This window comes from Pelodiscus sinensis, chromosome 30, assembly GCF_049634645.1.
Source record: "Pelodiscus sinensis isolate JC-2024 chromosome 30, ASM4963464v1, whole genome shotgun sequence".
NCBI lineage: Eukaryota > Metazoa > Chordata > Testudines > Trionychidae > Pelodiscus > Pelodiscus sinensis.
Genome location: NC_134740.1, coordinates 12,959,376 through 13,083,677, shown reverse-complemented (window position 1 = coordinate 13,083,677; position 124,302 = coordinate 12,959,376). Strand labels below are relative to the sequence as shown.

General features: G+C 48.0%; 4 protein-coding genes across 7 annotated transcripts; 1 reads left to right on the top strand and 3 right to left on the bottom strand.

Moving 5' to 3' along the window:
* Nucleotides 1–5,836: 5,836 nt before the first annotated feature.
* On the bottom strand, nucleotides 5,837–7,333 carry LOC112544273 (olfactory receptor 5V1-like). The gene has a single exon (XM_075912060.1). It carries the CDS (start codon nucleotides 7,301–7,303, stop codon nucleotides 6,365–6,367), a length of 939 nt encoding a protein of 312 aa, XP_075768175.1. The 5' UTR covers nucleotides 7,304–7,333; the 3' UTR covers nucleotides 5,837–6,364.
* Nucleotides 7,334–16,351: 9,018 nt separating this feature from the next.
* LOC102451624 (cytosolic phospholipase A2 gamma-like) lies at nucleotides 16,352–46,327 on the bottom strand. 2 transcript variants are annotated; one of them, XM_075911816.1, is made up of 14 exons: nucleotides 46,188–46,327; nucleotides 40,704–40,837; nucleotides 39,869–39,985; nucleotides 38,339–38,481; nucleotides 37,472–37,670; nucleotides 36,007–36,121; nucleotides 34,314–34,454; nucleotides 32,722–32,775; nucleotides 31,024–31,077; nucleotides 29,126–29,251; nucleotides 26,084–26,179; nucleotides 22,706–22,860; nucleotides 21,118–21,286; nucleotides 16,352–18,266 (listed from the first exon to the last, which is right to left on the bottom strand). In XM_075911816.1, exons 2-14 carry the CDS (start codon nucleotides 40,719–40,721, stop codon nucleotides 18,094–18,096), a joined length of 1,560 nt encoding a protein of 519 aa, XP_075767931.1. In that variant the 5' UTR covers nucleotides 40,722–40,837; nucleotides 46,188–46,327; the 3' UTR covers nucleotides 16,352–18,093. The 2 variants fall into 2 exon arrangements, with proteins under 2 accessions (XP_075767931.1, XP_075767932.1); XM_075911817.1 differs by having other exon boundaries at nucleotides 38,339–38,478.
* Nucleotides 46,328–59,557: 13,230 nt separating this feature from the next.
* Nucleotides 59,558–78,855, top strand: LOC102462875 (cytosolic phospholipase A2 gamma-like). Of its 3 annotated transcripts, none has more exons than XM_075911999.1 (13): nucleotides 59,558–59,711; nucleotides 60,201–60,317; nucleotides 61,676–61,815; nucleotides 62,097–62,295; nucleotides 63,726–63,840; nucleotides 65,539–65,679; nucleotides 66,735–66,788; nucleotides 67,688–67,738; nucleotides 69,825–69,950; nucleotides 71,775–71,870; nucleotides 74,938–75,161; nucleotides 76,104–76,272; nucleotides 78,353–78,855. In XM_075911999.1, the coding sequence occupies exons 1-13, from the start codon at nucleotides 59,694–59,696 to the stop codon at nucleotides 78,523–78,525; spliced, it is 1,623 nt and encodes a 540-aa protein (XP_075768114.1). In that variant the 5' UTR covers nucleotides 59,558–59,693; the 3' UTR covers nucleotides 78,526–78,855. The 3 variants fall into 3 exon arrangements, with proteins under 3 accessions (XP_075768114.1, XP_075768113.1, XP_006135760.2); XM_075911998.1 differs by having other exon boundaries at nucleotides 61,673–61,815; nucleotides 78,353–78,854; XM_006135698.4 differs by having other exon boundaries at nucleotides 61,673–61,815; nucleotides 75,007–75,161; nucleotides 78,353–78,852.
* A 17,307-nt stretch (nucleotides 78,856–96,162) lies between these two features.
* On the bottom strand, nucleotides 96,163–124,021 carry LOC102450053 (cytosolic phospholipase A2 gamma-like). Its single transcript, XM_075912177.1, has 13 exons — nucleotides 123,941–124,021; nucleotides 117,276–117,392; nucleotides 115,739–115,881; nucleotides 114,869–115,067; nucleotides 113,357–113,471; nucleotides 111,762–111,902; nucleotides 107,106–107,231; nucleotides 102,678–102,773; nucleotides 98,882–99,036; nucleotides 98,479–98,647; nucleotides 98,080–98,082; nucleotides 96,689–96,825; nucleotides 96,163–96,237 (listed from the first exon to the last, which is right to left on the bottom strand). The coding sequence occupies exons 1-13, from the start codon at nucleotides 124,019–124,021 to the stop codon at nucleotides 96,163–96,165; spliced, it is 1,557 nt and encodes a 518-aa protein (XP_075768292.1).
* Nucleotides 124,022–124,302: the final 281 nt, after the last annotated feature.

Here is a 124,302-nt window from a genome sequence, read left to right as displayed (position 1 = left end):
ATGTCTACACTAGGAAATTATTTCAAAATTAGTAAATTTGACTTAACTCCAGATTTGAACTAGCATGTCCACAGTATGGGGAAGCTTCGAAATTAGTCTGAGGCAGTCTCCGTTAATGTGAATGCATTACCTCAGACTTAAAGCCCCAGTAGGCACTGGAGAGTAATTCATTCGAATTACTCTGGGGAGTCGTTATTTCGAAATAGCAGCATCAGAATGTCCGTACTATAATTATTTCAAAATAACTATTTTGAAATTAGCGTTATTCCTCAAGGGTACATCAACACTACAGAGAAGATTGCAACTACTGCTGTCGATCTTCCTGGGTTCAAACTAGCAGTCTAGTGAAGAGACGCTAATTTGAGCTGAGAAGGGCACACCGGTCCACGCGGGTAGGGTGTGCACTTCAACTTCCTGCTGTGTTGGCAGCGCCAAAAGTCAAGTTAAGGTACTTCGACTTCAGCAACACAATTTATTTATTTAAAATATTTTACCCCACCTCTCTATTTTAAAATTTTTGTAAGCCGCCTTGAATATTTTAAACACAATACAAATATATATTATAATTTAAAATACGAGACCCCCCCCCAGGGAAATAAAACTGGCTAAAAATGTCTCAAGAGGAGGAACACACACACACAGACTCAAACACCATAAAAGCACAAGGGCTGTGTCCAGACTCAGGGGTTTTTTCGAAAAAAGTAGCCTTTTTTCGAAAAAACTTCACCTGCGTCTAAACTGCAGCCACGTTCTTTCGAAATTAAATTGAAAGAATGCGGCTTTTCTTTCGACGGTGGTAAACCTAATTCCACGAGGAAGAACGCCTTCTTTCGAAAGTGCTCTTTCGAAAGAAGGCGTTCTTGAAAGCAAACAGGCTTTTTAGAAAGAGAGCATCCAGACTCACTGGATGCTTTCTTTCGAAAAAGCGGCTTGCTTTTTCGAAATTCCGCGTGCAGTCTAGACGCTCTCTTTCGAAAGAGGCTTGCAGTCTAGACATAGCCAAGGAAAAAGGGTGGATTTTATTCAAGGGCAAATCACGTCACTGAAGTTGCGTATCATAATTCAACCTTGTCCTGTAGTGTAGGCATACCCTGAGAAAAACAGGAGTACAGATTTCAAAATTAAAGGTCCATTATTTAGAAATAACAGGGTTGGTAGTCATAGAATCATAGAGCTGGAAGAGTTCTCAGGAGGTCATCAAGTCCAGCCCCCTGCCCAAGGCAGGACCAATCTCAACTAGTGTGGACATTCCACTTATAATTCAACCTGCAGGGGGTTATTTTGAAATAAAGCCCCACTGTGGATCAGGGTTAAGGTGCCACTGGACTGTTCATTGTTTTTAAAGTTACAGACAAACATGGTTCCGCCTCAGAGAGTTTTTCTCTTTCTGTGATATTTAAATTGTCCCAAGTATCATCCAATGGGTCTACTGACTGTGTGCTGAGATTTGCTTTTTTTCTTTGCTTTGTCCATTGATTGGTTTTTCCCATGCCTTTAAGCATGCCGTACAGGCGTCTCACCTGAACAAAAAAGCAACAATTCCTTCAAACCGGTGCCCTAGAATTTAAACATGTATTACCTCCACGATCTCCAGACTTCCTATGCCAATCTCGGTTTTTGCACTGGAAAATGAGACATGAGAGTCTAACATGTTCCATACCCTTCAAAATAAGTTTCAACATTTAATTTGCAATGTAATGATTTTTAGCCAGGATGGGCAGAGATGGTGTCCTTAGCATCTGTTTGTCAGAGGCTGGGAATAGAGGACAGGGGAGGGATCACTTGATGGGTCCCTGTTCTGTTCACTCCCTCTGGGGCACCTGGTATTGGATGCTCTTGGAAGACAGGATGCGGAGCTGGATGGACCTTTCGTCTGACCTACAGCCATTCTTCTGTTCTTCCTGGACCATTTTGTAGTGTGTGTTCAGCGGGTTCACGTGTGTTATGACAATTCTTACCTTTTGCCTCCAGAAGAAAAACAAATAATGGAAAAAGACAAGGGATGCAATAAATGGAGCAAATATTAGTCTTTTTTATTGAGGATGGGGATTAGGATGCACGCAACGCAATGAGTTGAGAACACCTGAGATCAAAGAGCTAAGAAAGCTTGAAAATTACAATGAGAATGCAATGAAATACAAGTGAACACTTGATGCTTTGGGAAGGCAACTAACACAGCAGTGTGATTTCTACTACTACTGGTGCCTAGATCTTATTTTTCCTCTGTATAATAGGCACTAGCATGAGAAACTATGGGACAAGAGAGGGCAACTATACTGTATAATGGGCACTAGGGGCAGCAGAGAGTAGGGGTGTAGAACGGGAAGCTATACTGTATAATGGGCACTAGGGGCAGCAGAGGGCGGGATGGGTAGGGGCAGCTATACTGTATAATGGGCACTAGGGGGCAGCAGAGGGTGGGGTGGGGAAGGGGCGGCTATACTGTATAATGGGCACTAGGGGGCAGCAGAGGGTGGGGGGAAGGGGCGGCTATACTGTATAATGGGCACTAGGGGGCAGCAGAGGGTGGGGATGGGGAAGGGGCGGCTATACTGTATAATGGGCACTAGGGGGCAGCAGAGGGTGGGTGGGGAGGGGCGGCTATACTGTATAATGGGCACTAGGGGGCAGCAGAGGGTGGGTGGGGAAGGGGCGGCTATACTGTATAATGGGCACTAGGGGGCAGCAGAGGGTGGGTGGGGAAGGGGCGGCTATACTGTATAATGGGCACTAGGGGGCAGCAGAGGGTGGGCGGGGAAGGGGCGGCTATACTGTATAATGGGCACTAGGGGGCAGCAGAGGGTGGGTGGGGAAGGGGCGGCTATACTGTATAATGGGCACTAGGGGGCAGCAGAGGGTGGGGGGAAGGGGCGGCTCTACTGTATAATGGGCACTAGGGGGCAGCAGAGGGTGGGCGGGGAAGGGAAGGCTATACTGTATAATGGGCACTAGGGGCAGCAGAGGGCGGGGTGGGTAGGGGCGGCTATACTGTATAATGGACACTAGGGTAAAAAAATTCAGAAAAGCAGACACGTTTTTTCGACATCCCTGTAAATCTCGTTCTATGAGGAAGAGGGGATATTCTGAAAGAGGCTTTTTCCCCAACATTTGGCTCCATGTTGAAGGGCAAATGTCGGAAAATCCTCTTTCTGACTTTGCTGTGTAGTCTAGACATGGCCAATGATGCAAGTAATCCCTTCTTCCCTTCCAAACCCTACATAATCTATGTCTTTCCTATTATAACTATACCCATTGCCAAGTCTCATGGGTGCTAGCTTCCAACAAGCCCAGTTTCTAGTGGCTAAAAACTCCACGGCATAGTCCTCCAATGGGGAACACAGCGCCAAGGACTTAGATTCAGTTATGCTTCTCCAGAGGCAAGAGACTACTTTTGAAAAAGTTCCTGACCATAAATAATCACATCAAAGTCCTTGGGGATACAGACTTTCCCCGAGTTACGAACGAGTTATGGACCAAACACGTGGCCGTAGCTCAATCCGTTCGTAACTTGGACTCCATTGAGTTACATGCGACCGCGCTCGTTGTAAGCACGGGTTGCATTCATAACTTTGGACCGCCTTTATGACCACTCCATGGGAGCTTTGGTCGTAAGTGTGAACAGTCGTAACTTGACCTTTCGCAACTCAGGAAGCGGCTGTATATATTTCTACTGGGGTTTGTGTATCTGTGTGCGAGTTTGAGAGCTCCTTTACATTCCAAGCTTCCATTTGCCAACCATTGATTACATTTATATTCAGTCCCCTTTGCGTTTGCTAACTTTGGGTATGTCTACACTACCCCGCTAGTTCAAACTAGTGGGGGTAATGTAGTCATCCGCAGTTGCAAATGAAGCCCGGGATTTGAATTTCCCAGGCTTCATTTGCATGAAGCCGGCCGGCACCATTTTTAAATGCCGGCTAGTTCGAACCCTGTGCCGCACGGCTACACGCGGCACGGAGTAGCTAGTTCGGATTAGGCTTCTAATCCGAACTAGCTGTACGCCTCGTGGACATACCCAAAGTTAGCAAACGCCTCGTGGAATGAGGAGTACAGCTAGTTCGGATTAGGAAGCCTAATCCAAACTAGCTACTCAATGCCGCGTGTAGCCGCACGGCACGGAATTCGAACTAGCCGGCATTTAAAAATGGCGCCGGCCGGCTTCATTTGCAACTGCAGATGACTACATTACCCCCGCTAGTTCGAACTAGTGGGGTAGAGTAGACATACCCTTTGTGTCTTGAAAGCCCAACTAGATCTCCTTTTGGAAGGACCTTCCTTCCCCATATACAGAATACACCAGTTCTGTGAAAGGCGAATCATGCCTCACCAATTGATTAGAACTCTTTGAAGGGCTCAGCCAATTTGTGGGCAAGGAGACGCACTGGAGATAATGTTCTTGGATTTTTCAGACGAGCCTCTGGTGGGCTTTGCAATGGCTTTCTGAAAGTAAGCAGCCATGAAATAAGGCGGAAGGTCCTTGAATGGATTAGTGACCCATTACAAGACAGGAAGCATAGAAGGTCGGTAGTCATAGTGGGGTGAGGTAAACAGGCAAGTGCCCCTCCTCTCCATCCTGGACACAGTGGTCTTCAACACATTCATAAGTGCCCTTATGAATTGGAAAAACATTCGAAAACAGAGAGGTGGCAAAGTTAGCAGACTATACAAATTCACTAAGGACACGAGCTAAGACCAGCCATATTAGTTCTGACTAACACTCCCTCTAGCCCAGTATTGTATTTTCCAACAGTAGCCAGAGCCTGATGTTTCAGAAGGAAGGAAGAGAACAGAATGATTTTTTGAGGGGTCGTCCTCCTGTTGCACATCTGGCAGTCAGAAATGTGGGGAAATCCAGAGCATGGGGTTGTATCCTAGACCATCTTGGCTAATAGCCGCTGATGGACCAATCCTCCAACAACTTCTCTAATTCTTGTTGGAAATCAGTTACAATTCTGTCCTTCATCACATCCTCTCATAACGACTTCTGATGGTTGACCACCCATCGTGTAAAGAAGTACTTCCTTTTTTATTTTACACCTACTGCCTTTTCATGCTATGCTATGGGGAGGGGTAAATAGTACATCCCGATTCACTTTCTCCACACCATTCATGACTCCTTAGACCTCTCTTCCTCTTACTCATCCCTTTTGCCTGATGTAAAGCACTAATCTTTTTAGTCTTTCTTAACACAAGCTCTTTCATACCCTGACGTTTTTTCCTTATTTGCCTTCCTCTGCACCTTTTCCACACCTAATATAGCATTTTTTTAATCCAGTGGGGTACCCAGAATGGATGTTTGTTCTCTTGAGTACACCCCCATCTTGAGTACTAAGTCCAAAAAGATCCCACCAAAGTGGGTTCACAGGGCAACAAAAGGAGAAATGAAAATTGCGGTTGCAAAACTCAATGCAAAGCACTTTGGAAGACATCCTCCCAACTGGCTGTACAACAGGATGGCTCTAAATTGGGTTTTACAACTTTAGGAAGAGGTCTCGGAGTTATTGTGGCAAAACATTCACCCAATATGCAGCAGCGGTCAAAAAACTACCAGAACGGTAGGTGATATTGTGAAAGGGAGAAATCATAAGACAGTATGACACAGTTAATGCTGCATGGAGTTTTGCTTGCCCCGTTTTCTTGGAATGCTCTCTGGACACGTCTACACTACACAAAAGATCGACACTGCTGCAGTCCATCTTCCAGGGTTCAGTTTAGTGGGTGTTGTATAGACCTGGTAGATCGAACTCAAAGGGCACCTATGTTAGCACCAATCTCCTTCTTTCAAGGGGTTAGGGAAATTGACGGGAGCATTTACTCCTGTCAACCTCCAGCTGTGTGGACGGGGATTTCACATACATCGAATCCAGCTATGTAATTTACGAAGCTGGAGTTACGTATCTTACTTTGACCATCCCTTGGAGTGTAGATCAGATCTCTGAGAACTATGAAACCACAGTTGGGGAAGGGAGCTACAAGAAACAGAGCAGGAGAAAGAACTAGGAGAAAGGTGTTTCTCCTACGTAATACAACAGAAGTTGGGGTTCTCCTCAGGAATGTGGGAGAACCTGGTTTAAGTGCCAAGTGAGAAGAAAGCACTTAAACAAGGATCTGCCTTCGCCTTGATCAGTGTCCTGCCCACTGGGAGATCAGATATCCCATTGTGGGTGTCTCTGCATCTCTCCCGTTCAATCCTAAGAGCTTTTAGGAATCCAGCTCCATCTGAGAGTTACACCTATCACCTGTAGTGGAGTGATGCTGATTCGCTCCAGCTGGAGTTCAGGACTGCTGGATTTGGAAGAACTACACTTTCTTATCTGCTGGGAGGATTTGGTCCAAGTTCCCTGACACCAGCATTGGGAATGTCCTAAACACCAGACCTGAACCTAAGTTTCCCCAATATTTTTCTCAGAGCTGTTTTTATCTCCTTGTTTTGCAGGCTGTAGATGACAGGGTTTAACAGGGGGGTCAGGATGCTGTAGTGGATGGAGACCATTTCCTCCAGAACCACAGAGGACACGGAGCTGGGTTTGGTGTATTGGATAAAACCAGTCACGTAGAACAAGCCAACCACAGTCAGGTGGGAGCTGCAGGTGGAGAAGGCCTTCCGCCGGCCCTCCACAGAGCGCATCTGCAGGATGGTGGAGATGATATGCACGTAGGAGATGAGGATGAGGAGGAAGGAGCTGAGTCCGAACGCAAGCGCAGGAATGAGAAGCACCAGCTGCTTCCTGAGGGGCGAGGTGCAGGACAGTTGTAACAGTGGAGGGAACTCGCAAGTGAAATGGTGGATTTGATTGTTGCCACAGAAATGCAACTGGAGGGCAAAAACGGTGTTGATCAGGCCATTGAAGAAGCCCATGGACCAAGCACCAGCCCCCAGCAGAACACAGATGCCTTTCTTCATGGTCTCCGCGTAACGCAACGGGTCACAGATGGCCGCGTAACGGTCGTACGCCATGGCCGAGAGAGTGAACACTTCTGCACCGGCCGAGAGGTGGATACAGAACATCTGAGCAATGCAGCCGCAGACAGAAATGGTTTTGTGCTCCGACAGGAGGTTTAACAACAGTGTGGGCACCGTGACTGAGGAATAACAGGTATCCACCAAGGACAGCTGGAGGAGGAAGAAATACATGGGGGTATGGAGGTGAAAATCAGCTCGGATCGTCAGCACGATGAAGCCGTTTGCAAGCAGGGTGAAAAGGTAAATCACGAAAAACACCAGGAAGAGGAAAATCTGCACCAGCGGGTCACTGGACAGTCCCAGGAGAACAAATTCGGTCAGTGTGGTTTGGTTTTCCATCGATATTTCCACCCAAGGCTCGGACCTGTAAGAGCTGAAAAACCAATTCACAGAAATGAGCAGGAACGTTCACATTCAATTGAAAAGACCAGTGGGGATTTTATCTGCTCAGTAAGGTGAACGCAAATCGAGGCTGGTTGTGTGAAAGGAACATTTTAAGCAGATTTAACGTAGAGAGAGCTGGCTGGAATTTGTGGGTATACATTGACGCAATATGGTGGATACACAAAAGAACTCAAGTGTCTACCTACCATAGACACCTAAATCCCAGATTCTATGCCCCGTTGGGGTCACATATGACCCAGTCGGCTGGGACCACGGGCAGTCTAGAGTGATGTTCCCTTAGTCTGTCCTGCCGAAGCTGTGTCATTATGAATAATTAATTCAACACATATTGAAGCAGAGGATGGGGCCGTTACATCTGGGATGAGTCCTCCTGCCACCATGTATCAAATCTTATCTTCTCACTCTATTTTAGCAGGGCGAAATTTAAATAAGCTACACAACTTCAGCTACGGTCATTGCCTAGCGTAGGTCAAAAGAGCTTATTTTGAATTTGGACACGTCTACGCAGCACTTATTTCATAACTGAGCACTCTTCCTCCGACTTCTCTTACTACTGGTACAATGAGCGTTACGGGAGTCGGAATAAGACGTCCTCCGGCTGGACATTATTTCAACGATATGTCGAAATAACTGCTTGAGTGTAGATGCATACTTTGTTATTCTGAAATAACAGTTCTGTGTAGACGTAGCCTTTCTCTTCTCCTATTGGATAAAATCTCTTTAACTCAGACCAGTGATTCTAGACTCATAGACTCGTGGGACTGGAAGAGACCTCAGGAGTCATCAAGTCCAGCCCCTGGCCAAAGCAGGACCAATCCCAACTCAATCATCCCAGCCAGGGTTTGGTCAAGCCGGAACTGCTCCATCCCTAGGGATGGAGTTTCTACCCCCTTCATAGGGAACCCATCCTAGTGCTTCACTGCCCTCCTTGGGAAATAGCTTTTCCTAATATCCAACCTAGACCTCCCCCACTGCAACTTGAGCCCATTGCTCCTTGTTCTACCACCTCTGAGAACAGCCTCACTCCAGCCTCTCGAACTTCCCTTCAGGAAGTTGAAGGCTGCTCTCAAATCCACCCTCACTCTTCTCTTCTGTACACTAAACAAGCCCCAATCCCTCAGCCTTTCCTTGTAGGTCATGTGCTCCAGCCCCCTAATCATTTTTGACATCAGTGGGGGATTAGTCCATTTTGAATAAAAGTCTCTATTGTTGTTGGCTGGGAGTATCCGATTGTTGCTGATTATTTTGTCGGAAAACCCTCTTTCGTCTCTGTCGTCACGTCTTGCATTCATCCCAATTGAAAGCAGCAAACACCCTCCAAACAAACACCCTCCAAAAAGCGTGAGATTGTTGTAAAAAGAAGGATCTCACCGAAACTTGTTTTTTCCTAAATCAACTGAAGCTTTTTAGCACATCTGACTGTGGGAGACTTAGCATCTTGTATGTCTGAGAATCAGGCTGTCTGTACAATGTTCACCTCACCTGCGTTTGTTGGAAGGGAAGGGCTATTTTGACACCAATTTTTACTGGAAGTGGGAATGAAAACAACATTGTGTGTAACATGAAATCTATGTCTATCCCTGTCTAGCTCCCAGAATGAAATGAAACTTCCCCTATGCCCCCGTCCCAATGATCAAGTCTTGCAAAAAAGGCCTACACAAAGTGATGGATTTTGCACTACAGTGGGAGTATTAAAAGAAGCTGATTTTGCAAAAGGTTTTTTCCTAATCCGAACACCATCTCCGGAAAGTGCCCACCCCCACTCCACATACACAGCCAAACACATGCACAAACACACAGCAAAAATAGAAACTACTGCAAACATCACACACGCTCAGAGGTGTGTGGACATGGTTGGGTTTTTCTGGGATGCCTCCAGTGTTCCGGAAAAACCCCACAGTGTAGACACAGCTTCAGAGACAAAATAGAACCTACTGCAAATGTGCATCACACACACACACACACACACACACACACACACACACACACACATGCAATCAAAATAGAAACTATTACTAAAATGCACCACACACACACACACACACACAGCCAAAATAGAAACTTTTGCAAACATGCACCACACACACAAACACACAGAAACACACCCAAAATAGAAATTACTGCAAACATGCACCACACACACAGAAACACACCCAAAATAGAAATTACTGCAAACATGCACCACACACAGCCAAAATAGAAACTACTGCAAACGTGCACCGCTCCCACACACACACAGCCAAAATAGAAACGATTGCAAACATGCACCATAGACACAGACACACACACACGCAGAAACACAGCCAAAATAGAAACTACTGCAAACGTGCACCCCTTCCACACACACACAGCCAAAATAGAAACGATTGCAAACATGCACCATAGACACAGACACACACACACGCAGAAACACAGCCAAAATAGAAACTACTGCAAACGTGCACCCCTCCCACACACACACACAGCCAAAATAGAAACGATTGCAAACATGCACCATAGACACACATGATGTGTAAACGGGAAATCAAATCCCCCGGAGCTATTGATTCCCCTATGAGGGGCACATACAATATACATACATTGCTAATGCTTAGATATATTTGCTATTTGTATAGGAGTAAGACATGACAAAGGTCAAGGCCTGTCACAGGTAATAACTTATAATAAGGAGACGAGGGGAAGTGAAACCAGTCTTCTGTTAAGTAGAGATATGGATAGATTCCACATCCTTTAAACTTGTGACCGGCTCAAGCAGGAAAGGAAAAAGGGAAGTATGGCTTGCCCATTGTTCAGCAAGTAGGCACTGTATTTAACCTCATTTGGAAAATTAACCTGACCTATAGGAATGCTAAATGTCAAAGATGAAGTAACCTATCATGTTAAGGCACCTAAACCAGGAAAGATGTGAACCCTATAAAAACCCCTGCCTATGAGATGTTGGGGGTCGGCTCTGTTTTGAACATTGAGTTCCTTAGCCGTACCTTGGTTGCAACCAATAAACTTGAGTTGGACCCAGCCTGAAAGTGTGACTCTCTTCTTGGGGTAAATCAGACTAGCCTCCAAGGGGACGAAACCTTGCAATTTATGCAACACACACACGCAGAAACGCAGCCAAAATAGAAACTATTGCAACCATGCACCACACACAGACACAGACACACACACAAACAGAAACTTTGCAGACATGCACCCGCTGATCTCAGTTGTCTCAGTGCCGGCTTGAGAAATGGGGTGGGGGAAGGGAAGGGAAGAGGTCCCTCATGCTGCTATTGAGCCTGTCTCCGCAGACCACAGCTTCCTGGCAGAAGTCTATGGGATGCTGGAGAAAGCCTCCCCCACGTCCCCACCCCCGACCCGGGCATGGAGAGCTAATTCTGGCCCCTTGAAACAGGAAGGACGAAGTGGGTGAAAGGGGAGATTAACTATGAATCAACTCACTTGCCTTTTACGCTCCGCTGTGGTGAGCTCACTCCGGCCTGTGGTTTCCTCTTTCTGCTTCCTGTCTGATTAGCCCGCCTGTCTCTGGACCACGAGGCCTTGGGCAATCCGACTTGCCGCACCCAGAGTCGGGAAGCTCCGCAGGATGGGCAGGGCTATCAGCAGGCCTCTCCCCATGCGACTCCTCGCTTCAGAGCTGCTTTTGAGAGCCGTTTAAATTCCTCCTTGTTCCCCTGGGCCTCTATCCCCAATCTTCCTCCTTGGTTTGAAACTATCAGCCACCCGAGGCTGCCCCGACGCTTAAGCGATGCTCTGTAGGGTTTGAGAGCGAGCATGAGGACACGGAACACCAACCAAGCCCGAGTAATTTGGGCACCAATCTTAGGGACTGTCAATAGAAAATGATGGGTATCTAGGCTCTGGATCTCAAAGCCTGCGAAGATGGGAGATACACACATTGTGTGGTTACGCAGGGGTCTGTTTTGGGACCGGTTCTGTACAATATGTTTAGATGATATCATAGAGAGGACGCTTATTAAGTTTGCAGATGATCCCAAGCTGGGAGGAGTTGCAAGACCTTTGGAGGATGGGTCATAAGTCAAAATGATCTGCACAAACTGGAGAAATGGTCTGAGGTCAACAGGATGAAGCTGAATAAGGACAAATGCAAAGTGCTCCACTTAGGAAGGAACAATCTGTGTCTCACACACAGAATGGGAAGCAACTGTCTAGGAAGGAGTCCGAGTTAAATATGAGTCAACAGTGTGATGCTGTTGCAAAAAAAGCCAACATGATTCTGGGCGGCATGAACAGGAGTGTTGTGAGCAAGACACGAGAAGTCATTCTTCTGCTCTACTCTGCAGTGACTAGGCCTCAGTTGGAGGATTGTGTCCAGTTCTGGGCACCACCTCTCAAGAAAGATGTGGAGAAATCGGAGAAGGTGCAGAGAAGAGCAACAGGAATGATGAAAGGTCTAGAGAACATGAGATAGGAGGGAAGACTGAAAAAACTGGGCTTGTTTCGTTTGGAAAGGAGATGACTGAGAGAGGACAGGAGAGCAGTTTTTAGGTATCTAAAAGGGCGCCACTAAGAGAAGGGAGAAAAATTGTTCTCCTTGGCGTCTGAGGACAGGACAAGAAGCAATGGGCTTAAACTGCAGCCAGGGAGGTTTAGGTTGGACATTCAGAAAAACTTCCTACCTGTCAGGGTGGTTAAACACTAGAATAAATTGCGTGGGGAGGAGTTGTGGAATCTCCATCACTGGCCAGATTTAAGAGTAGTTTGGATAGACACCTCTCAGGGATGGTCTAGACGGTGCTTGGTCCTGCCAGAAGGGCAGGGGACTGGCCTGGATGAGGTCCCTTCCTGTTCTAGTGTTCTGTGATTCTATGATTCTACAGAAAATTGTTTCAGCCCCATTCACTTAAATCACCTAACCTCAAACGACTACAAAGCGACAATTTTTGAGAGAGCTTATGTAAAAGTCTAGAATGCTAGATACTTAGATTGTGAACTGGAACACCTCGTATTTAATAAAGATTTCAATTTAATCAGCATCATCTATTATTAGGGGGAGTGAGCATAATCAATGGGACACAATAATATAAAGGTAAAAATTATATTGGAAAGACGGAATAAGTCAAGCTAGTGGATATTGGGCTGCATTAGGAGGAGCGTTGCCAGCAGATCTAGAGAAGTGATGATTCCCCTTTATTCAGCTCTGGGGAGGCAACATCTGGAGTATTGCGTATAATTCTGCCCCTTGGCCCCATTACAGAAAGGATGTGGGCACATTCGAGAGAGCCCAGCTGAGGGCAACCAACTGAAGAGGGGGCTGGAGCGCATGGCCTATGATGAGAGGCTGAGGGATTTGGGCTTGTTCAGTCTGCAGAAGCGAAGAGTGAGGGGGGATTTGAGAGCAGCCTTCAACTTCCTGAAGGGGGGTTCCAAAGAGGACGGAGAGAGGCTGTTCTCAGGTGGCAGAACGTTGAGCAATAGGTTCAAGTTGCAGTGGGGGAGGTCTAGGTTGGATATTCAGAAAAATGATTTCCCTAGGAGGGTGGGGAAGCACTGGGATGGGTTCCCTAGGGAAGTGACAGAATCTGCATCCCTAGAGGTGCTTAAGTCCTGGTTTAACCAAGCCCTGGCTGGGATGATTGAGTTGGGGTTGGTCCTGCTTTGGGCAGGGGGCTGGACTTGAGGTCTCTGCCAGCCCTGGGAGTCTCTGAGTCTATGATACTCAGCCCAGTTCTGAAGGAACCTAAATGTGAAAGTGTAGAACTACAAGCTGTGATCATCAAGATATGTACCCGCTGACTGAAGGATAGCAAATGCGATGACTGTTATTTAAGGCTCCGCAGGTGATCCTGGCAACTACAGGCCGCTTAGTTTAACATCAGAACCAGGCAATTTGATTGAAATTATAGTAAAGTTCAGGCTCATTAGACTCAGGCATGCTCTACACTAGGACCTGAGTCCAAACAGACTCCCTCCCAAGTTTGAGTTTGTAAGCAGTGCGTCTACACTACCTAGCCTGTTATTTCGAAATACAGTAAAACTCCAATAGTCCTGCATCCAATAGTCCGGCACTCCTGATAGTCCGGCATCAAAATGGCAAGAGCTTAGTGAATGAGCTTCGGCAAAAAATGAGTCACAAGGTAACAGCGGCAGCAGCTGAACTGAGCAAAAAGGATAAAAAAGACTTAAAAAACTAAAACATTACAGTATATTGTATACAGTATGTACAATAAAAAGGGTTAAGAACATTTTATATACAGTATATAATGTATACAGTATATATATAACCATCTTATAGTACCTCCTGATAGTCCGGCATATCTGATAATCCGGCACCACCTAGGTCCCATAGGTTCCGGATTATCGGAAGTCTACTGTAACGGGCTGCGGAATTTGAACTCCGCACTCCTGCTTTTCATCAGGAATGAAGCTAATTCCGAACTTGTACATCTGAAATACCGTCAGCGTGAAAGCTCCGGTGCTACTAATTTGAACTAATCGGCCTCTGGAGGTCTCCCGCAGTTGTCAGCTCTGACCGCTCTGGCCACGCCTGGCATCTCCACTGCTCTCTGCGAGTGATCAGCATTCCGTGACATGAGCAGCCCCAACATCACCTGAGATACTTCGATGGCTTCCAGCCCTTCTGCTTCGGCAGGAGCTCCAAGCTGGACTGCTACAGAGATCCTGGACTTCATCAAGTTCTGGTGGAGAGAGTCCAGCCTCCAGGATCTCTGCCCCATAACTAGCAGGATCTCCGCCCCAGGCTTGCTCCCAGCCTTGCGAAGAAAGGCCACAGCAGGAAACTGGAGCAGTGCAAGCTCAAAATCAAAGAGCTGAGCCAGACCTACCAGAAAGCCAGGGAGCAGATGCTCTGGTCTGCCACCTCACACCTGCCTCTGTTACAACCATCATGGGAGGGGCACTGGGTCACCTCCCCCACCGTGGTCATCCAGTGTGGTCAAGACATGCCTGGCGTCAGCCTGCACGAGGGCGAGGTTGCAGAGGAGGAAGAGGCCAGCCAGTGAACGATGCCCAAGAGCCAGGAGCTGGTCCTCACTTTGGAGTTGCTCCCCTCCATCCCAGGTTGTCTCCCAGGCTTCCGACCACCCCAGGGGACTGGAGACGGGCATTGCGGGAGGGGGGGAGTGGCGCAGGAGCCGAGGCTCACCGGTCACTGCGGCTCACGTGGAGTGCTGGCGGAAGTGCTGCTGACTGCTTCCGCTCTCCTCCTCCCCACGGGAACCGGCTTGTGGGGGGAGCCGGGGTTGGACTGGCTGGCTGTGCAGCACCCCGGGCGGGCGAAAGGTTACTGGGGGGGGATCTGCAGAAAGCGACCCCCCCCGTGCTGAGTCCCCTTTTCCTGCGGGGTTAGACCATGGGCTGCGAGGTGCTGCATGCTCCTTTCTCAGCCTAATCAGCATGGAGGCTGCCCAGCAGCGTGTTCACATGACTACAGACGGAGCACCGGTCTGGAGCTCTCCGCTCCATGACGCTCTCACACAGGAACCCCTCACTCCTTCTCCCAAGGTCCCTGGAGAGACCTGCCTGACTCCAGCCTCTGTGGGAGGACACCCTCCGGCCACAAGCCACCAGGAAGGCGGCTGGGATCATGAGGCACACACAAACAGCACCGCATTTGGTCACCTTTCTCTCCCCATTAGGCATGGTGATGCGGAGAAGACTGATATTGTGCCTGGGAACCTGCTGAGAGGAGGAAGAGGGGGAACCCGTTAGCACTCTCACTGTCAAAAGGCCTCTGCCACTCACAAACACCTCCCCAGCCTCCAGCAGGCAGGGAGAGAAGTTCTCTCTCTGCAGGACCCCTCCGCTGCCAGACCCGGAGTGTGCAAAACAGTAGGAAGCTGAGCTGCCTGTCCCCCACTCCTGCTTGTGAGCTCCTGGCCTGGCCAGCACCTTCCCATACCTGCTTGTCCCTGGGCCAACGTGTTATGATGCTCCTTGGCCTGTCTCTTCCCTATCTAGGCAACGTAAGGCCTTTCTAGAAGCACATCGCCATCGTCTGAACCAAGATCTTCGGTGTTGGCTTGGAGATCAGGACCAGGTGTCTCCTGGGGTGACGGCCCTTGTCACTTGTTCCCTACCTCCCACCGCATCTACTTGCCTGCATGGGATCTGCAGCCAGCAGTCCCCATCCAGGGGCTCAAGTCTGGATCAGGTTGCTAAGAGAGGAGAGCGGCGGGTGAGCAGACTTGGAGGAGAAGAAGGGCCACATAGGAAGAGCTGGGGCACCAGCAGAATATGTTTTTGTTCCTCACCGCGGTGATGTAGCATGTGGCATATTCCATGGAGCAGGCCACCAGCCGCCCTCTTCTACGCCTGCCCGATGGCATCCCCTGCCAGGGTCCCCACGGGCTGCTGGGCCTCCAGAACACTGTGGGGGGGGGAGCCCTCTAAGCCAGCCAGAGCCTCCAGGCCACATGGAGGCAGATGTCAGCCCCAGCCCTGTCCCTGAGTCCCCCTCCCCAAGGCAGTGTGAGCAAGGGGATGTGAAGCTGAATTGAGTCCTACTGGCTCTCTCTTAGCCCTGGTCCACACTAGGGTGTTATTTCGAAATAACTCCCATTAGATCAAATTAATACGTGGACCGCCACCTCTATTGAGCCTGTACTTTTGACATAACGGGCCGCTTATTTTGAAATCTGGACTCCTGCATTCCCTGGAGAAGAACACTAGTTGTGAAATAGTTATTATGGACGCTCGGGTACGGCTATTTTGAAAGAGCTCCTCCCCAGAGTCATTCGAACGAATTCCTCCGCAGGGCTTCCCGGGGGCTCTAAGTCTGAGGTAGAATGTCCCCATTAATGGAGCCTGCTTTGGACTCATTTCAAGGCTTCTCTGTGGTGGGGACACGCTCGTTCCATATTGTTAAACTGGGAGTGATTACGTTGTATTTAGTTATTTTGAAACCGTTTCCTAGTGTGGACGTGGCCTTCCTGTGCCACCAGGGGGGTGGATTGGTAAGCAAAGCGGGGCTGCTTCTAGCAATGAGGCACGCAGGCTGAAAAATGAGGGGACATTCTCATTTATTTCTGTAATATTCATCACACAGAAGGAAAGAGGGTTGGAAAGTCGTATTGTCACACACAGCACAAACACCCCCACCCACGACTTAGGAATGAACACGCAATAAAAAGCTCCTGATTCTAAGGAACCATGCGGATTCCAACCTCTGGGAACATGGAGTAACACCATCAGCATCAGTGCGGTTACCCCACATCTCCTCAGGGTGGGAACGAGACTGAGGCCTCGCCACTCACCAGGAGTCTCTTATCTCATCTCCTTTCCTTCCGAAAACCAGGAGACACCCCGGTGAGATCCCGCAGAGGCGGGTACTCGTCAGGCAATGGCCAGGCCACAATCTGCGCAGCACCCCTGTGGGCCCGATGGCAAGTGTGAAAGAGCGGGACACTGTTTTGGGTTGCAGGGACATTTGTGTGCACAAGACAAAGTCCCTCCTAGCACAATGGGCCCCGTGATATCACGTGATGGAGTCAACCTAGAGTGATGCCGTGTGAACACCGATGCACTAATGTGTCTGTATGAGCATCTTAGCAACTCTGTCTCTGGTCTGTAACCAATTGGCTATGAACGTATCCCACTATGTCACCAGGAAATACCCTATAGCTAGTTATCTGTCTAGTGAGCATCACATAGTAGCCACCCCCACACCTCCCTCCAGCTGTTTATCTGTTCATCTGTCATAACCTATTAATCTAGCATAAGATATTATATATGAATCTATTATCATAACCTATAATATATGAATTTATCTATCTAGCTTTATCGCTATTAACTATTGTATATTTATCCATCTAATAATGAAGTACTATCTAGCTCCTGACGTCCTCTCCCTCCCTCCATTCTTCCCTCCCTCTTGCTCTCCCATCTATCTATCTATCTATCTATCTATCTATCTATCTATCTATCTATCTATCTATCTATCTATCTATCTATCTATCTATCTATCTATCTATCTATCTATCTATCTATCTATCTCCACACACCCATCTCTCCCTCCCTCTCTCCCTCGGGTCACGTTACTAATTGCAGGGCGACATTCACAAAAGGCCTTGGCTCCCAGCTGCCCTATTCCACAGGGGAAGCCCAGCCGCCGGGCCCCACTGGGATTCACCTGCCCCTCACGCAGCTGTGGCTGAAACCTGCCTTGTGTCAGGCGACACCTCAGCTCTGGTTTTAAGAGTCCCTGGGCCTTGGGACCTGGGCCGGGGAGATGGGGCTGTGGGACACAGGCTCTGAGGCAGAAATCTAGGTGCCTAGGAGATGCCCCGGCAACATCTTAGGTGCTGAGGGAGTTCTGTGTTTCACAACAGCTGAGCAAGAGTCTTGAGGTGCCGAAATCTGGGGCTCGGTGCCTAAATCCCTTTGTGAATCTAACCCACTTTTCCCTACTACAGTATGGTTCTGAATGCGCACAGTGTACAGCAGGGGTGGGCAAACACCAGCCTATGGCCGGATCGGATCTGCCAGGCCCCTCACTGGCGTATTTACCAGCGCCTCTGCAGGTACAGGGCTCACAGCTCCCATTGGTGGCAGATCACTGCTCCCGGCCAATGGGAGCTGCGGCCGCCTGTACCTGTGGAGGTGCAGTTAAATACAGTGACCACGGCCCACCAGGGGCTAACCCCGGTGAACCGCCGCCAATGCATTGCCCACCCCTGGTGTATAGTGTCGTGTGAGAGTCAGGCAAAGATTTTTCTGTGTTTCGTGAACCTAAAAGAGAGGGGGTTTTAAAATCCCCTGGTGGGAGAAGACACAATCTTCTGGATCTGCTCCAGAATCTTGTCCTTGTTTTCAGCCACATTCATCTTCGCCTTGTTGAGGAGTTCTTCCATCTCTTGCCTTGTGTAGGACATACGAAGGGTGGGAAACGTGATTCTGGTCTTTGTAATTTCTTGTGGTCCTAGAAGAGGTGGGGAAGGGCAGAAGGGAGGAAAACAATGGTTTTGCTCACACACTTTTCCGGCACCCTAAAGCAAAGAATCAGACGCCTAAAGAGGAGGGAGAACAACATGGCCAACTCCTCGTGTTCCCATAGAATCACAGAAAAGTTGGGCTGAAAAGGAGCTTGGGGATAACACAAATGGGCTGGTAGCACTTTATAAAGTAACAAAACATGTCGATGGTGTGATGAACTTTCGTGGGCACAGCCCACTTCTTCAGATGACCGGAATTGGAGAACATTTCTGCTTGCCTAACCATAATCTGAAAGATCTGCAGGTGGCGGTCTTGTCACAGGACAGGTCCTCAAGCCAAATTCACAGAGAAAGCTTGGAATTACATAACATACACAAATTCAATTCACATGCTAATGGATTTAATCGTGATTTAAACTGGAGGAGACTCTACCACTGAACGTCCTACCAGCTCTCTGAGTGGTATCTGTAGGGTAAACTGAGGCAGCCCTAAATGTGCTAGTAGGCCTCTAAACAGCATGACTCCATCCTAGGATTAGGCCTGTGAACACTGCAGTCAGGACAAGAGCTGCAGGCAGTGAAACAACCCTGGGCACCATAGCAACCACATTCTAAGACACTCGGACAGGATCTTAGTTAGCAACGTATCACATTTTGCTTAAGATAACATTCATAAAATTTGTTTAAACTGTCTTGCTTCACTCCTAGAAAATAAGCCTGGGAACCAAGCGCTGAACCAACTCAAGGCCATACCCACCTGCTATAGAAACATCATCATCTATGCAGACTAAAATGTTATTACTGGTTTGCTGACATGTTTTGGCATTTGAACAATAACCACCTGCATATTAATTAATGAGTTGTTACTTTGCAATGAGCAGAGATATTATGTAATCTGTAGTAGTTCTATTGGCTTATATGCTCATTTCGTCTTGCTGCTAGACCTATCAAATCATTTTTCCTCCATCCATCCACCTGCTGACTATATAATCTATTGTATGTGTTAATTAACCATTGTTCACCAGCGTAACCCCTGCGTTGACCAGAGTTATGAGTAGGAGATATGAAAACTCGAAATAAATAGGAGAAGGGAAGGGGGGGGAGAGGATGACGCTTTGTCATTCCCTGCGTAGGTCATTAGGGGGGATGCGCACAGGGAATGTCGGTGGAGTTGCCATTTGGATGCAGAGGAAAGTTGAATGTTACGGAATTTCCTCTTCTGTGACATTCAAAGGGAAAAAGAGGTCACGGTGGGTCAGTCTCCCTTAACTCACAGCCCGCAACCTAGCAAGGAGCAAGGTAAATATCCCTGCGTCCACACATCTCAAATCCACCCAGCCCCTTCCGGGACTCCAAGGGTATGTCAAGACTACATGGCTCAGTCCACGGAGCCATGTAGATGAGTTTACTAGACATAGGGAAATGAAACGGCGATTTAAATAATCGCTGCTTCATTTACATCAAAATGGCCGCCGCGCTGTGCTGATCAGCCGGTTGGTGGCACACAACGGTAGTCTGGACGCACCGTGGTCGACAAGGGAAGCCTTTGTCGACTGCCCTGTTAAACCTCATTTCACGAGGCATAATGGAGCAGTTGACAAAGGCTTCTGTTGTCGATTGCAGAGCATCCATCAGCCGGTGTATAATAAATCCTCCGCTTGTTTTCACCTGCATCCAGAGTGTCCTGGATTATTTCCAACAGTATCCTTCCTGTTTTAGCAATCTATCTATTGACTTTGATCTTTATCTGCTTAGGATTAGCACCCATTCTCCAGATACTTAGGGTATGTCTAGACTACAGGGTTTTGTCGACAGAAGTTTTGTCGACAGATACTGTTGACAAAGCTTCTGTCGACAAAGAGCGTCTAGATTACAGCCAGTTCTGTCGACAAAGCAAACCGCTTTGTCGACATAACAGTGTGGATGTAAAGGACAGTGTAGATGCAATAATGCCTTCTATCGACAGAACTCTGTCAATAAAAGGCGTTATTCCTCGTAGAATGAGGTTTACATACGTCAACAAAACTGCTGAGTTTTGTCAACATTATGTTGACATAACTCAAAGGCAGTGTGGACACAGGTATAGTTTTGTAGACAAAAGTCCACTTTTGTCGACAAAACCCTGTAGTCTAGACACACCCCTAGAGAAAAAACAGGAAGGGGGTGGGAGACAAAGCGTCATCCTCTCCCCCCCTTCCCTTCTCCTATTTATTTTGAGTTTTCATATCTCCCACTCATAACTCTGGTCATCTGAAGAAGTGGGCTGTGCCCACGAAAGCTCATGATCCCATCCACATGTTTTGTTAGTCTAGAAAGTGCTACCAGACCTTTGGTTGTTTTTTTCTGTTACACACAAACTCTCTAAAATATGTTGGAGCTTCGGGGACTAGCCGAGTTGTCTGTCTGTGAGTCTGTCCAGCTGTCTGTGAGTCCGTATGTTCAAGAACTCTTCCTAAACGGTAAAAGCAAGGACCACCGCTTTTGGGATTCAGCTTCCTCTCATCCTAACTTAACGCAAGTTCAGGGTTGGGCTGAGCCAGGAAAATGGAAGTGCCTAGAATGGGAGTGTTTTCCCGAGCACAGAAAGGGAGGGCTCCGGGAGCAGGGACACTTTGCTCTGCAGTGACCCCTGGGGGCAGCAATTACAGGGGAGAGCCCCACCCCCTGCCCTCAGCCTCTCCTCGCCTCCCAGCCCCCTGCCCTGACTCCTGAACCCCCCCTGCCGCTTAGCCTGCTACACCTCCCAGCCCCCTACCCTGACTCCTGCACTGACCCGTACCCTGACCCTCTGCCCTCAGTCCCTCCCAGCAATGAGCCACCTAAGTACAACCCATTTACCTGGACAGTTTTTTGTGTTGAAAAGCGGGAAGTGCATGACGGTGGGAGTACCCTTTCCTTCGAAGATGTAGCAACTGGAGGGGTTGGCTGGGTCCTTCATCACTTCTGGATCTATCGGGGGGAATGGGATCTGATTTTCCTCACAATACTTGGATGCCCTCTTGAGGGTCTGGGGAGGAAGGAAAAGGTATTTTATAACTAAGGGTATGTCTACACTACCACCCTAATAAGAACTAGGGTGGTAGTGTAGACATACCCTAACTAACTAACTAATGACTCTTTCCACTAATACAATATGACTCCGCTAATATGGCCAGGCTGAAGAATGAAGACTACATTTAATCTAAGACACACAAGCATCCCCAGGAGTGTTGAAGGAACTGACCGAGAGAGGATGTCCCATGGAAACTAGTCACAACCGATAGCCAGAACCATTATATAACCACACATCTACAATGGCTGTGGGATTCAAAACCTGTTAATGGCCCAGTCCCTGTTAAAACGTATCCCGTCGGTGCCTTTGAGAATATCCACCCAAGGTGATGAGCGGAAATCAAGACCCAGGCGTCCAGATCCAAAAGCACCGCTTGGATTTTTTTCTCTGGTTTGATTTTTCTCAAACTCGCCCGTGGGGATGTTTGTGTGGGAGACGCCCAAGGCCGCAACGTGCTCTAGTACTGGAGCCGCCCGAAGGAACCTGGAGTGTTGGTGAGTTTGGCTTGTTGGAACCGAACGATCCTTTCTGCTCCTTGGCTCTGTAGCTACCACTGGAAATTAAAACATGGCCAAGCCGAAGGGCTACCGGGTAGGTCATTGGGGGGATGCGCACAGGGAATGTCGGTGGAGTTGCCATTTGGATGCAGAGGAAAGTTGAATGTTACGGAATTTCCTCTTCTGTGACATTCAAAGGGAAAAAGAGGTCATGGTGGGTCAGTCTCCCTTAACTCACAGCCCGCAACCTAGCAAGGAGCCAGGTAAATATCCCTGCGTCCACACATCTCAAATCCACCCAGCCCCTTCCGGGACTCCAAGGGTATGTCAAGACTACATGGCTCAGTCCACAGAGCCATGTAGATGAGTTTACTAGACATAGGGAAATGAAACAGCAATTTAAATAATCGCTGCTTCATTTACATCAAAATGGCCGCCGCACTGTGCTGATCAGCCGGTTGGTGGCACACAACGGTAGTCTGGACGCACCGTGGTCGACAAGGGAAGCCTTTGTCGACTGCCCTGTTAAACCTCATTTCACGAGGCATAATGGAGCAGTTGACAAAGGCTTCCGTTGTCGATTGCAGAGCATCCAGACTGCCCCGCTGTGCCGCCAAACAGCTGACCGGCACAGCGCGGTGGCCATTTTGATGTAAATGAAGCGGTGATTATTTAAATCGATGCTTCAGTTCCCTATGTCTAGTAAACTCATCTACATGACTCTGTCAATGGAGCCATGTAGTCTAGACATACCCTAAGTTGCTGTTGGTAAGAAGAGTGCAGCCTCCTCGAGTCACGGCTGACGGGCTGTGTCCCCAGGCCCTGCTCGATCCTGGGTCAGGTGTTGGGGCGGTATCACGTCAATCGAAGAAGTTACCTCAAAGGATCCGTCGATGCAGAAGTCGAAGGAGAGGATCAGTCCCACGCGCCTGGCAGGGCGCAGGACCAGGGGGTAGGCGCAGTTGTTAGCCACGCCAGCGTCGATCAAGTTGAAGACTTCGCGCTTGTCCAAGCCATCGGCATGGACGTTGCCTGCGAAAAAAGGCCCCATGTCTTGATTTAGGCCTTCAGTGACTTGCTTGAGGCCAGCATCTGCCATGCCTGGTTTCAAAGGTACCAAAGGGGCCAATCAGCTCCGAGTGGGATGTTCTCAGGAACGGTCAGGAGTAAGGACCAGCAGCTACCTGCTTCTATGCTGGCCAACCGCCGGCCACTTGGCTTTTGTCTCCAGCTTGAACCCTCCGCTAAGGATACCTGCTGTAGACACTAGACATGACTCCTGCCCCTACCTTTCCCATCCTGGTCACTGACAGGCGTCTAATTCCAAGTGGAAAGACTGGGAGTTAGGAGCTGAACCGGCTCGGATGCTCATGTAAGTACCAAGGTGTGAGAACCGCGAGGAAGTGGCGGGGCCCAAGGACACAGAGCGAGGTGAAGTAGGAATTGCAAAAGTGCCCAGGGTCCAGACTGGTAGAGGGCTTTAGGCACTGCTGTGCTTAGTGCCTAGGGGTATGTCTGCACTACAAAGTTAATTCAAAATAACAGCCGTTATTTCAATTTAACTTTAATAGCGTCTACACCGGCAAACCGCTCTTTCAAAATAAATTCAAAATAGCGGAGCGCTTAATTCAAATTTGGTAAACCTCATTCTACGAGGAGTAACGCCAAATTCAAAATAGCTATTAAGTGCCACTCTGGGCACAACCAGGAAAACTTCTTCTCCTCTCCCCCAGCCCCGGAGCCATTAAAGGGGTAGACCCTGGCCACAGGGCCTGTGCCAGCTCCAAGCCTGCCAGCCCAGAGCCAGCAGTGGCCACCGGGGCCCCTGAGCCAGTGGCCCCAAAACAGGAGCCAGCAAGCCACTGGCAGCCAGCCCTCCACTGCTCCCCAGGAGCAGTCTGCCAGCTCCCAGGAGCCTGCCAGGGGCTGGAGAAGGCGGGCGCCTTCCTGGTCCAGGGTGGAGATCATGGACCTTATTCAGGTTTGGGGGGATGCTCCCAATGTCCATGATCTCCGCACTAGATGGAGTAATGTGTTTGTCTAGGGCAGGATAGCTGCCAGCCTGGCCTCCAAAGGCCACATGCAAACCCAGGAGCAGGTTTGCATGAAAGTCAAGTTGGTCTGGCAAGACCCCCAACCCTGAGCTTCCCCTCCCCCTTCTTCCCCTTGCTTCCCCCTTCCAGCTCCCTCCTCCCAGGTTTCCCCCTCCTCCTTCCACCCTCTCTCTTCTCCTCTCCCACCTCCTTTTCCCAATCTCCCCAGATGTCCATCTCCCCCCCCAGTTTTGTTCAATAAACCCAGTTTCTATTTTTGAACATACGTGTCTTTTGTTTGACATCAGGAAGGGGGCTAGGGAGGGGTCAGTGGAAGGATGTGAGGGAGGAATGGGGCACGAGCCCCCAGTGGGGAGGACTGGGGAGGCGCTGAGGGCTCCTCGGGTTGCACGCTGTCCTGCAGGGCCTCCTGGATCCTCACAGCCCCCTCGATGGACCCCATGGACGGCAGCCTGCAGCAAGTGCAGCCGGGCTGATGGCAACGACCCCACGAGACACACCGTCATGCCCAGGGGCAGCTCTGGCTCCATGTGGCCGAGTGCTGTGGTGTCCCGAGTGCGGGCGCTCAGGGCTCTCCAAGACAGGACTGCTTTGCTGTCCCTCATAGAGGTAGACAAGCAAGCGGGGAACCCTGAGAACTGTCTGTCCGGGGTCGGGTCCCTTTAAGCACGGAGCTCAGTTAGGCTCAGGCAGCAGCCCCACACACTAAGTCCCAACCTGGTTCCGGCCAGCCTTAACTTTGGTTCATGGTCCACTCAGTGTGGACGTGCTATTTCAAAATAGCTTTTGTGTATAGAGGTGTTATTTCGAATTAGCTTAATTCGAATTAAGTTAATTTGAAATAGTGATGTAGTGTAGACATACCCGAAGAGATTTAGGAGCCTAATCACAATATTTTTCTGAAGGTGTTTAGGCACTTGGAAGTCAAAATCTCATTGCCAATCTGTATTTCTAAATCAGTCAGGCAACGCCGAACACAGCCGTCCCTAAGTACCTTCGACAATCTGGGCCTAGGCGTCTAAATCCCGTTAATGCCAAGTGTCTATTGGAATCTTGTTCTTGAAACTCTTCAGCCCCAAGATTCAGAAACTGGCTCGTTCGCTTTTGGCAAAACAAAGCAAACGACAACTCCTGTTCCGCTCAGTTCCATGGGGAGTCACTTTGACATACTTCTCATGAACACGCAGAACGGAAACGGGAGCGGGTCAAACACTATCTGCTGTGACCACACACACAAAAGGAGCTGAGGTTTCCAAGTTGTTTCAATTCCACCTTTCAGTTCCTGTTTTTATGAAAACAGCGCAAGATTTCAATCCAAACCTCTCCCACAACAACCACGAGATTGAGGGGGGTTTGTTGGTGAAAACGTGAATCTTAGAAAATGATTTTTTAGAATAACTAAAATATTATTTTTGGCAAACTTGGCCCAGGTGTCTCCTCCGCACAGACAGTGGTGGGCGCCTTGCGACCCTTCTAATTCAACCAGACTGATTCCAATTCCACCCCAGTGCCCAGCAAGCGGAGAGGGGTTACTGGAAACCAGCAAAACCAAACACTCAGCAAAGGGGGGTGGAACCGAAAACAGAGATGATCGTTTCCTGCCCCGTTTAGACACGTTCTTGCGCTGTGGAGACAGCCCACGCCTGGGGCAACTGTTGTAGCTCTAACAACCCTACTCTGGGACAGAGGGAAGCTCACTTCCTTTTCCACCTCCGCTCACCAGCTGATACATGGGAATGCGAACAGGGATCGGTCTGCAGGAAATCCACAGCTGTCACCGGGCACTTGGTCACAAGGGCAGAGGATGGGGAGTACAAATGGGACAATTTGGGAAAATTTTCATTCCCATTATACAGTATAGCCACCCCTCCCCCACCCCCACCCTCTGCTGCCCCCTAGTGCCCATTATACAGTATAGCCGCCCCTTCCCCGCCCACCCTCTGCTGCCCCCTAGTGCCCATTATACAGTATAGCCGCCCCTTCCCCACCCACCCTCTGCTGCCCCCTAGTGCCCATTATACAGTATAGCCGCCCCTCCCCCACCCACTCTCTCCTGCCCCCTAGTGCCCATTATACAGTATAGCCGTCCCTTCTCCACCTCACCCTCTGCTGCACTAGTGCCCGTTATACACTATAACCGCCTCTTCCCTACTCCCAGTCTCTGGGGTGTGGAACGACCTTGACCGATAACGGTTACTTACCAGTTTGATACAGAAAGTTGTTGGTGATTCCCCATGTCCAGTTATCGTAACAGGTCTTCAATTTTTCTAAAAAGTTTGTGCGTCTAGTGACAAATCCTGGTGAGGGAAGAACAATCGTTGTGGCAACTGACGCAGAACACATGTGGGTGAAAATGTGGGGAGGAATCTGTGGACACATCCCGCCTTTCCTGCCCCTGTGTTGTGTGTTCGTGTGGGTGGGGATGGGGATGGGCTTTCATTGATCCTACGGGTTCAGCAACCTTTCCAAAGAGCCAAGCCGAGCCTGAACTTATTTTCTTCTACTTCCTGATTTGCGCACCATTGATACTCGTTAAGGTTCATGATTGAGGAGCAACATGTACCTGGGAACAGGGCTGCTATGAGGGACCTTTCAGTCTGGAAAAGCGATGGGGATAGGATAGAGGTCTGTAAAATCATGAGTGGTGTGGAGAAAGTGAATAAGGAAAATTATTTAGAATCAGAGGATCAGAGAACACTAGGACTGGAAGGGACCTCGAGAGGCCATCAAGTCCAGTCCCCTGCCCTCATGGCAGGATCAAATCCTGTCTAGACCATCCCTGATAGACATTTATCTAACCTGCTCTTCAATATCTCCAGAGATGGGGATTCCACAACCTCCCTGGGCAATTTATTCCAGTGTTTCACCACCCTGATAGCCAGGAAGTTTTTCCATAGTCCAACCTAAACCTCCCTTGCTGCAGTTTAAGCCCATTGCTTCTTGTTCTATCCCCAGAGGCCAAGATGAAGAAGTTTTCTCCCTCCTCCTTTAGACACCGTATTTACTTTTTCCCATAACGTAAGAAAGAGGCATCACCCAATGACATGAATAGGTAGCAGGTTTAAAACAAACCAAAGGAAGATTTTCTTCATGGGCACCATGAGATCCTTTTTCTTTCCTGTTTGCTACAGCACACTGAGTGGAAGTTTTGCAGGACTAGCCAGAAGTTCTCCAAGGTCTCTTTCAGGCTGTGACTAGACTTCAGAGAGAAGTCAGAATAAGATACACCCATTGTGAACCACAATTTGCATATCTTTTCCCGCTTTTTTTCCAAAAGAGGCTTTTTAAAATTTCGCCCGTCCTCACTGAGAGTAATACAGGTTGCCAAAAGGATACGTCCACTTTTTTCTAAACTGTTCCAAAAATGTTGACTTGTTCCTTGGAAGTGGTAGAGCGTTTCTGGAAATAGCTCTGCAGTGAAGACATAGCCTTATTGTGGAGTTGGGATTGTGTATATATTCCCATCATATAAGGACTAGAGTACACCAAATTAAATTAATGGGCAGCAGGTTTAAAACTAATAAAAGAAAGTTCTTCTTCACACAGCGTGTAGTCAACCTATGGAACTCCTCGCCAGAGGAGGCTGTGAAGGTGAGGACTATAAGGGTATATCTAGACTACAGGGTTTTGTCGACAGAAGTTTTGTCAACAGATACTGTCGACAAAGCTTCTGTCGACAAAGAGCGTCTAGACTACATTCAGTTCTGTCGACAAAGCAAGCCGCTTTGCCGACATAACAGTGTGGACGCAAAGGACAGTTTTGATGCAATAATGCCTTCTATCGACAGAACTCTGTCAACAAAAGGCATTATTCCTCGTAAAATGAGGTTTACCAGCGTCAACAAAACTGCTGAGTTCTGTTGATGTTATGTCGACAGAACTCAGCGGTAGTGTAGATGCAGGTTTAGTTTTGTCAACTAAAGTCCACTTTTGTCGACAAAACCCTGTAGTCTAGACACACCCTAAGAGTTTAAAGAGAAGCTAGATAATTTCATGGAGGTTAGGTCCATAAAAGGCTATTAGCCAGGGGATAAAATGGTGTCCTTGGCCTCTGTTTGTCAGAGGCTGGAGAGGGATGGCAGGAGACAAATTGCTTGATCATTGTCTTCGGTCCAACCTCTTTGGGGCACCTGGTGCTGGCCGCTGTCGGCAGACAGGCTACTGGGCTAGATGGACCTTTAGTCTGACCCAGTACGGCCGTTCTTATGTTCTTATGTTCTTATGTTCTTCAGTTTCACAACGTGCATTTATTTGCAATTATCATCGTCAAATTTCTTTGATTATTTTGCTGCCCTATTACACAGGTTAGTGAAATCCCCCACAAACCTTTCCAGTCTGATTTTGACTTAACTATCATTTTTTTTCGTCTTCAAGTTTTGTCATTTCACTTTTTCCTTTTCTCCAGATGCTTTATGATGATGTTGAAGTGCCCTGATCCAGATCTCTGGAGGATAAACCTTAGTTATCTTGCTCCATTGAGAAAGCTGCCTAGTTATTCCTAGTCTCGTCATATAGATCAAGAAAGATGTGGAGAAATTGGAGAAGGTCCAGAGAAAAGCAACAAAAATGGCTGGCCCTGGCTAGGAGGGAAGACTAAAAGAGTTGGGCTTCTTTAGTTTAGAAAGGAGAATACCGAGAGGGGACATGCTAGCAGTTTTCGAGTATCTAAAAGGTTGTCACAAGGAGGAGGAAGAAAAATTGTTCTCTTTGGCCTCTGATGACAGGACAAGAAGCAATAGGCTTGAACTGCAGCAAGGGAGGTTTAGGTTGGACATTAGGAAAAAGTTCCTACCTGTCAGGGTGGTGAAACACTGGAATAAATTGCAAGGGAGGTTGTGGAATCCCCATCTCTGGAGATATTTAAGAGCAAGTTGGACAGACACCTGTCAGGGGTGGTCTAGATGGTGCTTGGTCATGCTGGGAGGGCAGGTGACTGGACTCGATGACCTTTCGAGGTCTCTTCCTGTTCTAGTATTTTATGATTCCATGATGCTATGAATCCCTGTTTCCTAAACTTTAACATGACAGTGACGATGACGTCCTTTCAGTTTTCCTCTTAAGATGAGAGGAGAAATAGCAAAAGAAAGAGCTGACACAGTTGAAATGATGAATGACACAGGGGTATAGTGCAAGGATCATTCTTCTCCTTTTTAGGCACATCTGGTTCTTGGCTCCCACATCTGAAGCAGGAATCAGGACATTTGGAAGCCTGTCTTACAGACCAAAGTTTCTATAAGACTTACTTAGAGCTTTCAGTGGCGCTTCAAAGTAGGAGTGAAGCCTGGTCCAAACTGTGTTATCAGGGTTGCTCCTATAGTCATCTACACTATTTCCAAGGCGATCCCATTCATTCTTGAAGATTCCGTACACTGCATAAAGAAAGGGGGAAAGGAGCTTAGATTTCAGTTACTCAATGGACAGTTCATTGGATCCATTTTGGGGCACAGGGATGTTGAAAGGGGGCGACAGCAATTTTGGTGGCCACTAATAAGCAATAGGTTTTAGGGTTCTAATTCCCTCAGTCCCTTTTGAAAACCTGAGCCTGTGTGGTACAGCTGCAGGAATTTGTGGGAATACTGGGAAACACATGGATATTGTCAGCATGCAGCAATTCATTCATTCATTCAATCCTCATTCAATCCCCTCTTGAGCTCTCTGCTTAAGATTTTGCCAACCTTTCAAAACATATTGGTTTTGCTCGCAATTTGGAACATACTGATTTTGGTGACAATTATATTTTTGGCAGGCATGGGGGGAAGAAAGAACTGAAATGAAATGCTTTGATACAACATACCATACCTTCCCAGAATGGAATGGATATGTATGGCAGTGTTTCTTTTAAGGCCAAGGAACATAAAACCACACCAAGGATTTTTTGTTGAACAAAACCAACCAAACAAAAAAAGGTCGGGGGGAAAAAGAATCGGGGAGAAAGTTATTGGAAAACAACAAGAAAAAAAAAGTCACATGCCCCTTTAAGAGCGGCCATTTTTAATTCTGTTGTTCTCTGCCACACTCCTCCAACTGCCTCCGCAGAACACACTTTAAGAAACTCTGATGTATGGTCTCCAATATTTCTTTGATGTAGAATACCACATTAAATAAATCTAAAAAGGGAAAGTTTTGATTCACCGGAAAGGACTTTTTCCCCCAAACATTTTGAAATTGTTCGTCTGATTCATCCATCTGGACCTCATAACACCTCTGAATCTGGGCTTTTGGAAATCCTTTTTGATGCCTAAATATCTTTAAAATCTGGACTCTAAGCAGAGATTTACAACAAACATGAGGAGAGTTAGGTACCCGGAGTGGTTGGTGGCTTTAGGGTACCTAACTCCCTTAGTGTTCTTTGAATATCATAGCGAAATGACTTGAGGTGAAGACAGGATGGGTGAGGTAGGATCTGAAGAAGAGATTTCAAAAAAACTCATAACTTTGCCAGCCAGGAGGGGCCCTAGGGACCATCTCTTCTGACTTAGTAGAGCACAGGGCCATGAAAGACGTTCTGGACTGATCTGGGATTTGCTCCCCATGCAGATCCTAGAACAATATAACAAACTCTGGTGGCTGAGAGCTAGAAGCTGGACAAATTCACCGGAGAGTCAGGATTAACTGTTTTTTAAACAGTGAGGGTAATTAGCTGGTAGAATAACTTACCAAGGGACAGGGTGGATTCTTCAACTATATCAATTTTCAAATCAAGAGGATTTTTTTTCTAAAAAGATGTATTATTTTGGAGAAGTTCTCTTCCCTGTGCTAGGGAGGCGGTGAGACTAAATGCTTACAATAGTTCTTTCAGGACTAGGAAGCCATGTTTCTCTTGTGGATACTGATATCTGCTTTGTGGGTTTAGGGTATCTCTCTCTGGAATTGGTTTAGTGTAATGTAAAGAAACCCTCTTTGGTACCAGAGACCCAGTGTAGCAGCAGCTGTAAGCTGGAAGAGAGAATCTTTCTATCGATGGAGCTAATGTGGTTGGAGAACTAGAAATGAAGGACCCCCAAAAATCTTCTGCCAGCGTATGCTGCTCTACTCTTGGGGGGCTCACCCTCTCACAGTGGTGCAGATCGGAAATAGCTCCTTTCACTTCAGCGGAGACATGTCAGGACAAAGAAAATCAACCAGAAATACAAGGACCCACCTGCCGTAAAATCCAAGTTTTTCGGGCCGCTTTCGAATAGTCCCTTAATATGTGCTCAGAAATGGAAAACAAAGCATGTGTTAGGAATCATTTCTTACAGTTATTGATAATAAACCATAATCTACAAAATCACATTTGGGTTCTGAAATGCAAAGTGGAGTCATTGTTTCCCATTAAGATTTGAGGTTGATTGAGATCTTGGTATGAAGAACTTGGTTTTGATCTGGCTTTCCCTGGTATAATCACAAGAATCACTATCTCATGGGAAATTTTGGACATTCTGAAATTTGTTTTCTTCTCAACTATATTCAAAAAGTCAACTTTCCTAAATATCTGAACTTTGGAAATATTTAAATTTAAAAAGTTCCAATGGATCTTACAAAATGTTTTCATTCAACAACAGCGAAGCAGGAGCAGGTAACAGCTAATCTTCTTATACTTTTTAGAAATATGCATCTGCCTTTGTGGCCGTTCATCTGTGAGCCCGTTTGTTCAAGGACATCTCTTTAACAAGAAGAGCTAAAACCACCACATTTGCGATGCAATTTCCTCGGACCATAACTTAAAGCTAGGTCAGGGTTTGGTTGTGCCCATTTGTTCAAGGACATCTCTTTAACAACTAGACAATTAGCCCATCATAAGACGGGATTTTCAGGTCTCTCCTCCACATCGGTCTTCTCTCCTGAGCCTCCGGTCTCTAGCTCCGTCTCTCTCTCCTCCTCCTCCTACTGCCTCTCCCTTTCTCTCAGCTCTCCTCTGTCTCCTGCCTCTCTCTCCATCTCTCTTTCTCTTCTCCTCCCTCTCCTGCCTCTCACTCGCGGGAACGTGGAGCCCAAACGGTGGCAAGCGCCACTTGCCCCCTTGCGGCAGCCCGACTGAGCGGTGCAGAAGTCAGCCGAGTGCCACGGCGGGAGACGAAGGGGGGCAGGGCAGTGACATTCACAGCCAGGGGGTGGGGCATGGAGCCATAGTCATACCACACATCAGCACCCCGCCCCCCCTTTGCCTTCCGCCGGGGCGCTGACTTCTGTGCCACTCAGCCGGGCCGCCATGGGGGATCAAGCGGCACAAGTGGCCGTTTGGGACCCACACTCCCCAGCTTGTGCCATTTGCTCCCCCACAGCGTCCTCGCTGAGCTGCGCAGAAGTCAGCTGAGTGCCACGGCGGGAGGCAACAGCGCTGCCCAGAGGCAACACCAAGCATTACACTGTTACAGAGTCACAGACATTAGGCTACTAAATATATGATAAGAGCTAAAACCACCACGTTTGCGACGCAACTTCCTCGTACCATAACTTAAAGCTAGGTCAGGGTTTGGTTGTGTCAGGACAATGGGATGTGCCTGGAATGGGATTGTTTTCCATAACAGGGAAGGGGAGGGGTCTGAGAGCAATGACAGTTATACGGCAGAATGACCACAGGGAGGAGTAAGGTGTCATAAATTTGGCTGGGGCAGCTGTAACCCCATTGCGCCAACAGGGGGCAGGGGTGGAGAAATGAAGAGCTATCTACTATGTATGACAGACAGTTCATCTATCTATCTGCCTGTGTGTCTGTCTGACCCAGTTGGGGATCATACACCTTTCCCTTGGCTGTGCCTGCTGCAGCTGCAGTTGCCATAGTGACACTTCTATGGGGGACCTGTTCCAATTCAACACATGGCCCACCCCTACCTTCAATACACAGAAATTTCAGTACCCATTAAATAGTGTTTGTTTTCCTGCATGCTTCCCAAGGCACTTCCCCAGAGACCTGCGGGGAGAAAAAGGAAAATAAATATTGGTCACGGTGGAGCTAAGAGAACAAGAAGTCTGTCTCAATAATGTGTCAAGAGCTGTCAGGATGGTGGCCCAACTGGCAGACCAGTCTCTGATGGGGGTGTTGGTGTTTTGCACCTTGGTTCACACATGGATCCATTCCTGAAATCGTTCATTTTCAGTAGAGGAGGTTAAAATTTTCCAACATTTTACCCTTTGCATCTCCCCCCTGTTCTCCCACCATGGATTAAGTCACTCCGGCACATAGCCAGGACACTGCAGGGCCACCTTACTCACCTTCCCCTCAGAAGGGTCTGGAGACCCAGTGGACTCTAGGGTGGGAGTTTGGCTCGTGGAATTTTCCCAAATTAATCTTAGAATCAGGGTATGTCTACACTACCCCACTAGTTCGAACTAGCGGGGTAATGTAGGCATACCGCACTTGCAAATGAAGCCCGGGATTTGAATTTCCCGGGCTTCATTTGCATAAGCACGGAGCCGCCATTTTTAAAACCCTGCTGGTTCAAACCGCGTGCCGCGCGGCTACACGGGGCACGAACTAGGTAGTTCGAACTAGGCTTCCTAGTTCGAATTACCATTACTCCTCATTTCACGAGGAGTAACGGTAGTTCGAACTAGGAAGCCTAGTTCGAACTATCTAGTTCGTGCCCCGTGTAGCCGCGCTGCACGGGGTTCGAACCAGTGGGGTTCTAAAAATGGCGGCTCCCCGCTTATGCAAATGAAGCCCGGGAAATTCAAACCCTGGGCTTCATTTGCAAGTGCGGTATGCCTACATTACCCTCCTAGTTCGAACTAGGAGTGTAGTGTAGACATACCCTCACAGAATTGTAGAAGCCAAGAACCAGAGGCGACCTTGAGGGGTCATCGTGTCCTGTCCCTGCCCTCACATCGATTTCTCTGTTCTATACAGGCTTGGTGCATGTGAGAGGAGATATTTTGGTCCTTCACTGCACCCCGGGTTGGTGTGTAATGGTCAGATTCCTGGTCAGAGACTCTAGCTCATTCCCTGCCGTATTGTGAAAAAGGAGCTCTAGATCATGGGTTCCCAAACTGGGGGGGCGTGAAGAAATTCTGGGGGTGTGCGAGATGACCCAGCCCTCCATCAATAGCCCCCTCAAGAAAGAGCCCAGTGTGCCATATTGTGAAACAGGAGCTCTAGTTCATAGGTTCCCAAACTCAAGAAAGAGCCCAGTCGGCCTGTCTGCTCAGCCACCGAAACACGTACAGCTCGGGCTGGCTGCGGCAGATTTCAAAATGGCCCCTTAAAAAGGCAATGCCTGTTCTGTTCTTAAAAGGGCAGGGCAATCTTTTTTTTTTTTTTTTGGCTCAACAAGCTTTGCTGCTATTTGGGGGGCAGGAGGGTTTCTCAAAAATCTGAAAGGGGGACATGATGCCGAAAAGGCTGGGAACCGCTGCTCTAGTTATGCTACTGAGCCCTTGCAGCTACTAGCCCCACCCTGGCAAAACGGAATCATCTCACTCTGCTGAGAATCAAGGGGCTTCACTGCTCACTCTGCAAGTAGCTCATGTGTTTCTCTTCCTTCGGTTCCGTCAATTTCCCACCCTGGAACTTGCTTCCGAAATATTTGGTGCTCACAAATACATCCAGGCCGGGAAAACCACACTCGTGGGGGGTGAATTCAAACCAGGTCCCTGTGAAACACAGATAAGTTAAGAACATAAGAATGGCCACACAAAGTCAGGCCAAAGATCCATCTTGCCCAGTCTTGTAACGGTGGCCAATGCCAGGTGCCCACAGGGAATGAACAGAACGAAATCATCAGGTGATCCTGCCCCATCAGCCTTTGACAAACAGAGCCTAGGCACACCATTCCTACCCATCCCCCATCCTGACTAATAGCCATTGATGGACCTAACCTTCATGAACGTATCTAGCTCGTTTTTGAACCCTGTTAAACGTCCTGATCTTCACAACGTCCTCTGGCAAGGAGTTCCGCAGATTGGCTGTGTGTTAAACCTGTTACCTCTGAATTTCATTGGGTGACCCTTAGTTCTTATGTGATGGGCACAAGTAAATAACTTTCCCTTCTTCACCTTCTCTACATCTGCTATGACTCTATAGACCTCTAGAATGTCTCTCTTTAGTCTCCTCTTTTCTCTGCAAATCACAATTTGGTTGCCCTTTTCTGAACCTTTTCCCAGTGGTTTGGAAAATGTGCCCTTTGAAAGGCCAATTTTTTGTTCCTTTTTTGGCTCAGGGCAATGATTTCTCAGTCCCCTTCCCTCCCAGTTTATTTGCTCCACTCAGATTTCCAGTCTTTTTCATCCATGCCCATTTTCATGCTATTTTCCACTCTGACCTCCTCCACCTAGTGTTTCCTTTCTAAGCCGGTATGGCCTGTCCTTGCATATCCCAGCCCTTCTGCACCCACCCTCCAACAACCCATCTCTAACTCCGACCAAAGGTAGAATGAGTCATAATCGTAGAATCCTCGAACACTAGAATGGGAAGGGACCTCGAGAGGTCATCGAGTCTGGCCCCCTGCCCTCATTGCAGGATCAAGCACCGTCTAGGTCATTCCTGACTGGTGTCTGTCCAACCTGCTCTTCAATATCTCCAGCGATGGAGATTCCACAACCTCCCTGGGCAATTTATCCAGTGTTTCACCACCCTGACAATTCGGAAGTTTTTCCTAACGTCCAACCTCAACCTCCCTTGATGCAATTTAAGCCCATTGCTTCTTGTCCTGTCCTCAGAGGCCAAGGAGAACAATTATTTCTCCTTCCCCCTCATAAATACCTGAAAACCACTATAATGTCCCATCTCAGTCTCCCCCTTTCCAAACCAAATAAGCCCAGTTCTTTCAGCCTTCCCACATAGCTCTTGTTTTCTAGTCAAAGGAGCCAAATCTAAAAGCGATACATTTAACAGCAGAGCTGATTGAAAAAGGAAACAACAGTTTAATATTTTCTTAAGTTTCCCAACTTCTTTTCCTTTTCCAAATAGACCCCCCTCTTTGAAATACATTGGAAACATTTGCAAGGCAGCGGTCTGTCAGATACATGTTTGATGTATTGCTCAAAGTCACTATTGAAATAATCATGGGAAATTGTCATTTTTTTGACAAACTTTCTTTTTATTTTAAGGAAGAGCATCAATAACCATTTTGGTAGAATGGGTTCTAAAACTGATTGAAAATTAGGGAGAGAGAGATGAGAGGTTTATGAAAGAACACGTTTTTACCTGGACATGTATTTTCTTTTTCAAATGTGTTCTGTTCTACTGCTGCATAGATAGGGTACGGATTCATGCCATTACTGGCGGCAGCCTTGTGTTCAGATAACTTTTTCCCACGATTCTGGAAAGGGGAGAATTGATTAGTGCAGAAAGAGAAAAGTTCTGGTGGTGTCCCCAGAAATTCGGTTCTTCACTAATTAGTTCAGGTTTGGAATGAAACTCTTTTTACCCAGACTACTAGCATCTTCCTGGCTGTTCCCTCCTTCTAGCCTGCACTGTGCAGGCAAACAAGCAAATCTTTATAGTTCGTGGTGGAGACACTCAAAGGCACCTGAGGAAATGTAGGCCAGAGTTTCAAAATTATTTGGCTCCTAAAGATGCAGAGAAGCACCTAAAGGGCTTTTCAAAAGCAGCTAAGCAAGTTAAGTGCCTTAGGATATGTCTGTGCTGGAGATAGAAAGTCTGCTCATCTGTTTGAGGAAACACAGTGTGTCAGGACGATAAAAATATCGGTGTTGCAGAGGGAGGAGCTTAACACTCACGTGCGTGAGAGTCCTCCAGCTTGGAATAACACTTCCCGCTCCATTAGTTGAGTTTTATTTAAATCAATAGGAATTTGGGAGCAGTGAATCCAGACGAAGCATTTTTTGGGGAATACTCAATTCAATCAAAACATTATTTTTTGGAACTCTGAAATTATTGTGAATTCTGGTCCGATGTGGTGAATTCGTTCATCTGAGGGGAAAAATGCCTAGAAAAGCCCGAGAGGTGCGACAGAGGTCACTCTTTTTATGCAAATAAAAATGTAAATGCTTTGTTTTGCCCTGTTGGAAATGACACGTTTCAACTGACTTGAACTTTATCAAAATGGTTTTGGGTTCAATAATATTTTAGAAAAAAAATCCAATAATGATTTCAAAATGGTCAGTGCTGGAGAATCCACCCTGAAACTTGGCAAGAGGTTCCAATAGTTAATTCCTCTCACTGTCAAAACCAGACCATTTAAAGTCTGAACTTCTCTAACTTCTCTAACTTGTGCTGAGGCTTTTCCCTGCTCGATTGAAGAGACTGTGACAGAAATTTCTATTTCTCTTGCTCTTTTTCACATCGATTTACATTGTCGAAAGCTGAGGATTTGGGGATCAGACACGAGGCTGAGATCGTCAAACAACCAAAGGGATTGAGTGGCCAAATTCCCACACAATGGGTCTCCAAATCCCTTAAACTGGTCACACTTTGGAAATGTTGAAACACCACAGTGATGTTTGAGAGCTCCTGGGAAGAGCCTGAGACCTACAAAGTTACCATGAGGGGCCAGAAAGCTTTCAAATACGACCAGGAGTTATTATTTACTTTTTTATTCCTGAATCCCAAGTACTGCCGAGAGACAGAGAGAGAGAACACAATGGACTATATTAAGTGAATACCTGACTTTTCAGTGGTACCCCTCTAGATTTACATAGAAACCCACCAGTTTCAATATATTTTTGACAACGAACGCTTCCCAGACATCGGTCAGAGAGAACACTTCACCATCTGCTGCCTTTGTCACCCAATCCAGCTGCTTTTGAATATCAACTGGAGTCCAGCAAAGATCATTACATAGTTTTTCCTCCAGCGTCTCTATGTTCTTTGCCCAGTCCTTCCCGTTGTAGAGGGTGGATATGCACCTAGGAATGAACCAGAGAGAGATGCAGCTTAGACTTGGGGTGTAGAATAGGGACCCGCCCTTCCTCTTCTAATCTTTGAACCCTCTCTTTCCCATGCAGAATGATCAACCTGGTATGTTATAGCCCCTCTGTGATGTGACAAGGAATTCCCCCAGGGCTGTCTGGCAGGAGGTCCATGCCAAGAACAAGGAGAGTGACGAAGTCCTCTGCTGAATGCCAGGGGCTGCACCGCTCTGAGCGATGGAGAAACTCCATCATCTGCTTCCCTCGGAAGCTATTCTGACTCGACCCAACAGAGGGCAGTGGTGAGCACACTAGCCCAACCAATCAGAGCATGGCCAGAGCCCTCCTTGAGCCAATAGGAAAACTGCAAGGACTTTCCTGGGTAGCTTATGCCTTCAGCAAACTTTTAGTCACTAAGGGTCACATGGTTCCTCGTGCTCTTTGCAGATACAGGTGGACACAGGAGCCCTGTTTCATTGGCTAGAAGTGTCTGAAGATTTTTCTTTCCCATCTCTTCCTCTGGCCACACCTACACTCAGGGATGGTCAAAGCAAGTTTCGTTACTCTAGTGACTTTAGCCAAGTATCTGGCTTCCACGTCCCTTGTGACCCCCTAACTCTGAGCAGGAAAAGCGGCTCATTCTCTCTTCAATGACGTGCACCTACCAAGTGGAACCCGACACCCCGCACAGGTACATGACGGCGTCCAGCAGGCCTTGTTTCTTCATCTCTGTCAAGGTTCCCAGAAGGGCGATCATGGCCCGCAGGCCCCCGCCCGATCCTAGCACGGCGATAGTGGGCATGGTCTTCTGGGAACGGGGAAGAGAAAACGAGAAATGAAGGAAGAACGCTGAGGCCTCTCTGGTACTCAGCTCGGGGGCAGACCCTTTTGAGAAAGGGATGAGTGTGAGGGCCTTGAGTGCAATGCAGGGTCCTAACTCCCTTTGGTTTCCATTAGTCTTCAAATTTGACTCCAACTTACTAGAGCGCTGTACTGTCTCCATGGTTACAATCCTCCAATTCCTTGATGCCTGGGAGTCTGTTTGTACGTTAGAACGAATGTGTCACCTACGAGGATCCGTCTTTGTGCCCCAAAATGTCTGAAGTGCAGGTGGTCACAAAATGATTTTTATTCCTAGAAAATGTGGCTTTCTTGGAGAAACCAAACTGTTCATCAAAAATTAAGGGGAGGGAGGATTGGAGACTTCCCCCAAAATCCCCAAACGATCCCCCTCAGCCTGCCTAGCCTCACAATTGCAAAATGTTGCTGTTGAAATTTAAAGTTTCAAAAGCTTTAATATTTTGATGTCCGTAATGGACTTTTTTTTTTACACAATCACCGTTTGTGCATTAGCATTCAGTGCCTTTTGGATGAAAAACAGGGTCAGTGAAAACGAGAGATACTGACTCCTGAGCACCAGAAAAATCAAGGTCACTCTCCCTTAAGAAAACTAGTGTGAGGAGGAAGCAGTGAAAGTTTCTTAAGCTGCATCTGCAAGGCCCAAAGACAGGAGATGTCAGGTGTGTAGAGCTCCCTTCCCTCCAGGACCACCACTTCTTAATGCTAGGTAACTCTCCTGAGGGGTTCTCTGCATCTCCACCTTGCCAGAAAGAGAATCACCACAGCAGGTAGGCAGCAGTAGTTGGCTTTTACCCTCTGTGCAGTTCAACCAGCAGAGGGTGCTGTGATGCATGTAGGAAGCATGTTACACAGTCCCCGTTCATTACTGATCTGAGCAATCCGTCGGTCAAGGGTCAATAGCGCACTCCACCCAACTCTCTCTCCCTGGGAGTAGCTGAGGGCTGACTACCCCTGGCTCTGCCCTTTCATCCTGAACCATCCCCCCCCCCAAGCAAGGACGCAGGGCCAGTCCCTCCCACCAGCTCATTTAGGGGCCTATAGTGGGAGGCATCTCCCCTGGCCCCACAAAGCCCCGTACTGCTTGGCGGATGTCAGGGCTTTTGCCTCAAGCACCTAAGGCCCCAAGTTTGAACCCAGGATGCAAGTTGTGTGTGTCTGTGACCATGGGCTGCCTCCCTGCGGTTTGGGAACATCCCATTGCACAGGGAACATCTCCCTCCATGGGCCCGATGTTTGCGGGATTTCGTCCCACCATTCCGGGCACCTCCATCCCCAGAGGTGGGGCTAATATTCCAGCTGTTCCCCTTAGCGCTGTGGGGCATGACAAGGCCTACCTCATCGCAGGCAACGCCCAGTTTGTTGAGACACTCCAGGACTTTCACCTTCCTGTGCCTGGTGGCTTCTTTCTCCCCTTCTGAGAGCTCCGGGGAAAATCGGACGCTGCCATCATCCTGCCAAAAATAAAAGGCCAAAGATTAAAAGTGCGATCCCTTCAAAGGCAGCCAGGAAGTGGAGATTTCGGGGATGGGTGCAACTAGTTTAATCACCACTGGGCAGATTTGAAGCTGGGACCCCAGGAGCTGAGTACAGAAACCTCTACCCTTGAGCTAAAAGCCTGCTGACTCGCAGCCTGTGCTGGAGAGGTGTCTTGAGCTTAACAGTTGCTCTGGTCTAGGTGCCACTGCATGGGTCTCATACCTCCCCTAGGTGAGCAAGCCCATCCGGAGCTTCAGAGACCCATTGGAGATCACAGACGAGCCCCACTTGCAACCACCACTGGGCAGGTTTGAACCTGGGGCCTCTGGACCCGAGTCTAGGAGCCTCTATCCACTGAGCTAAAAAGCAGCTGCTGTTTAGCTCACTGAGTAGAGGCTCTTCCATGTAGCTTCAGAGGTCCCAGGTGCAAATCAACTTTGTGGTGGTTACACTAGAACACGCCCCTCAGAAATACCCTCTTTCTATCTGTACCATGCCTGTACCTAGAGACCTCAGCCAAGGTCCCAGGCTAAACTGGACCAGTGACAGGTTTTCCAGGTCACTGAGAAATTGGGAGAAAGGGGATATCAGTTTGAGTTGCAATTGATCTAAAAATTGCAAAAGGTTTGTTCAAATGAAAAGAAATCGAGTCTGGGTTGAACACAGCAAGTTTCTGTAAGATCAGTAATTTACCGCTCTTGGCTGAGACATTTTCACAGCTTCTTCTAGATTTCCTTGCAAAGATACTTCTCCCTTCGGTGGTGAACAGACTCTTCAAAGAGCGTTGAGGTGGGAGGGCCCAGTCAAAATCTGACACCTGTTTGCTTCTGTAACAATTTCAGGGAAAAGGAACATTGAATATAGCAACAGAGGAATATTGAGAGGGAATTGCAAAGGCAACTAATGGAGTTAAGAGCCCACATCTTAATGGAAGTGTAAAAGAAAACAATCTAACTTCGAACTTCATTGTTTAGCGGTTCCAGTTTCCAAATATAAAAGTAGTATATGCCTTGACAGGATTCATCGCAATACAATTTTGATTTATATTTTGGCTGGGGAAAGGGGTAGTGTTTGGGCTTTGATAGACGTATCGAGCAATAGTAGGAAACAACAAAGGTAGATTATGAAATTTTTTATTAGGTTTACCTGTCAGCCATTTTGAGAGAAAAAAGTGTATTATTATTATTATTATTATATAATGTTGGAAAAGAGGAAACTTTTGAGAGAGGAAAAGTAGGAGAGATGAGAGATGGGTTATGAAAGATTTTTGGTAAAGCTTAGCCATCAGTCGTTTTGCGAGAAAAAAGTTGATCGTTATTATGCTGTTAGAAGAGGGGTAATTTTTAAGATAAGCTGAGAGAAAAGAGAGACTTTCATGAATTTTGGTTTGAAAAAGAAAGATTGTTGGTTAAGTTTAGAGGATACATGAAAGAAAGGTTAATTTACATAGAAGACAGAGTTGTTTGTTTTATACTTTAGTAAATACAGGCTAATACTAGGACTAGAAAAGAAGAAAAATTAGGAATAGTTTTTAAAATGGAGAAGTCTGTGTTTAAGCACACAAATTTGTGTGAGAATCTAGTTTGTTGTAAAGATTAGCAAACGTCTGGTAACGTGGGGATTAAAAGGAATAACAGTACGGAAAATATTAACAATACTGGAAAATTCTGTGTTTAGTTACACACACTTTTGTGAAAAAAAACCAACAAATGGTCTGGTAGCATTTTATAGACTAACGAAACATGTCGATGGGGTCATGAGCTTTCCTGGGCACAGCCACTTCTGCAGATGACCAGAGTTATGAGTTGGGGATATGAAAAATCGAAATAAATAGGAGAGGGGAAGGAGAGGGTGGAGAGAAAGAAAAAGGGAGGGGTGGGGAACAGCGTCATTAAGTATCTGAGAATTGGTACTTAAACCTAAGCAGAGAAAAATCCAAGTCAATAGATAGATTGCTAAGACAGGGAGGATACCACTCAGAGAGCTGGTAGCACCTTTCCTGGGGTATGTCTACACTACAGCGCTAATTCGATCTAGCATGTCCACACTGAGTGGACCCTGAACCGAGGTTAAGGCTGGCCGGAAGCAGTGCCGGCAGGGAATCAGAGTAGGACTTAGAGCTGCTGTCTCAGGCTAGCCGAGGGCTGTGCTTAAAGGAACCAGATCCCCACCCCAGACAGACAGTTCTAGGGGGTTCCCCGCTTGCAAAGCAGTCCTGGCTTGGAGTGCCCGGAGTGCCCACACTCGGCACATCACAGCACTCGGCCATCAGCCCGGCTGCACTTGCCGCAGGCCATCCCTCTCCAGCCTCTGACAAACAGAGGCCAAGGACACCATTTTATCCCCTGTCTAATAGCCTTTTATGGACCTAACCTCCATGAAATTATCTAGCTTCGCTAGGCTTCTGTACATTCCCTTCACATATACCCTACTTTACGTACACTACATCGATGACAACTTCATCAGATGGACCGACAGAAAGAGACTCTTAAAGAATTCCACGAGGATTTCAACAACTTGTACCCTGCTATCAACCTCAGCCTGGACCAGTCCACAAGGAAAATCCATTTCTGGGACACTGCAGTTCAGTTAAATAATGGACACATTTCCATCACCCTATATCGGAAACCTACCGATCGCTACACTTACCTTCATGCCTCTACCTTCCTCCTCAGACACATTTTTCAATTGATTGTCACAGCCAAGCCCTACAATACAACTGGATTTACTCCCACCACACAGACAGAGACAATCACCTACAGGATCTTTACAGAGAACTCCTAAACCTGAAATACCCACTTGGGAAAGTGAAAAAACAAATTGAAAGAGGCAAAAAAAACCAAACACCCAGACATGAACTACTTCAAGACAGACCCAAAAGAGAAAATAACAGAACTCTACTTGTAGCTCCCTACAGTCCACAACTCAGACCCCTCCAATGCATTACACACAATCTGCAACCCATCTTAGAAAATGTTCCCTCGCTGTCAGAGGCCTTAGGAGAAAAACCTATTCTTCCTTACAGACAACCCCCCTAATCTGAAACGCATTTTTTCTGATAACCGTGCCACGCAACCACATAGAATCATAGAATTATAGAACCATAGAGCTGGAAGAAACCTTAAAAGACCACCAAGTCCAGCCCCCTGACCAAGGCAGGACCAATCACAATTAAATCAACCCAGCCAGGGCTTTGTCAAGCCGAGACACATCATAACCCTCCAGGAACCCAGCCCTGTAACCGAAAAAGATGCCAACTGTACCCACATATCCACACTGGCGAATTCATCACTGGAGCAAACAACATAAGCCACAAAATCAAAGGGTCATTTGACTGCACATCTGGTCGTTTGATCTGCGCCATCAAATGCCAGCAGTGCTCCACTGCTATAGATATTGGACACACTGGCTGGTCTCGGCGGGAAAGAATCAATGGACACTAATTAGATATACGTAAAGGGCATGTACAGAAGCCTGTTGGTGAGCATTTGAGCTTGCCTAGCCGCAGTCTGACAGACCTGCAAGCAGCTCCCTTGCCACAAACCAGCTCTACAAGCCAAATACACAGAGAAGCCCAGTTCATCCACAAATTCAATTCACATGCTAACGGACTCAATGGTGCTATGGGCTGGTGGGGACTCAACCTACTTAATAACCAGGAAAGGTGCTACCAGCTCTCTGAGTGGTACCCTCCCTGTCTAGCAATCTATCTATTGACTTGGATTTTTCTCTGCTTAGGTTTAAGTACCCATTCTCAGATACTTAATGATGCTCTGTATCCCACCCCTCCCTTTTCCTTTCTCTCCCCCCTCCCCTTCCCCTCTCCTATTTATTTCGATTTTTCATATCCCCAACTCATAACTCTGGTCATCTGCAGAAGTGGCTGTGCCCAGGAAAGCTCATGACCCCATCAACATGTTTCATTAGTCTATAAAGTGCTACCAGAGCATTTGTTGTTTTTTTCGGTAACAGACTAACTCGGCTACCCCCTGATACACTTATGTGAGAGTGCAGTTTGTAGTAAAGATCAGTAAGCCAGCGGTAAAGTGGGAATTTAAAAACAGTATAAATAAGATAAAGCTTTAAAAAGGTGTATAGACACAGTGTAGTTTCTTGCAAAGATGGAGGAAAAGATGACTGTTTAGATTGAAAATGAGAGAAAAGGCTTATTCGATGAAGGCAGGCTAAGAGAGAACCACTTAGGAAAGCTATAAATATTAACGCTAAGGTGAAGAAAGAGCATTTAAAAATAAGAAGACTATTTTAAAATAAATTCAATACTAAGAGAAAAAACTATCATGGTAGGTAAAGAGAGAAGCGTTTAGCAGGAAAAAGGATTATTCTAGAAAGGTGAGTTAAGACAAACATTTGAAACCCCTTTCAAACATTAAATCCAAAGGGAGGAGAAGAGGATCTCTACGTATTTCGGAGTGCCTGCGTCCGTCTGTCTGTGCAGCTGAGTGTTTGTTGGAAACTTAAGGCTAGGATCAGTGAATGTGGGATGTGGCTTCTTCTCACCCTAAGGTAATCTAAGGCCGGGGTTTGGTTGTGGCAGGACAACGGGAGGTGCCTGGAATGGGATGGGTTTCCAGAACACGGCAAGGGAGGGGCGCGGAGAGGAGGCGCCATAGCACAGACTCACCACTGGGGGCAGCGATGCTGCAGAGCGACCCCTGGGGGCAGCTGTGGCAGGAGCACAGTGCCCACCTGCCATGGGGTCTCCTCCCTGCTGGTAGCCATGGCTCAGCCCAGCCCAGCCCCCACCAAGATCACAGCTGGGGGAGGTCGGGGCTATGGCCTAACCCGCCCCACCCCCAGAACATAGACAAGGGCAAGAACTGGGGCCCCTCTTAGCCCCCTGCCCCAGAGCACAGGGCAAAGCTAGGAGCTGCCGCCCTCCCCCCCCATTCCCACAGCAGATGGCGGGGAAAACCAAGAATCCAGGGAGCAGGGAGCCATGGCCTGCCCCAGCACTGCCCCCCCTTCCCCCAGAGAAGCCATAAACCGCCCCCCCGGCAACCCCTGAGCAGACACAGAGGAGATGCCAGGGCCACCTGGAGACCTGCCTCTGGACCACCTTTACAATGTGGGACACCCCAGTTAACCTCCCCCCACATCTCCCAGCCCTGAGCCCCCCGCCCAGCTCCCCCCAGCCCTGCCTGAAGCCCCATCACTTGCCCAGCCCTGTGCCCTCCACCCTTGCTGTCTGCCCCATCCCCCGCCCTCACTCCTGCACCTGCCTCCATGACTGCCCCCCACACACCAAACCCTCCTCCCTCTGTCCCAGATCCTGCCTCCTTCCCTGACACCTGCATGGCCTGTTCCCTGCCCTAACCTCCCCCCCACACCCCAGACCTGAGCCCCACCCACTCCTCCAGGCTGCTGCCCTGGCTTCTGCACCCCTCCCCCGCTGCCCTGAATCCCTCCACACACAACCCCCCCCCACCCTGAGCCTTCCATCCCCCACACCTCCCAGCCCCCTGCCTCGAGTCCCGCACCCCCACGCTCTCCCCTGAGCCTCCAAACCGTGGCCTTAACTCCTCCACTCCCACCCCTCCCTGACTTCTTCCCCCTCCCCCACCGCTGAGGCCTCCCCCACTTCCTAGCCTCCTCCCTGGCTCCTGCACCCCCCCCCCACTCACGTCCCTGAGTCCCCAACCGCCGCCATGAGTCCTGCACCCCGACTCCCTGCCCTTGTCTCTGATGCTCAGAACCCCCCCTCACCTGCGTCCTCAGACCCCTACACCACCCAGCCCCCTGCCCATCCGATCATCATTTAAAAAAAAATCCGTATCACAGTCCAGGCCCTGAGAAATGCCGGGTACGTGCGCTGGTTAAGTAAAAAGGCAGGTGAAGAAAAGAACTTTTGGAAGGGTTCTGCTGACATTAGAAGTGAAGATGTTGCTGAAAAAAAGGGAGTTTTAAAATATTGTCTAAAGCAGAGCTCGGTTCGGTGTCTGTGCAGGCCGGTTACCAGAGAAACACGTCAAAATCGGTCAGGATTGAACGTAGGGGAAGGCGAAGCGAAGAGTTCTTCTGCGAGATGAAACGAGCTCATGGAAGGAAAAAGGGGCCTCGAAAGAGGAGAAAGGGAAATGGTGCAGATGGGATGAGGGTGAAAAAGAGCCAAGTCCTGAAAAGCATCATGGGAAGGAGGGGGAGAGAGATCTAACTTACCCTCGAGGATGTCCTGGAGGAAGGCAGATGCTCTCTGAACCCCAGCAAATTTATACCCCCTTCTGGGCCGGGCCAATCTACGTCTGTATCACCATACATCGGAAGAACCAATCATACAGTCCCATGTTCTTTTAAAACAGCAGCTAACTCCCCCTACGCCCTTTCGCCCTTGCTTGAACCGTCTTATTATTAGGAAAAAAACCCAACCCGTGAACTCAAGGGTTTCCCTGAATTTAGCACTCGTACACGTGCATTTCTTTTACAAATTGCTGCACCAAGATTACTACCTTAGTAACCATAGTTCGGAGAAGTGTTTCCCCTTATCTCTCAGTCAGGCCAACTGAGAGCTGGGCATTTTTACACCAACCTGAGCGTTCGCAGAAAGTGCATCTGCGAGGCCACAAGTCAGAGACAAGAAGAGGAAATACCAGTGAAAGCTGCTGAAGTTTTGCATAGGAAGGAGCACTTTCAAAGACAGGCCTTCCTGAAGGCGCACACCTCCCTTAAACACATCGACAGGTGTGTGTCACGTTACTTAATTTTAAGGGGAGCAGCCAGAACGCTGCTACACCAAAGGGGGGGTGTTTGCCCCAAAAGTGCATACAAAGGGGGCCATGTGAGGTGTCAAACAAAAGCCCACTATCTACTGATTCTGTATATGCTCTTCATAGATGTGTATAATGTCTGGGGAAGTTATAAACATGTACTCTGTATGGAGACTGGAAGTTTTTCTATATGTGGTTGAGCAATGGGCGAGAAAAGCTCAGCCTATGGACTTGCTAATTAGCAAGCCACCAGGAACAATCGGTACCAGAGACCCACCTGGGAAGGAATCTAGGTGCCTGGCCACTGACCATGTGACTGTCTCCAGCTTGGGAGAGACCAGGAGGGGATATAAATAGACAATGTGGCCGACTCCATCTCGGTGCTCAGCTCAGCTCTTCATCCCAGCGGCAGCCTTGCAGGGAACAACGAGCCGGGAAGAACTGTGCACCCATCTGGAAATAGGAGGTACACCAAGGACTGTTAAGCCAGCAGCGATAAATCTGCTGCGAGCCTGCTTCGAGGACTGGGAGATTTGATGCATGTAATGTACGATACTGTAACAACCTCCCTCTCAGGCTTTTCTTTCTTTTAGTAATAAACCTTTCCATGTTAGATTCTAAAGGATCAGCTCAGCGTGGTTTGTGGGTAAGATCCAGAGTGTAAATTGACCTGGGATCTGTGGCTGGTTTCTTGGAACCGGACAGAACGCGTTCGGGGGAGGAGAGATTGGGGTCCAAAACCCTTCAACGGAGGGCAGGCCTGGGGCTGTTTGGCGCACGGAGAGAGCCGGGATGTCCGAGGGGTTTTGCTCGTGAGGCTTTTGGCTGGCCAGGTGGCAGCTGAAGCGCTTGGTGGTGCTGGTTCGTGGCCTATTTGGGAAGGGCCGCCAGTCAGGGGCTATAAACAGCTCCGAGTTGGAGCAATTTGCCCGGAGCGGACGCCCTCAGTGGTGCCCAGACCCGGCCCGGTCCATCACCGTGTGTTTCAGCATCACACCCAGAATCTTGCCTGGCCGGCCTTCTCACAGTCACTTCTATGCAGCTTCGCTTCCTGGCCAGATGTGACACAATTAACAATCTGTGGAAGTCGTATAACACTTCGAACACTCTCACAACTCTCTCACAACCCCCACAACTGCACAGGGAAAAGCAACAGCTGCCTCGTCAGATAATGCAGGGCTGTAGCTCCACAGATAAACCTTTTCCTGTGTACCTCAGTGTGGAGAGAGGGGACAGCTTTCTGCCAGAGATAAAAGCCCAGACGACAACGTCAATGGTGAGGAGCAAGCCCCCTGTCTCATTCCACGGCAGTGCAAAGACGAGAGGTAATTCCTGAAGATGATTTCTCAACTCTCCTTCCTCGCTTCAAACATATGCCAAATGCACGGCTTTTACAGCGGGCAAATCGCTCTGCTCGATATCCCGGTGGTGACATTTCCAAGGAAGAAATTTTGTGCTTCATCCCAATAGGATCCTGCTCCACAAGAGGTCATTTTGGAAAAGAGAAAATGGCTTTGTTGGAAAAATAAAAGAATTTAGCTCTGTAGAAAGGGATTTCGGCAGGGAAAGATAAGGCCTTTCCTTTATATTTGGCATCGATACACCCGTCCTTAAAAACACTTCACTGAATAATTCACTAGACAGTCTTATGTGGTAAATTGTTAGAGGGCAGAAAGGCAGGACCTGTGAGCAAAGACGGAAAGAATTGGGTTGGTTTAGTTTCGATGAGAGAAGACTGAGGGGGACATAAGAGAGGTTTTCAAGGACCGAAAAGTGTGTCACAAGGAGGAGGAGAGGAAATTTTCCTCCTTGACCTCTGAGGATAGAACAAGAAGCAATGGGCTTAAACTGCAGCAAGGGAGGTTGAGGTTGGACATTAGAAAAACTTCCTGCCTGTCAGGGTTGTTAACCACTGGAATAAATTGCCTAGGGGGGTTGTGGAATCCCCATCTCTGGAGTTATTGAAGAGCAGGTTGGACAGACGCCTGTCATTTTTTGAGGTTTACAGGATCTTTCGAAAAAGTGCCGTTTTCGAAAGAACTGCGTCTAGACCGAGGTTTTACTTTCCAAATGGCGCTTTTTCAAAAGAGCGCATGACGTGATTATGCAAATGAAGAGCTGGATATTTAAATCCCGGTTTCATTTACACTTTCGAAGTGCTTCATTTACATCCGTCTGCCGACAGAGGGATGTAATCTAGACATAGTCTTGGACTTTCCAATATTTGCTCTACATGGCTAACAATATTTTCAACAAAAGACAGGACTATGCAGCACTTCAAAGACTAACAAGATGGTTTATTAGGTGATAAGCTTTCATGGGCCAGACCCATTTCCTCAGATCAGATTCTGGAAGAGAATTGGCACACCCATATATACCAAAGGGATACAATGAAAAAAAGTGAACACATTATAAAACTGACAGATCAGATTTAGAACAGAAGGGAGGTGAAGGGGAGGGCTAGTATCTATAAGATAATACTAGGGGTGATAATTGGGAAAGCTATCTTTGTAATGGGTAAGGTAATTAGCATCTTTGTTAAGGCCCATTTGTAAAGTGTGAAATTTAAGCATGAATGACAGTTCTGAGTTTTCCTTTGTAGTCTGGTGTTAAAGTCTCTTTGAAGTAATATACATGTAGTAAGGTCATTAGGACTATGCCCAGGTTGGTTGAAATGAAAAGAAACTGATTTATCTTGGTGAAGGTGTCTGATGTCTGATTTGTGGGCATTAATTCTTTGGCGACGTGTCTGAGAAGTTTGTCCAATATACATAACAGAAGGACACTGTTGGCACATGATCTGGAGAAAGGGGTAAGCAGTGAGGTAGTAAAGTTTGCAGATGATACCAAACTGTTTAGGATAGTCAAGACAGAAGCAGACTGTGAGGGACTCCAAGAAGATCTCACCAAACTGAGTGATTGGGCAACAAAATGGCAAATGAAATTTAATGTGGATAAGTGTAAAGTAATGCACATCGGGAAAAATAACCCCAACTATACGTACAGTATGATGGGGGCTAATTTGGCTACAACAAATCAGGAAAGAGATCTTGGAGTTATCGTGGACAGTTCTCTGAAAACTTCCACGCAGTGTGCAGCAGCGGTCAAAAAGGCAAATAGGATGCTAGATAAACCATCTTGTTAGTCTTTAAAGTGCTACATAGTCCTGTATTTTGTTTCAGCTACACCAGACTAACACGGCTACATCTCTATCAGGAATTATTAGGAAAGGGATAGAAAATAAGACCCAGAATATCTTACTGTCCCTGTATAAAACTATGGTACGCCCACATCTTGAATACTGTGTACAGATGTGGTCTCCTCACCTCAAAAAAGATATTTTGGCCTTGGAAAGGGTTCAGAAAAGGGCAACTAAAATGATTAGGGGTTTGGAACGGGTCCCATATGAGGAGAGGTTAAAGCGACTGGGACTTTTCAATTTAGAAAAGAGGAGACTGAGGGGGGATATGATAGAGGTCTATAAAATCATGAGTGGTGTGGAGAGGGCTGAAAAAGAAAAGTTATTTATTAGTTCCCATAATAGAAGAACTAGAGGACACCAAATGAAGCTAATGGGTAGCAGGTTTAAAACTAATAAAAGAAAGTTCTTCTTCACACAGCGTGTAGTCAACCTGTGGAACTCCTTGCCAGAGGAGGCTGTGAAGGCTAGGACTATAACAGAGTTTAAAGAGAAGCTAGATAATTTCATGGAGGTTAGGTCCATAAAAGGCTATTAGCCAGGGGATAAAACGGTGTCCTTGGCCTCTGTTTGTCAGAGGCTGGAGAGAGATGGCAGGAGACAAATCGCTTGATCATTGTCTTCGGTCACCCCCTCTGGGGCACCTGGTGCTGGCCACTGTCGGCAGACAGGCTACTGGGCTAGATGGACCTTTGGTCTCACCCAGTATGGCTGTTCTTATATTCTTATGTTCATAACTTACATTTCTGGATGAACAGGAATACTGATCTTGTAATTGACATGGTTAAGTCCAGTGATGGAGTCACCAGAGTAAATATGTGGATAAAGTTGGCACTGGGGTTGGGAGGAACTCCAACCCCCCCCCCCCCCAATGCCTTATGAAATGGACATGAATATACGTAACTCAAAGGTGGGTTCAGTGAATTATTTCCTGTAACCGATCGATCCGCATGTCATGATCTGCTGGTTCAGTTTATCTGACTCTGTTGTATGTATCATTTGTGTGTGTGAAATTAGACACAGGGAGGGGGGAATACTCGGTGAGTTGCAAACGTGAGAATAAGAGCCATGGAGGGTGTTACCCTCAGCTGTTCAACTATCTCTTTTGTCCTTCAGTCGGAGCAGGGAGGGGCCTCGATTCTTTAACAAAAAGAATAGGAGAGGGGAGGCCGGGGTCTTTAGGCTTGGCTGCACTTGACGGAAGGAGAGGGACCCCCGGGCGTGGACGACAGCCCTGGTTGAGAGTGGCAGCTGGAAAAGAGGTTTTCGGGTGCGTTTAAGTTTGCACTGAGGTTTCAGTGGAGAATTTGCCAAGCGGTTTTCGTTCTTTTGATTTGTAACCTACTTTGCCCTGCCGACTTTCCCTTCTTACTACTTCAATCCTACAGCTTCAAACCATTTGTATTTTCTATCAAACCCAGTGTAAGCGATTGTTACCTGGGGGGGCTGCCAGTGTGCGCATTCCCCCGTTCATCGACAAAGGGGGCTCACCCAATTCTTTGGGGTTTGATCCCCTCTGGGGAGTGCTATCCCAGGAGGCTGGACCCTAAACTGAACGCTCCTCGGAGCTGAAGAGGTTCAGTGTTTGTACTGCTTCTCGGTGGGGGTAGGGACCTCAGCTCGGGGCCTTGACTGGGGGAGACCAGCAGCGCTGGCCCAGTAGGACCGGGTGGGGAGGAACCCCAGAGAGCAGGAAGATGAGTGGCAGTGGCCGTGTCAGTATCCCGGGAGGTACCCCCGAGGGGTCGTCTGTGACCACACCCCGGCACTACGGTTTGTTGCAAGGGAAAGTTCCAGGGTTGGTATTAGTGTGGTATGTCCTGTGGTTGATGGTAAGAATCATAGAATCATAGAATCATAGGACTGGAAGGGACCTCGAGAGGTCATCGAGTCCAGCCCCCCGCCCTCAAGGCAGGACCAAGCTCCGTCTACACCATCCCTGACAGATGTCTATCTAACCTGTTCTCAAATATCTCCAGAGAGGGGGATTCCACCACCTCCCTTGGCAATTTATTCCAATAGTTGACCACCCTGACAGTTAGGAATTTTTTCCTAATGTCCAATCTAAACCTCCCCTGCTGCACTTTAAGCCCATTACTCCTTGTCCTGTCCTCAGAAACCAAGAGGAACAAATTTTCTCCTTCCTCCTTGTGACACCCTTTTAGATATTTGAAAACCGCTATCATGTCCCCCCTTAATCTTCTTTTTTCCAAACTAAACAAGCCCAGTTCATGAAGCCTGGCTTCATAGGTCATGTTCTCTAGACCTTTAATCATTCTTGTCGCTCTTCTCTGTACCCTTTCCAATTTCTCCACATCTTTCTTGAAATGTGGCGCCCAGAACTGGACACAGTACTCCAGCTGAGGCCTAACTAGTGCAGAGTAGAGCGGCAGAATGACTTCACGAGTTTTGCTTACAACACACCTGTTGATACAACCTAGAATCATATTTGCTTTTTTTGCAACAGCATCACACTGTTGACTCGTATTCAACTTGTGGTCCACTATGACCCCTAGATCCCTTTCTGCCATAGCCAGACAATCAGGATCTTTTGAAAAAGTGCCCTGTTTTCAAAAGAACCGCATCTGTACCGTGGTTTTACTTTCCAAATGGTGCTTTTTTGAAAAAGCACCATGACGTGATTATGGAAATGAAATGGAGGATATTTAAATCCCGGCTTCATTTGCACTTTCGAAGTGCAAACATGATTCTGGGATGCATTAACAGGTATGTTGTGAGCAGGACACGAGAAGTCATTCTTACGTTCTACTCTGCGCTGGTTAGGCCTCAGTTGGAGTATTGTGTCCAGTTCTGGGCACCGCATTTCAAGAAAGATGTGGAGAAATTGGAGAGGTTCCAGAGAAGAGCAACAAGAATGATTAAAGGTCTAGAGAACATGAGCTATGAGGGAAGGCTGAAAGAATTGGGTTTATTTAGTTTGTAAAAGAGAAGATTGAGGGGGGACATGATAGCCGTTTTCAGGTATCTAAAAGGGTGTCATAATGGGGAAGGAGAAATCTTGTTCATCTTGGCCTCTGAGAACAGGACAAGAAGCAATGGGCTTAAACTGCAGCAAGGGAGGTTGAGGTTGGACATTAGGAAAAAGTTCCTCACTGTCAGGGTGGTCAAACACTGGAATAAATTGCCCAGGGAGGTTGTGGAATCCCCATCTGTGGAGATATTGAAGAGCAGGTTAGATAAATGTCTATCAGGGATGGTCTAGACAGTATCTGTCCCTGCCATGGGGGCAGGGGACTGGACTCGATGACCCCTCAAGGTCCCTTCCAGTCCTAATAGTCTATGATTCTATGAAACTAAACCAACCCGTTTGTTTCCATCTTTGCTCACAGGTCCTGCCTTTCTGCCCTCTGACCATTTACCACATAAGACTGTCTGGTGAATTATTCAGTGAAGTGTTTTTAAGGACGGGTGTATCGGGCCAAATATAAAGGAAAGGCCTTATCTTTCCCTGCCGAAATCCCTTTCTACAGAGCTAAACTGTTTTATTTTTCCAACAAAGCCTTTTATCTTTTCCAAAATGACCTCTTGTGGAGCAGGATCCTATGGGATGAAGCACAAAAATTCTTCCTTGGAAATGTCACCACCGGGATATCTAGCAGAGCGATTTGCCCTCTGTAAGGGCTGTGCATTTGGCATATTTTTGCAATGAGGAAGGCGTGCTGAGAAACCATCCTCAGGAATTCCCTCTCGTCTTTGCACTGCCGTGGAATGAGACAGGGGGCTTGCTTCTCACCGTTGACATTGTCGTCTGGGCTTTTATCTCTGGCAGAAAGCTGTCCCCTCTCTCCCCGCTGAGGTACACAGGAAAAGGTTTATCTGTGGAGCTACAGCCCTGCATTATCTGACGAGGCAGCTGTTGCTTTTCCCTGTGCAGTTGTGGGGGTTGTGAGAGTGTTGTGAGAGTGTTCGAAGTGTTATACGACTTCCACAGATTGTTAATTGTGTCACATCTTGCCGGGAAGCGAAGCTGCATCGAAGTGACTGTGAGCACGACAGGCCGTGCAGGATTCAGAAAATGGCAACTAAAATGATTAGGGGTTTGGAACAGGTTCCATACGAGGAGAGGTTAGAACGACTGGGACTTTTCAGTTTAGAAAAGAGGAGACTGAGGGGGGATATGATAGAGGTCTATAAAATCATGAGTGGTGTGGAGAGGGCCGATAAAGAAAAGTTATTTATTAGTTCCCTAAATAGAAGAACTAGAGGACACCAAATGAAATTAATGGGTAGCAGGTTTAAAACTAATAAAAGAAAGTTCTTCTTCACACAGCGTGTAGTCAACCTGTGGAACTCCTTGCCAGAGGAGGCTGTGAAGGCTAGGACTATAACAGAGTTTAAAGAGAAACTAGATAATGTCATGGAGGTTAAGTCCATAAAAGGTGATTAGCCGGGGGATAAAATGGTGTCCTTGGCCTCTGTTTGTCAGAGGCTGGAGAGGGATGGCAGGAGACAAATTGCTTGATCATTGTCTTCGGTCCACTCCCTCTGGGGCACCTGGAGCTGGCCACTGTCAGCAGACAGGCTACTGGGCTAGAAGGACCTTTGGTCTGACCCAGTACGGCCATTGTTATTTTCTTATTATGTTTTTATATTCTGGGTGTGATGCTGAAACACAGTATTGGGCCGGGTCTGGGCACCACTGAGGGCGTCCGCTCCAGGCAAATTGCTCCAACTCGGAGCTCTTTATATCCCCTGACTCGCGGCCCTTCCCAAATAGGCCACAAACCAGCCCCACCAAGCGCTTCAGCTGCCACCTGGCCAGCCAAAAGCCTCACGAGCAAAACCCCTCGGACATCCCGGCTCTCTCCGTGCCCGAAGCAGCCCCAGGCCTGCCCTCCGTTGAAGGGTTTTGGACCCCAATCTCTCCTCCCCCGAACGCGTTCTGTCCGGTTCCAAGAAACCAGCCACAGATCCCAGGTCAATTTACACTCTGGATCTTACCCACAAACCACGCTGAGCCAATCCTTTAGCATCTAACATGGAAAGGTTTATTACTAAAAGAAAGAAAAGCCTGAGAGGGAGGTTGTTACAGTATCGTACATTACATGCATCGAATCTCCCAGTCCTCGAAGCAGGCTCGCAGCAGAGGTGTTATCGCTGCTGGCTTAACAGTCCTTGGTGTACCTCCTATTTCCGGATGGGTGCACAGTCCTTCCCGGCTCGTTGTTCCCTGCAAGGCTGCCGCTGGGATGAAGAGCTGAGCTGAGCACCGAGATGGAGTCGGCCACATGATCTATTTATATCCCCTCCTGGTTTCTTCCAAACTGGACACAGTCACATGGTCAGTGGCCAGACACCTAGATTCCTTCCCAGGTGGGTCTCTGGTCCGTAAGAGACCGATTGTTCCTGGTGGCTTGCTAATTAGCAAGTCCATAGGCTGAGCTTTTCTCGCCCATTGCTCAACCACATATAGAAAAACTTCCAGTCTCCATACAGAGTACATGTTTATAACTTCCCCAGACATTATACACGTCTATGAAGAGCATATACAGAATCAGTAGACAGTGGGCTTTTGTTTGACACCTCACATGGCCCCCTTTGTATGCACCTTGGGGCAAACACCCCCCCTTTGGTGTAGCAGCGTTCTGGCTGCTCCCCTTAAAATCCAGGACCGTGACACACACCCGTCGATGTGTTCAAGGGAGGTGTGCGCCTTCAGGAAGGCCCGTCTTTGAAAGTGCTCCTTCCTTTGCAAAACTTCAGCGGCTTTCACTGGCATTTCCTCTTCTCATCTCTGACCTGTGGCCTCGCAGATGCACTTTCTGCGAACGCTCTGATTGCTGTAAAAACACCCGGCTCTCAGTTGGCCTCACTGAGAGATAAGGGGAAACACTTCTCCGAACTATGGTTACTAAGGTGGTAATCTTGGTGCAGCAATTTGTAAAAGAAATGCACGTGTACGCGTGCTAAATTCAGGGAAACCCTTGAGTTCTCGGGTTGGGTTTTTTTCCTAAAAATAAGACGGTTCAAGCAAGGGCGAAGGGCTGTAGGGGGAGTTAGCTGCTGTTTTAAAAAAACATGGGACTGTATGATTGGTTCTTCAGATGTATGGTGATACAGACGTAGATTGGCCCAGCCCAGAAGGGGGTATAAATATGCTGGGGTTCAGAGATCCTCTGTCTTCCTCCAGAATAGCCTCGAGGGTAAGCTAGCTCTCTCTCCCCCTCCCTCCCATGATGCTTTTCAGGACTTGGTTCTTTTTCACCCTCAGCCCGTCTCCACCATTTCTCTTTCTCCTCCTTTGAGGCCCCTTTTCCTTCCATGAGCTCTTTTCATCTCGCAGAAGAACTCTTCGCTTCGTCTTCCCTTACGTTCAATTCTGACCGATTTTAACATGTCTCTCTGGTAACCGGCCTGCACAGATGCCGAACCGCGCTCTGCTTTAGACAATATTTTAAAACTCCCCTTTTTTTTTTAGCAACATCTTCACGTTTATTGTCAGCAGAACCCTTCCAAAAGTTCTTTTCTTCACCTGCCTTTATATTTAACCTGCACGCGTACCCGGCATTTCTCAGGGCCTGGACTGTGATACGGGGGCTGGGTGGGGTAGGAGTCTGAGAATGCAATTGGCGGGGGGATCTGAGCATTGGAGACAGGGGCAGGGAATGGGGGTGCAGGACTCATGGCAGCGGTTGGGGACTCAGGGCTGTGAGTGGGGGGTGCAGGAGTCTGGGAGGAGGTTAGAAGGTGGGGGAGGCCTCAGCAGTGGGGGAGAGGGAAGAAGTCAGGGAGGGGTGGGAGAGCAGGAGTTAAGGCCACGGTTTGTAGGCTCTGGGGAGAGCGTGGGGGTGCGGGACTCGAGTCAGGGGGCTGGGAGGTGTGGGGGATGGAAGGCTCAGGGTGGGGGGGGTTGTGTGTGGAGGGATTCAGGGCAGCGGAGGAGGGGTGCAGAAGCCAGGGCAGAAGCTTGGAGGGGCAGGGCTGGGGGGAGCTGGGTGGGGGACTCAGGGCTGGGAGATGTGGGGGGAGGTTAACTGGAGTGTCCCACATTGTAAAGGTGGTCCAGAAGCAGGTCTCCGGTTGGCCCTGGCGTCTCCTCCGTGTTTGCTCAGGGGTTGCCGGGGGGGGGGGGGGGGGACGGTTTATGGCTTCTCTGGGGAAGGGGGGGCAGCGCTGGGGCAGGCCATGGCTCCCAGCCCCCGGAATCCTTGGTTTCCGCCGCCATCTGCTGTGGGAATGGGGGGGGGGGGGGGGCGGCAGCTCCTAGCTTTGCCCTGTGCTCTGGGGCAGGGGGCTAAGAGGGGCCCCAGTTCTTGCCCTTGTCTATGTCCTGGGGGTGGGGCGGGTTAGGCCGTAGCCCCGACCTCCCCCACCTGTGATCTTGGTGGGGGCTGGGCTGAGCCATGGCTACCAGCAGGGAGGAGACCCCATGGCAGGTGGGCACTGTGCTCCTGCCACAGCTGCCCCCAGGGGTCGCTCTGCAGCATCTCTGCCCCCAGTGGTGAGTCTGTGCTATGGCGCCTCCTCTCTGCGCCCCTCCCTTGCCGTGCTCTGGAAACCCATCCCATTCCAGGCACCTCCCGTTGTCCTGCCGCAACCAAACCCCGGCCTTAGATTACCTTAGGGTAAAAGGAAGCTGAATCCCACATTCGGTGATCCTAGCCTTAAGTTTCCAACAAACACTCAGCTGCACAGACAGATGGACGCAGGCACTCCGAAATACGTAGAGCTCCTCTTCTCCTTCCTTTGGATTTAATGTTTGAAAGGGGTTTCAAATGTTTGTCTTAACTCACCTTTCTAGAATAATCCTTTTTCCTGCTAAACGCTTCTCTCTTTACCTACCTTGATAGTTTTTTCTCTTAATATTGAATTTATTTTAAAATAGTCTTATTATTTTTAAATGCTCTTTCTTCACCTTAGCGTTAATATTTATAGCTTTCCTAAGTGGTTCTCTCTTAGCCTGCCTTCATCGAATAAGCCTTTTCTCTCTTTTTCAATGTAAACAGTCATCTTTTCCTCCATCTTTGCAAGAAACTCCACTGTGTCTATACACATTGTTAAAGCTTTATCTTATTTATATTGTTTTTAAATTCCCACTTTACCGCTGGCTTACTGATCTTTACTACAAACCGCACTCTCACGTAAGTGTTCCAGGGGGTAGCCGAGTTAGTCTGTTACAGAAAAAAAAATGGTCTGGTAGCACTTTATAGACTAACGAAACATGTCGATGGGGTCATGAGCTTTCCTGGGCACAGCCCACTTCTGCAGATGACCGGAGTTATGAGTTGGGGATATGAAAAATCGAAATAAATAGGAGAGGGGAAGGGGAGGGGGGAGAGAAAGGAAAAGGGAGGGGTGGGGGTCAGCATCATTAAGTATCTGAGAATGGGTACTTAAACGTAGGCAGAGAAAAATCCAAGTCAATAGATAGATTGCTAGACAGGGAGGGTACCACTCAGAGAGGTGGTAGCACCTTTCCTGGTTATTAAGTAGGTTGAGTCCCCACCAGCCCATATCACCATTGAGTCCATTAGCATGTGAATTGAATTTGTGGATGAACTGGGCTTCTCTGTGTATTTGGCTTGTAGAGCTGGTTTGTGGCAAGGGAGCTGCTTGCAGGTCTGTCAGACTGCGGCTAGGCAAGCTCAAATGCTCACCAACAGGCTTCTGTACATGCCCTTCACGTATACCCCACTTTACGTACACTGCATCGGTGACATCGTCATCATATGGACCCACGGAAAAGAGACTCTTGAAGAATTCCACAAGGATTTCAAAAATTCTACCCTACTCTCATCCTCAGCATGGACCAGTCCACAAGGGAAATCCAAGTTCAGTTAAATAACGGACACATTTCCACATCAGTGTGTGTAACTAAACACGGATTTTTCCGCTAGTGTTTATATTTTCCGTACTGCTATTCCTTTTAATCCCCACATTACCAGACATTTGCTAATCTTTACAACAAACTAGATTCTCACACCAGTATCTGTGATTAAACACAGACTTCGCCTCCATTTTTAAAGCTATTCCGAATTTTTCTTCTTTTCTAATCCTGGCATTAGCCTGTATTTACTAAAGTATAAAACAAACAACTCTGTCTTCTATGTAAATTAACCTTTCTTTCGTGTAGCCTCTAAACGTAACCAACAAGCTTTCTTTTTCAAACAAAAATTCATGGAAGTCTCTTTTCTCTCAGCTTATCTTAAAAATTACCCCTCTTCAAACAGTATAATAACGATCAACTTTTTTCTTGCAAAACGACTGATGGCTAAGCTTTACCAAAACTCTTTCATAACCCATCTCTCATCTCTCCTACTTTTCCTCTCTCAAAAGTTTCCTCTTTTCCAACATTATATAATAATAATAATACACTTTTTTCTCTCAAAATGGCTGACAGCTAAACCTAATAAAAAATTTCAGAAATTACCTTTGTTGTTTCCTACTATTGCTCGATACGTCTATCAAAGCCCAAACACTACACCATCCCCAGCCAAATATAAACCGAAATTGTATTGTGACGAATGCTGTCACTACTGCTTTTATATCTGGAAACTAGAACCTCTAAACAATAAAGCTAAATGTTAGATTGTTTTCTTTTACACTTCCATTAAGATTTGGGGTCGTACCTCCATTAGTTGCCTGTTGCTATATTCAATGTTCCTTTTCCCTGAAATTGTTACAGAAGAAAACAAGTGTCAGATTTTGACTGGGCCCTCCCACCTCAACGCTCTTTGAAGAGTCTGTTCACCACTGGAAGAAGAAGTATCTCCACAAGGAAATCTAGAAGAAGCTGTGAAAATGTCTCAGCCAAGAGCGGTAAATTTTTGATCTTACAGAAACTTGCTGTGTTCAACCCAGACTCGAGTTCTCTCCTTTTGAACAAACGTTTTGCAGTTTTTGGATCCGGTTCAACTCAAATTGATACCCCCTTTTGCCCCAATTTCTCAGAACTTTCAATGACCTGGAAAGCCTGTCACTGGCCAAGCGCTGCCTGGGACCTTGGCTGAGGTCTCTAAGTACAGGCATGGTACAGATATAAGCAGGGAATTTCTGAGGGGCGTGTAATAGTGTAATGGCCACAGGGTTGATTTAGGCCTGCGACCTCTGAAGCTGAGTGTAAGAGCCTCTACCCGCTGAGCTAAAGGGCAGCTGCTTTTTAGCTCAGCGGGTAGAGGCTCCTAGAGTCCCAGGTTCAAATCTGCCTGGTGGCGGTTAAACGAGCTGCGCCTATCCCCCCAAATCTCCACTTCTTGGTGGCCTTTGAAGGAATCGTGCTTTTAATTTAGGGCCTTTTATTTTTGGCAGGATGACACCAGTGTCCGATTTTCCCCGGAGCTCTCAGAAGGGGAGAAAGAAGCCACCAGGAGCAGGAAGGTGAAAGTCCTGAACTGTCTCAACAACCTGGGTGTTTCCTGCGATGAGGTAGGCCTCCGTCATGCTCCACAGCGCTAAGGGGAACAGCCTGGAACACTAGCCACACCCCTGGGGATGGAGGTGCCCGGTATAGCGTGCAACAGAATGTTCCCAAACCACAGGGAGGCGGCCCGTGGTCACAGACACACACAACTTGCATCCTGGGTTCAAACTTGGGGCCTTAGGTGCTTGAGGCAAAAGCCCTGACATCCGTCAAGCAGTATGGGGCTTTGTGGGGCCAGGGGAGATGCCACCCTCTATAGGCTCCTAAATAAGCTGGCGGGAGGGACTGACCCTGCGTCCTTGTGGGAGTGGAGGGGTTCGGGATGAAAGGGCAGAGCCAGGGGTAGTCAGCCCTCAGCTATTCCCAGGGAGGGAGAGTTGGGTTGAATGCGCTATTGACCCTTGACGGACAGATTGCTAAGATCAGTAATGAATGGGGATTGCGTAACATGCTTCCTACATGCATCACAGCACCCTCTGCTGGTTGAACTGCACAGAGGGTAAAAGCCAACTACTGCTGCCTACCTGCTGTGGTGATTCTCTTACTGGCATGGTGGAGCTGTGGAGAACCCCCCAGGAGAGTTACCTAGCATTAAAAAGTGGTGGTCCTGGAGGGAAGAGAGCTCTACACACCTGACATACCTGAGGGACGTCTCCTCTCTTTGGGCCTTGCAGATGCAGCTTAGGAAACTTTCACTGCTTCCTCCTCACACTAGTCTTCCTAAGAGAGAGTGACCTTGATTTTTTTGGTGCTCAGGAGTCAGTATCTCTCGTTTTCATCGATCCTGTTGGTGCATTAGCATTCAGTGCCTCCTTTCACAAAATCACCATTTTTCATCCAAAAGTCCATTACAGATAAAAAAAAATTAAAGCTTTTGAAACTTTAAATTTCGACATTAACATTTTGCAATTGTGAAGGAAAGCAGGCAATTTGGGGAGCATTTCGGGGGTTTTGGAGAATTCTCCAATCCCTCCCCCCCTTAATTTTTGATGAACAGTTTGGTTCCTCCAAGAAAGCCACATTTTCTAGGAATAAAAATCGTTTTGTGACCACCTGCACTTCAGACATTTTGGGGGCTCAAAGACGGATCCTCGTATGTGAAACATTTGTTCTAACATACAAGCAGACTGGCTCCCAGGAATCATGGAGATTGAGGGTCGTAAACATGGAGACAGTATAGAGATCCAGTAAGTTTGAGTCAAATTTCAAGACTAATGGAAACCAAAGGGAGTTAGGAACCTGCATTGCACTCTAATCCCTCACACTCATACCTTCCCTGAAAGGGTCTGCCCCCGGGCTGAGTACCAGAGAGGCCTCAGCGTTCTTCCTTCATTTGTCGTTTTCTCTTCCCCTTTCCCAGAAGACCATGCCCAATATCGCCGTGCTAGGATCAGGCGGGGGCCTGCGGGCCACAATCGCCCTTCTGGGAACCTTGGCGGAGATGAAGAAACAAGGCCTGCTGGACGCTGTCATGTACCTGTGCGGGGTGTCGGGTTCCACCTGGTAGGTGCACATCGTCAGAATAGCTTCCGAGGGATGCAGATGATGGAGTTTCTCTCTTGCTCAGCTCTCTGGAGAGGACCTTGGCTCTTTCCCTCTTCTTGGTATGGAGCTCCTTCCTGACAGCCCTGGGAGAATTTCGTGTCACATCACAGAGGGGTTATTAACATTCCAGGTTGATCATTCGTCGTTGTAAAGAGAAGGTCCGAAGATTAAAAGAGGAAGGGTGGTTCCCTATTCTACACCCCGAGTCTAAGCCTCATCTCTCGCTGGTTCATTCGTAGGTGCATGTCCTCCCTCTACAGCGAGAAGGACTGGGCAGAGAACGTAGAGATGCTGGAGGAAAAACTATGTAATGATCTTTGCTGGACTCCAATTGATCTAAAAAAAGAGTTGGATTCGGTGGCAAAGGCAGCTGAAGATAAACTCTTCTCTCTGACCGATGTCTGGGAAGCGTTCGTTGTCAAAAGTATATTGAAACTGGTGGGTTCTATGTAAATTTAGAGTGGTACCACTGAAAAGTCAGGTATTCACTTAATATAGTCCATTGTGTTCTCTCTCTGTCTCTCGGCAGTACTTGGGATTCAGGAATAAAAGAGTAAATAATAACTCCTGCTCGTATTTGAAAGCTTTCTGACCCCTCATGGTAACTTTGTAGGTCTCAGGCTCTTCCCAGGAGCTCTCAAACATCACTGTGGTGTTTCAACATTTCCAAAGTGTGAGCAGTTTAAGGGATTTGGAGACCCATTAAAACAAGTGGGAATTTGGCCACTCAATCCCTTTGGTTGTTTGGAGATCTCAGCCTCGCATCTGATCCCCAAATCCTCAGCTTTCGACAATGTAAATCGATGTGCAAAAGAGCAAAAGAAATAGAAATTTCTGTCCCAGTCTCTTCAATCGAGCAGAGAAAAGCCTCAGCACAAGTTAGAGAACTTAGAGAAGTTCAGACTTTAAATGGTCTGGTTTTGACAGTGAGAGGAATTAACTGTCGGAACCTCTTGCTAAGTTTCAGGGTAGATTCTAAAGCAATGACCATTTTGAAATCATTATTGGATGTGGTTTTTTCTAAAATATTATTTAGCCCAAAACCATTTTGATAAAGTTCAAGTCAATTTTGGAGGTGGGACTTTACCCCTTCAGCTAAATTTTCAAACCAAAACCCATCTCAAAGGAAAAAGTCGAAACGTGTCATTTCCAACAGGCCAAAACAAAGCATTTACATTTTTATTTGAATAAATAAATATGGTGCTTTTTCTTGGCATTTTTCTTGGAATTTTTTTCCTCAGCTGAAAGAATTCACCACATCTGACCTGAATTCATAAGTCATTTCAGAACAACAAAAAATAATTTTTTGATTGAATGTAATAGTCCCCGGAAAATGCTTTGCCTGGATTCACTGCTCCCAAATTCCTATGGATTTAAATAGAACTCAAGTATTGGAGCGGGAAGTGTTATTCCGAGCTGGAGGTCTCTCACCCACATGAGCGCTAAGCTCTTTCCTCTGCTCCTGCCAGTGCAACACCGATATTTTTATCGTCCTAACACACTGTGTTTCCTCAAACAGATGAGCAGACTTTCTATCTCCAGCATAGACATGTCCAAAGGCACTTACTCTGCTTAGCTGGTTTTGAAAAGCCCTTTAGGTGCTTCTCTGTGTCTTTAGGAGCCAAATAATTTTGAAACTCTGGCCCTAAGTCACTCACGTCCCTTTGAGAGACTCCACCACGGACTGTAAAGACTTGCTTGTTTGCCTGCACAGTGAAGGCTAGAAGGAGGGAACAACCAGGAACATGATAGTAGTCTGGGTAAAAAGGATTTTATTCTTAGCCTGAACTAATTAGTAAGGAACCGAATTTCTGGGGATATCACCAGAGCTGTTCTCTTTCTGCAATAATCAATTCTCCCCTTTCCAGCATGATGAGACAAAGTTATCTGAACACAAGGCTGCCTCCAGTAATGGGATTAACCCGTACCCCATCTATGCAGCAATAGAACAGAACACATTTGACAAAGATCATACAAGTCCAGGTAAAAACATGTTTTTTCACAAACCTCTCATCTCTCTCTTCCTAATTTTCAATCACAGTTTTATGACCCATTCTACCAAAATGGTTACTGGTGCTCTCCATTAAAAAAAATTGTCCAAAAAATGACAATTTCCCATGATTATTTCAATAGTGACTTTGAGCAATTCATCAAACCTGTATCTGACAGTTTTATAACCCATTCTACCAAAATGGTTATTGATGCTCTTCCTTAAAATAAAAAGAAAGTTTGTCCAAAAAATGACAATTTCCCATGATTATTTCAATAGTGACTTTGAGCAATTCATCAAACGTGTATCTGACAGACTGCTGCCTTGCAAATGTTTCCAATGTATTTCAAAGAGGGGGGGTCTATTTGGAAAAGGAAAAGAAGTTGGGAAACTTACGAAAATATCAAACTGTTGTTTCCTTTTTCAATCAGCTCTGCTGTTAAATGTATCGCTTTTAGATTTGGCTCCTTTGACTAGAAAACAAGAGCTAGATGGGAAGGCTGAAAAAATTGGGCTTGTTTAGTTTGGAAAGGAGAAGAGTAAGAGGGGACATGAGAGTGGTTTACAGATATCTAAAGGGGCGTTACAAAGGGGAGGGAGAAACAATTGTTCTCCTTGGCCTCTGAGGATGGGACAAGAAGCAATGGGCTTAAATTGTAGCAAGGGAGGTTGAGGTTGGACATTAGGAGAAACTTCCTACCTGTCAGGGGGGTGAAACACTGGAATAAGTTGCCTGGGGAGGCTGTGGAATCTCCATCTCTGGAGATATCGAAGAGCAGGTTGGACAGGGATGACCTAGACGGTGCTTGGTCCTGCAGTGAGGGCAGGGGGCCAGACTTGATGACCTCTCAACGTCCCTTCCCATGCTAGTGTTCAAGGATTCTACAATTATGGCTCATTTTCCCCTTCTACCTTTGGTTGGAGTTAGAGATGGGTTGTTGGAGGGTGGGTGCAGAAGGGCTGGGATACACAAGGACAGGCCATACCGGCTTAGAAAGGAAACACTAGGTGGAGGAGGTCAGAGTGGAAAATAGCATGAAAATGGGCATGGATGAAAAAACAGACTGAGAAATTGGGTGGAGCAAATAAACTGGGGGGAAGGGGAGGGAGAAGGGGCTGAGAAATTATTACCCTGAGCCAAAAAAGGAACAAAAAATTGGCAACCGAAAGGGCACATTTTCCAAACCACTGGGAAAAGGTTCCGAAATGGCAACCAAAATGATTAGTGATTTGCAGAGAAAAAGGGAGACTAAAAGGGGACAGGCTAGAGGTCTATAGAGTGATGACAGGTGAAGAAGGGAACGTTATTTACTTGTGCCCATGACATAAGAACTAGGGGTCACCCAATGAAATTCAGAGGTAACAGGTTTAACACACAGCCAATCTGCGGAACTCCTTGCCAGAGGATGTTGTGACGATCAGGATTTTTAACAGGGGTCAAAAAGGAGCTAGATACGTTCATGGAGGTTAGGCCCATCAATGGCTATTAGTCAGGATGAGGGATGGGTAGGAATGGTGTGCCTAGTCTCTGTTTGTCAAAGGCTGATGGGGCAGGATCACCTGATGATTTCGTTCTGTTCATTCCCTGTGGGCACCTGGCAGTGGCCACTGTTACAAGACGGGGCAAGATGGATCTTTGGCCTGACTTTGTGTGGCCATTCTTATGTTCTTACCTTATCTGTGTTTCACAGGGGCCTGGTTTGAATTCACCCCCGATGAGTCTGGCTTTCCCGGCCTGGATGTATTCGTGAGAACTAAAGCTTTGGGAAGCAAATTCCAGGGTGGGAATTTGACAGCACCACAGGAAGAGAAAGACATCAGCTACTTGCAAAGTGAGCAGTGAAGCCCCTAGATTTCCAGCTCAGTGAGATGATACCCGTCTGCCAGGGTGGGGCTAGAAGCTGCAAGGGCTCAGTAGACTATCTAGAGCAGCGGTTCCCAGACTTTTCAGCATCACACCCCCCTTTTCAATTTTTGAGAAACCCTCACACCCCACCTCCAAAAATAGCAGCAAAACTTGTGGGGCAAAAAAAAAAAAAAAAAAAAAAAAGATTGCCCTTCCCTTTTAAGGGGGAATTTTGAAATCTGCCGCAGCCAGCCCGAGCTGTACGTGTTTCGGTGGCTGAGCAGACAGGCCGACTGGGCTCTTTCTTGAGTTTGGGAACCTATGATCTAGAGCTCCTGTTTCACAATATGGCACACTGGGCTCTTTCTTGAGGGGGGGAATTGATGAAGGCCTGGGTAACCTCGCACACCCCCAGAATTTCTTCACGCCCCCCAGTTTGGGAACCCATGATCTAGAGCTCCTTTTTCACAATACGACAGGGAATGAGCTAGAGTTTCTGACCAGGAATCTGACCATTACACACCAACCCGGGGTGCAGTGAAGGACCAAAATATCTCCTCTCACATGCACCAAGCCTGTATAGAACAGAGAAATCGATGTGAGGGCAGGGACAGGACACGATGACCCCTCAAGGTCTCTTCTGGTTCTTGGCTTCTATGATTCTGTGATTCTAAGATTAATGTGGGAAAATTCCACGAGCCAAACTCCCACCCTAGAGTCCACTGGGTCTCCAGACCCTTCTGGGGGGAAGGTGCCCCTACTGTTCCCTGGCTATGTGCGGGAGTGACTCAGTCCATGGTGGGAGAACAGGGGGGAGATGCAAAGGGTAAAATGTTGGAAAATTTTAACCTCCTCTACTTAAAATGAACGATTTCAGGAATGGATCCATGCACGCACCAAGGTGCAAAACACCAACACCCCCATCAGAGACTGGTCTGCCAGTTGGGCCACCATCCTGACAGCTCTTGACACATTATTCAGATAGACTTCTTGTTCTCTTAGCTCCACCGTGACCAATATTTATTTTCCTTTTTTTTCCAGGTCTCTGGGGAAGTGCCTTGGGAAGCATGCAGGAAAACATACACTATTTAATAGGTGCTGAAATTTCTGTGTATTGAAGGTAGGGGTGGGCCATTTGTTGAATTGGAACAGGTCCCCCGTGGAAGCATCTCTCTATGGCAACTGCAGCTGCAGCAGGCACAGCCAAGGGAAGGGTGTATGTTCCCCAACTGGGTCAGACAGACACAGAGGCAGATAGATAGACGAACTGTCTGTCATACATAGTAGATAGCACTTCGTTTCTCCACCGCTGCCCCCTGTTGGCGCAATGGGGTTACAGCTGCCCCAGCCAAATCTATGGAACCTTACTCCCCCCTGTGGCCATTCTTCAGTATAACTGTCATTGCTCTCAGACCCCTCCCCTTCCCTATTATGGAAAACAATCCCATTCCAGGCACATCCCATTGTCCTGACACAACCAAACCCCGACCTAGCTTTAAGTTATGGTACGAGGAAGTTGCGTCGCAAACGTGGTGGTTTTAGCTCTTATTGTTAAAGAGATGTCCTTGAACAAACGGGCTCACAGATGGGTGGACACAAAGGCAGATGCATATTTCTAAAAAGTATAAGAAGATTAGCTGTTACCTGCTACTGCTTCGCTTTTGTTGAATGAAAACATTTTGTAAGGTCAATTTAAACTTTCTGAATTGAAATATTTCCAAAGTTCAGATATTTTGAAAAGCTGACTTTTTGAACATATTTGAGAAGAAAACAAATGTCAGAATGTCCAAAATTTCCCATGAGGTAGAAATTCTTGTGAGTTATACCAGTGAAAGCCAGATCAAAACCATGTTCTTCATACCGAGATCTCAATCAACCTCAAATCTTAATGGGAAAAAATGACTCCACTTTATAATTCAGAACCTAGATTACGGTTTATTGTCAATAGTCATAAGAAATGATTCCTAATGCATGTTTTGTTTTCCATTTCTGAGCACACGTTATGGCGCTATTCCAAGGAGTCCAGAAACCTTTGGATTCTCAAGGTGGGTCCCTGTGTTTCTGGTTGGTTTTCTTTGTCCTGACATGACTCCACTGAAGTGAAAGGAGCTATTTCCAATCTGCACCACTGTGTGAGGGTGAGCCCCCCAAGAGTAGATGCAGCATATGCTGGCAGAAGGAGATTTTTGGGGGTCCTTCATTTCTAGTTCCCCAACCACATTAGCTCCATCGATAGAAAGATTCTCTCTTCCAGCTTACAACTGCTGCTACACTGGGTCTCTGGTACCAAAGGGGGTTTCTCACATTACACTAAACCACTTCCAGAGAGAGATACCCTAAACCCACAAAGCAGATATCAGTATCCACAAGAGAAATATGGCTTCCTAGGCCTGAAAGAACCATTGTAAGCATTTAGTCTCACCACATCCCTAGCACAGGCAAGAGAACTTCTCCAAAATAATACATCTTATTGGAAAAAAATCCTCTTGATTAAAAAATTGACATAGTCGGAGAATCCACCATGTCCCTTGGTAAGTGTTTCCACTGGCTAATTACCCTCACTGTTTAAAAAACAATTAATCCTGACTCTACCGTGTGAATTTGTCCAGAGTCTAGCTCTCAGCCACCAGAGTTTGTTATAGTGTTCTAGGACTTGCATGGGGAGCAAATCCCAGATCAATCCAGAACTTCTTTCATGCCCCGTCCTCTATGTAGTCGGAAGCGATGATCCCAAGGCCCCTCCTGGCTGTCAAAGTCATGAATTTTTTAGGAAATCTCTTCTTCAGATCCTACCTCACCCATCCTATCTCTCATATCCAGGGACTCCCTTGATAATACTGTACACAACAATGAATTAAAATGCAAGTTAATTTTTTCTAAACATCATGTTGTCGACTTCTTTCAAATTTTGGCACATAAATGCCTTAAAATCTTGGCCAATTGTCCAATTCCCATTGGCGCCATTAAAAGTCTTCATCTCAACTCATTTCTGTATGATATTCAAAGAAGACCAAGGGAGTTAGGTACCCAAATGCCACCAACCTCTCTGGGTACCTAACTCTCCTCATGTTTGTGGTAAATCTCAGCATAGAGTCCAGATTTTAAAGAAATATAGGCATCCAAAGGATTTCCAAAAGCCAGGATTCAGAGGTGTTATGAGGTCCAGATGAATGAATCAGACCAACAATTTCAAAATGTTTGGGGGGAAAAAATTCTTTCAGGTGAATCAAAACTTTCTCTTTTTAGATTTTTTGAAAGTGGCATTCTATATCAAAGAAATATTAGAGACTATACATCAGTGTTACTTAAACTGTGTTCTGTGGAGGCAAAGGCAGCTGAAGATAAACTCTTCTCTCTGACCGATGTCTGGGAAGTGTTCGTTGTCAAAAGTATATTGAAACTGGTGGGTTCTATGTAAATTTAGAGTGGTACCACTGAAAAGTCAGGTATTCACTTAATATAGTCCATTGTGTTCTCTCTCTGTCTCTCGGCAGTACTTGGGATTCAGGAATAAAAGAGTAAATAATAACTCCTGCTCGTATTTGAAAGCTTTCTGACCCCTCATGGTAACTTTGTAGGTTTCAGGCTCAAAAAAAATCCTTGGTGTTATTGTTTTATGTTCCATGGATTTAAAAGAAACACTGCCATACATGACCATTCCATTCTGGGAAGGTATGGTATGTTGTAGAAAAGCATTTCATTTCAATTCTTTCTCGCCCCGCCCCATGCCCTCCAAAAAAAGTCCCCAAAATCAGTATGTTCCAAATTGCGAGCAAAATCGATAACAATTTGAAAGTTTATCAAAATCTTAAGCAGAGAGCTCAGGAACTTGAATGGGGAAGAGCCATGCATTGAATGAATGAATGAATGAATGAATGAATGAATTGCTGCATGCTGAAAACATCCATGTGTTTCCCAGTATTCCCACAAATTCCCACAGCTGTACCAATACACACAGGCTCAGATTTTCAAAAGGGACTGAGGCAATTAGAACCCTAAAACCTCTCTCTTATTAGTGGCCACCAAAACTGCCTTAACCCCCTTTCAACATCCCTGTGCCCCAAAATGGATCCAATGAGCCTTCCATTGCTTATCTCAAAGCTAAGCTCATTTCCCCCTTCGTTTACGTAGGGAAGGAAGTCGAGAATTCTGAAGTGATGAGACTTGGAAACAATTTAGATGAGTTTTTGAAGACCCTTGAAAGCGCATTTTGGAACATGATTCAATCTATCATAAAACCACAACAGAAAGATGCAGGTAAGTCTTATGGAAACTTTGGTCTGTAAGACAGGCTTCTGAATGTCCTAATTCCTGCTTCAGATGTGGGAGCAAAGAACCAGATGTTCCTAAAAAAGAGAAGAATGATCCTTGAACTATACCCCTGTGTCATTCATCATTTCAGCTGTGTCAGCTCTTTCTTCTGCTATTTCTCCCCTGATCTTAAGAGGAAAACGAAAAGGATGTCATCATCACTATCAGGTTAAAGTTTAGGAAAAAAAGATTCATAGCATCATGGAATCATAAAATACTAGCAGTGGAAGGGACCTCGAGAGGTCATCGAGTCCAGTCCCCTGCCCTCCCAGCAGGACCAAGAACCATCTAGACCATCATCCCTGACAGGTGTGTGTCCAACCTGCTCTTAAATATCTCCAGGGATGGAGACTCCACAACCACCCTGGGCAATTTATTCCAGTGTTTCACCACCCTGACAGGCAGGAAGATTTTCCTAATGTCCAACGTCAACCACTCTTGCTGCAGTTTAAGCCCATTGCTTCTTGTTCTATCTTCAGAGACCAAGGAGAACAATGTTTATACCTCCACCTTGTAACACCCTTTCCGATACTTGAAACCAGCTCTCATGTCCCCTCTCTGTCTTCTCCTTTCCAAACTAAACAAGCCCAGTTCTTTCAGTCTTCCCTCCTAGCTCATGGTTTCTAGACCTTTCATCATTTTTGTTGCTTTTCTCTGCCCCTTCTCCTGTTTATCCACATCTTTTTTGAAATGTGACACAAGACTAGGAATAAATAGGCAGCTTTCTAAATGGAGGGAGATAAATAAGGTTTTCCTCCAGAGATCTGGACCAGGGTACTTCAACATCATCATAAAGCATCTGGAGAAAAGGAAAAAAGTGAAATGTCAAAGCCTGAAGACGATAAAAAATTACTCATAATAGTTAAGCCAAAACTATTACTGGAAAGGTTTGCGGGGGATTTCACTAACCATCAACCATCAACAAAATAATCATTAAATTTGATGGTGATAAATGCAAACGAATACACATAACACAATCCCAACTCCACAGGAAGGCTATGTCTTCACTGCAGAGCTATTTTCAGAAAAGCTCTACCGCTTCCAAGGAACAAGTCCACATTTTTGGAACAGATTAGAAAAAAGTGGACGTATCCTTTTGGCAACCCTGTATCCCGCTCAGTGAGGACGGGCCAAATTCTGGAAAAGCGGGAGAGGCTATGCAAATTGTGGTTCACAGTGGGTGTATCTCCTTCTGACTTCTCTCTGCAGTCGAGTCACAGCCTGAAAGAGACCTTGTGGTGGCTAGTCCTCTCAAAACATCCTCTCAGTGTGCGGTAGCAGACAGGAAAGAAATACGATCTCGTGGTGCCCATGAAGAAATTCTTCCTCTGCTTTGTTGAAAACCTCCTACCTATTCATGTCATTGGGTGACCCCTTGTTGTTATGTGACAGGAACAAGTAAATAACTTTTCCTTATTCACATTTTCCACTACTCGTGATTTTACAGACCTCTATCCTATCCCCGTCTAAACCGAAATGTCCCTGATAGCAGCCCTGTTCCCAGGTACGTGCTGCTCCTCGGTCATGAACCTTAACGAGTATCAATGGTGCGCAGATCACTAAATAGAAGAAAGTAAGGTCAGGCTCAGCTTGGCTCTTTGGAAAGGTTGCTGACCCCGTTGGAGCAACAAAAGCCGATCCCCGTCCCCACCCCCACCACAACCCACCACAGGGGCAGGAAAGGTGGGAGGTGTCCGCCAGTGACTCACCACATTTCCACTCACGTGTGTTCTGCATCACTTGTCAAACCGATTGTTCTTCCCTCACCAGCACTCCTCCCAAAATACCTGAATTTATGCTTGAAGTTGATGACCTGTTTCAAAAACTGGACATGGGGGAGCACCAACAACTTTCTGTATGAAAATGGTAAGTAACAATTATTAGTCAAGGCCATTCCACACCCCAGAGATTGGGGGCAGAGAAGGGGCAGCTATACTGTATAATGGGCACTAGGGGGCAGCAGAGGGTAGGGTGGGGAAGGGGCGGCTATACTGTATAATGGGCACTAGGGGGCAGCAGAGGGTGGGGTGGGGAAGGGGCGGCTATACTGTATAATGGGCACTAGGGGGCAGCAGAGGGTGGGTTGGGGAAGGGGAGGCTATACTGTATAATGGGCACTAGGGGGCAGCAGAGGGTGGGTGGGGAAGGGGCGGCTATACTGTATAATGGGCACTAGGGGGCAGCAGAGGGTGGGTGGGGAAGGGGCGGCTATACTGTATAATGGGCACTAGGGGGCAGCAGAGGGTGGGGTGGGGAAGGGGCGGCTATACTGTATAATGGGCACTAGGGGGTAGCAGAGGGTGGGTGGGAAAGGGGCGGCTATACTGTATAATGGGCACTAGGGGGCAGCAGAGGGTGGGTGGGGAAGGGGCGGCTATACTGTATAATGGGCACTAGGGGGCAGCAGAGGGTAGGGGTGGGGAAGGGGCGGCTATACTGTATAATGGGCACTAGGGGGTAGCAGAGGGTGGGTGGGAAAGGGGCGGCTATACTGTATAATGGGCACTAGGGGGCAGCAGAGGGTGGGTGGGGAAGGGGCGGCTATACTGTATAATGGGCACTAGGGGGCAGCAGAGGGTGGGGTGGGGAAGGGGCGGCTATACTGTATAATGGGCACTGGGGCAGCAGAGGGTGGGTTGGGGAAGGGGCGGCTATACTGTATAATGGGCACTGGGGGCAGCAGAGGGTGGGCGGGGAAGGGGCGGCTATACTGTATAATGGGCACTAGGGGGCAGCAGAGGGTGGGTGGGGAAGGGGCGGCTATACTGTATAATGGGCACTAGGGGGCAGCAGAGGGTGGGGGTGGGGAGGGGCGGCTATACTGTATAATGGGCACTAGGGGGCAGCAGAGGGTGGGGAGGGGAAGGGGCGGCTATACTGTATAATGGGCACTAGGGGGCAGCAGAGGGTGGGGAGGGGAAGGGGTGGCTATACTGTATAATGGGCACTAGGGGGCAGCAGAGGGTGGGTGGGGAAGGGGCGGCTATACTGTATAATGGGCACTGGGGGCAGCAGAGGGTGGGTGGGGAAGGGGCGGCTATACTGTATAATGGGCACTAGGGGGCAGCAGAGGGTGGGCGGGGGAGGGGCGGCTATACTGTATAATGGGCACTAGGGGGCAGCAGAGGGTGGGGGTGGGGGAGGGGTGGCTATACTGTATAATGGGAATGAAAATTTTCCCAAATTGTCCCATTTGTACTCCCCATCCTCTGCCCTTGTGACCAAGTGCCCGGTGACAGCTGTGGATTTCCTGCAGACCGATCCCTGTTCTCATTCCCATGTATCAGCTGGTGAGCGGAGGTGGAAAAGGAAGTGAGCTTCCCTCTGTCCCAGAGTAGGGTTGTTAGAGCTACAGCAGTTGCCCCCGGCGTGGGCTGTCTCCACAGCGCAAGAACGTGTCTAAACGGGGCAGGAAACGATCATCTCTGCCTTCGGCTCCACCCCCCTTTGCTGAGTGTTTGGTTTTGCTGGTTTCCAGTAACCCCTCTCCGCTTGCTGGGCGCTGGGGTGGAATTGGAATCAGTCTGCTTTATGAGAAGGGTCGCAAGGCGCCCACCCCTGTCTGTGCGGAGGAGACACCTGGGCCAAGTTTGCCAAAAACAATATTTTAGTTATTCTAAAAGATCATTTCCTAAGAGTCACATTTTCACCAACAACCCTTCCCCCCCCCCCAATCTTGTGGTTATTGTGGGAGAGGTTGGGATTGAAATCTTGCACTATTTTCATAAAAACAGGAACTGAAAGGTGGAATTGAAACAACTTGGAAACCGCAGCTCCTTTTGTGTGTGTGGTCACAGCAGATAGTGTTTGACCCGCTCCCGTTTCCGTTCTGAGTGTTCATCAGAAGTACTTAAAAGCGATTCCCCGTGGAACTGAGCGGAACAGGAGTGCTCGTTTGCTTTGTTTTGCCAGTTTACAGGATCTTTTCTGAATCTTGGAGCTGAGGAGTTTCAAGAACAAGATACCAATAGACACTTGGGCTGTGTCTAGACTGGCATGATTTTCCGGAAATGCTTTTAACGGAAAAGTTTTCCGTCGAAAGCATTTTCAGAAAAGCACGTCTAGATTGGCACGGATGCTTTTCCACAAAAGCACTTTTTGTGGAAAAGCGTCCGTGGCCAATCTAGACGCACTTTTTCACAAAAAAGCCCCGATCGCCATTTTCACGATCGGGGCTTTTTTGCGGAAAACTCATCTCAGCTGTCTACACTGGCCCTTTTGAGCTAAAGTTTGGCGCAAAAGGGACTTTTGCCCGAACGGGAGCAGCATAGTATTTCCGCAAGAAGCACTGATTTCTTACAGTAGGAAGTCAATGCTTTTGCGGAAACTCAAGCGGCCAGTGTAGACAGCTGGCAAGTTTTTCCAGAAAAGCGGCTGATTTTCCGGAAAAACTGGCCAGTCTAGACACAGCCTTGGAGTTATTGGGATTTAGACACCTAGGCCCAGACTGTCAAAGGTATTTAGGGACTGCTGTGTTCGGCGTTGCCTGACTGATTTAGAAGTACAGTTTGTCAATGAGATTTTTGACTTCCAAGTGCCTAAACACCTTCAGAAAAATATTGTAATTTAGGGTTTTTTTGCAATTCCTACTTGCGCCTCTCTCTGTGTCCTTGGGCCCAGCTACCTCCTCGCAGTTCTCACTCCTTCTGGGACTTAGGTGAGCATCCGAGCCGGTTCAGCCCGTGACTCCCACTCTTTTCACTTGGAATTAGACACTTGTCAGTGACCAGGATGGGAAAGGTAGGGGCAGGAGTCGTTCCTAGTGGTTACAGCAGGTATCCTTAGCAGAGTATTCGAGCTGGAGTCAAAAGCCAGTCAGACGGCCGGGGACTCAGCCAGCAGGGAAGCAGGTAGCTGCTGGTCCTTACTACTGACTGTGTCTTAGAACATCCCACTAGGACCTGATCGACACCTTCGGTACCTTTTAAACCAGGCATGGCAGATGTCAGCCTCAAGCAAGTCACCGAAGGCCTAAATCAAGACATGGGGCCGTTTTTTGCAGACAACGTCCATACCGATGGCTTGGACAAGCGCGAAGTCTTCAACTTGATCGACGCTGGCGTGGCTAACAACTGCGCCTACCCGCTGGTCCTCCGCCTGGCCAGGCGCGTGGGGCTGATCCTCTCCTTCGACTTCGGCATCAAGGAACCCTTTGAGGTAACTTCCACGATTGACGTGACACCGCCCCAAAACCTGACCCAGGATCGAGCAGGGCGTGAGGACGCGGCACGTCAGCCGTGACCCGGGGAGGCTCCACTCTTCTTACCAACAGCAACTTGGAGTCTCGGAAGGGGCTGGGTGGATTTGAGATGTGTGGACGCAGGGATATTTACCTTGCTCCTTGCTAGGTTGCGGGCTGTGAGTTAAGGGAGACTGGCCCGCCATGACCTCTTTTTGCCTTTGAATGTCACAGAAGAGGAAATTCCTTAACCTTAAACCTTCCTCTGCATCCAAATGGCAACTCCACCGACATTCCCTGTGCGCATCCCCCCAATGACCTACCCGGTAGCCCTTCGGCTTGGCCATGTTTTAATTTCCAGTGGTAGCTACGTAGCCAAGGAGCAGAAAGGTTCGTTCAGTTCCTACAAGCCAAACTCACCAACGCTCCAGCTGGCTCCTTTGGGCGGCTCCAGTACCAGAGCACGTTGCGGCTTTGGGCGTCTCCCACACAAACATCCCCGTGGGTGACTTCGAGAAAAATCAAAAGAGAGAAAAAAAATTCAAGTTGTGCTTTTGCATCTGGATGCCTTGATTTCCATTCATCACCTTGGGCGGAGATTCTCAAAGCCACCGACAGGATGTGTTTTAACGGGGACTGGGCCATTAGGAGGCTTTGAATCCCACAGCCATCATAGATGTGTGGTTATATAATGATTCTGGCTACCGGTTATGTCTAATTTCCATGGGACGTCCGCTCTCGGTAAGATCCTTCAAGGTGGGATGTTGTGTGTCTTAGATTAATTATGTTATTCACATTTCACCCTGGCCATATTAGCAGGATCATATTGTATTTGTGGAAAGGTTAGTTAGTTAGTTAGTTAGTTACTTAGCTAGCTAGCTAGTTAGTTAGTTATAAAATCACTTTTCCTTCCTCCCCAGACCCTCCAGAAGGCGTCCAAGTTTTGTGAGGAAAATCAGATCCCATTCCCCCCGATAGATCCAGAAGTGATTAAGGACCAAGACAACCCCTCCAATTGCTACGTCTTTGAAGGACAGGGCACTCCCACCGTCATGCACTTCCCACTCTTCAACACAAAAAACTGTCCAGGTAAAGGGGTTGTACTTAGGTGGCTCATTGCTGGGTGAGCCACAGACATGACAGACCCCCCCAAGCCAACAGGGGCCTTGAGCCAGACTGAGCTTGGGTGCCGACCTCCTTCAGTGCTCAGTGCACACCCCTCCCTGGGCCTCCCAGGGGTGAGCCGAGCCGGCTCCCAGCTGAGTGTGAAGGCGTATCTGGGTCCCGTTCCCTGGCACCCACATCTCTTCCCTCATGGCACAGGGAGTTGGGTCACCCGATTCAGCCTGTGTTCCTCCCAGGGAGCTTGGAGGGTCTCAGCCTGAGGCCCCGCGATTCTCCATGTCCTAGCAGTGAATCTCGCCCTACGTGTCGAAACCGGAGCGCTCTGAAATGTATTGCCTACTAGAACTTTCCCCCAGTGTTGCTTGGGTCCTTCAGGGCAGAGGGTTGGGGGGTTCAGGGGTCAGAGTAGGGGGCTGGGAGGTGAAGCGGGCCAGAGGGCAGGGGGTGGGGGTTCAGGAGTCAGAGCAGGGGGCTGGGAGCAGAGGAGGGGCTGAGGGCAGTGGGTGGGGGTGCAGGAGTCAGGGCAGGGGGCTGGGAGCAGAGGAGGGGCTGAGGGCAGGGGGTGGGGGTGCAGGAGTCAGGGCAGGGGGCTGGGAGCAGAGGAGGGGCTGAGGGCAGTGGGTGGGGGTTCAGGAGTCAGGCAGGGGGCTGGGAGGCAAGGAGGGGCTGAGGGCAGGGGGTGGGGGTGCAGGAGTCAGGCAGGGGGCTGGGAGGTGAGGAGAGGCTGAGGGCAGGGGGTGGGGCTCTTCCCTGCGATTGCTGCCCCCAGGGGTCACTGCAGAGCAAAATGTCCCTCCTCCCGGACCCCTCCCTTTCTGTGCTCGGGAAAACACTCCCATTCCAGGCACTTCCATTTTCCTGGCTCAGCCCAACCCTGACCTTACGTTAAGTTAGGATGAGAGGAAGCTGAATCCCCAAAGCGGTGGTCCTTGCTTTTACCGTTTAGGAAGAGCTCTTGAACATACAGACTCACAGACAGCTGGACAGACTCGCAGACAGACAAACTCGGCTAGCCCCCGAAGCTCCTACACATTTTAGAGTGTTTTTGTGTTACAGAAAAAAAACAACAACTGGTCTGGTAGCACTTTCTAGACGAACAAAACATGTCGAAGGGATCATGAGCTCTCGTGGGCACAGCCCACTTCTGCAGATGACCGGAGTTATAAGTAGCAGATGTGAAAACTCGAAATAAATAGAAGGGAAGTGGGGGGGAGGAAGAGGATAACACTCTGTCTCCTACCCCCTTCCTGTTTTGTCTTTAAGTATCTGGAGAATGGGTGCCATACCTAAGCAGATAAAGATCAAAGTCAATAGATAGATTGTTAAGACAGGAAGGATACCACTCAGAGAGCTGTTAGCACCTTCTGTGGTTTCCTCCCGTTTAAATCACGATAAAGTCCATTAGCCTGTGAATTGAATTTGTGTATGTTATGTAATTCCAAGCTTTCTCTGTGAATTTGGCTTGAGGAGCTGGCCTTTGACAAGACCGCCACCGGCAGATCTGTCAGATCATGGTTAGGCAAGCAGAAATGTTCTCCAATTCCAGTCGTCTGAAGAAGTGGGCTCTGCCCACGAAAGCTCACGATCCCATCGACATGTTTTGTTAATCTATAAAGTGCTACCAGGCCATTTGTGGTTCTTTTTTAAAATGTATGGAGAAAAATGATTTGTTATCTGTGTGTGTTTGTGGGTGGGTGGGAGGACTAAGACAAATGTCTTTAACTCTATGGTTAGTTTTGTTTTGACATGTTTTCCAAGGGATGCCAAGGAATCCCGAACAGAAGATTTAGGAATCGGCTGGACAAGCCCCTATTAGGGTTGGTCTATGTTCATGTGGTCCTGCCTCAGCGAAGGGTGCTGGAGGAGATGTCCCCCCCAATCTCCTTTTCAGCCCAACTTTTCTGTGATTCTATGGGAACAGGTGGCATTGGCCATGTTGTTCCCCCTCCTCTTTAGGCGACTGATTCTTTGCTTTAGGGTGCCGGAAAAGTGTGTGAGAAAAACCATTGTTTTCCTCCCTTCTGCCCTTCCCCACCTCTTCTAGGACCACAAGAAATTACAAAGACCAGAATCACGTTTCCCACCCTTCGTATGTCCTACACAAGGCAAGAGATGGAAGAACTCCTCAACAAGGCGAAGAGGAACGTGACCGAAAACAAGGAGAAGATTCTGGAGCAGATCCGGAGGATTGTGTCTTCTCCCACCAGGGGATTTTAAAACCACCTCTCTTTTTGGTTCACGAAACACAGAAAAATCTTTGCCTGACTTACACACGACACTATACACCAGGGTTGGGCAATACATTGGCGGCGGTTCACCAGGGTTAGCCCCTGGTGGGCCGCGGTCACTATTTTTAACTGCACCTCCACAGGTACGGGCGGCCGCAGCTCCCATTGGCCGGGAGCAGTGATCTGCCACCAATGGGAGCTGTGAGCCCCGTACCTGCAGAGGCGCCAGTAAATACGCCGGTGAGGGGCCTGCCAGATCCGATCCGGCCATAGGCTGGTGTTTGCCCACCCCTGCTGTACACTGTGCGCATTCAGAACCAAACTGTAGTAGGGAAAAGTGGTGCCCACCCCTGCTGTACACTGTGCGCATTCAGAACCAAACTGTAGTAGGGAAAAGTGGGTTAGATTCACAAAGGGATTTAGGCACCGAACTGCCCTGTAGGTAGCCCCAGATTTAGGCACCTCAAGACTCTTGATCAGCTGTCACGAAACACAGAACTCCCTCAGCACCTAAGATGTTGCCGGGGCATCTCCTAGGTACCTAGATTTCTGCCTCAGGGCCTGTGTCCCGCAGCCCCATCCCCCCGGCCCAGTGCCCAAGGCCCAGGGACTCTTAAAACCAGAACAGAGGTGTCACCTGACACAAGGCAGGTTTCAGCCACAGCTGAGTGTGGGGCAGGTGAATCCCAGTGGGGCCCGGCGGCTGGGCTTCCCCTGCGGAATAGGGCAGCTGGGAGCCAAGGCCTTTTGTGAATGTCGCCCTGCAATTAGTAACATGTCCCGAGGGGGAGAGATGGGAGTGTGGGGATAGATAGATAGATAGATAGATAGATAGATAGATAGATAGATAGATAGATAGATAGATAGATAGATAGATAGATAGATAGATAGATAGATAGATAGATAGATAGATAGATAGATAGATAGATAGATAGATAGATAGATAGATAGATAGATAGATGGGGGTGTGGAGATAGGTAGATAGATAGGAGGGAGGGAATGTAAGGAGGTAGATAGTACTTGATGATTATTAGATGGGCATATACAATAGTTAACAGTGATAAGGCTACATAGATAAAGTCATATATAAAAGATAATATTCATATACAATATCTTATGCTAGATTCATATGTAATAGGTTAGGACAGATGAACAGATAGACGCCTGGAAGGAGGTGTGGGGGTGGCTAGTATGTGATTCTCCCTAGATGGATAACTAGATATAGGGTAGTTCCTCGTGAAATAGCGAGATACATTCATATCCAGAGAGAGTTGCTAAGACTCTCATACAGACACATTGGTTCGTCGGTGTTCACACGGCATCACTCTAGGTTGACTCCATCATGTCAAAAGACATGATTGGCTTAACAAGGAGATCTTGCACAATCTCAAAATAAAAAAGGAGTCTCATAAAAAATGGAAACTAGGACAAATAACAAAGGATGAATATAGGCAAGCAACACGGGAATGCAGGGGCAAGATTAGAAAGGCAAAGGCACAAAATGAGATCAAATTAGCTACAGGCATAAAGGGAAACAAGAAGACCTTTTATAAATACATTAAAAGCAAGAGGAAGACCAAGGACAGGGTAGGCCCACTGCTTAGTGAGGAGGGAGAAGCAGTAACAGGAAACTTGGAAATGGCGGAGATGCTCAATGACTTCTTTGTTTCGGTCTTCACCGAGAAGTCTGGAGGTGTGCCTAACATAGTGAATACAAGCAGAGAGAGGGTAAGTTTAGAAGATAGGATACACAAAGAACAAGTTAAAAATCACTTAGGAAAGTTAGATGTCAGCAAGTCACCAGGTCCTGATGAAATGCATCCCAGGATACTCAAGGAGCTGATAGAGGAGGTATCTGAGCCTTTAGCTATGATCTTTGAAAAATCATGGCAGACAGGGGAGATTCCAGAAGACTGGAAAAGGGCAAATATTGTGCCCATCTATAAAAAGGGGAATAAGAACAACCCAGGAAACTATAGACCGGTCAGTTTAACGTCTGTCCCAGGGAAGATAATGGAGCAGGTAATTAAGGAAATCATATGCAAACACTTGGAAGGTAATAAAGTGATAGGGAATAGCCAGCATGGGTTTGTGAAGAACAAGTCATGCCAAACTAATCTGATAGCTTTCTTTGATAAGATAACGAGCCTTGTGGATAAGGGAGAAGCGGTGGATGTCATATACCTAGACTTTAGTAAGGCATTTGATACGGTCTCGCATGATATTCTTATTGATAAACTAGGCAAATATAACTTAGATAGGGCCACGATAAGGTGGGTGCATAATTGGCTGGATAACCGTAGTCAGAGAGTGGTTGTTAACGGTTCTAAATCCTGCTGGAAAGGGATAACAAGTGGAGTTCCTCAAGGGTCTGTTTTGGGACCCATACTGTTCAATATCTTCATCAATGATGTAGATATTGGGATAGACAGTACGCTTATTAAGTTTGCAGATGATACCAAACTGGGTGGGGTTGCGACTTCTTTGGAGGATAGGGACATAATTCAGAATGACCTTAGCAAGTTAGAGAAATGGTCGGAGGTAAACAGGATGAGGTTTAATAAAGAGAAATGCAAAGTGCTCCACTTAGGAAGGAACAATCAGTTCCATACATACAAGATGGGAAGCGACTGTCTAGGAAGGAGCATGGCGGAAAGGGATCTAGGGGTCATAGTGGACCACAAGTTGAATATGAGTCAACAGTGTAATGCTGTTGCAAAAAAAGCAAATATGATTCTAGGTTGTATCAACAGGTGTGTTGTAAGCAAAACTCGTGAAGTCATTCTGCCGCTCTACTCTGCACTAGTTAGGCCTCAGCTGGAGTACTGTGTCCAGTTCTGGGCGCCACATTTCAAGAAAGATGTGGAGAAATTGGAAAGGGTACAGAGAAGAGCGACAAGAATGATTAAAGGTTTAGAGAACATGACCTATGAAGCCAGGCTTCATGAACTGGGCTTGTTTAGTTTGGAAAAAAGAAGATTAAGGGGGGACATGATAGCGGTTTTCAAATATCTAAAAGGGTGTCACAAGGAGGAAGGAGAAAATTTGTTCCTCTTGGTTTCTGAGGACAGGACAAGGAGTAATGGGCTTAAAGTGCAGCAGGGGAGGTTTAGATTGGACATTAGGAAAAAATTCCTAACTGTCAGGGTGGTCAAATATTGGAATAAATTGCCAAGGGAGGTGGTGGAATCTCCCTCTCTGGAGATATTTAAGAACAGGTTAGATAGACATCTGTCAGGGATGGTGTAGACGGAGCTTGATCCTGCCTTGAGGGCGGGGGGCTGGACTCGATGACCTCTCGAGGTCCCTTCCAGTCCTATGATTCTATGATTCTATGATTCTATGATTCTATGTGATATCATGGGGCCCATTGTGCTAGGAGTGGTTTTGTCTTGTGCACACCAATGTCCCCACAACTCAAAGCACTTGCCATCAGGCCGACAGGGGCGCTGCACGGATTCCGGGCCTGGCCGCTGCCTGACGAGTACCCGCCTCTGCAGGATCTCACCGGGGTGGCTCCTGGTTTTCGGAAGGAAAGGAGATGAGAAAAGAGACTCCTGGCGAGTGGCGAGGCCTCAGTCTCGTTCCCACCCTGGGGAGATGTGGGGTAACCGCACTGCCGCTGATGTTGTTACTCCATGTTCCCAGAGGTTGGAATCCGCATGGTTCTTTACAATTGGGAGCTTTTTATTGCCTGTTCTGTCCCAAGTCGTGGGTGGGGTGTTTGTGCTGGGTGTGACAATACGACTTTCCTACCCTCTTTACTTCTGTGTGATGAATATTACAGAAATAAACGCGAATGCCCATTATTTTTTAGCCTGCGGACTGGCAATCAAAATAGGCTTGGGAAATGGGTTGAGAATAGCCCACTTTTTCACATCAAAGAATTTTTTTAAAATTTACTCTTTAGTACTAAGTCGTTCATAACATCCTCCTTATTTATTTCGGAGAGTAGGTCCTTCTCACATGACGTTAACATGAAGGATTCACGATGTGACTGTGTAAGACAATTTCCCAATTTGTTCAGAATATACTTCAGCTTTGAAAAAGACCTCTCCCAGGATACCTGCATTGCAGACAAAGTTAGTACATATTTGTACACTAGAAAGACATGCCTATAGGCCAGCGTGTGCAAATCAAACTTGTCCCAAACATGGTAACAACATGCCATGCAGCTTTTGCAGGATTTACATTTTTGGAGAGCAGTTTCGTTGCAATCGTCGCTATTCTCAATAGTGTCATTTAAGACATCTTTGATAAGAGTTGACCTGAATTTGCTCCATTTCCTTGTGAAATCCATCATTTCTATATGCAATATTTCTTTTGAGATAGAGTTGCTAATTTTTTTAACAACTCACTTCATTTTTCAAATGCATTTTCGGGGAGATTGTTTAGAATATTTTTTAAATTCTTCAAATCCAAATAAGAAAATTCTGTGTAAAGATTTTGGTGTTTTAGATACCTCGTATTGAAACTGCTGACTACGCTATCCATTGTAACCTTATACACATTTATGCGATAATGTTCTTTTGCATTTCTTAGTGTTTCATTCGAACGAAATTCCCCAGGTAACTTTTTCTGTATTCTAGTCTATTTTTCTTTACAATCTGTTTCAATAAACATATCTACACTTTTGATTTCTAATTCTTCATTTGCCGATGTTACAAATGTGGTAGCTGCAATAAGGACTTGTTCAAAATCTCTCGATATTTTATACAATTCTTCAGATGTACTTTCAATCATCTGATACACTATGGGTACGTCTGGACTACAGGGCTCCGTTGACAGAGCCATGTAAAGTAGTTTACTCAGCATAATCAAAGAAGTGGGGATTTAAATAATCCCCACTTCATTAAAATAAACATGACAGCCGCGCTGTAACTATGATCAGCTGATTCGACAGAGCTCGGCAGTCTAGACGTGGATCTGTCGGCCGGGGAAGCCTTTGCCGACCAATCCTGTAAACCCGGCTTCACGAGGCATAAGGGATCAGTCGGCAAAAGCTTCCCCAGCCAACAGATCTGCGTCTAGACTGCCGTGCTGTGTCGGATCAGCTGATCATTGTTACAGCGCAGCAGCCATGTTTATTTTAATGAAGTGGGGATTATTTAAATCCCAGCTTCTTTGACTACGCCGAGTAAACTACTTTACATGGCTCCGTCAACGGAGCCATGTAGTCTAGACGTACCCTTTTATATTATGCACGTTATTCGACTAAATACTCCGATAAAGGAGAAGTGTGCTCAGAAATCTGTAAAAATAGTTCTGCGGTTACTGTTGTTTTAAAACGAGTCAGAGAATTCAAAATAGTTTTGGCTTTGTGCACTACACACATGGACACAAACACACACAAACACAGCCAAAACAGAAAGTTCTGCAAACATCACACACATGCAGAGACAAAATAGAACCTACTGCAAACTGCACCACACACACACAGCCAATATAGAAATTATTGCTAACATGCACTACACACACAGACACAAAAACATACAAACACAGCCAAAACAGAAAGTTCTGCAAACATCACACACATGCAGAGACAAAATAGAACCTAGTGCAAACAAGCACCACACACACACACACACACACAGTAAAAAAAGAAACTATTGCTAACAGGCAGCACACACACAGACACAAAAAAACACAGAAACACAGCAAAAACAGAAACTACTGTAAACATCAGACGCACGCAGAGACAAAAGAGAGCCTACTGCAAATGTGCGCTACACATATAAACAGTCAAAATAGAAACTACTGCTAACATGTACCACACACACACACACACACGCACAAACACACAGAAACACAGCCAAAATAGAACCAACTGCAAACGTGCACCACACACACACACACACACAGAGCCAAAATAGAAACTACTGCTAACATGTACCACACACACACACGCACAAACACACAGAAACACAGCCAAATGAGAACCAACTGCAAACGTGCACCACACACACACACACACACACACACACACACACACACACACACACACACAGAGCCAAAATAGAAACTATTGCTAACATGCACTACACACAAACACACACAAACACACAGAAACACAGCCAAAATAGAAACTACTGCAAACATCACACACACAACCAAAATAGAAACTACTGCAAACGTGCACCCCTCCCACACACACACAGCCAAAATAGAAACTATTGCAACCATACACCACAGACACAGACACACACACAAACAGAAACTTTGCAGACATGCACCCGCTGATCTCCGTTGTCTCAGTGCCAGCTTGAGAAATGGGGCGGGGGAAGGGAAAGGGTCCCTCATGCTGCTATTGAGCCTGTCTCCGCAGACCACAGCTTCCTGGCAGAAGTCCATGGGATGCTGGAGAAAGCCTCCCCCACATCCCCACCCCTGTCCCGGGCATGGAGAGCTAATTCTGACCTCTTGAAACAGGAAGGACGAAGTGGGTGAAGGGGAGATTAACAATGAATCAACTCACTTGCCTTTTACGCTCCGCTGTGGAGAGCTCACTCCGGCCTGTGGATTCCTCTTTCTGCTTCCTGTCTGATCTACCCCAGGGAATCCGACTTGCTGCTCCCAGAGCTAGGAAGCTCCGCAGGGTGGGCAGGGCTATCAGCAGGGCAACGACCTCGCTTCAGAGCTGCTTTTGAGAGCAGTGTAAATGCCGCTTTTTTCCCCTGGGCCACCATCCCGGACGTTCCTCCTCTGTTCAAAATGATCAGGCACCTGAGGCTGCCCCGACTCTTAAGCGATGCTCTGCAGGGTTCGAGAGTGAGCATGAAGACATGGAACACCATCCAAGCCCAAAGGATTTGGGCACCAATCTTAGGGACCATCAATAGAAAACTGCAGGTATCTAGGCTCTGGATTTCAAAGCCTGCAAAGACAGGAGATACACACATTGGCCGTGTCCACACTCAGGGATTCTTTCGAAAAAAGTACCCTTTTTTCGAAAGAACTTCCCCTGCATCCAGACTCAAGCCGCGTTCTTTCGAAATAATTTCGAAAGAACGCGGCTTTTCTTTCGATGGCGGTAAACCTCGTTTCACGGGCTGTGTCTAGACTGCAGGCTTCTTTCGAAAGAGGCTCTTTCGAAAGCATCTTTCGAAAGAGCCTCTTTCGAAAGATTGCGTCTAGACTGCAGGCGGATCTTTTGATAGAGGAAATCCGCTTTTTCGAAAGAGAGCACCCAGCGAGTCTGGATGCTCTCTTTCGAAGACGGCCTCTTTACATTGAAGAACGCCTTCCTTCGAAAGAGGAACTTTCGAAGGAAGGCGTTCTTCCTCGTGAAACGAGGTTTACCGCCATCGAAAGAAAAGCCGCGTTCTTTCGAAATTATTTCGAAAGAACGCGGCTTGAGTCTGGATGCAGGGGAAGTTCTTTCGAAAAAAGGGTACTTTTTTCGAAAGAACCCCTGAGTGTGGACACGGCCACGAGGAAGAACGCCTTCCTTCGAAAGTTCCTCTTTCGAAGGAAGGCGTTCTTCAATGTAAAGAGGCCGTCTTCGAAAGAGAGCATCCAGACTCGCTGGGTGCTCTCTTTCGAAAAAGCGGATTTCCTCTATCGAAAGATCCGCCTGCAGTCTAGACGCGATCTTTCGAAAGAGGCTCTTTCGAAAGATGCTTTCGAAAGAGCCTCTTTCGAAAGAAGCCTGCAGTCTAGACACAGCCATTGTGTGGTTCCGCAGGGGTCTGTTTCGGGATTGGTTCTGTTCAATATCTTCGTCAACGGTTTAGATATTGGCCTAGAGAGGATGCTTTTTAAGTTTGCAGATGATCCCAAGCTGGGAGGGGTTGCAAGTGCTTTGGAGGATGATTCATTATTCAAAATGATCTGGACAAAGTGAAGAAATGGCCAGAGGTAAATAGGATGAAGCTGAATAAGGACAAATGCAAAGTGCTCCACTTAGAAAGGAAGAATCCATGTCACACACACAGAACGGGAAGCGACCGGCTAGGAAGGAGTCCTGCAGAGAGGGATCCGGGGGTCAGAGCTAAATAGGAGTCAGCAGTGTGATGCTGTTGCAAAGAAAGCCAACATGATTCTGGGAGGCATTCACAGGTGTGTTGTGAGCAAGACACGAGAAGACCTTCTTCCGCTCTACTCTGCAGTGAATAGGCCTCAGTTGGAGGATTGTGCCCTCTAAAACTCTCAGGAACAGGAGACGGGCTGTCCCACATGGTCAGCTTTGCAAGCCCTCTGCGAGTGATCAGCACACTGTGACGTGAGCACCTGAGAGACTTGGATGGCTTCCAGCCCTTCTGCTTCGACAGGAGCTCCAGGCTGGACTGCTACAAGGATCCTGGACTTCGTCAGCCTCCAGGATGTCCACACCAAGAACACCGACAGCTATGAGAGGATCGTCCCCAGGCCTGGCAGAGAAAGGCCACAGCAGGAACCTGGAGCAGTGCAGGCTCAAAATCAAAGAGCTGAGCCAGGCTTATCAGAAGGCCAGGGAGCAGAGCAGATGCTCTGGGGTGCCACCTCACACCTGCCTCTATTACAACAATCATGGGAGGGGGGCCGGTCACCTCCCCCCGTCATGGTCATCCAGTGTGGTCAAGACATGCCTGGCGTCAGCCTACAAGAGAGTGATGTCGAGGAGGAGGAAGAGGTCAGTGGGCAAATGAGCTGGTCTTCACTTTGGAGCTGGGGCCCTCCATCCATGACATCTCCCAGGCTTCTGACCACCCCACTCCATGATGCTCTCACATAGGAACCCCTCACTCCTCCTCCCAAGGTCCCTGGAGAGACCTGCCTGACTCCAGCCTCTCTGGGAGGACACCCTCCACCAGAAGCCACCAGGAAGGCGGCTGGGATCATGAGGCACACACAAGCAGCATTGCATTTGGTCAGCATTCGCTCCCCATTAGGCGTGGCGATGTGGAGAAGACTGATATTGTGCCTGGGAACCTGCTGAGAGGAGGAAAACCCACGACCACTCACCCCAGCTAGCAGTCTTTGCTGCTCACAAACACCTCCTCCTCCTCTTCTCTCTATTGGGACCCCTCTACTGTCAGACCCGGCATGTGCAAAACACATTAGGGAGCTGAGCTGCCCCGTCCCCTACTCCTGCTTGTGAGCTCCTGGCCTGGCCATCACCTTCCCATACCTGGGGACCAAAGGTGTTGTGATGATCCCCTGGTCTGTTTCTGCTCTATCTAGGCAACGTAAGGCCTTCCTAGAAACATGTCACCATCGTCTGAACCAAGACCTTCGGAGTCAGCTCGGAGATCAGGACCCGACTTCATGCGCAGTGTCTCCAGGGGTGACGGCCCTTGTCACTTTTCTTCACAGCTGGGTGAGTTCCCTACCTCCCACCGCATCTAATAGCCTGAGCAGGATCTGCCATCAGCAGTCCCCATCCAGGGGCTTGTAGTGGTCAATTGTGGAAGAACTTTGTATGTGCCAGTTTAGGGGTAGTGAGGCCTGCATTCTTTCCTTTCTTCCTCTTTTTCCCTTTTGTTGCCAGGATAGCAAGAACCAGTATAAGATAAGAGTAAAGGGCAAGAACGCATAAACAATTCTGTTTACCCTAACATACTGATCATGCAAACAAGACCAAAGAACAAGGAGAACTAGATCAAAACCAGATCGATAACTAACAGTTGAGCCCTACATCAGCACTAATGAGTAACTCCTGGAAATTTCCAAACTGCAAAACACTCTCACTTAGCCCTGGTCTACACTAGGGCGTTATTTCGAAATAACCCCCCTTAGGTGAAATTAATAAGTGGTGAGCCAACACTACCAAGCCCATACTTTTGACATAACAGGACTCCTGCATTGCCGAGACAAGAACACAAATTACAAAATAGTTATTTGGGAATACCGGTCGTGTGGATGCTCGTGTGCGGATATTTTGAAATAGCCCCTCCCCAGAATCATTCGAACTAATTCCTTCCCAGGGCTTCCTGGGGGTTCTAAGTCTGAGGTAGCGCGTCTCCATTGACGGAGCCTACTACAGACTCATTTCAAGGCTTCCCTGTGGTGAGGGGACATTCATTCGATTTGGCTAAATCGGGAGGGATTCAGTTGAATTTAGTTATTTCGAAAGAGTTTCCTGGTGTGGACGTGGCCTTCCTGTGCCACCATCGGGGGGCGGTGGAGAAAAGTGGGGATACTTCTAGCAATGAGGCACGACGTCTGAAAAATGACGGGACATTCTCGTTTATTTCCTTAATATTCACACAGAAGGAAAGAGGGTTGGAAAGTCGCATTGTCACAGACAGCACAAATCAACCCATGAATGAACAGGCAATAAAAAGCTCCTCGTTGTAAAGAACCATGCGGATTCCAACCTCTCTGGGAACGTGAAGTAACAACATCAATGGCAGTGCGGTTACCCCACATCTCCCCAGGGTGGGAACAAGACAGTTTGAGGCCTCACCACTCTCCAGGAGACCCCTTTCTCATCTCCTTTCCTTCTGAAAACCAGGAGACATGCCGACGAGATCCTGCAGAGGCGAGTACTCGCAAGGACACTGTTTTGGAGTGTGGGGACATTTGTGTGCACAAGACAAAGCCTCTCCTAGCACAAGGGACCCCATGATAGCGTGTCATGGAGTCAACCTAGAGTGATGCCGTGTGAACACCGACGAACCAACGTGTCTGTGTGAGCGTCTTACTGACTCTCTCTCTGGTCTGTAACCTATTGGCTATGAACGTATCTCGCTATTTCACCAGGAACAACCCTATATCTAGTTATCCATCCAGTGATCATCCCATACTAGCTACCCAAACACCTCCCTTCAGCTGTCTTCCCGTCTGTCTGTTCATCTGTCATAACCTATTACATATGAATCTAGCATAAGATATTGTATATAAATCTATTATCATTACCTATTATATATGAATTTATCTGTCTAGATTTATCACTATGAACTATTGTATATTTATCCATCTAATAATCATCAAGTATTATCTACCTCCTTGTATTCTCTCCCTCCCTCCCTTGTATCTATCTATCCCCCCATACCTCATCTATCTATCTATCTATCTATCTATCTATCTATCTATCTATCTATCTATCTATCTATCCCCACACATCCCCTCTATCTATCTATCTATCTATCTATCTATCTATCCCCCCCACACTATCTATCTATCCATCCCCACACACCCCCTCTATCTATCTATCTATATATCTATCTATCCCCATACACCCCATCTATCTATCTATCTATCTATCTATCTATCTATCCCCACACACCCCCTCTATCTATCTATCTATCTATCTATCTATCTATCTATCTATCTATCTATCTATCATAACCTATTATCTATGAATCTAGGATAAGATATTGTATATGCATTTTTTCTATCTAGCTTTATCACCATTAACTATTGAATATGTATCCATCTAATAATCATCAAGCACTATCTAGCTCCTTACCTTCCCTTCCACCCTCCCTTCTGTCTATCCCCACACCCCCATCTCTCCCTCCCTCTCCCCCTCGGGTCATGTTACTAATTGGAGGGCTACATTCACAAAAGGCCTTGGCTCCCAGCTGCCCTATTCCGCAGGGGAAGCCCAGCCGCCGGGCCCTTCTGGCATTTACCTGCCCCTCACTCAGCTGTGGCTGAAACCTGCCTTGTATCAGGCGACACCTCAGTTCTGGTTTTAAGAGTCCCTGGGCCTTGGGCACTGGGCCGGGGGGATGGGGCTGAGGGACACAGGCCCTGAGGCAGAAATCTAGGTACCTAGGAGATGCCCCGGCAACATCTTAGGTGCTGAGGGAGTTCTGTGTTTCACAACAACTGAGCAAGAGTCCTGAGGTGCCGAAATCTGGGGCTCGGGCCCCTACAGGGCAGTTCGGTGCCTAAATCCCTTTGTGAATCTAACCCGCTTTTCCCTACTACAGTATGGTTCTGAATGCGCACAGTGTACAGCAGGGGTGGGCAAACACCAGCCTATGGCCGGATCGGATCTGCCAGGCCCCTCACTCGCATATTTACCGGCGCCTCTGCAGGTACTGCGGTCACAGCTCCCATTGGTGGCAGATCACTGCTCCCGGCCAATGGGAGCTGCGGCCGCCCGTACCTGTGGACGTGCAGTTAAATATAGTGACCGCGGCCCACCAGGGGCTAACCCCGGTGAACCGCCGCCAATGTATTGCCCATCCCTGGGCTGTGTCTAGACTGGCAAGTTTTTCCAGAAAGTCATCTGTTTTTGCGGAAAAACTTGCCAGATGTCTACACTGGCCTCTTGAATTTCCAGAAAAGCACTGACGATCTCATGTAAAATCATCAGTGCTTTTCTGGAAAATCTATGCTGCTCCTGTTTGGGCAAAAGTCTTTTTCCAAAAGACTTTTGCGCAAAAGGGCCAGTGTAGACAGCACAGTACTGTTTTCTGCAAAAAAGCCCCGATCATGAAAAAGGCGATCGGGGCTTTTTTGTGGAAAACCGCGTCTAGATTGGCCACGGACGCTTTTCCACAAAAAGTGCTTTTGCAGAAAAGCATCCTGCCAATCTAGACGCGCTTTTCCGAAAATGCTTTTAATGGAAAACTTTTCCGTTAAAAGCATTTTTGGAAATTCATGCCTGTGTAGACATAGCCCTGGTGTATACTGTCATGTGTGAGTCAGGCAAAGATTTCTCTATGTTTCATGAACCAAAAAGGGAGGTGATTTTAAAATCCCTTGGTGGGAGAGGACACAATCATCTTGATCTCCTTCAGAATCTTCTCCTTATTTTCGGTCACGTTCATCTTCGCCTTGTTGAGGGGAATGCCCCCAACGTCCATGATCTCTGCACTAGACAGAGAAATGCGGCCGTCTAAGGCAGGATAGCTGCCAGCCTGGCCACCAAAGGCCACATGCGAACCCAGGAGCAGGTTTGCATGAAAGTCAAGTTGGTCTGGCAAGACCCCCCAAGCCTGAGCCCTGAGCTTCCCCTCCCTCTTCTTCCCCTTGCTTCCCGTGTGTCTACACTGCCGCTGAATTCTGTTGACATAACGTCAACAGAACTCAGCAGTTTTGATGATGGCGGTAAACCTCATTCTACGAGGAATAACGCCTGTTGTTGAGACTTCAGTGGACAGAAGGCATTATTGCATCTACACTGTCCTTTGTGTCCACTTTTGTTGACAAAACTCTGTAGTCTAGACACACCCATACTGTTGACCAGAGTTGCTGACTCGAGTCCCACGACTTGAACTCGAGTCCGACTTAAGTCGCCTAGGTGACTCGACTCGAGACTCGACTTGGGTTCATTGTTTGTGACTTGAGACTTGCTAATTTTGTTAAATTGACTTGGTGAAAAAAATGTCCGAAAATGCCGATATAGATGGTTTGTACAAAAGTGATCTGACATTTTTAAAATTAAGACTTGAGACTCGACTTGGGACTTCGACTTGGACTTGACAATGACTTGACAAACACTGCTGTTGACAAAGCCTCTGTCGCCAAAGAGTGTCTAGACTACAGCCAGTTCTGTCAACAAAGAAAGCCACTTTTTCAACAGTGTGTGTAGATGCTGTCTTTTGAAAAAGCACAGTGTGGATGCAATAGCGCCTTTTGTCAACAGAACTCTGTCGAAAAACAGGCATTATTCCTTGTAGAATGAGGTTTACTGCCATCGACAAAACTGCCACGTTCTGTCTACTTCCTGTTGACAGAACGTGGCAGTAGTGTAAATGCAGGAATAGTTTTGTCGCCAAAAGCCCACTTTTGGCAACAAAACCCTGTAGTCTAGAAACACCCAGAGAATGTTAGTGGGAAGGGGGTAGAGATCTGCGGAGATCTGTGGTGATCTAAAAGTCCCAGGAACAGGAGAAGGGCCTATCCCATGTGGCCAGCTTAGCAAGCCCTCTGCGAGTGATCAGCTTACCGTGACATGAGCAGCCCCAACATCACCTGAGATACTTCAATAGCATCCAACACTTCTGCTTCTACAGGAGCTCCAGGCTGGACTGCTACAGAGATCCTGGACTTCATCAAGTGGTGGCGGGTTGAGTCCAGCCTCCAAGATCTCAGCCCCATAATGCCGGCAGCTATGAGAGGATCGCCCCAGACCTGGCAGAGAAAGGCCACAGCAGGAACCTCGAACAGTGCAGGCTCAAAATCAAAGAGCTGACCCAGACCTACCAGAAGGCCAGGGAGCAGAGCAGATGCTCTGGGGTGCCACCTCACACCTGCCTCTATTACAATACCATCATGGGAGGGGGGCCAGTCACCTCTTCCACCGTGGTCATTGAGCCTGTTCAAGACATGCCTGGTCTCAGCTTGAAGGAGGGTGGGGTTGCAGAGCAGGAAGTGAATGATGCCCAAGAGCCAGGAGCTGATCCTCACCTTGGCTCTGGTCTCCTCCATCCCAGGACGTCTCCTAGGCTTCCGACCACCCTGGGGAAGACCTTTCAGGTGAGTTCTCTAACTTTCTCTACAAGTGGGGTCAGGCAAGGGGCTGCGAGGGGCTGCGTGCTCCTTTCTCAGTCTACTTGGCATGGAGGTTGTCCAACAGCTTGTTCATGCAACAATAGATGGAGCTCTAGTCTGGAGCTCTCCGCTCCATGACGCTCTCACACAGGAACCCCTCACTCCTTCTCCCAAGGTCCCTGGAGAGACCTGCCGGCCTCCAGCCTCTGTGGGAGGACACCCTCCTACTGCAAGCCACCAGGAATGTGGCTGGGGTCAAGAGGCACACAGAAGCAGCGCCGCATTTGGTCAGCTTTCGTTCCCCATTAGGCGTGGCGATGTGGAGAAGACTGATATTGTGCCTGGGAACCTGCTGAGAGGAGGAAGAGGAGGGGAACCCATTACCACTCTCCCTGGTAAGCAGCCTTTGCTGTTCACCTGTTGCACACGCCTGGTCTGCGAGACCCCTCCACTGTCAGACCCGGCAGAACACAGTAGGGAGCTGAGCTGCCCCGTCCCTCACTCCTGCTTGTGAGCTCCTGGCCTGGCCGGCACCTTCCCATACCTGGGGACCGAGGGTGTTGCGATGCTCCCCTGGCTTGTCTCTGCTCTGTGTAGGCAACATAAGGCCTTCCTCAAAGCACATCGCCATCGTCTGAACCAAGACCTTCGGTGTCGGCTGGGAGATCAGAACACGGCGTCATGCGCAGTGTCTCCAGGGGTGATGGCCATTGTCACTTTTCTTCACAGCTGGGCCAGCTGCAAGCTGGGTGAATTCCCTACCTCTCGCCACGTCTACTGGCCTGAGCGGGATCTGCCACCAGCAGTCCCCATCCAGGGACTCAAGTCTGGATCAGGTTGCTGAGAGAGAGGAGCGGCGGGTGGGCTGACTAGGAGGAGAAGAAAGGCCGCACAGGAAGAGCTGGGGCACCAACAGGAGAACATGTTCTTGTTCCTCACCGCGGTGATGGAGCATGTGGCGGAGTCCATGGAGCAGGCCACCAGCCACCTCCCTCCCCACCTGCCCAATGGCTTCCCCAGCCACGGTCCCCAGGGGCTGCTGAGGCCCCAGAATATGGGGGGGACTGAGCTTCCAGACCACATGGAGGCAGACACCATTCCCGACCCATCCCTGAGTCCCCCTTCCCAAAGCAATGTGAGCAAGAGGGTGTGAAGCTGAATTGGGTCCTTTTGGGTCTCACTTATTTCAAAATAACCCTTTCTCAGGTTGAATTAATAAGAGCGCCACCACTACCGAGCCCTCACTTTTGAAATAATGGGCTGCTTATTTTAAAATCTGGATTCCTGCATTCCTTGGAGAAGAACGTTAATTACAAAATAGTTATTTGGTGGTGTGGAGGCTTGGGTGTGGCTATTTCAAAATAGCCCCTTCCCAGAGTCATTCGAACTAATTCCTCCCCAGGGCTTCCCGGGGGCTCTATGTCTGAGGCAGCGCGTCCCCATTAATGGAACGTGCTTCAGACTCATTTCAAGGCTTCCCCGTGGTGGGAACATGCTCATTCGATTTTGTTAAATCGGGAGTGATTAAGTTGAATTTAAATGCAGGACAATGTAGCACTTTAAAGACTAACAAGATGGTTTATTAGATGATGAGCTTTCGTGGGCCAGACCCACTTCCTCAGTTGAATTTAATTATTTTGAAATAGTTTCCTAAGGTGGACGTGACCTTTCTGGGACACCACCGGGGGAGGAGAGGTGGGGGGTAGAGCAAAGCGGGGCTGCTTCTAGAAATGAGGCACTCAGGCTGAAAAATGATGGTGCATTCGCGTTTATTTCTGTAATATTCATCACACAGAAGGAAAGAGGGTTGGAAAGTCGTATTGTCACACCCAGCACAAACACCCCCACCCATGACTTGGGAATGAACAGGCAATAAAAAGCTCCTGATTCTAAGGAACCATGCGGATTCCAACCTCTCTGGGAACGTGAAGTAACAACATCAGCGGCAGTGCGGTTACCCCACATCTCCTCAGGGTGGGAACGAGACTGAGGCCTCGCCACTCGCCAGGAGTCTCTTATCTCATCTCCTTTCCTTCCGAAAACCAGGAGCCACCCCGGCGAGATCCCGCAGAGGCGGGTACTCGCCAGGCAGTGGCCAGGCCACAATCTGCGCAGCACCCCTGTGGGCCCGATGGCAAGTGTGAAAGAGCGGGACACTGTTTTGGGTTGCGGGGACATTTGTGTGCACAAGACAAAGTCCCTCCTAGCACAATGGGCCCCGTGATATCACATGATGGAGTCAACCTAGAGTGATGCCGTGTGAACACCGACAAACCAACATGTCTGTATGAGCGTCTTACCAACTCTCTCTCTCTGGTTTGTAACCAATTGGATATGAACATATCTCGCTATGTCACCAGGAACTACCATGAATCTAGTTATCTGTCTAGTGAGCATCACATACTAGACACCCCCACACCTCCCTCCAGCCATCTACCTGTCTGTCCGTTAATCTGTCAACCTATTACATATGAATCTAGCATAAGATATTGTATATGAATCTATTATCATTACCTATTATATATGAATTTATCTATCTAGCCTTATCACTATTACCTATTGTATATGTATCCATCTATTAATCATTAAGTACTATCTACCTCCTTACATTCCCTCACTCCATCCTGCCCTCTAGCCTTCCTTCCTTCCTCTAATTCCTCTATCCCTCCCTCCCTCCCTCCATCCATCTATCCATCTATCCATCTATCTATCTATCCCCACACACCCCCTCTATCTATCTATCTATCTATCTATCTATCTATCTATCTATCTATCTATCTATCTATCTATCTATCTATCTATCTATCTATCATAACTTATTATATATGAATCTAGCGTAAGATATTGTCTATGAATTTATCTATCTAGCCTTATCACTATTACCTATTGTATATGTATCCATGTAATAATCATCAAGTACTACCTACCTCCTTATATTCCCTCCCTCCCTTCTGCCCTCCCTCCTATCTCTCTATCCCCACACCCCCATCTCTCCCTCGGGTCACGTTACTAATTGCAGGGCGACATTCACAAAAGGCCTTGGCTCCCAGCTGCCCTATTCCGCAGGGGAAGCCCAGCCACAGGGCCGCGCTGGCATTTACCTGCCCCTCACTCAGCTGTGGCTGAAACCTGCCTTGTGTCAGGCGACACCTCTGTTCTGGTTTTAAGAGTCCCTGGGCCTTGGGCACTGGGCCGGGGGGATGAGGCTGCGGGACACAGGCCCTGAGGCACAAATCTAGGTACCTAGGAGATGCTATGGGAAGATTTTAGGTGCCGAGGGAGTTCCGTGTTTCGCAACAGCTGAGCAAGAGTCTTGAGGTGCCGAAATCTGGGGCTGAGGCCACCACAGGGCATTTTGGTGCCTAAATCCCTTTGTGAATCTAACCCGCTTTTCCCTGCTGCAGTTTGGTTCTGAATACCCACAGTGTACAGCAGGGGTGGGCAAACACCAGCCTACGGCCGGATCGGATCTGCTAGGGTTAGCCCCGGTGGGACCCACATTGGCATATTTACTGGCATCTCCGCAGGTACAGGGCTCACAGCTCCCATTGGTGGCAGATCACTGCTCCCGTCCAATGGGAGCTGCGGCCGCCCGTACCTGTGGAGGTGCAGTTAAATATAGTGACCGCGGCCCACCAGGGGCTAACCCCGGTGAACCGCCGCCAATGTATTGCCCACCCCTGGTGTATAGTGTCGTGTGTGAGTCAGGCAAAGATTTTTCAGTCTTTCTTTAAAACCACCTCTCTTTTTGGTTCAACTCCCTTGGTGGAAGGGGGCACAACCTTCTTGATCTCTTTCACAATATTATCCTTGTTTTCGGACACGTTCATCTTCGCTTTGTTGAGGAGTTCTTTCATCTCATTCTTTGTGTAGGACATATTAAAGGTGCCAAACTTCTCTCTGGACTGCTTAATTTCTTGTGGTCCTAGAAGAGGTGGGGAAGGGCAGAAGGGAGGAAAACAATGGTTTTGCTCACACACTTTTCCGGCACCCTAAAGCAAAGAATCAGACGCCTAAAGAGGAGGGAGGACTACATGGCCAATGCCACCTGTTCCCATAGAATCACAGAAAAGTTGGGATGAAAAGGAGATGGGGGGGGGGGACATCTCCTCCCGCACCTTTTGCTGAGGCAGGACCACGTGAACATAGACCAACCCTGATAGGGGCTTGTCCAGCCGGTTCCTAAATCTTCTGTTCGGGATTCCCTGGCATCCCTTGGAAAACATGCCAAAGCAAAACTACCCTTAGAGTTAAAAAGTCTGTCCTAGTTCCCCTCCCCCTTACAGATAATGAATCATTTTCCTCTATACGTTTTAGAGAGTTTGTGTGTCTGTCTGCGAGTCTGTCCAGCTGTCTGGGAGTCCGTATGTTCAAGAACTCTTCCTAAACTGTAAGAGCGAGAACTGCCACATTTGGGATTCAGCTTCCTCTCATCCTAACTTAACGCAAGGGCAGGGTTGGGTTGAGCCAGGAAAATGGAAGTGCCTGGAATGGGAGTGTTTTCCCGAGCACAGAAAGGGAGGGGTCCGGGAGCCAGGACACTTTCACTCTGCAGTGACCCCTGAGGAGAGCTACACTGCACAGTGACTACAGAGATCGGAGGCGGCCACCCCAGGCAGTGAGTGGCCAGTTGGGGCTGGAGCTCTCCATGCTGCAGGACACCAGCTTGGGTAAGTGGCCTCCTGCCCCTAAATCCCCTCCCCTGCTTTGGCCACAGGGCTGGAAGGGGGGAGACCCACAGGACTACAGCCCCTTCAGGTAGCAGCTCTGTCCCCCCAGGAGCTACTGAGTGGAGGCGGCAGCCAGCCCAGCACTGCCCCACCCCCTGCAGAGTCAACGTGAGGTGGGGGGAAGCCAACCCAGCCCTGTGGCCCCCAACAGCTACAGCCTGCCAGAGTAGCATAATCCTGGCCCCTGCGAGGAGCCACCATCAGAGCAGTGCTGCCCTCACTGACACAAGCGACCCAGCTGAGCCCCCCATGAGCTCCCCGTCTCCTGACCTGAGACCCCCCCTTGTCCTGAAGCCAGTGCTCTGCCCACCCTGAGCCGTCCCAAATCTCCCACCCCTCCCTGAGCCCCCCACCTGTGCCCTGACTCCTGTACTCCCACGCTCTGCCTTCACCCCTCCTGTTCTCCCAGTCCCCTGTCCTGACTCCTGCACCCTCCCAACTCTCTGCCCTGAAGGACCCGAGCAGCACGCAGGAAACTTCTAGTAGGCAATGCTTTTCAGAGCACTCTGGTTTCAATATGTGGGGCGAGATTCACTGCTGGGACACGGAGAGTCGTGGGGAACTCATGCTGAGACCCTCCAAGCACCTTGGGAGACACGCAGGCTGAATCGGGTGACCCTGCTCCCTGTGCCATGAGGGAAGAGATGTGGGCTCCAGGGAATGGGACCCAGATACGCCTTCACACTCAGCTGGGAGCCAGGTTGGCCCAGGGAGGGGTGCGCACTGAGCACTGAAGGAGGTCGGCACCAAAGCTCAGTCTGACTCAAGGCCCTTGTTGGCTTGGGGGTCGGTCATGTCAGCTCACCCAGCAATGAGCCACCTAAGTACAACCCCTTTACCTGGACAGTTTTTCGTGTTGAAGAGTGGGAAGTGCATGACGGTGGGAGTGCCCTGTCCTTCAAAGACGTAGCAATTGGAGGGGTTGTCTTGGTCCTTAATCACATCTGGATCTATCGGGGGGAATGGGATCTGATTTTCCTCACAATACTGGGACGCCTTCTTGAGTGTCTGGGGAGGAAGGAAAAGTGATTTTATAACTAACTAACTAACTAACTAACTAACTAACTAACTAACTAACTAACTAACTAACTACCCTTTCCACTAATACAATATTACCCCTCTAATATGGCCAGGCTAATGAGTGAAGAATACACTTCACTCATGGCTGATGTGCCGTGTCCTCAGGCCCTCCTCGATCCCGGGTCAGGCTTGGGGCGGCATCATGTCAATCGCAGAAGTTACCTCGAAGGGGTCCCCATCGCTGAAGTCGAAGGAGAGGATCAGCCCCACGTGCCTGGCGGGGCGCAGGAACAGGGGGTAGGCGCAGTTGTTAGCCAGGGCGGCGTCGATCAAGTTGAGGACTTCGCGCTCGTCCAAGCCATCGGTTTGGATTTTCCCTGTGGAAAAGGCGCCATGTTTTGGTTTAGGCCTGTGGTGCCTTGCTTGAAGGGGGAGGATCAGCTCCTACTGGGATGTTCTCAGGCACAGTCAGGAGTAAGGACCAGCAGCTACCTGCCTCCATGCTGGCCGAGTCTCCGGCCGTCTGACTAGGCCAAAGGCCCAGTGAGCTGCGGGAATCTGCTCATAGGACCAGCAGCAGGGCACCGGCTGCCCAAATCTTTCACCTGTGACCACAAGAGCTCCTACGCCTGCCCTACCCACAGCCTGGCTGTCACCCTGCCCTGCTGCAGGTAACCAGCCCTCCTTCCTGGCCTCCGACTCTGCTTTCTACCCCCATCACTGGCTCCTGGCTTTTGATTCCAGCTCAAACCCTCCGCTAAGGATACCTGCTGTAACCACTAGGCATGACTCCTGCCCCTACCTTTCCCATCCTGGTCACTAAAAGGCCTCTAATTCCAAGTGAAACAAGTGAGAGTCAGGGGCTGAACCGGCTCGGATGCTCTGTAAGTACCACAAGGAGTGAGAACCGCGAGGAGGTGGCAGGGCCCAAGGACACAGAGAGAGGCCCAAGTTGGGATCACAAAAGTGCCCAGGGCCCTCGTTGTTAGAGGGATTTAGGCACCTCTGTGCTTAGTGCCTAAGAGATTTAGGAGCTGGAATCACAATATTTTTCTGAAGGTGTTTAGGCCCTTGGAAGTCAACATCTCATTGACAATCTGTATTTCTAAATCAATCAGGCAGCACCGAACACAGCCGTCCCTAAGTACCTTCGACAATCTGGGCCTAGGTGTCTAAATCCCATTAACGCCAAGTGTCTCTTAGTATCTTATTCAGAAATGAGCCTCTAAACTGGCTCGTTCGCTTTTGGCAAAACAAAGCAAACGACAACTCCTGTTCCACTCAGTTCCACAGGGAGTCACTTTTATTTACTTCTCATGAACACTCAGAACGGAAACGGGAGTGGGTCAAACACTATCTGCTGTGACCACACACACACAAGGAGCTGTGGTTTCCAAGTTGTTTCAATTCCACCTTTCAGTTCCTGTTTGTAGTAACAACAGTGCAAGATTTCAACACAATCCTCTCCCACAACAACCACGAGATTGGGGCGGGTTTTTGTTGGTGAAATTTTAAGAAATGATCTTTTAGAATAACTAAAATATTCTTTTTGGCAAACTTGGCCCAGGGGTCTCCGCCGCACAGACAGTGGTGGGCACCTTGCGACCCTTCTAATTCAACCAGACTGATTCCAATTCCACCCCAGTGCCCAGCAAGCGGAGAGGGGTTACTGGAAACCAGCAAAACCAAACACTCAGCAAAGGGGGGTGGAACCGAAGGCAGAAACGATCGTTTCCTGGCCCGTTTAGACACATTATTGAACTCTGGAGAGAGAGCCCACGTCGGGGGCAACTGTTGTTGCTCTAACAACCCTACTCTGGGACAGAGGGAAGCTCACTTCTTTTCTCCACCTCAGCTCACCAGTTGATACAAGGGAATAAGAAAAGGGATCAGTCTTCAGGAAATCCACAGCTGTCACCGGGCACTTGGTCACAAGGGCAGAGGATGGGGAGTACAAATGGGACAATTTGGGAAAATTTTCATTCCCATTATACAGTATAGCCGCCCCTCCCCCACCCTCACCCTCTGCTGCCCCCTAGTGCCCATTATACAGTATAGCCGCCACTTCCCCACCCACCCTCTGCTGCCCCCTAGTGCCCATTATACAGTATAGCCGCCCCTTCCCCACCCACCCTCTGCTGCCCCCTAGTGCCTATTATACAGTATAGCCGCCCCTCCCCCACCCCCCGCTACCTCCTAGTGCCCATTATACAGTATAGCTGCCCCTTCCCCACGCACCCTCTGCTGCCACCTAGTGCCCATTATACAGTATAGCCGCCCCTTCCCCTCCCACCCTCTGCTGCCCCCTAGTGCCCATTATACAGTATAGCCGCCCCTCCCCCCACCCTCTGCTGCCCCCTAGTGCCCATTATACAGTATAGCCGCCCCTCCCCCCACCCTCTGCTGCCCCCTAGTGCCCATTATACAGTATAGCCGCCCCTCCCCCCACCCTCTGCTGCCCCCTAGTGCCCATTATACAGTATAGCCACCCCTTCCCCACTCCACCCTCTGCTACCCCCTAGTGCCCATTATACAGTATAGCCACCCCTTCCCACCCCACCCTCTGCTGCCCCCTAGTGCCCATTATACAGTATAGCCGCCCCTCCCCCCACCCTCTGCTGCCCCCTAGTGCCCATTATACAGTATAGCCGCCCCTCCCCCCACCCTCTGCTGCCCCCTAGTGCCCATTATACAGTATAGCCGCCCCTCCCCCCACCCTCTGCTGCCCCCTAGTGCCCATTATACAGTATAGCCGCCCCTCCCCCCACCCTCTGCTGCCCCCTAGTGCCCATTATACAGTATAGCCACCCCTTCCCCACTCCACCCTCTGCTACCCCCTAGTGCCCATTATACAGTATAGCCACCCCTTCCCACCCCACCCTCTGCTGCCCCCTAGTGCCCATTATACAGTATAGCCGCCCCTTCCCCACCCCACCCTCTGCTGCCCCCTAGTGCCCATTATACAGTATATCCACCCCTTCCCACCCCACCCTCTGCTGCCCCCTAGTGCCCATTATGCAGTATAGCCGCCCCTTCCCTGCCCCACCCTCTGCTACCCCCTAGTGCCCATTATACAGGATAGCGCCCCTTCCCTGCCCCACCCTCTGCTGCCCCCTAGTGCCCATTATACAGTATAGCCGCCCCTTCCCTCCCCACCCTCTGCTGCCCCCTAGTGCCCATTATACAGTATAGCCACCCCTTCCCCGCCCACCCTCTGCTGCCCCCTATACAGTATAGCCACCCCTTCCCCACCCACCCTCTGATGCCCCCTAGTGCCCATTATACAGTATAGCCGCCCCTTCCCCACCCACCCTCTGCTGCCCCCTAGTGCCCATTATACAGTATAGCCGCCCCTTCCCCACCCACCCTCTGCTGCCTCCTAGTGCCCATTATACAGTATAGCCGCCCCTTCTCCATCCACCCTCTGCTGCCCCCAAGTGCCCATTATACAGTATAGCCGCCCCTTCCCCACCCACCCTCTGCTGCCCCCTAGTGCCCATTACACAGTATAGCCGCCCCTTCCCACCCCCACCCTCTGCTGCCCCCTAGTGCCCATTATACAGTATAGCCGCCCCTTCCCCACCCACCCTCTGCTGCCCCCTAGTGCCCATTGTACAGTATAGCCGCCCCTTCTCCGCCCACCCTCTGCTGCCCCCTAGTGCCCATTATACAGTATAGCCGCCCCTTCCCCACCCACCCTCTGCTGCCCCCTAGTGCCCATTATACAGTATAGCCGCCCCTTCCCCACCCACCCTCTGCTGCCCCCTAGTGCCCATTATACAGTATAGCCGCCCCTTCCCCACCCACCCTCTGCTGCCCCCTAGTGCCCATTATACAGTATAGCCGCCCCTTCCCCACCCACCCTCTGCTGCCCCCTAGTGCCCATTATACAGTATAGCCACCCCTTTGCTGCCCCACCCTCTGATGCCCCCTAGTGCCTATTAAACAGTGTAGCCGCCCCTTTCCTGCCGCTAACCACTGGGGGGTTGAATGGTCTGAACCAATCAAGGTTACTTACCATTTTTATACAGAAAATTGTTGGTGCTCCCCCATGTCCAGTTAGAGAAACAGGTTATCAATTTCGAGCAAAAATTGTCAATTTTTTTGTAGAATTCTGGTGAGGGAAGAAGAATCGGAGTAACAAGCAGAACACATGTGGGTGGAAATGTGCTGAGGAATCCCGCCTTTCCTGCCCCTGGGTTGGGTTATGGTGGGGGTAGGGACAGGATTCGGCTTTCATTGATCCAACGGGGTCAGCAACCTTTCCAAAATGCCATGCCGAGCCTGCACTTATTTTCTTCTACTTCTTGATCTGCGCACCATTGATACTCGTTAAGGTTCATGACTGAGGAGCAGCACGTACCTGGGAACAGGGCTGCTATCAGGGACCTTTCGTTTTAGAAAAGAGATTGGGATAGGATAGAGGTCTGTAAAATCATGACACGTAGAGAAAGTGAATAAGGAAAAGTTATTTACTTGTTCCTGTCACATAACAACAAGGGGTCACCCAATGACATGAATAGGTAGGAGGTTTGAAACAAACCAAAGGAAGAATTTCTTCATGGGCACCACGAGATCATATTTCTTTCCTGTCTGCTACCGCACACTGAGAGGATGTTTTGAGAGGACTAGCCACCACAAGGTCTCTTTCAGGCTGTGACTCGACCGCAGAGAGAAGTCAGAAGGAGATACACCCACTGTGAACCACAATTTGCATAGCCTCTCCCGCTTTTCCAGAATTTGGCCCGTCCTCACTGAGAGGGATACAGGGTTGCCAAAAGAATACGTCCACTTTTTTCTAAAATGTTCCAGAAATGTGGACTTGTTCCTTGGAAGCGGTAGAGCTTTTCCGGAAATAGCTCTGCAGTGAATACATAGCCTTCCTGTGGAGTTAGAATCATAGAATCATAGAATAATAGGACTGGAAGGGACCTCGAGAGGTCATCGAGTCGAGCCCCCCGCCCTCAAGGCAGGACCAAGCTCCGTCTACACCATCCCTGACAGATGTCTATCTAACCTGTTCTTAAATATCTCCAGAGAGGGAGATTCCACCACCTCCCTTGGCAATTTATTCCAATAGTTGACCACCCTGACAGTTAGGAATTTTTTCCTAATGTCCAATCTAAACCTCCCCTGCTGCACTTTAAGCCCATTACTCCTTGTCCTGTCCTCAGAAACCAAGAGGAACAAATGTTCTCCTTCCTCCTTGTGACACCCTTTTAGATATTTGAAAACCGCTATCATGTCCCCCCCTTAATCTTCTTTTTTCCAAACTAAACAAGCCCAGTTCATGAAGCCTGGCTTCATAGGTCCTGTTCTCTAAACCTTTAATCATTCTTGTCGCTCTTCTCTGCACCCTTTCCAATTTCTCCACATCTTTCTTGAAATGTGGCGCCCAGAACTGGACACAGTACTCCAGTTGAGGCCTAACTAGTGCAGAGTAGAGCGGCAGAATGACTTCACGAGTTTTGCTTACAACACACCTGTTGATACAACCTAGAATCATATTTGCTTTTTTTGCAACAGCATCACACTGTTGACTCATATTCAACTTGTGGTCCACTATGACCCCTAGATCCCTTTCCGCCATGCTCCTTCCTAGACAGTCGCTTCCCATCTTGTATGTATGGAACTGATTGTTCCTTCCTAAGTGGAGCACTTTGCATTTCTCTTTATTAAACCTCATCCTGTTTACCTCTGACCATTTCTCTAACTTGCTAAGGTCATTTTGAATTATGTCCCTACCCTCCAAAGAAGTTGCAACCCCACCCAGTTTGGTATCATCTGCAAACTTAATAAGCGTACTCTCTATCCCAATATCTATATCATTGATGAAGATATTGAACAGTACGGGTCCCAAAACAGACCCTTGAAGAACTCCACTTGTTATCCCTTTCCAGCAGGATTTAGCACCGTTAACAACAACTCTCTGACTATGGTTATCCAGCCAATTATGCACCCACCTTATCGTGGCCCTATCTAAGTTATATTTGCCTAGTTTATCAATAAGAATATAGGTGATGATGATTGATTAAAATCATGGGTGTCATATACTCTGGTGTGCTCATAACTAGGAGTGACCATCCCAGGGCAAACGGTCAGAAAATGGGAAGGCACAACGAATTCCTGGTGTGGATCATAATTAGATTTCACCGAGCGATTAACTGTCATGACATTCTGCAGTTCTCATGATAGAATTACAGACAGTCCCTTTAGACTCTCCAGTTTATTGCGCCACCCAGCCAAATTGGACTTTGTAACAAAACAGTCACTCACTCCAACATCGCAAATATTCCAGGTTGCTCACAGTCCCCAGAAACCAATCAAATTGCCGTCGTTCAACTGATGCCCTAGATACGACACCAAAGTTCACGGTATTAGCCAATTTTGTAGTCAACTAACTGAGGGTTTATTAGCTAAGGAAAAGGAATGAGACTTATTGAAAAGTTAAAGCAGGTAAAATATATGTACTGGTGAGTCACAGTCTATCATTCCAAATGGTAGCAGAGATGTAGTAACCTGCTAGTTCCTCAAAAGTCTCTCAGGGCTACCCAAAATATCTCTGGGGATCTCCATCTCTTCATTCAGTCATTTCACCCTGTGAAAACCCAAAGAGTCCAGAAACGAGGGACCTTTCCTTGACTCCCTACTTGTTGCTTCTTCACAGAAAACAAGATGAGAGTGTCACATACCACATGGGCTCTGGCATTGAGCATGGAGAGTGAGCAATGTGTTTTAAGTTTTTTACCTCCAATCGTCACACACAAAACTTCCTACCTGTCAGAGTGCTGAAGCACTGGAATAAATTGCCCAGGGAGGTTGTGGAATCTCCATCTCTGGAGATATTTAAGAGCAGGTTACATAGACATCTATCAGGGATAATCTATATGGTGCTTGGTCCTGCCGTGAGGGCAGGGGACTGGACTCGATGACCTCTCAAGGTCCCTTCCAGTTCTAGTGTTCTATGAATCTATGATTCTATGCTTTGAAATTAGCACTTTTCACTTAAGATTCTTCAGTCGTTGGGCCAAGAAGCAATGGGCTTTAACTGCAGCAAGGGAGGTTTAGGTTGGACATTAGGAAAAACTTCCTACCTGTCAGGGTGGTTAAACACGGGAATAAATTGCCCAGGGAGGTTGTGGAATCTCCATCACTGAAGATATTTAAGAGCAGGTTGGACAGACACCTGTCAGGGATGGTCTCGATGGTGCTTGGTCCAGCAGGATTTAGCACCGTTAACAACAACTCTCTGAGTTGGGATTGTGTTTCACAATGTGCATTTCTTTGCATTAATCACCATCAAACTTCATCGCTTATTTTGTTGCCCCATTACACAGGTTAGTGAAATCCCCTGGAAACCTTTCCAGTCTAATTTTGACTTAACTATCATGAATAATTTTTTATCGTCTGCAACTTCTGTCATTTCACTTTTTTCCTTTTCTCCAGATGCTTTATGATGATGTTGAAGTGCCCTGATCCAGATCTCTGGAGGATAAACCTTATTTACCTCTCTCCATTGAGAAAGCTGCCTATTTATTACTAGTCTTGTCCCATATGTCAAGAAAGATGTGGAGAGGGTCCAGAGAAGAGCAACAATAACATTATGAAAGATCTAGAGACCATGAGCTAGGAGCAGAGCCAGTTTTGGGCCTATTCCCTGGAATGGGGCCCCGCACCTATGGGGGCCCCCTCTCCTGGGTGCGCAACACATGTGAAGTGCCCTCCTGGGCGCACAGTGCATGCGCAGGGTCCCGCCCCTGGAATTGGGCCTTGCGCTTGTTAAAGCTGGCCCTGGCTAGGAGGGAAGACTAAAAGAGTTGGGCTTCTTTAGTTTAGAAAGGAGAATACCGAGAGGGGACAGGGTAGCGGTTTTCAAGTATCTAAAAGGGTGTCACAAGGAGGAGGAAGAAAAATTGTTCTTGGCCTCTGAGGACAGAAGAAGAAGCAATGGGCTTAAACTGCAGCAAGGGAGGTTGAGGTTGGACATTAGGGAAAACTTCCTACCTGTCAGCGTGGTGAAACACTGGAATAAATTGCCTAGGGAGTCTGTGGAATCCCCATCTCTGGAGATATTTAAGAGCAAGTTGGACAGACACCTGTCAGGGGTGGTCTAGATGGTGCTGGGTCATGCTGTGAGGGCAGGTGACTGGACTCGATGACCTTTTAAGGTCTCTTCCTGTTCTAGTATTTTATGATTCTATGATGCTATGAATCCCTGTTTCCTAAACTTTAACCAGATAGTGATTATAACATCCTTTTAGTTTTCCTCTTAAGAAATAGCAGAAGAAAGAGCTGACACAGTTGAAATGATGAATGACACGGGGATATAGTGCAAGGATCTTTTTTCTCTTTTTGGGGTACATCTGGTTCTTGATTCCCACATTTCTCATAGGAATTAGGAGATTCAGAAGCCTGCCTTACAGACCAAAGTTTCCATAAGACTTACCTGGATCTTTCAGTTCCGACTCAAAGAGTACTGAAAGTATCTTTACAACAGTGTTTTGAAAGGTTGTCCAATAGTCATTTGTACTATTTTCAGAGCTCGGCGGATGAAAACTGATGTTTTCCTTCACTGCATAAATAAAGGGGAAAATGAGCTTAGATTTCAGATAGGCAATGGACAGCTCTTTGGATCCATTTTGGGGCACAGCGATGTTGAAAGGGAGCTAAGGCAGTTTGGGAGGCCACTAATAAGCGATAGGTTTTATGGTTCTAATTCCCTCAATCCCTTTTGAAAACCTGAGCCTGTGTGTATTGGTACAGCTGTGGGAATTTGTGGGAATACTGGCAAACACAAGGATATTGTCAGCATGCAGCAATGCATTCATTCATTCATTGCATGGCTCTTCCCCATTCATGTTCTTGAGCTCTCTGCTTAAGATTTTAAAAAACTTTCAAAATGTATCAATATTGCTCGCAATTTGGAACATGCTGATTTTGTCAACAATTCTTTTTTTGGAGGGTGTGGACATGTATAGCAGTGTTTCTTAAACTTTTTAAGTCCAAGGAACATAAAACAAGAACACAAAGGATTTTTTGTTGAGCAAAAACAAACAAACAAAAAAGGCTGGGGGAGGGGGGAAGGTTTGGGGGAAAGTTATTGAACAAAAAAAAAGTTGCCTGCCTCTTTAAGGGTGGCTATTTTGAATTATTTTGTTTTCTGTGACACACTTCCAACTGCCTTGTGGAACACAGTTTAAGAAACACTGATGTATGGTCTCCAATATTTCTTTGATATAGAATGCCACTTTTAAAAAAAATCTAAAAAAGGAAAGTTTTATTCACCTGAAAGGATTTTTTCCCCCAAACATTTTGAAATTGTTGGTCTGATTCAACCATCTGGACCTCATAACACCTCTCAATCTCCAATTTTAGAAATCCTTTTTGATGCCTAAATATCTTTAAAATCTGGACTCTAAGCTGAGATTTACAACAAACATGAGGAGAGTTAGGGACCCAGAGAGGTTGGTGGCATTTGGGTACCTAATTCCCTTAGTCTTCTTCAAATATCACAGAAAAATTACCTGAGGTGAAGACTTTTAAAGGCACCAATGGGAATTGGACACTTGGCCAGGATTTTAAGGCATTTATGTGCCAAAATTTGAAAGAAGTTGACAACATGATGTTTAGAAAAAAATTAACTTGCATTTTAATTCATTGTTGTTTGCAGTACTGTCATGTCCAAGGGAGTCCCTGGATATGAGAGACAGGATGGGCGAGGTAGGATTTGAAGAAGAGCTTTCATAAAAATTCATAACTTTGCCAGCCAGGAGGGGCCCTAGGGACCATCTCTTCTAACTTTGTAGAGGGCCATGAAAGAAGTTCTAGATTGATCTAGGATTTGCTCCCCATGCAAGTCCTAGAACAATGTAACGAACTCCAGTAGCTGGGAGCTAGAAGCTGAACAAATTCACACGATAGAGTCAGGATTAATTGTTTTTTAAATACTGAGGGTAATTAGCCAGTGGAAACACTTACCAAGGGACATGGTGGATTCTCCAACTACGTCAATTTTTAAATCAAGAGGATTTTTGTCTAAAAAGATGTATTATTTTGGAGAAGTTCTCTGGCCTGTGCTAGGGATGTGGTGAGACTAAATGGTTACAATGTTTATTTCTAGTCGTGGACGCCATCTTTCTCTTGTGGATACTAATATCTGCTTTGTGGGTTTAGGGTATCGCTCTCTGGAAGTGGTTTAGAGTAATGTGAGAAACCCTCTTTGGTATCAGTATAGCAGCAGCTGGAAGAGAGAATCTTTCTATCGATGGAGCTAATGATGTTGTGGAACTAGAAATGACGGCCCATCAAAAATCTCCTTCTGTATCTATTCGTGGGGGGGGCTCACCGTCTCACAGTGGTTCAGATTGGAAATAGTTCCTTTCACGTCAATGGAGTCATAACAGGACAAAGAAAAACCTACCAGAAATACAGAAATATACCCACCTTTTCCAGACTTCTCAAAACTGTTCCAGAGGTCTGTGAGTAGTTTTATAATGTGAACTCAGAAAAGGAAAACAAAGCATGCATTAGGAATCATTTCTTACAGCTAATGATAATAAACCATAATCTACGAAATCACATTTGGGTTCTGAAATGTAAAGTGGAGTCATTTTTTTCCATTAACATTTGAGGTTAATATAAATCTTAGTATGAAGAACCTGGTTTTGATCTAGCTTTTCCTGGTGTAACTCACCTCCTGGGAAATTTTGGACATTCTGCAATTTGTTTTCTTCTCAAATACGTTCAGAAAGTCAGCTTTTCAAAATATCTGAACTTTTGAAATATTTCAATTCAGAAAGGTCAGATTGACCTTACAAACTGTTTTCATTCAACAACAGTGAAGTAGTAGAAGGTAATAGCCAATCTTATACATTTTAGAAATATGCATCTGCCTTTGTGTCCATTCATCTGTGAGTCCGTTTGTTCAAGGACATCTCTTTAACAATAACAGCTAAAACCACCACATTTGCTATGCAGCATCCTCTTACCATAACTTAAAGCTAGGCCAGGGTTTGGTTGTGTCAGGACAATGGGATGTGCCTGGAATGGGATTGTTTTCCATAACAGGGAAGGGGAGGGGTCTGAGAGGAAGGACAGTTAGGGTGTGTCTAAACTACATGGCTCCATCGACGGAGCCATGTAGATGAGGCTGATCAGCAGAGGGAAATGAAAGCCCTTTGTTGACATCCCCCTTAAGCCTCGTGGGAAGTCGACGGGGGAGCGTCTAGATTGCCCTGATCTGCCGACAAACAGCTGATCATCAGCTGATCGGCAGAGCGCAGCAGCCATTAAAATTTAAATGAAGCCACGATTATTTAAATCGCGGCTTCATGTGCCTCTGCCGATCAGCCTCATCTACGTAGCTCCATCGATGCAGCCATGTAGTTTAGACACACCCTTGTACTGCAGAATGACCACAGGGGGGGAGTAAGGTGCCATAGATGAGGCTGGGGCAGCTATAACCCCATTGTGCCAGCAGGAGACGGGGTGAAGAAATGAAGAGCTATCAACTACATATGACAGAGGGTTAGCACGTCTGTCAGTCTGTGTGTCTGTCTGACCCAGTTGCCCTGGCTGTGCCTGCTGCAGCTGCAGTTGCCATAGAGAGACGCTTCCATGGGGGACCTGTTCCAATTCAACAGATGGCCCATCCCTACCTTCAATACACAAAAATTTCAGTACCTATTAAATAGTGTATGTTTTCCTGCATGCTTCCCAAGGCACTTCCCCAGAGACCTGAGTGGAAAAAAAGGAAAATAACTTATTTGTCACGGTGGAGCTAAGAGAACAACAAGTCTTTCTGAATAACGTGTCAAGAGCAGTCAGGATGGTGGTCTGCCTGGCAGACCAGCCTCTGATGGGGGTGTTGTGCTTTTGCACCTTGGTTTGTGCATGCATCCATTACTGAAATCGTTCATTTTCAGTAGAGGAGGTTGGAAGTTTTCCAACATTATACCCTTTGCATATCACCCCACCCCCCATGGACTGAGACACTACCGCTCACCGAGGGGAACATAACCAGGGCCCTCCAGGGGTACCTTACTCACTTTCTCCCCAGAAGGCTATGGTCCCCCCCCCCCCCCCGCCCAACAGGTGTGGCTCAAAACCAGAAGGAGGACGAGGATGCAGAAGAAGAGGGCACAGAGGGACACGGAAGACCTGGGAAAGCCCTCACTAATACATATAACCTGGGTTACTATAAACAACCACTCACCTATATCCAGGGCAACATACAATCCTACGTTGTATGGGTGTTGTAACTTCCCCCTCCCCTCCCATCATCCACCTGTTTTTTTCCATGGGTCAGTGGCCCTGACCCAAAGAAGTTTTCCCACCTCTGATTTAAAGAGTAGAAAGAGGAAGGCAAAATTATAGAACTGGAACATTCCTATTGGCCAGAAATGGAGACTATTTAATGGAAAATGTTGAAACGTGCAGCCAGAACGGCAAGCTCCTGTGACAGCAGTGCTGGGGCCATGGCTTGGCATTGTCCCCTTGCCTCCCCAAGCCTTCTCAATGGGAGGGGAACTCTTGCAGTCACACCTCCCAACACTGGGCTTCTGCTGGCCAAAGGCCTAGAAGGGACCTTAAGGGGTCATTGTGTCCCACCCCCTGCCCTCACGTCGATTTCTCTGTTCTATACAGGCTTGGTGCATGTGAGACGAGATATTTTGCACCTTCACTGCACTCTGGGGTGGTGTGTAATGGTCAGATTCCTGAACAGAGACTCTAGCTCATCCCTGCCATATTGTGAAACAGGAGCTCTAGATCATAGGTTCCCAAATTCAAGAAAGAGCCCAGTCGGTCTGTCTGCTCAACCATTGAAACACGTGCAACTCGGGCTGGCTGGAGCAGATTTCAAAATGGCCCCTTAAAAGGGCAATGCCTGCTCTGTTCTTAAAAGGGCAGGGCAATCTTTTTTTTTCTGCTATTTTTGGGTGGGGTGTGAGGGTTTCTTAAAAATCAAAAAGGGGGGTGTGATGCTGAAAAGTCTGGGAACCGCTGCTCTAGATATTCTACTGAGCCCTTGCAGCTTCTAGCCCCACCCTGGCAGACGGGTATCATCTCACTCAGCTGGGAATCAAGGGGCTTCACTGCTCACCTTGCAAGTAGCTCATGTGTTTCTCTTCCTGCGCGTCTGTCAAACACCCACCCTGGAATTTGCTTCCCAAATCTTCGGTGCTCACAAATACATCCAGGCCAGGAAAGCCAGACTCGTGGGGGGTGAATTCAAACCAGGCCCCTGTGAAACACAGATAAGTTAAGAACATAAGAATGGCCACACAAAGTCAGGCCAAAGATCCATCTTGCCCAGTCTTGTAACAGTGGCCAATGCCAGGTGCCCCCAGGGAATGAACAGAACGAAATCATCAGGGGATCCTGCCCCATCAGCCTTTGACAAACAGAGACTAGAGACACCATTCCTACTCATCCCTCATCCTGACTAATAGCCATTGATGGGCCTAACCTCCATGAATTTATCTAGCTCCTTTTTGAACCATGTTAAACCCCTGATCTTCACAACATTCTCTGGCAAGGAGTTCCACAGGTTGTCTGTGTGTTGAACCTGCTACCTCTGAATTTCACTGGGTGACCCTTAGTTCTTATGTGATGGGAACAAGTAAATAACTTTTCCTTCTTCAATTTCTCTACAGCTGTCATGACTGTGTAGACTTCTAGCATGTCTCCCTTTAGTCTCCTCCTTTCTCTGCAAATCCCTAATCACTTTGGTTGCCCTTTTCTGAACCTTTTCCCAGTGGTGTGGAAAATGTGCCCTTTCAATTGCCAATTTCTTGTTCCTTTTTTGACTCAGGGCAATAATTTCTCCCTTCCCCCTCACATCCCCCCATCTATTTGTTCCACTCAATTTTTCCGTCTGTTCTTTCATCTATGTCCATTTTCATGCCATTTTCCACTGTGACCTCTCCAACTAGCATTTCTTTTCTAAGCCGGTATGGCCTGTCCTTGCATATCCCAGCCCCTCTGCATCCACCCTCCAACAACCCATCTCTAACTCCGACCAAAGGTAGAAGGGGAAAATGAGTCATAATCGTAGAATCACAGAATGCTAGAATGGGAAGGGACCTCAAGGGGTCATCGAGTCTGGTCCCCTGCCCTCATGGCAGGACTAAGCACCATCTACATTATCCCTGACTGGTGTCTGTCCAACCTGCTCTTAAATATTTCTAGTGATGGAGATTCTACAACCTCCCTATTTCAGTGTTTTCTCCCTCCTCCTTGTGACACCCTTTTAGATACCTGAAAACTGCTATCCTGTCCCTTCTCAGTCTTCTCCTTTCCAAACTAAACAAACCCAATTATTCCAGCCTTCCCATATAGCTCTTGATTTCGAGTCAAATGAGCCAAATCTAGAAGCGATAAATGTAACGGTTGAACTTATTGAAAAAGGAAACAATAATTTGATATTTTCTGAAGTTTCCCAACTTCTTTTCCTTTTCCAAATAGACCCCTTTTTTGAAATACATTGGAAACATTTGCAAGGCAGCGGTCTGTCAGATACATGTTTGATGTATTGCTCAAAGTCACTATTGAAATAATGGGAAATTTTCATTTTTTTTGACAATTCTTTTTTTTTTTTAATGAAGAGCACCAATAACCATTTTGGTAGAATGGGTAATAAAACTGATTGAAAATTAGGGAGAGAGGTGAGAGGTTTATGAAAAAACACATTTTTACCTGGACGTGTATGATCTTTGTCAAATGTGTTCTGTTCTATTGCTGCATAGATGGGGTACGGGTTAATCCCATTACTGGAGGCAGCCTTGTGTTCAGATAACTTTCTTTCACTATACTGGAAAGGTGAGAATTGATTAGTGCAAAAAGAGAACAGTTCTGGTGGTGTCCCCAGTAATTCGGTTCCTTACTAATCAGTTCAGGTTAGGAATGAAACCCTTTTTACCCAGACTACTAGCATCTTCCTGGCTATTCCTGAATTCTAGCCTGCACTGTGCAGGCAAACAAGCAAGTCTTTACAGTTCATGGTGGAGACTCTCAGAGATACCTGAGGGAACTAGGGTAAGAGTTTCTAAATTATTTGGCTCCTAAAGATGCAGAGAAGCACCTAAAGGGTTTTTCAAAAGCAGCTAAGCAAGTTAAGTTCCTTAGGATATGTCTGTGCTGGAGATAGAAAGTCTGCTCATCTGTTTGAGGAAACACAGTGTGTTAGGACGATAAAAATATCGGTGTTGCAGTGGCAGGAGCAGAGGGAGGAGCTTAACACTCACGTGGGTGAGAGTCCTCCAGCTCGGAATAAGACTTCCTACTCCATTACTTGAGTTCTATTTAAATCAATAGGAATTTGGGAGCAGTGAATCCAGGCGAATCATTTTGGGAGGAATATTACTTGTGAATTCAGGTCTGATGTGGTGAATTCATTCATCTCAGGGAAAAAAATGCCAATAAAAAGCCCCAGAGGTGCCACAGAGACTACTCTTTTTCTGCAATTAAAAATGTAAATGCTTTGTTTTGTCCTGTTGGAAATGACATGTTTCAACTTTTTCCTTTGAGATGGGAGTTGGTTTTAAAATTAAGCTAAAGGGGCTAAAATCCCAACTCCGAAACTGACTTGAACTTTATGAAAATGGTTTTGGGTTAAATAATATTTTAGAAAAAAATCCAATAATGATTTCAAAATGGTCAGTGCTGGAGAATCCACCCTGAAACTTGGTAAGAGGTTCCAATAGTTAATTCCTCTCACTGTCAAAAACAGACCATTTAAAGTCTGAACTTCTCTAACTTTCAGGCACCGGCTCTTGCTGAGCCATTTCTCTGCTCGATTGAAGAGACTGTGACAGAAACTTCTATTTTTCTTGCTCTTTTTTACATTGTAGAAAGCTGAGGATTTAGGGATCAGATGCGAGGCTGAGATCTCCAAACAACCAAAGGGATTGAGTGGCCAAATTCCCACTCGTTTTAATGGGAAATGGGTCTCCAAATCCCTTAAACTGCTCACACTTTGGAAATGTTGAAATACCACAGTGATCTTGCCGAGCTCCTGGGAAGAGCCTGAGACCTACAAAGTTACCATGAGGGGTCAGAAAGCTTTCAAATACGAGCAGGAGTTATTATTTACTTTTTTATTCCTGAATCCCGAATACTGCTGAGAGACAGAGAGAGAACACAATGGACTATATTAAGTGAATACCTGACTTTTCAGTGGTACCCCTCTAGATTTACATGGAAACCCACCAGTTTCAATATACTTTTGACAACGAACGCTTCCCAGACATCGGTCAGAGAGAAGAGTTCATCTTCAGCTGCCTTTGTCACCAAACCCAACTCCTTTTCAATATCAATTGGAGCCCAGCAAAAATAGTCACACATGCTTTCTTCCAGTGCCTCTATGTTCTTTGCCCAGTCCTTCCCGTTGTAGAGGGAGGACATGCACCTAGGAATGAACCAGCGAGAGGTGCGTATTAGACTCGGGGTGTAGAATAGGTAACCGCCCTTCCTCTTTTAATCTTTGAACCTTCTCTTTCCCATGCAGAATGATCAACCTGGCATGTTATAGCCCCTCTGTGATGTGACAAGGAATTCCCCCAGGGCTGTCTGGCAGGAGGTCCATGCCGAGAACAAGGAGAGTGACGAAGTCCTCTGCTGAATGCCAGGGGCTGCACCGCTCTGAGCGATGGAGAAACTCCATCATCTGCTTCCCTCAGAAGCTATTCTGACTCGACCCAACAGAGGGCAGTGGTGAGCACACCAGCCCAACCAATCAGAGCATGGCCAGAGCCCTCCTTGAGCCAACGGGGAAACTGCAAGGACTTTCCTGGGTAGCTTATATCTTCATCAAACTGTTAGTCACTAAGGGTCACAGGGCTCCTCGTGCTCTTTGCAGATACAGATGGACACAGCGAGCCCTGTTTGATCGGCTAGAAGTGTCTGAGAATTGAATTTTCCCATCTCTTCCTCTGGCCATGCCCACACTCACAGGGATGGTCAAAGCAAGCTTCGTTACTCTAGTGACTTTAGCCAAGTATCTGGCTTCCACGTCCCTTGTGACCCCCTAACTCTGAGCAGGAAAAGCGGCTCATTCTCTCTTCAATGACGTGCACCTACCAGGTGGAACCCGACACCCCGCACAGGTACATGACGGCGTCCAGCAGGCCTTGGTTCTTCATCTCTGCCAAGGTTCCCAGAAGGGCGATCGTGGCCCGCAGGCCCCCGCCCGATCCTAGCACGGCGATATTGGGCATGGTCTTCTGGGAACGGGGAAGAGAAAACGACAAATGAAGGAAAAACTCTGAGGCCTCTCTGGTACTCAGCTCGGGTGCAGACCCTTTTGAGAAAGGGATGTGTGTGAGGGCCTAGAGTGCAATGCAGGTTCCTAACTCCCTTTGGTTTCCATTAGTCTTGAAATTTGACTCAAACTTACTAGAGCTCTATACTGTCTCCATGTTGATGACCCTCGATCTCCATGATTCCCAGGAGCCAGTCTGTTTGTATGTGGGAACAAATGTGTCATATAGAAGGATCCGTCTTTGAGCCCCCAAAATGTCTGAAGTGCAGGTGGTCACAAAATGATTTTTATCCTAATAAATTTGGCTTTCTTGGAAGAACCAAACTGTTCATCAAAAATTAAGGAGGAGGGGGGCGGAGAGTTCTCCAAAAAAACCCTCAAACAATCCCCCAATTGCCTGTCTACCCTCACAATTTAAAAATGTTAATGTTGAAATTTGAAATATTTAAAGTTTCAAAAGCTTTAATATTTTTTGTCCATAATGGACTGTTTTCACAAAATCACCATTTTTCATCCAAGAGGCCCTGAATGCAAAGGGACAGCCCTCTGTAGTGCTAATGCACAAACAGGGTCAGAGAAAACAAGAGATACTGACTCCTGAGCACCAAAAAAATCAAGGTCACTCTCTCTTAGGAAGACTAGTGTGAGGAGGAAGCAGTGAAAGTTTCTTAAGCTGCATCTGCAAGGCCCAAAGACAGGAGACGTCCCTCAGGTATGTCAGGTGTGTAGAGCTCCCTTCCCTCCAGGGCCACCACTTCTTAATGCTAGGTAACTCTCCTGGGGGGTTCTCCACAGCTCCACCATGCCAGTAAAAGAATCACCACAGCAGGTAGGCAGCAGTAGTTGGCTTTTACCCTCCGTGCAGTTCAACCAGCAGAGGGCGCTGTGATGCATATGGGAAGCATGTTACACAGTCCCCATCCATTACTGATCTTAGCAATCTGTCCATCAAGGGTCAATAGCGCACTCCACCCAACTCTCTCTCCCTGGAAGTAGCTGAGGGCTGACTACCCCCGGCTCTGCCCTTTCGTACCGAGTTCCCCCACCCCTTGCAAGGACACACGGCCAGTCCCTCCTGCCAGCTCATTTAAGGGCCTACAGAAGCTGGCATCTCCCCAGGCCCTACAATGCCCCATACTACACGCTTGAGGGTGCTACCCCTTTCACGGAGGGTGTCAGGGCGTTTGCCCAAGTTTGAGCCTTGCCACAAGATGCAATTTGTGTGTGTCTGTGACCACGGGCCGCCTCCCTGCGGTTTGGGAATGTCACATCCCTCCATGGGGCCCGATGTTTGAGGGATTTCCTCTCACCGTTCCGAGCACCTCCATTCCCAATGTGGGTCATGACAAGGCCTACCTCTTCACAGGAAATGCCCAGGGTCTTAAGGCACTCCAGGACTGTCTTCTTTCTGCTCTCGGTGGCTTCTTTCTCCCCCTCCGAGAGGTCTGAGGAAAATCGGACACTTGTGTCATCCTGCCAAAAGTAAAAGTCCAAAAATTAAAAACATGATCCCTTCAAAGGCTGCCAGGAAGTAGAGATATGGGGGATGGGTGCAGCTAGCAAACGCCCCTCAGAAATTCCCTCTTTGTATTTGTATCATGCCTGCATTTAGAGACCTCACTTAAGGTCCGAGGCTGAGCTGGGCCAGTGAAAGGTTTTCCAGTTCACTGAAAGTTCTGAGAAATTTGGGGAAAGGGGATAACAATTTGAGTTGAACCGAATCCAAAAATTACAAAACGTTTGTTCAAATGAAAAGAAATCGAGTCTGGGTTGAACACAGCAAGTTTCTGTAAGATCAATAATTTACCGCTCTTGGCTGAGACATTTTCACAGCTTCTTGTAGATTTCCTTGCGGAGATACTTCTCCCTTCAGTGGTGAACAGACTCTTCAAAGACCGTCTAGATGGGAGGGCCCAGTCAAAATCTGACGGCTGTTTTCTTCTGTAACAATTTCAGGGAAAAGGAACATTGAATATAGCAACAGAGGAATATTGAGAGGGAATTGCCAAGGCAACTAATGGAGTTAAGAGCCCAAATCCTAGTGAACCTCAACCTGGAAGTATAAAAGCAATCTAACTTGGAGCTTCATTGTTTAGAGGTTCCACTTTACAAATATAAAAGTAGTGTATGCCTTGACAGCATTCTTCACAATACAATTTTTGTTTATATTTGGTGGGGGGAAGGTGTAGTGTTTCTGCTTTGATATACAGGCAGTCCCCGGGTTACGTACAAGATAGGGACTGTAGGTTTGTTCTTAAGTTGAATTTGTATGTAAGTCGGAACTGGTACATATTGTAGGGGAAACTCTAGCCAAACATTTTTTTTAGTTTTGGATAGCATAGGGAAAGGTTAACTCCCCTCTAATGTTTGTTTTGCTGTCTGTTCCCCTGTTCAGAAGATTTCACATCTATTTCTGTCCCTGTGACAAACTCAGGACTAAAGGAGTAACTCATCAAATACCAAACAGCTCTGCACCATGCTTTGAGCTAATAGCTTTATTTCCACACACCACCCAGGGTTCTAGGAGGAGGGTCCTTTTTTTGCTAACACAATGAGGCCAGCACTTTGTTTGTTTTGGTGGAGTCTTTGTTTGCCCAGGGAGCCCAGCATGTATAGGGGGAGGAGGGGAAAGGTGGGAATAATAGGGGGCGGAGAGGTTGCTTTTGTCCGCTGATTTGGCAGCCTGTTGCCGGGGGCAGCCAGGTTGCTGGGGGGAGGGAGGCAGCTTGTTAGTTGGGGGAGGAGGGCACCTTGTTGCTGGGGGAAGGGCATGCAGGCTGCGAGGCCGCAGCAGGCATGGGGAGGCACTTTTCCTCTGCTGGCAGCTCTGCGGGACACCTTTCCCAGTGGCCAGTTGCTGCTGCAGGCAGAAGCCAGAGCCGGAGGAGCCAGCCCGAGGAGGAGGAGGTGGATCCTAGGATCCAGGTGAGTGAGCCTCTGGGATGTATAGAGGGGGGGTGGAGAGGGAAGAAGGGGGGTGGAGGGGGAAGACGGGCTGAGGCTGGCCAGCGACCGGGGGGCAGGCTGCGAGACCGCAGCTGGCAGGGGACTTGGGGAGGCGCGTTTCCTCCGCTTTGCAGGACCCCATTCCCTACGGCCAGTTGCTGCTGCTGCACCTAGGCTCCACGTGTGAGCGAGCCCCTGGCACGTATAGAGCGGTGGAGGGGGAAGAAGGGGGGTGGAGGGGGAAGACGGGCTGAGGCTGGCCGGCGACCGGGGAGCAGGCTGCGAGACCGCGGCTGGCAGCGGACTTGGGGAGGCACGTTTCCTCCGCCCAGCAACTCTGTGGGACCCCATTCCCTAGGCCAGCTGCTGCTGCAGGCGGAGACCAGTCAGAGCCGGCAGGAGGAGGAGATGGATCCCAGGATCCACGTGAGCGAGCCCCGGGGATGCTGCTGCGCATGTGCAGCAGTTGCCTCACCCCCGTTCGTATCTAGGGAGCCGACGTAAGTCGGATCCACGTAAGTCGGGGACTGCCTGTATGTATAGAACAAGAGTAGGAGATAACACAGGCATATTATGATTTTCTTTATTAGGTTTAGCTGTCAGCCATTTTGAGAGAAACAAGGGTGTAATTATTATAGTGTTGGAAGAGGGGAAATGTTTGAGAGAGGAAAAGTAGGAGAGAAGACAGATGGGTTATGGAAGATTTTTGATTAGGTTTAACCATCAGCCGTTTTGCGAGAAAAAAGTTGATCGTTAATATGCTGGTTGAAGAGGGGTAATTTTTAAGATAAGCTGAGAGAAAAGAGAGACCTTCATGCATTTTTGTTTGAAAAAGAAAGATTGTTGGTTAGGTTTAGAGGATAAATGAAAGAAAGGTATCTAATATATAAAGGAGAATATTTCTAATAACTTGGACACTGTAAGAGCTACCACAACCAAACTTTCCATGGGATAACCTTTCCTCCAGGAAAAGGTTTTAACGTACTTTTGGGCCCCATCGGCCCGATCCCAAGCTGTAAAATTCAAAAATAACCCACCTCACTGCAGAGGCAGCTCCGCCAACCCCAGGTCACGTGCCCACTGCCTGTGGTCCCCAGCACCATCTGGGACTGGACCATGCTCACAACAGCTCGGGCACCCGCTCTGGCCCCGCGGGCTACGGTTATCGGGTAGTCCAAAAAAAAATACCAGACACACTTGATTGGGGGCGGGGGTGGGAGAGGACCTGGCCCGGAGGTACGAGCCCCTGATGGGGAGGACTGGGGTGGCTCTGCGGGCTCCTCGGGGTGGAAGCTCTCCCGCAGCCCCCTGATTGATCCCCCCCGGATGGCAGCCTGCGGCAAGTGCAGCCGGGTTGATGGCCGAGTGCTGTGATGTGCCGAGCGTGGGCATTCAGGGAACTCCAAGCCAGGACTGCTTTGCAAGCGGGGAACCCTGAGAACTGTCTGTCTGGGGTGGGGGTTGGGTCCCTTTAAGCACAACCCTCGGCTAGCCTGAGACAGCATCTCCACGCTCTAAGTCCTCCTCTGATGCCCTGCCGGCACTGCTTCCGGCCAGCCTTAACCCCGGTTCAGGGTCCACTCAGTGTGGACATGCTAGTCCGAATTAGCAAAACGCTAATTCGAACTAGTTTTTAAGTATGGATGCGCTAATTCGAATTAGCTTAGTTCAAAGCCCTGCCCTGCTGACTTGCACAAGGGTTGCAGAATGTGGCCCAGCTCTGCCCCTGCCCCCCAACCTCTGGCTGGGGTGGGGGAAGGCACCCAAGCATGGGCCACAGTCAGGCAAAGTGGCTCGGGCCCCCCTCCCTCCCTGGAGCTCAGGCCAGGGCCTGGGAAAGTGGCCTGTCCCAATAGGACAGGTGGGGGGGGGGGGGGCTGGTAGCCATGGCCCAGCCCGGCCCCCACCAAGATCACAGGTGGGGGAGGTTGGAGCTACGGCCTAGGCCACCCCACCTCCAGAACACAGAAATGGGGAAGAACTGTGGCCTGTCTTAACCCCCTCACTCCCCCAGAGCACAGGGCAAGGCTAGGAACTACCACCCTCCCCGCTCCCCCAGAGCACTAACTACCCACAAATCCCTGCCCTGAGCCCCACCCACCCCTCCAAGCTGCTGCCCTGAATTCTGCACCCCATCCCCTCTCCTGAACCCATTCCCCCTTCCCTGACCCCTGCACCCCTCCCCTGCTGCCCTGAGCCCCTCCAGACACAGACCCTTATCCTGAGCTCCCCATCCCCCACACCTCCCAGCCCCTTGAGTCCTGCACCCCCACACTCTCCCCTGAGCCTCCAAACCATGGCCTTAACTCCTGTACTCCCACCCCCTCCCCGACTTCTTCACCCTCCCCCATCGCAGAGGCCTCCCCCCCATCTTCTAACCCCCTTTCCTGGCTCCTGCACCCCCCACTCACATCCCTGGGTCCCCAACCACTGCCATGAGTCCTGCACCCCACTCTCTGCCCCTGTCTCCGGTGCTCAGATCCCCCCCACTGCATCCTCAGACCCCTACACCACCCAGCCCCCTGCCCATCCGATCATCATTTAAATAAAAAAACATATCACAGTCCAGGCCCGAAGAATGCCGGGTATGTGCGCTGGTGAAATATACAGGCAGGTGAAGAAAAGAACTTTTGGAAGGGTTCTGCTGACGTTAAAAGTGAAGATGTTGCTGAAAAAAAGGGAGTTTTAAAATATTGTCTAAAGCAGAGCGCGGTTCGGCGTCTGTGCAGGCCGGTTACCAGAGAAACACGTTAAAATCGGTCAGGATTGAACGTAGGGGAAGGTGAAGCGAAAAGTTCTTCTGCGAGATGAAACGAGCTCATGGAAGGAAAAGGGGCCTCGAAGGAAGAGAAAGAGAAATGGTGGAGATGGGCTGAGGGTGAAAAAGAGCCAAGTCCTGAAAAGCATCATGGGAGGGAGGGGGAGAGAGAATTAACTTACCCTCGAGGATGTCCTGGAGGAAGGCAGATGCTCTCTGAACCCCAGCGAATTTATACCCCCTTCTGGGCCGGGCCAATCTACGTCTACATCACCATACATCTGAAGAACCAATCATACAGTCCCATGTTTTTTTAAACAGGAGCTAACTCCCCCTTCGCCCTTCCTTGAACCATCTTATTCTTAGGAAAAAAAACCCAACACGAAACCGCAAGTGGTTCCACAGAATTCTGCACTCGTACACGTGCATTTCATTTAAAAATAGCTGCCCCAACATTATCACCTTAGTAACCATAGTTTGGAGAAGTGTTTCCTCTTATCTCTTAGTGAGGGCAACTGAGAGCCGGGCGTTTTTACACCAACCTGGATGTTTGCAGAAAGTGCATCTGCAAGGCCACGGGCCAGAGACAAGAAGAGGAAATGCCAGTGAAGCCGATGAAGTTTTGCAAAGGAATAAGAACTTTCAAAGACGGGCCTTTCTGAAGCCACACACCTCCGTTGAACACATCGAGAGGTGTGTTTCAGTGTTACCGTGAGAAGCACATCCCCTGCCTCATTCCACAGCAGTGCAAAGACGAGAGCGAATTCCTGAGGATGGTTTCTCAGCACACCTGCCAAATGCACGGCTCTTACAGTGGGCAAATCACTCTTTGCTAGATATCTCGGTGGTGACATTTCCAAGGAAGAAATGTTGTGCTGATTATCAATAGGATCCTGCTCCACAAAAGGTCATTTTGGAAAAGATAAAAGGCTTTCTTTGGAAAAATAAAACAGAAAGGAACTTCGACAGGGAAAGATAAGGCCTTTACTTTACATTTGGCATCGATACGCCCGTCCTTAAATACATTTTACTGACTAATTCACTAGACAGTCTTATGTGGTAAATGGTCCGAGGGCATAAAGGCAGGACCTGTGAGCAACGATGGAAAGAATTGGGTTGGTTTAGTTCAGAAGAGAGAAGACATGAGAGCGGTTTTCAAGGACCTAAAAGGGTGTCACAAGGAAAAGGGAGAAACTTGTTCTCCTTGGCCTCTGAGGACAGGACAAGAAGCAATGGGCTTAAACTGCAGCAAGGGAGGTTTAGGTTGGACATTCGGAAAAAGTTCCTGCCTGTCCGGGTGGAGAAACACTGGAATAAGTTGCCTGGGGAGGTTGTGGAATCTCTACCCCTGGAGATATTGAAGGGCAGGTTGGAATAAGTAGGAATAAGAGATCCTCCGGAATAGGGCTTCATCCCGGAGGAGTGGGCCAGTCTAGATGCTTTTTTCTGGCTTTTCCCCAAGCCGGAAAAAAGCGGCGGACATCTTTATTTAAATCCCGCGGGGGATATTTAAATCCCCCGCGGATTTCCCTATTCCGAAGTTTAAAATTAGCATGCCCCTTTCGAAAAAGGGGCCACTGTAGATGTAGCCACAGTGTACAACACAAGTACAACAAGACCCATACCATGGGCTGAGAAAGGGATCCTAACCCTTTCCCAATTCTGGGTCAGGGGCCCTGGAGGCCACTGCTGGCTCTGGGCTGGCAGGCTTGGAGCTGGCACAGGCACTGTGGCCAGGGTCTACCCCTTTAATGGCTCCGGGGCTGGAGGAGAGGAGAGTAAGTTTTCCTGGTTGTGCCCGGAGTGGCCACCAGGGCTCCCTGGGAAGGGCCGGAGGCCCCCTATTTCGAATTAAGTGTCTACACAGCACTGCATTCAAAAGAGCTATTTCGAATTTGGCATTACTCATCGTAGAAAGAGGTTTACCAAAATCGAAATAAGGGCTCCACTATTTTGAATTTATTTCGAAACAGCAGTTTGCCTGTGTAGATGCTATTAAAGTGAATTCAAATTAACTTTGTAGTGTAGACATATCCCTGTGCCCGAGCCCCACTGACCTCTGGACCAAGCACACTGGCCACTCCCCAGCCAAGGAGAGCTGGGGGAGGGGGATTAAAGGCAGCCCAGGCTGAGGGGTTTCCAGACCTGGCTGGTCTGAGGGGGATGGGAGCCAGCTGGCCCCAAGGGGATTGCATCAGGCAAGGACAGAAGGACCATAGGGGCTGACCCCACCGGATCCACCGTCCAGTCTGACCCTTTGCGTTCTCTGTCTCTGCCCCCGACGCTCCCAGAATCCCGCTGGGCTGGCCGTGCTCACAGTCACTTCGATGCCGCTTCGCTTCATGACAAGATGTGACACAATTGACATTCCGCGGAAGGCGTAAAACCCTTCAAACATCACTCTCACAACAGCCGCGACTGCACAGGAAAAAGCACCAGCTGCCTCGTCAGATAATGCCGGGCTGGAGCTCCGCAGAAAAACCCATTTCTGTGTACCCCAGTGGGGAAATGTGGGGACAGGTTTCTGCTACAGATTAAAGCCCAGATAACAACGTCAATGATGAGAAGCAAGTCCCCTGTCTCGTTCCACGGCAGTGCAAAGACAAGAGGGAATTCCTGAGAATAGTTTCTCAACACGACTTCCTCATTGCAACAACTTGCCAAACACACGGCGCTTAC

Coding starts and splice junctions, on each gene's coding strand:
- LOC102450053 (XM_075912177.1), bottom strand. CDS start 124,021: ATGTTTGAAGGGTTTTACGCCTTCCGCGGAATGTCAATTGTGTCACAT. Junction 115,068..115,738: donor GGGGTGTCGGGTTCCACCTG/GTAGGTGCACGT, acceptor GTTCATTCCTAG/GTGCATGTCCTCCCTCTACA. Junction 113,472..114,868: donor TCAAAAGTATATTGAAACTG/GTGGGTTTCCAT, acceptor TCACCTTTCCAG/TATAGTGAAAGAAAGTTATC.
- LOC102462875 (XM_075911998.1), top strand. Junction 66,789..67,687: donor AAACATACACTATTTAATAG/GTGCTGAAATTT, acceptor TCCATTTCTGAG/CACACGTTATGGCGCTATTC. Junction 76,273..78,352: donor CAACACAAAAAACTGTCCAG/GTAAAGGGGTTG, acceptor CACCTCTTCTAG/GACCACAAGAAATTACAAAG.
- LOC112544273 (XM_075912060.1), bottom strand. CDS start 7,303: ATGGAAAACCAAACCACACTGACCGAATTTGTTCTCCTGGGACTGTCC.
- LOC102451624 (XM_075911816.1), bottom strand. Junction 38,482..39,868: donor TGGGCGTTGCCTGCGATGAG/GTAGGCCTTGTC, acceptor CCCCGTTCCCAG/AAGACCATGCCCACTATCGC. Junction 31,078..32,721: donor AAACAAACACTATTTAATGG/GTACTGAAATTT, acceptor TCCATTTCTGAG/CACATATTAAGGGACTATTC.